At 39.7% G+C, this 144,179-nt stretch overlaps 4 protein-coding genes across 4 annotated transcripts in view; 3 read left to right on the top strand and 1 right to left on the bottom strand.

Annotated features, from left to right (window-relative positions):
* The window catches only part of BMX (BMX non-receptor tyrosine kinase), a 39,667-nt gene extending 8,244 nt beyond the window's left edge, over positions 1-31,423 (bottom strand). The window contains 15 exon segments of the mRNA XM_027689241.1: positions 144-246; positions 249-268; positions 625-707; positions 992-1,013; positions 2,529-2,579; positions 3,351-3,381; positions 3,384-3,406; positions 4,736-4,804; positions 6,763-6,986; positions 12,214-12,340; positions 15,656-15,756; positions 16,725-16,792; positions 16,959-17,017; positions 30,197-30,309; positions 31,211-31,423. Of these exon segments, the coding sequence (XP_027545042.1) occupies positions 144-246; positions 249-268; positions 625-707; positions 992-1,013; positions 2,529-2,579; positions 3,351-3,381; positions 3,384-3,406; positions 4,736-4,804; positions 6,763-6,986; positions 12,214-12,340; positions 15,656-15,756; positions 16,725-16,792; positions 16,959-17,017; positions 30,197-30,309; positions 31,211-31,423 (1,307 nt within the window).
* A 40,442-nt stretch (positions 31,424-71,865) lies between these two features.
* Positions 71,866-102,227, top strand: VEGFD (vascular endothelial growth factor D). Its single transcript, XM_027689168.1, has 7 exons — positions 71,866-72,457; positions 89,235-89,445; positions 93,421-93,611; positions 95,990-96,138; positions 97,397-97,494; positions 99,890-100,085; positions 101,559-102,227. Exons 1-7 carry the CDS (start codon positions 72,368-72,370, stop codon positions 101,683-101,685), a joined length of 1,062 nt encoding a protein of 353 aa, XP_027544969.1. The 5' UTR covers positions 71,866-72,367; the 3' UTR covers positions 101,686-102,227.
* A 10,963-nt stretch (positions 102,228-113,190) lies between these two features.
* Positions 113,191-121,514, top strand: PIGA (phosphatidylinositol glycan anchor biosynthesis class A). Its single transcript, XM_027688895.1, has 6 exons — positions 113,191-113,303; positions 113,526-114,184; positions 114,729-114,861; positions 115,926-116,058; positions 117,281-117,487; positions 118,457-121,514. The coding sequence occupies exons 1-6, from the start codon at positions 113,263-113,265 to the stop codon at positions 118,697-118,699; spliced, it is 1,416 nt and encodes a 471-aa protein (XP_027544696.1). The 5' UTR covers positions 113,191-113,262; the 3' UTR covers positions 118,700-121,514.
* Positions 121,515-124,589: 3,075 nt separating this feature from the next.
* On the top strand, positions 124,590-137,311 carry ASB11 (ankyrin repeat and SOCS box containing 11). The gene is made up of 7 exons (XM_027688896.1): positions 124,590-124,767; positions 127,774-127,853; positions 130,736-130,843; positions 132,508-132,658; positions 132,856-132,990; positions 133,960-134,151; positions 137,114-137,311. Exons 1-7 carry the CDS (start codon positions 124,590-124,592, stop codon positions 137,236-137,238), a joined length of 969 nt encoding a protein of 322 aa, XP_027544697.1. The 3' UTR covers positions 137,239-137,311.
* The last annotated feature ends 6,868 nt before the right edge of the window (positions 137,312-144,179 follow it).

Genomic DNA, 144,179 nt, shown 5'->3' with positions numbered 1-144,179 from the left:
ATGTTAGATTAAGTTACACCCAAACTCTCCCAAAAGATGGCTCAGCATTTGGAATGTTTGGTATTGGAAGAGATTCACCATAATGCTGAGAAGGCCAGATGCCTACGCCAAAACCAATCAAGTAGAAAGAGTATATAGGATAACCGGTGAAGTTGTGCTGATGGTAGTGTATAAGTTTGGGAATTGATTCAAAACAATAATTTTCAGCAAGGTAATACTTGTGCTCAGGGGTTTTATACACATGTAATATTTGACTGTTCCTTTTTTACTTATTAAAAACATCACAACATGCAGTATATGTCAAGACCTTGCAAAGTGCCTTCCAGTCCAAGTGTTAATAGATTAGTTGTCATGAGCTGCAACACTTCAACTGGCCAAATAACAAAATATGTAGTACATGTCTCCAGGAAGATTGTTACATTTGCCTCAGCCTCCTTTTCTCTCCTTAGCCCCTGCTGTCTATATAGTACAGTCTCAACCCATTGGAGACTTCTGTGATACACTTCAGTGTAGTCTGATGGTTAGGACTTGTCTCCCAACAGTTACATCTTAAGCAAAAAACTTTCATATTCTGTCCCTGCAATGGTTCTTACATCCAATTTGGAACATCTTCCCTTCCCCTACTCCTTCCCATTCCCACTCCTATTCCCATTTCCATTCTCTTCTCTCTCACACTTGAATCTCTGCTGTTCCCCTGGATTATGTGCCTGTTACACGGCATTGTTCAGATGAGAAAATTCTGGACCTCTGTTCCCCCATTTAGGGAGCCACTGTCATCTATGAATTCAAAGAACCAATATGACCTGAATGTGCCCAAGGTTCATTTTTTAACACAATGTAGAGATTGTTGTTGACCTGTCACAGCAAGCAGCATGTCCATAGCATACTCATAGAAATGTTACACTTTCTTGGGATATTCACCCAGGAACCTTGCTGAATACAGACGTAATACACATTCCTGCTTTGTAATACATTTGGCTAAACTTCAAACCATAAAAGCACCTTCTTTTCCCCAGTTAAATAAAAAAAAAAATTAAAAAAGAATGAATAAGCTACAAGAAACAACAAGGTTGGGATTAATTTCAGTGAACTTTAGCCTTTTACACTGTAATGTCCAGAAAGGAGACATGACTTATCTGAATTCCTTTAAGGACTTCATTAGAACAAGATGAATAATGCATGAGAAATCTTTCTTTCCAATAAAAAGAGGGTTTAGGTAACAGGTTGTGGTATCCCACTATAAATATTTAAAATTAGGTGAGGTTCTTCTCCAGTCCAGACATGAAGCCAGTCATCTGCAATTTTGTTTTAGTGCACAGATACAGATTTATAACTGGGGAGATTGAGAGGTGTTAACCTCATCTTGTTCCTCATCTCCCTTCCAGAGGCTCTATGTGTCATAAGACCCTAACACTGATGCACACATATCCTGTCTGAAAAAGAGTTCTACCCACCACACTCAGTTCCCTTACATGAAGAATTAGACTGATGTATTTTTTATTGCCAAAGTATTTCTGCATTACTGAGAAAATAAAAAGATTTTCATTACACTCTATTATAGTTGCACTATTTTTAGTCTTTATGTGGTACTCCAGTCCTAACTTTAACTCTCCAATTTTACTTCTGTTAATGGTTACCATACTGGGCTGGAAATTCTGACTTTGAGAGTTCATTAAACAGCTACACCTCTATATTGCAGGGAGTAAAAGAAGACATCTAGAGGTTCATTGCTGTGAAGTTTGAAGGAAATTTCACGTCCCCCAAGTTAACTGGAGTAAGTGTTATCCAGCACTTTTGGGGACTGAAACACAACTGCCTTTCTCCAGTGTTCAGCCATGCCTGAGTTTCATTCCTGAACCTATGGTGCAGGTCCAAGGGAAAGGACACTGAGTCAAGGCTCCCAAAGGATCATGTTCCATCAAAGTTGTTAGTGGCTGGGTACCAATAACACTGAGTGTGAGAAAGTAGCAAGTCACAAGAGGAAAAAGTTTACACAGCACATCCAAGAGGAAAAAATGGGTGAGGCTGTGTCTCCTCCAGGAAAGCATATGGACAAGTACTTCTGCAGTCATCTGCTTGTACCCCTGACTATGGTGCTATCCATCCTGGCTCCTAGTCAGCTGCATCCAGTCAAGACTCAGTGAGCATAACACTGCATTTGCTCAGGGTTGTGTTCCTGTCTGGGTGAGCTGTAAAACCTCTACACTCACCTGCAGAAAAAGCCACACTGGAGCAAACAACACAGGACTAATAAAAGGGAAAAACAGAGCTTTGAGGGGAAATGCACTCAGTGTGGCTTTGTTCCAAGCCTATTTTAGAGGTGAGTCGTTTGCTCATTTATGTAGAAGAGGCATTGTTTGAAATCTGTTTATGCATACCAAGTTAGCACAAGGATTTCTAGCACTTTATAACACTACAGCTATTTGAAGAGCATCAGCATCCTCTAGCTACACTGTATAGCAAAGACAACAGACACAGAAACATTGCCGTGGTTGTTCATATACAAACAATAAAGGATGTATAGGACCTTCAGACAGAGCAGCTGCTCAGACTGGGCACAGGAGATATCAGCATACCAACTATAAAGAGAAATATTGGGTTTGTTATTCACAGGCTGGTTCCTGAATAAGATTCAGCAGACATATGAAAAATACCAGCTTTGTAAAAACCGCTTTTTAAAGTCAGAGGATAGACTTGGGACTTGTTCTGTATATGTAATTACAGGTCATGAGACAACAGGGAAACCACTAGTTCCCATCTGCTTTTTCTCATCCAGTGGCTCTTGTTGCCCCAAAATAGCTGGGTCTACTCTGTAACAGTGACTTTTTACAGTAACTCCTTAAAGGAGGATTCCACTGCCCTAAAGTTCTGCCAGGAGCTCTATCAGAAGTAGTTTGCTCTGTCTCATGCAGACCATGACGTAGTTGTCTGCCCAAAAGCTGGGAGGTACATAATTCTCGTCTAAATTTGAACCTTCTGTTTTCATAATATTTAAGTAAACTGAGAGTTCCCCAATGAATGAAACAAGCCAAACATGCTCTGTCAGATCAGTTCAGGGAGTACCAATGAAGTCTGTTTCAATAGAGTTCCCTTTTATGAAGCATAACTTTAGCATACAAGAGAATGATTTGTATAAATGACTTTTTTTTCTCTGAAAGTAAATATATTTATACCTTCAGAAGTCTGTGGGAGGTGATATTGCTGATGAAAATACCTATATTTATTATAATTATTATGACAGCCATATGTAGGATACCATTGCTGCAGGTACAGTGGACATGTAGAATGGAAACACAATCTCTGCCCAAAGAATCTTTTGGTTCTCAAGAAGACCTGTTCTACACACTCACTTATGCTTGGCAATACTCTGCTCTTCTGCCAATGTCTGCTGACACTGGAGTTTTCCCTGCAAAGACAAAACAATATGATAAAACTGTGAAAATCCAGTGGCTTTCAATACTTAAGGGACTTATAAGACAGATGGAGACAGACTCTGTACAAGGCCTATTGTAACAGGACAAGGAGTGATGGTTTTAAACTGAAAGTTGGTAGATTTTGACTGGACACAAGGAAGATCTTTTTCATGGTGAGGTTGGTGAGACACTGGAACAGGTTGCGCAGAGAAGTTTTGGATCCCCCATCCCTGGAAGTATTCAAAGTCATGTTAGATGGGGCTTTGAGCAACCTGATCTAGTGAAAAATGTCCCTGCCGTGGGCAGGGACTAGATGATCTTTAAGGTCCCGTCCAACACAAACCATTATAAGATTTGATGATTCTATGAAAAATTCCTTCCTTGGGTTAAAAGTCATGCTACATGTATTTTTTGAGTAGTTATGCTGTGGTCTAAGATGAATATTTCAAAAATTTGAGACATATGTAATCGTCTGGATTTTTTTATCACTTGGTAAATACTTAAACAATCTTTCTCCTCCACTGTGCAATGTGTTAGAAAGTAAATATTCTCTGTGCAGGCTGTAACAGTCAATGAAACTATATATGCCTTTAGTGACCTTATGCAGAGATTGCATCTATATTTTCAAAATGTACATGGAAGCTTTCCAAAACTGCACAACCCTAGACTTTACAAATAAATGTTCTTAGCATGACAAACAACAGGAGTGCATATGGCAGAAAAAGAAACCTCTAAAATAACCTCTTGTACAGAAATAATGATGATTCTTATTTATGTTTCCTTTCACAGGATACTATAAAAGCAGAGATTTTTTAAGGAAATCTCTGAATCTTGTCCAGTATGGTTTATTATGAGACAATATGTTATATTTCTGTGAATTTTTCATTCAAATAGCTTGGCGTACATTTAATGCTTACAATGTCACGTCATCTTACTTAAAAAGGGAAATATAGATCTGATGTCTCACTTTGACAGACCTGGACTCCCTTTATCCTGTACCAGACTACTCACAGACATACAAAGGCCCAAGAGTGCTAGGAAGGGTGATTTAATGCTGAAATAAGAGTACAAAAATTGAAATACCAGCATCACTGGAGTCAGTGACAAAACCCTTGACTTGATTTAAATGAAACCAGTATGTTTTTCACATGAATGTATGAGACAAGAAGACAAATTGTATCTGATTTTATACATTTCAGGAAACCTTATGCTTAGTACTCAGAATGTTATTGAAAAAGAAAAATAATCCAGAAAAACTGCCTAATCTTTGCTAGGCTAGTGTGGAAAACATTTAAGCAGTGGATGTCTGCATATTGATTAACCTGGGCTTATCATCATTCAGAAACAGCTTTCTCAAGTAAGTGCTCAATACAAATCCTTTATTCCCACAAAATAAATAGTTCACAGTTTAGCTATTGTACATGACTGTATCTTAAATTTGGTCACTTAGGAAAAGGGATTAAACAGAAAGTCACTTTTCAGAATGCCACTAACAGAAATGCTCATGGTTAAAACATTCCTGCTTTTACTTACCACGCAGAAAAACACAGAAGCAATTTGTTTGAGAAAATTACATTTCAGTGGAGTACTCTTTCTGCTAGTCATTGAAATGGTTTCTTCCTCCGTGGTTGGTTTCATGGTATGGAAGGTTGGAGCAGCTGTTAAACAATATCATTACATTCCGTCTCAGTCGCTGTGATGAAGGATGCCAGAGACTAATGGATGCCAGCAAACTGTCCAAGATCGAACACAGAGTCAATAGGCAAGCTCAGCACTCTTCCTGACACAATGCCAGATGAAACTGAGAAGCTAAACTAAGTGAACACGGACAGCTGAGCTACCACTTACAGCAGCTGGCAGCATGGCATGATGGAGTAAGTTATGGGGGCCAACAGACATCTGTAGTTGTAAGGTGGTGGGCTGTATGTTGTGCTATCAGAGAAATAAATTGTATATTTGAGTATGGATGGACACAGAAAGGAGGAGTTTCTTTAACATAGATCTCAGTAGCAGAAGAAGAAAACTGAGAGTGCATTAAAACAGGCGAAACGTGACTCCAGATGTTTGTTCCTATTACAGTCAAGAAAGCAAGATCTTCTTTCTTTTTTCAAGCAGAATTTAAATTTTTTGTTAAGATGTATATGTAACTTGTCCTTACAGAATCAATACTGCAAAAGTCTCGGTTTCTCAACCCAAAGGGAAAAACCTGTAAATGTCCCTCCTTCTTCTGGATCTCTCTCTGCTTCTCCATTTGTGATAGAGCCCTCTGCTCAGGCTCTATATGAAGAGCTGCCTGTATTGTATGTTTTTACATAATCATAAGTAAGGGCATTCAGGTCCATATCTATCTATCTATCTATCTATTTTCTTCAGGTTGCTGGGGTTGTGTGCTGCTTTCTTCATCCAGAACAGTATGTGATCTCCTTAGTTATAAATTGCAAACACTTTACGTCAAGTTAAGGTTGCTTTATTTGTTGGTTTTCTTACATTTGTAACAGTAGATGAGTAGTTTCAGTCTGTTCCAAAGTAATTTGGGCATCCCTATCTCAAAAATTCTTCCCTTCCACATTTCTATCAAGTACATAAAATCAAACTCATCTAGTATCCATCATGAGACAGACAAGGAATCTTATCTCTTCCAGACAACTCCTGTTCATTGCACTGCCTTCGCCTCCAGTACCTCCTAAAGCCATTTCTCATTTAATGGGAAGAGGTGCTTTTTTTCTGCTCCAGTTGGATATTAATGAAAAATATCTTCAGTTTCTTAAGAAGATTTCTCCGCTTGTAAAACTCAGAAAGAATAATTAAACCCTATGCAGGATGGGAGTGTCCTGTCTTTGTGCAAAAGGATTACTAAAGCTGAGGAGAGACTGAAGTGATAAGGGATTCGCACTGCAGCATTTCACACTGGTCTCCCACGGTGTCACAGCTATTGCAACTGTGATGGTGGTGGTCTAAAGAAGGTTTGTGCATACACAAGAGACAACATTTGTTAGGAGAGATTTTATCTTTTTGTCACTTAAATTAATACTGGAAAAAAATGGATAGCTTCTGTGTACACAAACCCTTCTTCAGGCACATACAAAAATTAAGGCCACTGAATACTATCTTAGCTATTATACTAGGCAGTGACTGCTGTAAATTTTATTCAACCTGCCAGCCAAGGATGGTAATGAAAATGGAGTTGTACAGAGACAACGAGGCTTCTAGAGTAATGTTTAAAAGTTACCAAGGTAATTCCAACATAGATCCTGAAAGATGCCAGGAGCGCCTGCAGTCTTGTCTTCAAAGATGAGATATGTGGAAGACCATGGTCATGGAATAAAAGCATTCTGCAGGGCATACTTACCCTTCCCAATCCATTATTTTCCACCAGTCAGAATATTTTTCTTGTGGTACACAGTATTTATTGCTTCTGACAAGCTGGATAGCTGAATTACCTTCAGGTTTGTAGTTGCCTTGGGCCACAGCCACATTCAGGACTGACTTCTCTGGTGATAGTCTCTGGGGCAGGCTTCCACTCTTCCGTTTTTGAAGACAGAGGAAATAAATGATAAGGAGATGTAGCACAGGCTACAGTAAGAAATAACACATGGCATTTATATGATCAGTTATATCTTGAACATATATTAGGCAAATTAATCAAAGCTCAGAAGCTCAAGGCACAGATAGGCAGTTTTTCCTTATCCATTTAGAAGGACAGCCTAGACACTGCTGTCCACATTTGAGAGACAGGTGAGAACAGAACCAAGTTCTGTGCTAATGACACCAGCAGCAATTAACTCTGAGTGGAGGCTGACACTGCCGTAATAGGAAGCTCTTATTACCAGAATTACATGATAGATGTGACTTGTATCAAAATCCTGACACCTCTCTGAAGCTGATAGTACTTAATGAACAGTTGCAATTCCTGTGCTTTGGACACCACTTGACCAAGTTGTTTTTTACTGTATCTAATGTCCTGTTGTATCAAAAGATCCCATCACAGTATTTTAAAAATAACTTCGGGGTTCTTTTTAATGGTTTTTGATCGATAGTAATGTTACCATCAAGCACAACAAGCATTAGTCAACTGTTACTGCTAATCACTGAAAGCAAAATAAAAGTTATGCTAATTCTAAATTATTCCTTTTTCCTAACATTCTTTTTTGATGTTGGATATATGTAATCTCACTCCTTGGTGCCTCACTTTCCCTGTGGAGAGCTGAACATGTGTAGGTATGTAACCATGGGATTCATCTTACCAAGTTTTAACCCATGTCTTCATGTGAAATATGTCATCCTACAGGAGTGTCTACCTCTCATCATGGGTTGTTGAGGATGTCTGCAAAATTACTTGGATGAGAAGCCTGGCATTAAAATTAGGTGACAACAATCAGATCATGGACAGAAGAGTATCTAAAATTAAGGCACTGAAATGTGTTTAGAAATGAGCGGGATGTCATAACTGAGAAAATCTGGACATCACAATTCTTTAATTAAGAGCAGAGAAAGATACACTTGAAACACTGACAAGTAAGAATGAGGAAAAATAAGAATGACTTATTAGAAAAGGCTGCAAATGCCACCTATTTATTTACGTATTACTGAAAACCATTGTGATTCTATGTCAGTAAATAATGGCAAGTGCCCTGAAGCAGGCTATGATTCCTTTAAATCAAGTCCAAGTGACCATATCACTGTATGTTTACTTGTTTTCTATTTATTGGCATTCCTTAATTTAAACAAGAAGAAAACACAGAACCACCTTATTGAGTCCACTGAGCCAGAAGACATACATGATTTCTTCTGCACACACAAAACATGTCAATCTGAGCTCCATTCTTTAAAGAGGTATCAGTCACAGAAGAGTCCTCTTCATTTGATGAGAAGTAGTTTTGTTATACTTTTTGATGGTTTCTATTGGCTGTATCTGATTTTGGTGGAGAGAAGCTTATAGTTTGATGGCCTGAGTTAGGCAGGATTCAAGTTTTGGATTATCCATTTGCTTTGTGGAATAATGACAGAACTAGAGTTGCCTGCAGATTTCGGAAAGATGAGGAAAACATATAATGCAGAGATTAAACTCTTCTCTCTTTAAAGCATTTAGTGATGTTAGAGCAAACTGATATGCAGCAATCATGTTTATGAGCTGGTGTGTACCTCTGACGTTTGGTCTTGGTAATTTTGGAGATTAAATTGCTCCTTCATTTCGTGTAATTTTTTTATTTTTGGGGTGGTTTTTTTTTGGTTGTTGTTTTTGTTGTTGTTGTTGGGTTTTTTTGTGTGAAGTGATCAGAGTGTCATCCTCTGATGGAGCTGTCATCTTTTTGGATGAATACAAGAAACTGCAAAGCACTGGTCAAAATAAATGAATTATTATCACAGAAATTAATTTTGCTTTGTCCAACCTGCCAGGGAAAATAACCAGTCCAAGATGAGCACATCAGGTTTGTGTTTCACTGCTGGATGTATATTTGACTGCTGCAATATTCTAGACATACTTCATCTGTAATCTGGTGGAGATTATTATCCTGATTTGTGTCCATACATACAGCTTTCCATGCCCAACACTGGCTGAAAGCCCCAGAACACTTCCTAAGAGTAACTGAGTGGATCTTATTATTTCTATTATGCTCGTAGTGGTATTTTTGTGGGTTTTGTATTGATGATCGTGCCACTATCATCTAAAGAGAGCCATAGGGGATGGTCTGAGGTTCAGCTGTGATGTGCACATGAGGAACAGTTATTATCTGCAAAACTGTACCCCTATCCTATGGCTGGAAGCACGTGCTAAATCACTTCAGCTCCCATAAAGCTTGTCCAATACATACTAATGAGAGAATATGTGTGTGCACTCAGTGATCTTCCATCTGATCTACTGCAGTGTTGGTCTGACCTACATGAACCATTTTCCATTGCAAAGACAGTGGATGTCAGGCACCAGCAGAGGTGAAAGTATTTCTCAGGCAGAAAGTTCCTGCTTCCTGCTGTTATCAAAGCCAAGAGGAAGTGCCCTCTGCTTCCCATGAAGTGACCTTTTGTGCCCAATATTCCTTATAATGGCATCACGCTTCAGGAACCAGCTTCTCTGAGGGAGACTAGAGGTATAATGGTGAACTGATGAAAGAAATAGAGGTATCAAAGGTGCAGGACATGCCTCATGCAAAAGTAACACCTCGGGTCAGCTGGGAAGAAAGAAGGGAGAAAGCCTTGCAGAGGCTGGAGAGGTGAGTGACATGAATTGAGGTAGGCAGAAAGAAGGCTGGGGGCATGGTGATACCTCTGATGATCAAAATGAGTACATGAAAGGAAAAGTAAAATTGTGCTGAGAGCTTATAGAAGCAGTTCTGTGACTAAATATAGACTGTTCCTCACTGTGAGAAGTCAGTATTGGCCTTCTTAACCTGATTGTATCATGTGGCTTGGGAAAATGAAGTCAAGTTGTTCTACCCAGATGTGGTAATTATTATATCTTCATTTACTGAACCTCTTTTAGAAGTACCCATCGGAAAACTGTCATGCCTTGCTTTTTAAATTTCCCTTTCAAAATATCTTCTCTGAACTGAAGCAGATAATAAAAAGAAATCATAAAGGCTTAACAGAACCCAGAATGTTCAGCAGCAGATTTGCATGAGTGGTGATCTCTCCATATAGACAAAGCATGTCCTGATGGAACGCAGGCATAACAGACCATGATATTCAAAACAAGTTACGCTGCTGCATGTTCACAATGCTATTGCTTTCAAATCTCAACATCAGAAAAAAAAGTCGAAGTCTTCTTTGTTCCTAGCTTCTTTCCAAGGCTTTATTATTATTTTTTCTTAAAGCTCCATTGTATAGCTCTTCTGATTTGTATCTTCTGTTATCTTGTCAACCTATGTGTTTCTTAAAGCCCTGGCTGTTCATATTAACTGCATAAATAAAATTCTAGCTTTTCTTTCTTTTTTCTTTAAGTTACTTTCTGATTAACAGAGAGAAACTAGGAAATAGACCCAGATCTAAAGATACAGAACAGAAGACAAATTAAAATAAAGCAGGAAATATGGATTTAAAAATCTCATTATTTGAAACATGATTTGGTTTAATTTGTTAGAGGCTGTGTAACGATGTGTGCATACACAGTCAGACCATACTGCTAGTCCTTTTTTTTAAGAGATAAAAATATCATAAAAACTTACACCACTTTGGTGTCTTCTCTTGTCATTGTTGTTGTTACCTCCTTCCCACCTACAAATGTCAATAATTAAGTTGGGCAGTAAAACTAAGGTCAGATGTTGCATTTATCCAGGAGGAGATAGATAAGCAAATAAACATAGAAGCAGATCTTCCAGTTTACTTTTATTCTTAACCCTGACAACTCTTGACCTTCTTTATCAAGCAACTGCTGTGCTAGAGGACTCAGGTTGAATTGAGCACAAGTAGTACTTTTTGTCATCCTGATGTCCTGTTTGCCTCTCTAGGTCTGTGAAAGCTTGCCTTTCTCAGATGGACAGTAAGGCCCAGTGGGTGCTGGTGGGGCACCACACTCTTGGTTTTCTGTCTGATATAAAGATATAAGCAAGAGCACATAAAGAGCTCAGAAACACTTTCCAGTTCATTACCTTAGAGGCTGCCTCTGGGAAGCTGGGCTAAACAGACATTCTTAAATAGATATCTGTACTCTTGACCCAACCCCAGAGCAGCACAGTTTGGGACTTGCCTGAGAAAAATGCAGTTCATCACCATTTCTCACCCTGGCAGAGGAGATGTATCTGTTCACAGTCAGTTAACAGGTTTTCTCACGCACTCTTTTCACTGAGGAGGGTGGTGGAGGGAAGATCTAGGATCTCTTGGAACGGGGACCTCCTACACACTAGATAGCTAATTTTATTGGTATTCCCTGATCCCACTGGACATAAGTCTTTTACTTTATAGATGCTTCTACAATGGCTGACATAAACAGAGTTTGAAGGACTGGAGGCAGTGGTTTCACAGACCCAGTTGTACAACACAGAATCCCATTTAGAAGAGAGGAAGAATTAAAGGAAAAAAGCAGGAATTTAAGTAATGCTTTACCTCTTGAGGCTGTCTCGCTTGCAGATTTATACAGTGGCAGCAACAGCACCATGACAGCTGACATTTCACCTCCCCGAGGTATCAACATACTTTAACTCTGTATTTTCCAATCTTATTTTAATTTAAGCACCATCTCAAAATCCTTACAAACCCCATCAATATTGTTTTCATTTATGCAAAAATAATCCATGGAAATTTGCAGTTGCATTTAGCTCTGTGATTTTCCCAGTTTATTTAGAATCATGGAACATTTTAGGGTGGAAAAGACCTCTGAGATCATCAAATCCAACTGCTAACCCAGCACTGCCAAGTACACCATTAAACCATGTTCCTGAGCACCACATCTACATGCCTTTTAAATACCTCCAGGGATGGTGACTCCATCACTTCCCTGGGTATCCTGTTCCACAGCTTGACAAACGTTTCCATGGAGAAATTTTTCCTAACATCCATCTCTATACCTCTCCTTGTGCAACTCGAGGTAATTTCCTCTCACTGTGTCACTTGTTACCTGGGAGAAGAGACTCACCCCCACCTGCCTACAAGCTCCTTTCAGGTAGTTGTAGAGAATAATGAGGTCTTCCCTGAGCCTCCTTTTCTCCAGGCTAAACAACCCCAGCTCCCTCAGCTGGTCCTCATAAGACTTGTGCTCCAGACCCTTCACCAGCTCCATTGCCCTTCTCTGGACATGCTCCAGCACCTCAATGTCCTTCCTGCATCGAGAGGCCTGGAACTGGACACAGGACTCGAGCTGCAGCCTCACCCATGCCCAGTACAGGGGGACAATCACTTCCTTGGTCATGCTGGCCACACTATTGCTGATACAGGCTGGGATGCCACTGCCCTTCTTGGCCACCTGGGCACACTGCTGGCTCATGTTCAGCCAGCTTCTACTTCGTTGAAGTTTTTCTCATTGGCACTTTTAGTCTATGAATCAAGAAGTTATTAAGAAATACTTCTTTCAGTTACCCAGTGGTCACAAGTTCAAGGCTGTTTGGATCCATCCCTACAGAGACAGTCTCCCTGTGCTCTACGCATCTCTGTTAGCAACATCAGGAACTTATTTAGGAACAAATTTAGAGTAGATGCAGCACATTATCATGCATGTTGTTATCTGACATAAACAAAGAGTTCAATATACAAAAATTCTCTTTTTAGGTCTTTTCCCGACTAAGCCATCCACGACTGGTAATGAGGTATTTTCTTTGTCCTTGCAACTGTCTGGGGGTTTCATGGTTGTTTTGCTGCTGTGACAAGTGGTTTTGAAGCTACATGAAGGTGTTCAAATTAGTGTTACAAATCAGTTGATAATTCTGTACATTAATAAGTGTTCCATAATGATGAAACCTGTGGTAGTAGTAGATAAGCCTTTATGATTAATTTCAATTTTCAAAAGCAAATGCCTGATACAGGCAGTCTCACAATTCTAAATTAGGTTCCCAATTGCTCACCTCTACATTTTTGGATTAATTTTTAATTTTGGGTTCATACTTTTTAGTTTTTGACTGTAAATGACTAAGACCAAGCTTTAAAAAAATCAAGCCTTAAAAGGTTGAAGCCCAAACACTCATAAACTGCTGTTCCCTCTACCAAACACGGTCTTTCACTGTCAAGTATGTACACAGATATGAGAGAATTCCCTTCTGAAAAAGTTGCACCTAGGAGGGTACTGTTGTACAAATTTTCCTGTCTCAGTCTTTACAAATAAAAACTAAAATCCTGGAATAATTGCAACTAAATTCTACAGAAAATATTTCAGAAAAACATGTTATAATAAATTATGCAAAAGAAATAACATTGTTTAGAGAAAATATATTAATATAAGACTTAGCTTGTAAAACTGTATTGTTTTACACTCATCCATATATTCTCTTGTGCTGAATTTCTATTGTCGCTACCCACTCAGCTAATGGGACATAATCACTAGAATGGTCTTACAACAAAAGACTAGAATTTAGCTAGAGATATTAAGAATGAAGACAAAAATAATTCCATCTATTTTATTTTGTAGGTAAAAATGTCACTAAGTTTTTGATCAAATACAGCAGATATAATTTAGTGTATTCTTTCCCCCAGTTATACTGTAAGCTACATTGTATAGCAGCTATGATGTTAAAAGAAGCTTAGCACATACATGGAAAGGTGTGAGTATAAATATAAATAATATAAATATGTACTTTCTTAACCAAAGTGTCCTAAAGAAAAGCTGCAGAAACAAAGGATGGCATCAAATATTTCTGGATATTCCCATCATCTATATACAAAAGACCTTATATTCCACATGAAAACTCTTTCTTTCCACTACAGTTTTTCCACGTTCATCCTCCAGCTTCTGGCTTGTGTTACACCAAGCTTGTGTTACTCCTCACCAAGTCCAGGAGCCTGTCTCTGACAGCATCCACTAACAAATGCTGAGGCAAAGTATCTGCTCAGGGCAGCTGTACAGTATCAGAGAATCCTGATCCAAAGGTGATGCAGTTATACCTAATACCCTTTGAGAGGTATATTTCTTCTGTGAATTCATTCAGTTGCCTTTTTAAACAAATAATTAGTATCTATAACATCCTTCAGTAAGTAGTCCTACAGCTTAACTACCCAATATGAATAGTCAGCTTGCTTTGCTATCTTCCTATCTTCCTTTGATGCCTACCTAATAATTACTAACATCTGCTTTGCTTTTTAGATCTTGTTTAGTACTGGGCTGACTCTGTGTATGTGGCTGTGTTAGGTCAAGGTTTCATTTCCCTTGTGTACATTGCTTTTCAGTCATCTGCACTGAACTCCGAATTGCTTTTGTGTGTTAGCCCAAAGAGCTCTTGTTATTAAATGTTTACACTCACTGGTAAGTACACACATCTGATCAATTTGCTTCCTGTCTCCTTATTTAGTTAAATGATGGAGCCCTGTGAGCTTTTCTCTTTACATATTATCCACCCATCTATTAGTCATTGTCAAGTCTCTCCTTTGACCTCTGTTCAGCTTACAACATCTTTCTTCAATTATAGCACCAGAACTAGACACAATATTCTCCTGGTGATCACAGCAGTGTCAAAACATGTTGAGTGCTTTTACTCAATACGTGCCTCTTCCATGTCCAAGGATGCCATTAGCTACTTTGGCCACAGCTTCACAGTGGAAATTTGTGTTCAGCTATCATGATCCTAAAGGCTCTTTTAGAGATACTGTTTTCTGAGTCTCCCATCCTAAAACTATAGCATACACTTTTCCTCACTTAATTGAATTATGCGCTCCTGACATAAATATACTAATTTAACATAACTGTGTCATTCACTGACACAACATAGGGTGAGGGAGAAGGGAAAGGAAGATTGGAATGACACCTCAGATCAACCAGGCTGATAAATGTTACATACCTGTCATGACTTTCCCCTTGGGCAAGTCAGTTCTTGCAGGGTCATGAATTAATGCGTTATTTAGCAACGCTGTTACTCACTCTAGCAGCCTACTGCTTGCTGTGGCAAGGTTTGTCCATGGCACTCCAGGAGGGAAACTTTGGCCACTTCTCACATCTGCATGTCCCACTGCCCATAGAATCGGGATTGATGGAGGCTCTAAGAGGAATCTGAGCAGCACAACTGAAAGATATGAAAGGGAGCAAATTTAAAGTTACGCTTTTCTTATGGCATTTAATTCTTGAACAAGTATAGTGCTTTGTGCAGCTGCATATTCTGATATAAAGCACAGCCTTGGATTTCCTGACTGGGGCACATTTGAATGGTAATCAGGCAGTCATGGGGCACAGTCTGCTCTTGGTGTTGTGGCCTAAAAAGAGAAGTAGAATGAGACAGTGAGAATTAAAATAAGAATTTTACATGCTTAATTATGCTTTAAAATAAGCGATAATCATACATATATATTCCAGATAACATTAAACCAAGTATCTGGTAGATTTTTGAATGTAAAAGAAACAAGACTTGATCTAAATTCCATCACAGTCAATTAAAAATATTCCAGCAAAATCACAGCTTCAGTAATAGGGACTGGTTTGGTATTTGCTGTAAGTATCACAGAATCACAGAATCATTTGGGTTGGAAAAGACCTTTAAGATCATTGTGACCAACCTTAAAGTATCAGTATCAGTAGCCCTGAGCAACATTAGGTTAGGACAAAAACACAAAGTGTAACCTTAGGATGACTGACATATTTCTCAAGAAATGTAAATTAAACATATTTCATGGTTAACCTGAAAAGTCTTGCAGGAGGTGTTGTTGATTCCTCAAGATTCAGTGTCTCAACACATCGGATTTTCTCAATCTCAATTGATCCCCTCTTGCTTCCCTTTCTCTAAGAGAGAAAAACACAGCAGACTGTAAACTAATGTCAACACAATATAAAGTACTCTAGTTTGATGATTTTGTACAGTTTTGTATTTCAAACTGTATAAGGCATAGATTCAGGCTTGTTAAATTTTGAAAGAAAGGTAGTAAAAACCTCCTTGGTGCACTACTTGCATCTAGTATATGGAACAAATTCCTTTCTAAATGAGCTACAAAAATAACAGGACACAGCCCTACATCTGAGAAAGCATCTGCTGCAGCTGCAGGAGTACAGGGCAGAAGGGGGGACTAAGAGGAAAAGAGGGAGGAGTTAAGAGGAGAACACCTTAAGTGCAAAACAAAAGCCTGGCTGTGACATTCATAATTTTTTATGGTAATGGAGCTTATTCTTACTTAGCTTCCCTGCAGTTTTGTAATGGGATGTAACTGACAGGATGAGTCCTAAAGTATGAAAAGGAGCAAAAAAATTAAAGTTGCCTGAAACATATATTTGCATTCCCAACAGGAGATCTTTTGAAAAGCCACCCTTTTGTGATATACAGTCACTCCTTAGGAAACAAGGATAGTTTAACCATCTGCTTTGTGCAGCTGAGGGATGAGATTCTGAACTAATTATGCCTCATACAAGCAACTTCTGATGCCAATTATTTACATCAGTTCAGAACGAAGCCTCAACGAGGAAAACATCCCTATTCAAAACAGTGTGTAAACATATGTCAGTGTTAATTACTTGCCTAAATTCTCTTTGGAAGGACACAAACAGATGCTCAATAGCAAGCAGAACTGTGACGGTTGTTCTGAATATAAACACTCGTAAGCCTGTGGGTGTTTTCTTGAACTGAAACTAGAATTTTATATCCTATAATTCTACTGAAAACAAAGTACGCATATTGTTCTAATACATAATATCCAATCAAGTTTCACAGAAGAAAACTGGACAATCTTAAACAGTTTACTTAAAAAAATATTTCTTACCCTTTTGTCATATTCATAAGAAGTGTTTGTTTTTTACAGAACAAACAACCCTTTCTTGTAATTTAATGACCACATCACTTCACAGAATCACAGAATATTCTGTGTTGGAAGGCACCCACAAGGATCATCCAGTCCAACTCTTAAGTAAATGGCCCATACAGGGTTGGATCCCACAATCTTGACATTATTAGTACCACGTTCTAACAAACTCAGCTCATCTCAGGGTCTTGATCTGGGTTATTTTTTATTTCTGTTGTGACTTCTTTAAAAGCAGTTCTTCTTGGATTTTTTTTCTCCATTATACTTCCCTAAAATAACATCACAATTACTTTTATTACTGCTATTAATTAACATAACAACACCAACTAGAGAGACTGTAAGATTAATATATTGTCATTGTCCTCTATATGTTTTAAAAATGTTATAGTAATGCATGTACATAAAGGATGTGTTTAATACTGTTTAAACAAATGAGGTTGTTTAGCTTATTCACGTGGTAGAAACAATCATAGTATACAAAAATTAAGCTACAGATATACTGTAGTTCTAAACAAGGCATCTCTGTTACTTTATCGCCTGAGGATCTCTCCTTTTAAAGCCATGCACTCTTTCTGGCGAAGAGCACAGCCTGCTTTATCCACAAATGTATTACATCTGCAGCATGACACAGAAGTCATTACAGCAGCTAAGAGAATGACAACAAAAAAAGAAATCCCTTCTATTTACAGACCAGGAAAACATATCTAGTGCTGACTATGTGTTCCCTGCACTGAAATTTCTCATTTCTTTCTTTCAAATGAAACAAAGGCACATTTACAAAACTGCGATATGTAGAAAAGATTAAAAATTAAAAATGTTCTTGCTGGATGTATATATACACATATATTTACATCTAAGTATTTTTTCTTAACCTTGGTAATCATAGAGTAGAAAATGCCAAGAAGGATGAAATCCATCATATCTCTACAAGTCTAATATGGCTTCAGGTTATCTTTCTCAAGTGTGAAGGAAGTAGGTCATGTCCTTTGCTCTGTATTTCTGGGGCTCCAAAGGGAAGCACTGTGCTAAGTAACCCACTTTGTTATGTTCCTGTTCACTACTGAGAGTCCAGAAGAAAGGGAAAATTTGCATGAGGCTCATCACACTCACTTCAGCTATCCACTGAATCCTACCTGAATCCAGAAAGTAGATAGTATCTTGTAGAAACACCGTGAAGAAGAAAAAGGGGGAGAGGGGGAGGCTTTGCTCATACTCTGCATGGGTATCTGGCTATGCTGTCTTTGCAAATAAAATATTAGGTTTGATAGAAAATATAAAAATATAAAAAACTTGTCATTCCCACAGTGGAGCAGTAAGAACTCCTGTGTTTTTTAAGAGCGTATGTGGTTTTGTTTCCTTACACCATGAAATATCCAATCTTTAGCTCCAACCCACTTAAGTTCATGGGACTCATTGGAGTACTGGAGGCCAGGAAAAAGGATAAGTGAGATGGAATTTCAGCTACTTTATTTTAAAGCATTGTTTGCAGATCTTTTTTCTGGGGTTGCCACTGTGTGATCTTCACAAAATTTCTTAGCCTACTGCTGCTTGAATTAATCAGAGCAATTGCCTGAACTACCAGGACTGATAACATTGCTCGTGTAAGATTAGATGTCTCATCCACATCAGCTCTACCACTGTGACCACTGAGAGCTCAGAGAGGACCAGCTGAAGCCACGTGGAATGACTGCAATCTGCTCTTAGTGGGGTTTAGAAAAAAGGCCAAGTACTTACATTTCTACTCGTGGAAACACTCGTGGAAACAAAATGATCTCTGGACTTGACAAAGTTGTGCTAAGAAATGAGTAGAGACAAAAGGATTTATCACAGTATGTAATTTCATTTAAATATTAGAATGTTACGTTCTTTAAACTGTATATTGCAACACTTATTTATTAATAAACACTATTAAAAATGCAGGGATATAAATATACCAAATACAGGTTATGAAATAATTAGTAAGTGCCTACAAGTTTCATTAAATATATTTATAAAATAAAATTATAACAAGTTAAATATAAAAGTTAAAATTTTTTTTCTTGACATGGGAAAGACACATACTCTTTGTTCTAATGTGTCTGAAAACAATATTCTGTTAAATTTAGGTACTCAGTGTCTTTGGATATGTCCTTGCATAGTAAATGACATACTTGATCACCTTGTGATCTAATAGCATGCCTTCTGCCTCTGTGGACCTGTGGCAAGCACATGACCTAATTCTAAGATGCAATAGAAGGTTAAAAGCACAGGTTAAAAGAAACACCTAAAAGACTCAAAAAAGCCTATTAAAGTATTACATCCCTTGGTTCTCTGAAACAGAATACTGAGTATTCAGTCTTTGAGGGAGCAGCTGCTTATATTGCAGCATATATAAGCCACTTCATTACTGAAATGCTCTGGCTCAAGTTTAAAAAAATGTTATCCAGATTTCGACTTCTCATTACAATTCAAGAGAGAAAAAAATTCCAATCTCTAAAAAAAATCTTGACAGTGAAACTAAACTACTTCCTGGCCAAATCCACTGCACGATGCTCTTCTTCTTTCGCCTGTGGAAAAGAAATCACAATGTCTGAATTTATACCAAATGAAATGTTCAACTCTTTTTATTTCTTTTTTTTTCCACATTTTTAAATGAGGTTACATCTCCTGGAATAAAATATGTCTGTGTTGCACTGCTTTTTCCCTGCGCGGGCTGCCCTTCCTCTGTGCGCAGACTCACTTTGCTGACTCAGTACGTGCTTGCACTGACCATCCAGCTGTGCTGAGGGGATGGATGATCCTTCAGGGCAGAAACTGCATAGAGTGGCCTGTGCCGTGTACAAATTTCTGCCTACCTAGAGAATTGCAACCTCCCTTTTTACTGGATGTAGCTCAGTTCCTTCAACTGTGAAATCTAATTTCTCCCTGGAAGAAAATAAAATGCCGTGTGGAATTAGCTGTAAACATTTGTTCCATATGATTTGAAGAGACATGAAAGATCTAAGGATCTTTGATTATTTTTCCATGCTTGAAATTGTGCTTGTACCAAGGATTGTTGCATTTTCTTTGCTTTCTGTAACACAGAGGCAAATATAAAAGGTTTGTTACTCCAACCGATCTTAGAAACAGGACTTGGAAACCTTCTCACGTTTCAGAAAGAGGGCTGCCGTGAGGCAGTTCTATTGAGTCATAGAATCATGGAATATCCTGACTTGGAAGTGATACACAACAATCATCAAGTCCAACTCCTGGGAACAAGCAAAAGGGGCTAGGACATGCTGGAGGCTAGAGGTACTATCTCTAGCATTCTGTAGCTGCTGCTTCTGTTTTCTTCTGTAGTTTGGATGTGGTGAAAATTTGCATTTTCTAATAGCAGGCTGTAATGCAGGATACTCCATCTCCTTCCCTCCTGGTAACCTTTTTCTTCAGGAGACTGAGCAGATGGAAAACTAAGATGGAAAAGGAGAGCAGTTATGACAGGAGAAGCTTGGAGAAGAACCTGGCTAATTTATGGTGGCTGGGGAAATAGCCATGTTTAAAGCATGGTTCTTCACTCAGTTCAAAATGCTGGCAAGGTGAAGCTCCTGACTCTGAAAGACACAGAAACATGTCCTCCACCCAGATGAAGTAAACAAATTCGTTGGGAAGTGCTTGTCATTGTGGCTTGGCTCTATATCCTCAACAACATGAGCCAGCAGGGGTAGTCTGGGGAGGGTGTGCCCGTGGGTGTAGAGGGACCAAGGCAGGATGGTGAGGTGTGGTGGGCTGGGGCAGAGCAGGGATAGTGACAGCCCTGATGGAGAAGTCTGGACAGCAGGGAGCAGTGTAGGGTGGGGGAGATGGGAGAGAAGACGAGCTAGTTACAGGACCAGCTGTCTACAGCAGGCAGAGGCTGTGGGTGGGGGTAAAGGCAGGGCCTGGGGCATCTGGTGGGAAAGTAACACAGTCCTGGGTTAGGCAACTGGCTGGGCAGAAGTGAGGGTCGAAGTAGGCAGGAGAGGCACCAGGCAAAGGGCACTTGTCAGTCAGGACAAGCTGTTGCAGAACTAGAATACTCTCATTCTGCTATGTGGGCATCATTGAGGAAAAAGACTCCACAATCTCCCTCCACCCCTGCCCCTCAGGCAGGCCTACTGGTGTGAGGATGTCGCAGCAAGCTGTGTTGGCATTCCCTGTACTAAATGTGGCCAAAGATCACTTTATTTCATAGAAATACCTTCTATTTTTACTATGCCTTTTATCATTAATGCCTTTTACAGGCATAGTTCCATGCAAGTTCAGAGAGATGTTTTTTCTTCATTTCAGGTAAACTATTTCAGCTCAGTGAGCTGTTCCTTCAGAGCTCTGAAGCAACACAGAATTTGGAATAATACACATTTTCTGTCCAGTTTCAAATAAAGTAGATGTAGAGGGCAAGAGCTACTAATTGTATAACTTTCAAGTCGTGGATAGACATGCAAAACCAATCATCTCTAGTTACTTACAAATTCTATTAGCCTTCCCGGTGAGCCATAAAATTTAAGTTTGAATGTTTTGATAAACTGACCTTTTTCCAGTCCACCACACTCGAAATACAATTTAGTTAATTAAACAAGTTGCAAAGCACTATCTTGGTGTTTTTAATTTATGATTAAGGTGATTCTAACTCAGTGCATAAAAAGCTATCTGAAATGAGACAAGCAATCTATTTTAATATGGCAAAATGTAAACATAAAAAGTTCAAATGCATTTCCATCAAACCACAGTATTTAAATATCGATATTTATAATGCATCCTTTTGCTATTCATTTTAACAAGTCATATTTAGGCTAGGGGATGGAACAGTTTCCTGACCCTGCTGTAATGGAAACCAGCGAAAGAGACAACTGCAATACACATGGAAAATGTAATAATCTTAATCTTTTCTGTCTTCTAATTTTAGAACTTAATTTTAAATGGTGCTTTAAATTATCCTACATTTCAGCCCTTGCTTTTCAGTCAAAAGGGCATTGTGTATCTTTCCTCGCATTACAAGACGTGCAAAACTATACTTACTATTTTGTATGTTAAATGGCAGTCTAATTTCACTCCATACAGCAAATTTATGTTCCCCCACTTCCCCTGAAGCTCTCTTGTTCCATCAATCTTTTTTCTGTGCCATTAAAAAATTGCTGAGGGACAGAACTTTATGTATACAGGATAAAAAACCAAAATTACTTTTTGGGGGCATGTCACAATAATTAATTATTTATAAAGGGGATATTAGTGGAATCTAGCCTCAAATCCCTTAAAATGTGGTCACTGAAGTTTGTTTAAACATGCATTCCATTTACTATGGTTTAGGATTAGCCATTTGTTTTCGATGTACCAGCTGACTTCTATGTGAAGTGGGATATTATTCCATAGGGTGACAAATTGCAATCCTACTTGTTCATGTCGTGATGTACTTGCCCACCTATGCTTTGAGTAAGAGGTTGAATTCAATGACTCCTAAAAGTGTCCTTCAAAACTAGACTATTCTGTCCCTGTTTTTGATTGTTGCCAACATTATGCAAACAGTATATCTTGCAGGAATAGCTGAAAGCCTGTTTTCTTATTTGAAGATCTCATCAGCCCTGCACATGGTGGCATAAAGCTGCAGCTGAGGTCCAGACCTCTCCTACAGATGTTTTAGGAAGCAAATCCATGTTACTGTCATTTGAGCACTACTTTACTGTTTCTGTGACCTGAGCTCCCTCTGAAAGAAGTATGGACTTAATATATCTAAATTGCATAATCTGTTATCCCGATAATGTGACTTTAGATCACTGAGGTTTCATAGTATTTTTTAAGCAATCACTTATCTAGACAAGTAAAGTTAAAAATGTAAATTATATACATTTGTAATATATATATCAGGTAGGAAATAATTTCTTCATATTATTGCCAAGCAAAGTATCTGTCAGGTATCAAATGACCATAAGATTAAAAACAAAGATAGATTTAAGGCTTATTTTTTTTAATCACCTTCAGATCTCTTTAAATATTTTTACACAAACTTGAAAGCCAGTTTTAACATAATGAGAACTGATTATTTTCACATACTTAACTGGTTTCAGTTGTTGAAGATGTAAGCAAACTACGAAGTGCCTTGTAATTGTTTTACCAAGGTTTTAAAGACCTATGTACGTGTGTAGCTACCAGCATTTGCCAAAGGGCAAGGCTGAAACATCACATCACCAATAGTAGTATCAAGCTGACTGGGGACTCTGTACAAACTAGAGATAGATATAAATAAAAAAAAACCTGTGGGACCTGCGTGGATGTATTTGAGAGTGCTGAGAGCTTGCTGATGTCATTGCAAAGCCACTTTACCATTTTTGAAAGGTCCTGGAAACCAGAGGAATGTCCTGGACAACAGGAAGAGAACAGGTATTATTCCTATCTGTGCAAAGAAAGAAGCAAGAAACTGCAGGCTGGTGAGCGCACTCTGGAAACAGTATGTAGCATGTCCTCATGGAAGCTATTTGCTTACATGTGAATGGCAAGATGGTGGCTGGGACAGGCCAAGTCATATTTACCAAGAGTAAACAACGCATAACCTCCTTGCCCTCTGAGATGGAACATGCCTAGGGGGTATAGGGAGACCTGTGGGTGTCAAACCTTGGTATTTCACAAGGTGTTTGACACAGCCTATCCCAACCACCTCGTTGGCAAACTGTTAGGATACGGATTGGGCAGGCAGGCCACAAATCCATAGGAAATTGGCTAAGTAGAGCTGAAAGGCTGATGGTTAATGGCTCAAAGGTGAACTGAGTGAGCTCATGGGGGTTGATGCACATGTGACGGTCCAGGTGATGAGACCAAACATGCTCTTGAATGAGCTTGTGGAATACACCAAATCAGGAGGAGAGGTCAGTAGACAGGAAAGGAGAACCACTGCATAGAAACACCATCAGGGTCAGCAAGAACTGGAGAGAACTGCACGTGGGTTGGAATAATCACAAGCAGTTCCACAGCCTGGGAGCTGGCTGGCAGTGACACAGCTCTGTGGCCAAGACCCTGGAGTTCCTGGTGGGCAGCAATGAATGTGACTTGAGGGGAGGGGAGGGGAGGGAAGGAGAAGGGAGGGTGGAGAGGGGAGGGGAGGTTTGGGGGAAAACTAATTCCATTCTTCATATATGAAATTAATCAGATATTAAATATTAAAAGTTATTCCCAGGGAAGGTGGAGGCACTCTTCAAAAGGATGCAGAACGACAGGGCAAGAGGCAACAGAGAAGTTGCCTCAGAAATTCTGTCAGTATATAAGGAAAAAATACTTTACTGCCTGAAGAGTTTTTAATGAAGTTCTCCAGTGTCATGCTGGAATCTGCTTTGCTGGAAACAGCCAGGATACATGCAGAGCTATCCTTTCCCGCAGGAGTTGGGACTCGGGAGGTGCCTCCCAGCCAGACTGTGTTTCTCAGGAGAGCCAGAAGGTGGCACGGCTCAACAGCAGGAACAGTCCGCAAGCGGCACTAAGGGTTGTTATGTACTGGAATAAATGCTGAAAAAACATGTTGATTTAGGGAAAAGGGGCTCAGTAAGATCCAATTCTAGTTCAGAGAGGGTTACTCAGCATAGTTTATGAAAAGAGTTTATTTTTTGGACAGTTTTGCATTAAGGGTGTGTTCTGTGCCCGTGTGCCCAAGCCAGGTAACACCATCCTGTTCTGGTAGCCCTTCCTGGCACAGAGTTACCCCGCAGCTTAGTGGTGTCTTCCCCAGCTTTCCTCTTCTGACAGGAAGGCTATTTGACGAGTTAAGGAGCACCTTAACAACACCTGTAAGTGCTTTATAGGTAGGCAGTTTCAGGATATTGTGTAATGCATATGTTGAACGAATGAAAAACATGACCTTCCAACACAGCAGGGACGCTAAAGGCTGATCCTCAGAAAGTTGCATCACTGGTGACCAACAGAACCAGAGGAGTACTGTACTCTGACAGAAGTCACGAATATATCAAAACCAATGTAATAAGACAGACTATTTCTGTTGATGTAAAAGAATTCCGGTTGAGTAATATTTGCCTTAGTAAACAGAAGTGGATGAAAAAAAGTGAGGGATCACAATGTACCATGTTCAGGTATGTCCTGAATGTTGGAGCTGGAAGGTTTTCCCAAGATCTTGTCAGCTTGTGTATGCATTACCTTAATCTCAGGAGAAGCTCAAGGAAATGAGCAGACATGTAATGTAAACGGTTTTTATAAGCTGATGACTACTTGCACCTGAAAGCTTTGGGATTACTGTCAGTTTAAAAATCTTAGCTGAGTGCTTGGAGTAAAAGCTGATTAATCTTTTTAGTGTTGGATTTATAGTATTGAAATGCCATTGCTCCAAATTACAGGACAAAGAGGCAGGTCCAAAAGAACAGTTTGAAGGTTCTTATGATGAAGTAGAATATGTTTGTATGAATGTTTAAGGGGAACAATCTGAGCTGTCAGAAGTGGTATTTGATGGATTAATGGTGGCAGTGGGGTAAATGTGATGAAACTTGTTTAAAAAAAATTCAGAAAAAAATTTCAAAGGGCTTACTGTTTGCCCTGGAAGCCCACAGGGGTCAGAATACTCATTTTGAAGAGTGGGAGGAAAAAGAGCACCTTTCCTTAAGTTACTTCTTTGCCACGTTTGGGAGAGAATTTGAAACATGGTCCTGTGGAGCTTGTTTTGCCGTAGGCTGCAGAGAATTCAGGGTGGTTTCTTCTGGTCTTTGAAACTGCTTCTCTGAAATATGTACCGGATTAAGAGATGAAACCAAAACCTCTCCAAAGAATTTGTTTATTACCACTACACTGCCAGTCTTTCTCACTGGCCAGTAGTTTTCTGGGTACTGGAACTGGTGGAAAAGGATGAATGTAGTGGGTCTCCCTGTTTGCTTGGAGTAGGCAACAAAGCTTTAGTTCAAACTTTTACTCACAGTGAGGCAGAGAAAGTGAGTGAGACGCACTCCTCTGCAAAGGTGCCAAGACTGTGCTGTAGAGGACATCAGAGAGATTTCGGGGCCATTTCTATGTCCTTATGAGTGTAGCCTTATATATTATATAAAATGCCCACAATGACTAGCTGACAAGGATTGTGTCTGGGTTTTTTAATGTTACTTTTGCCAAAATCACTATTTTTAAAGTTTTGCATTAACAGAAATGGATTTTTGTTTTTATTTAGCCACAAAACCAGGGATCTTGCATCTTCGAAATGCCATAATTGCATTCATGTGGTGCTTCTCAGCAAAGGTAATTAGCTTAACGAATAGTGAGGTTCTGATATAGTTACATTGCTGCTTGTTCTGGAGCTCATTTATTGTGTGACAGTTTGAGGATCTCTCTGCTATACTCCACTGCATAGTGTAAGGATGCCCTCAGTCATCCAAATGTCTTCCTTATGTCTTGCTCATGCTTTCACTTTGAAAAAAAATTACTCCTCCTGTTCCTCTTAATGTTTAGCACTTACTGAGTTTAGCAGACAAGGTGGGGCTTCAAAATTCAGTCAGTTAAATAAATCGGTGGAAATTTACAGCGGCAGAGGTTGTCTGATGGCCACAAATGAAGGTGAAATGGAGAAGAACAGAACATTTCAGTCTAGCTTCATCATGGGAGTAGAGTCGGGTCACTTAACAGCCATGTGCTGGAGTAGGAAGCTCTTTGCCCTGGGGGTGTTGGAATTTCAAAAGGTTTGTTTGTCATCAGCCTGATAATGTCAGAGCTCTGACACCAAGATCCAGCCATAGCAAAGGGTCATGAAGAGTAACATATGGTTATTTTCAGTCTAAATTGCCTTAAATGTAAAACCAATGCCACTAAATAAGGCTCAGAGTGAGGACAGAAAAGGGAGAGGAGGAAATACTATATATCCTCAAACGTGATTCAGGGCACAGGAAACACACTCATCGTGCATACAGACACTCTTTCTGTGGTATATGTGTCCATCCTTCCACCCTCCCATAAAGATGGCAATACATGTGCACAGCAGCACACCTTTCTAGGGGAAAAAAAAGTGTTAATCTGTCCTTTAACTTATCTGTGTTTTCTTGATCTTTAAACTGTGTGAAATGACAAAGTAATTGAAAGGCCTTGGATATGCTGTCTGTTTACTGAATTGAATCTTTGGATCTGCACTTTGTACAGACAGGATACCGGTGTAATCTGTATAAATGAAGGAATGCTGATGTCTGAGTAAAAACGCTTAAAGAGCTGAGAGTTAGGCTCAGGGTTCCTCAGTGCTAAGCAGTGTATAACCACAGAGGTAGGCCAACAGAGCTCTTACTCCTAAAACCCCACAAGGAACACCATTATTGCTCTGCAAAGTGCACTGTCTTATTCTTGGAGTGCTGGTTTTGCTCCATTCCTTTATGAAACACAAGTTGAAAAGTTTAAAAGCTTAGATTTCAATTTATGGTATTCATGTTTTTCCAGACTTTCTGTGCATGTTAACAATCAAATTTTGTCATTCTTGTTGACTCTCTCTGGACTACATCAATGTCCTTTCTCTGAAAGGCTGCCAAATATTTCACAGAGGCTTATAAATGTTTTAAAAGAATAAGATTTAATTCTCCCTTCTTGTTTATTTGTAGTCATTTGTTCTTGTTGATGGTTTCATGAGTCTTCCTCACAGCCAGGCCATCCCTATGTATTTGTGTAATATAAGGGGTTCAGCTTTCACAATGTGTGCAGCAAATTTAGGAAGCAATTCTGCAGTTAGATTCAAATTCTAAATTAGGTTCATTAGGTATAAACCCATATGAAGATAAGGCAAGAAAATGTGCTGAATCTCATACAAACGAAAACTACATAGTGCTGCACATTGTTGTTGATGAGGTTTGAAAGAAAGTGCAACATCCCACTAGCTGGCTTATTTGAATTTGAATTGTGTTTGAGAGTTGAAAGTAAGTTGCATAATGGCTTTGTTGAACCAAAATATTTGCATTTATAAATCCATCCTCTGAAAGAATTCCTGCCATATTCTTTATTGCACATGTTCCAACCATAATGCTGAAATACATGGAATTAGTACTTAGAACAAAAATGACTTTTATGACCTATTCTGAGTCAAATCTGAGCCTTATGACTCAGAGCAGTGAAACTGTGAAAGATATATTGAGCAAGGGGCCAGTCAATAATGTATCAGGCCATGCATTCTTTGTATCCAAGACAACCTTAGTTATTCAGATATGTCTGCTCTATTTGAAGGGCTGCAGGAAGGTTAAATGTTAAATCTCAAGATTCTGAGATAATAACAAGAAAAAAATCTAGGAAAGGTTTCTTGGGTTTATTTTTAACTACCAGAAAGTATAGTGGAATTGTGTGATCTCTTTCCACCATAAGAATAACTTATTGATGATTGTTCAAATTGCAGTTTTTATGCAAAAAAATACTAGATGTCTGATACCTCTGCATTTGAATTTTACACATTTCACTTGAAAGGAAAGTTTTAGGGGATGAAAACAAGATTCTATGGAGAGAGCAGCTTTTGCTATTGACTGATCTCAACAATTCCTGATGTGTATGTCTCCTGAAAACACTTAGAGCATTGGTGGAGAGAGGGAGTAGCCTTGGTTGTAGCTGCTAAGGACTTTGATAAAACTTCCTAGAATCTGAAAGGTTTCATGTTTTTCAGGAAATGGTGGTTTAAAATGAGCATTTTCTTAGCATTTCAGGCTCCCAATTGAAGCCAGGGGACCTTGAGGAAGGTGCCAAGTGCCACTCTTCTCCTGTACCTGTCCCATCTCCAAAGATCCAAATTCTGGTTTAAATCTGTCTTTGTAGAAGTGCTGTTTCTAGAGGGAATATCTGTCTGAGACCTTGGCAACATATAAGTAAAATTTACTTATGTTCAAAATCCTGACTGAGGCATTGAATTTCAGCTGGCTAGGAATGCTGAGCCGATTCTCAGCCTCCCATCTCTTGAAGCAATGTTGTGCCCAAACCTTTTGCAGGTTTACACAGCTGAGAAGTAGTTCTGTGTCAGAAGAACTTCAGCCAGCTGTGCAGAGGCTGATATGCCTCCAGAGCTGATGCTATGCAACACTAGCTAGAGCCTTGCATATGGGAGTAGCTCACTGCTGGTCATGGACAGTGGGCACACTGTTAGGAAGACACGGATTACCTCTTTCAATTTAGCCTCCAATTACCAAATAACTGGCTTCTGGTTAGCCACAGGAAACTGAACACATGGGAAAACAAAAACAAGTCTGGCCAAAACAACTGGATGAATTTTGTGAACATTCAGAAGAAAAACACCTTTTCTAATAGCCTTTTTCTGCATGAGCGTCATTTACAAAAAAGGAAGCTGAGGTAAAGGAGAAAATGATCTATCCAAGGTCACTCAAACTGCTTTCTCCTTGGCAGAGGCTGTTAGTTAGTGGCTTACCTTCTGCTGTACTGTTTTGACTCACTAGAACCACAGAAGTGTCGTCATTTTTTGCCAGCTTGTTTCTGTGCATTGCATAAGTTACACCGGCTCATGGAGAACTCTGATGAACAACATAAAAGCTGGCACAAACAAGGCAGCACAGAGTGTGCAGCTGGCAAGAGCAAGCTCTTATGGTAGCTCACCTTGACATGGAACTGCTTCCAACACAGTGCTGGTGGCAGGGCAGGGCAAAGGAGAGCAGGTGTTCTCAAACTTCATTAATCTGTTTATTCTGTCTGGGAGTGGATAAAGCCAATGACCCCCCCCTTTTAATTCTGTAATATTATGCTTTGTTGTGGGCATGTGTGTGCTTATAGAGAGAAAAGAACCCCTTTTGAGTTATTTTCATATTATATAAAGATGGACAAGTTGATTATTTTTGGGAGTAACCATGGACAAATTGAGGGAAAGCAACCCTGTGTCCTATTCAAGTGCACATGGGAGTGTTGCAGGTATAGAACCTCGTGCTCTTGAGTCAGTCCACGAAGATATAAATTCAACCCATTAACACATTTCTAATTTCATGCAACTTTTTTGTTTCTAGATGTGTTGAGTCATCAGGGTTCACATTATCAAACTTGTCTCTCTTTCAACAAATGCTTTTGTTTGTTTGTTTGTTTGTTTAATGTAAACGATTTTTTCTTTATACCAGAGCAGAAGGGCTACCAGAAAACAGTTACTATTGTGAAATTAACACTACTATGGCAAATGCAGCTGATGCTGAGAGGGAGCAGATGCACTCGGCCAAGGCCTGGGGAGTAGTTCTGGAGAGTCAGGAGCCTGGCTGAAGCCAGCCGAGCTCTCAGGAGGGTGCTCTGCAGTGTGTTTTCTTTGGAGACAAGAAGTTCTTGCCCTTTCTCATGTCCTGGCTGCTCTTTCCCATTCAAGCAATGCTCTCAGTTGTACTAATGTAACTGTGGTCTTTGCCATAAACTTATTGCTATGTGCAAAAAAGAAGTGCGTTTTCATGATGAGGGCTGGGAATTGTGATGCAGTGTTAGGAATAGGAATATGAGAAGGGAGGAGATGGCATCACATGCACCTCTTTCACCTACTCAAACCCCCATCTTGAGGTGGTGATGCCTTTCTGCTGTTACACGTCAGAGTAGACTCCTCTAATCCTCCTGGCTCCTGCTCTTTGCCTCCACGTCCCAGCCGTGCTTTCTAAAAGCAAATAGAGTCAAAGCAGTATTAGCATCAGACACATTGGTTGGATTCTTTTACATGAAAATAAATTTTATGAAATTAGTCTCTCTTCATTTGTACCCTGAGCCTTATGTTGTTTCAGTGCAGCAGTACATGTTTGTAGGAGGATGGTCACAGGGGCAGCGACCTTCAGTTGGAAATATTGTAGTGTGCCTTCATCCTTAGCCTTGGGACAACAGCTTTCTTTTTTTTTTAATTTTTTCCATTCCTCTGAGGAGGATCTGATTTCAAATTATGTTAAAAGACTTAGGGTTTCTTTTTTTTTTCTTGACACTGCCCCAAACAACTATGTTCCATTGGCAAAAACACTCTTAATTTTTTAGTTACCATTGAAGTGGTTTTTATTCCTCCTTCTCCACCTTTTTTAACCTGGCAGAATCTCCTAGGAAGAAAATATGGATCTGGTTAGGTCTACAAATGGTGGTGTGGGCAAAGCATTCTGAGTTGCTGGGACACTGTTATCTGATGTATGTGTCTCATTTGGCTATTATGTAACAGAATTTGTGTGTAAAACTTTATTCAACTATTTAATGAATAGCAGTCTCCCTTTGGAGGTTAAACTCATTCATTGCAGTAAATGCTTTGATTAAAACCAAGCACTGTTTCAGGGTGAAGAATTGGCTCTATCTGATGATCACTATATGGCACTTGCTTTAAATGTGGAAGATGCTTTGCTAACAAGAGTAAGTGGTGACTAATTCATCTTTAAATTGTTCTAGTTGTGCATTGCATTTTAAATTGCTTGACCACAACCAGCAGTAACCCTTCTGCAGAGTTAACAACTGTGGAGGAGCAATGGGTGCTTGATGTTATCCTTGTAAAGTTCTGAGTGTCTCTGCAAAGGAGAGGTAATATTTGCCTTTCTCTGTTGCTTCTCTTCTCCACTGTTTTTCGCAACAGTATTTGATTTCAGCAAGAGGTCCAGAGTGACCTGCACAGAAGCATGAGAATCCTCTTTTTCTGGGCTTCTGGTAGCATTCATGCTTGGATGAGCAGCCTCTCTGCCAGTGGCAGCTCTCTGAAACTTGCCTTCAAGAGGTGATCCAAGGGTAACTGCATTGCCTGTTCCCATAGTTCAGACACCTGGCAATGCTAAATTGGCATTGAATAAAGATGCAATATTACAGATTACAATTCATAATGAAAATCACTGTTTTAACTGGGAGATGATAAACACAAATTTTTTGTTTTGAGACACGGCTTCTAAGTTTTACTATATAATTCAAGGTAAAATAGTGGGGTGTACTGAAAACCACAGAAGGTTTAGAGGGAAACTTGTATGTAAAATAATGAATATCCCACAAAATGGCATTTCACTTGATGAATGGTGTAGCACCAACACCATAAATCCCAAAATTCTAATTTTAGAGAGCTAAAAATGTTAGCAATACCCCTGTAGTTGAGTTATACATTGAAGTAACTTTTTATATATCCAGGATAAAGGTTAGAAATAATTCAAGTTGAAGCTCTTTGATAAAAAGGGAAGAGGGTTTCACTATAACCTCACATATGAATTGATAAGAATATTAATGTGGGTATGGAGATGAATTAACTGTCCTTAAAATTTGACTTTCAGGAACCTTTTTATGCAAATGCTGTCATAGCTGTACAAAATAGCTGTACAGTCATAGCTGTACAAAATAGTGCTGCATACAAAGAAATCTGTGTCTCCAAAACAATACAGGTGTTTTTGTTGAGGTTGTGATAATTTTGTGGACACCTGCAAAAACTACTTTTTAATGTTTTGAAAGTACTTTTCTTCATCTTCATAAATTAAAAAAAAATTGTTCTGGACCAAATTAACTCAAAGCATAAGTAAGCAGTGAGCATATCATTATTCTTCTCTATGACATGTATCTGTGAATTTAGTCCAGTGATACTGAGATGTCCCTAATTTACATGTAATTTCCTTATTCCTGCCCTCCATCTCCTCAGTTTTATTTCCTCATTCAAAATAACTGCAGAATTCCCATCACTTTCAGTGGAGTCAGAATGGCAGGATGGATGTCATCTATTTTAGTCATTTAAAGACACTTCCAATGTATTAAAAAAAACCCCAAACACTAAAACAACAAAACAACCAAACAAAGAAAAACAAAAAATAAAACCTCATGTGATGGGCCTGGATGGGTGAGATGCAGTGTGAGAGAGATGGGGCAATGGAGATGTGTAGACAGACTGAGGAGATGAAGGAGATGGTGTGTGAGGGGCATGAGAAGGCCCATGAAATAGTACAGGTGAGACTAGAGGTGACAGGAGAGGTTGGCTAAAATACCCACCTGCCTAGTGGGGAGGTTTTTGGTATGATAGATGGAGCTTCCCTCATATGGAGAGTAGGGGGCTGTTAACTGCTGCTTCCTTTTTGTAGTGACTATTGAAGTGTTTACTTACATAGTGAAGATAGAAGGTTTCCTGGAAAAATAAACTGACACAGTAGGCAATGTATATATATATATATTTTTTTTTTTTTTTTAGGGCAACATGATTTCGGGAGGCCTGACTTGTGGTTTATAGATGCTTAGGATGGGCTGTACTGAGGCTTTCACTTGGAGTAGGTGGACAGAGGCTTTTTGATAATCATTGTCTGTATCAGTTCCTGCATGGGACATTACATCTGGTTTCATTGGCCCTGTATTCTAGATGCCCACATATACTGCTTTGTATTTGACTTCTGATCTCCTCCTCTCCCATCTAATTATACTCACGGACTTTCTCAGTTCTTGGCTTTATTGTCCCAGATCTGTAACTGGTTCCACCTTAGTTTTGCTGAAACTACAACTTCTTTTTGTGAAGCTGAGCCAGAGAGGAGAGAGCACAGCACTGTTTTGTAGCTTCGGATGTTGGGGCTCATCTGAGGTGAGCAAAAGCAGGTGGAGAAACGTGTGACCCTCTGCCTAGCTGGCAACTGAAACCAACTAAGGCCCAGAAATGCCTGGCCAGTGGAAGGTATTCTGTGCCTCAGCAGTTACAGTCCAGCTAACCAGGGAGTTCAGCAGCTGGTTCACTCAGATTTAATTTGCAGTTCTTTGAAAACCTCAGAGTGAGTATTATGTGCTTGTGGGAACAGCCAGATCTGCACACTCCTCTGCAGATGTCTTGGCAGTGCTTTCTTCAATATGTGGTTGCAGGAAAAATTGACCATGGCTTGTGTTGTGGTGCTTCTCCTTCTGCTTTCCTCATTGAGAACAGTCTTAGGAAAATGTGGGGTTTTTTGTATTATTGTTGCACCAAAACTTGTGGTGTGCAGGTTTAAGTCCTAGCTAATTTCTTCTGCTCTTTCTCCTGTCCTAGAAACAAAACAAAACAAAACAACAAAAAAAGAGGAAAGTTTAAAGATAAAAGAGTGAAGAAGGCAGAAAAGGTAGAAAGGTTCAAAAAAGAAAATAAATGAGGAAATGAGAGGAATAAAGAAAGGAAAAATAAAAAGTGTAATTTTTCACATTAGGTATAGAAACTAGACAAATTGATTTCCACTGTTTGCTGCAAACAAACTGTGCTCCTTCTATTAGAGTGTGTATTTTTATTCTTCCTGTAAAGTATTTGAGTTTGTGGTTATTTTGAATATAACTAGCACTCATTGAGTTAATCTGTATCCCTTGTTCCTCAAAGTAACTTAACCATTAGAGGTTTTATGGCTTATGAAAATTTGTGTGAGACTAAACTGAAGCTAAGCTATTTACAGGTAATGGAATCTTGATAGAAAGGAGTACTTGATATTTGAGAGGCTCCATCTGCCTTCTTATGTGAATTGATGAAGACATTGCAGCCTAAAAACTGCAGGTCTTTATTACCACATCTCCCTGGTATGCTGCAACCAGCTGTTGAACTCAGCCAAAGTATTGTACTCTGCCCTCACAAATGTAGCATGTTTACATTCCAAATGAATTCTCAACATGCCATGCCTTACTGAGAATCTTTAAATTTGAGCTGCTTAAATTTTCACCAGCAGTAAGTTTTCTTGATCTGCTAATGCTGATAAACATTTCAGTGGTATTTTTCCATGCACCCTTCCAACACAGAAAAATCAACAGATAATAGATATGAAGTTATTGTATACCTAATTTACCTTGAAATCAGGTGAAAGCCTCAGCTATATTTGTCCCACAAAATGCAATTCTAGTTATTTTTCTCCATTCATGCTTCCTCCAACATGCTCTCTACAGTTGAAGCATACAATGTGTATGATGCCTTTAACAATGTGAGTTTTCTACTGATGTCACCACATTGTACTTTATCTTTCAGTATTTTGCTGTGGGTCCCTCCTATCTTGCAAAATGTTTTGTGGCATTGCTCTGCTTCTGTGGTCCTGTCTTCTAAAATTCAGTGACTGACTGATGACCCCAAAGCTGGACACAGCAGGTGGAGTCTCACAAGAGTGGATGGGGAGAATCACCTCCTTCAACCTGGTGGCCACGTTGCTTTGGATGCAGCCCAGGATGCAGTTGGCTTTCTGGGCTGCGAGTGCACACTGTTGGGTCATGTCCACATAAAAGTGCCCGAGGTTGTTTGTTCCCAGGTGCAGGACTTTGCACTTCCCCTTGCTGAATTTGAGGTTCCTGTTGGCCCATTTCTCCCACCTGTTCGTACTCCTTTGGAGGGTGGAACAACCATCTGGTGTCAAACACTTCATGTTTGTTTACATGTTTTTTCTTTCCTTAAAATGTATAAAGGCTGTTTATAGACAATCATAGAATCATAGAATCAACTGGGCTGGAAGAGACCTCTGAGATCATCAAGTCCAACCCTTGATCCAACACCATCATGGTTACTAGACCATGGCACTAAGTGCCACATCCAGTCTCATCTTAAAAACCTCCAGGGATGGTGAATCCACTACCTCCCTGGGCAGCCCATTCCAATGTCTGATCACTCTCTCTGTAAAAACTTTTTCCTAATATTCAACTTAAACCTCCCCTGGCACATCTTAAGACCATGCTCTCTTGTCTTACAATGTAAAGATTCATATTAGCATCCAGATTAGAAGATTTTCAGTGTATTTAAAATGTATACATTAAATATATTTCAGAAGTATAAATTCCCTTTCATTGAGCCTCAGGAAAATTTTTTTCTTAATACATACTTGTACCTCATAGTAATGAAGTTATAGGCATCAGAAAGACATCAAGCTTATATATTTCTTTTTAAAACTGGGAAACAAAACCACCACATTTTTTTCCACATGTCTGGTCAAATAGGAAATTGTCTTGGAAAAATTTCAGTGGTATACTAGGGTAGTATAAAATGGAAAAATTTAAATACTGGCAAAGAGAAAAAAAACTTTTAAGTTTACCTGCTTATGTAATTGCCTGTCCTAGTAACTTTCTTGTGGCAAAGCGTGTCTTGTGTCAAAAGAATGGATGTATGATTAAAAGTGCTCCTGTTTCGTGTTTACTTGCTGTTTCTGAATGATTAAAACAAAGAATTCAATCTCTCCTATCTTTTGGGTAAGAGGTTTTGAATGTGAATGAGTCAAGATGCTTATTTTCACTCATAATTTTGGGATTAGAATGCAATGTGTTAATAGGGATTGATTACACACAGTTCTAGACAGAAAAGTCACTGTCTTCAGATACAAGGTCTAGGTAAGAAAGAATGCCTTTGTGATCTACAGAAATGTATTTTGCCAAAGAAAAATAAGGTTTTGTCTTTGCTGTGAACCAGAAGAATGTTTTCATCACAGAAAGCTGGGATGGAAAAACAAAGCTTTCAGGGCAGCTTCCCAGTCCTGTTCACCCAAGCCCACCCTCCTACTCCCAGCTTCAGCCCCAACCTTGGCCTCTGCATTCATCCCCTTCTTTTAACCTGACATTTCTATAGCAAGAGTGTGTAAGTGTCTCTGTCAGGTGTATGTGTCTGTTTGGCAGTCTCCAACACAAGGGGAGTTCAGTCTAGGTGCCCATTCAGGCAGTGGCTTTAGAGGAGAGAGCCTGCAGAATTAGAAAGAGGATCTGTGCAAAATAAACAGCATGTGTAAGGAAATGTGTTTATCACATTATACCTTCTAATAAACCCTTTTACTTTCCTCCTTCCTGCTGCATGAAGATGGAACTGTCTGTGATGACTTTTGAGTGCCCTAAATAATTGCCTACATCTTGCTCTTCTGCCTCCAGTTCAGTGAGGATGGGTAAGAGTATTTGTCAGACAAATTATATCTCCAGGCTGTAACTTTTTTCAGTCAGAAAGCTTGTTGGTTTTGTATGTTTCCTGTAGAGCTCTACAGAAATTAGTTGAACATCTGGACATCAACTAATTGGTAGGAAAAGAAAATTCTCTCTCTATTTTATAGATGTTCTTCAGATCAGATAAACTATCTATCCAGGTGCTTCTCTTTCTTCACCGCCTTTACAAAAATTTAGTTAGCAAAACCTTTTATGTAAAAAACATGTAGTTTCTTAGAGGCTGCCATTAGACTGGGGGTAAATAATGTGGTGTTGAAAGAAAATAAACTGTATAGAGAGAAATAAACTATATATTTAAGTAATAGGGCATCATGACCATCTTATCCAGCAAGTCTGGCTGCATCTACTAGCACATCTGGGCACATCTATTCAATGGTTTCCGACTGATGTGGGCTTCACTGTCCACAGCATGTGTGAGCTTGTTCAGGTCTGCAGCAGGCTAACTATGCTATGCAGCTTGGTGCTATGGTCAAGGTCAGGTCATCTATTTTTCAGTGGGTATACATGGCTTTATCCCTAACACATCTGCTCCATAGCTGGCTTACGTTTGACTCAGTTTCAGGAGGGACAGAATTCACTGATAACTGTCTGGATAAATGCACCCACAGCATCTGAGGAGCAGTACAAAGTGTACAGAGGGACCACTTCCTTACTGAGGAAGTGGGTGGTAATGGGTTCCATCTGTAATTGCAGATAGATAAATGAAGACAAGAAAAAGCATCAGTTGTTTCAGGAATGTTTAGCTTTTTTTTGGCTGTTCTAATTTGTTTCTGATAGGCTGATATGAACTAGTATACTGGGGACTGTGGATAGGAAGGGATCCAATTTTTCTGTTGCAAACTGTAGCTTGGACAGGATGTTTCTTCCTCTCTAAGTAGTCTTTGAAGGGTAATAAGAGTGTACACAGACAAAAAAATGCACAATTTTTTTTCACTTGACATCAAGAGTATTATGGATGATAGAAGGGAATTTTGTGGGGTAGCTTTAAAGGAAGAGGAATCCCAGCAGAGGCATTCATGTTATGAATGAGGTGTTACTTGGGTCATCTTTCACAAGGTGTTGCTGTATTTTTCCATTTATTCTGTAGATCTCTTTCCATTACTAGTGGATGCTGTCCCACTACACCCCTTCATTGTTTCATACCAAGTCAACAACATGTAAGTGCTATGACTAAAAACAGAAACTCTAAATTGTAGAACATTGCTTCATAGCACAGAGATCATGCCTTTCAATTAATTTGCTTAGGAAAAGTACTCATAAGACACAAATCATTTTGCAAGCAGAAGGCACGGCAGATAGAAATTCCTACCTGTACAAAAGAACTGCTAGATACGAAGGTCCTTATCTTTCAGTTGGAAATATGCCCTGGTTTACACAAGATTTCACCAATTTTTTTTTCTTGTATCCCAAAGAGAATAATTACCTGATGGTAGCTTATTTAGACATATTGGGGTTAATGAAAATAGACCTATCTTTGCTGCAAATGTGATGCTACAACAAATATTAATTTGAAGTAAGGTTATGCCACCAAAACAGCAGAAGCCAGCACTGCTCTTAAGAGATGCAGGAGTACTTCTAAGTAAAAGAGCTTGAGCATTTTTCTGAACATGTAGTAAAATAAAAGATAGGCCTTGGTACATTCTGATTTTAGCTCCTTACTATCTCTATTTAGCAATGTCTATACTCATTATAGCCTTTCCCAGTTAAGATAAAGATGCATCTCCAAGCTGCTGTGCAGCCTTGATAACACCAAGAAGTACCTCATTCTTTATTGTCTAGGTAAAGTGGATGGAGTTACAAGGCTCTTAACTTTAAAAACTCAGTTGAGTATATAACAAGTCTCAGGCTTGCAAATATACAGGTCATATGAAATACTGTGATTGAATTTCTTGCAAAAATGGTGCCTTTAGAAATAAGCAAGCTGGCTAGAGAAAGTATTTGATTTCACCTGTGTTGATGGTGGATGATTAGGGAGGACTCCTTTAACCACAGAAGGTTCAGCCACAGAAAGAAATTCAGAAACAACCAGGAATAGACTGTCCCCCAAGAAGTTCTTCCAATCTATGTCTGTACTTCTGCAAAAAAAAGTTTTTGCCATTGCTGGTTTCAGTCTCAAAAAACAAACTTTTCCTTGACCTCTCCTCTCTTAAGGAGAAAGAACAACTAGCCAGACTTAAAATTATAGGTAACTAAATGTCTTCTAGTACAGAAGTAGTGAGTATGTAATAAGCACCTCATTAGTTGTGGGAAGAGATAGATGGTAGTGAAAAGAACAAATTGCAGGATCAAGGTCTTTTGCTACATCCAGAATGCTGGACAGATGAGTACTTTCTGGTCAAAACCTCTTCTGACAGAAAAGAAGAGAAATTCCAGCAGCTGATCATGTCTCTGAATGATCTATGTTTAGGGAAGTAGCTTGGGACACAAAAACCTATTGTGTTTAAAATGCAAAATAATTGATGAAGATTTGTAATTATATTGTTACTTTTTTTTGTAAAGGGAATGTGCAGGTACAATTTTTGGTTGCTGTTTAGTACCACAGATAACTCCCACATCACACTGAATGCCTCATTCCATTTCAACAGAAGGGAGTTAGTGAAAAGTGAAAAGTTATGTAGGATTTTTTTTTTATGTATAGAGGGCTAACAATTTATATACAGAACTCCTAGAAGTGAGCAAATAGTGGGAACTATTTTTTTTCCAGATAGACTATCATACTTCACTAGATCCGGGAGCACTTGGTTTTCTGATGTTAAGACACAAAAAGGTGCGAATTGGTGCAGATCTGAATTTTGCAAATTAAAGACTGATGAAAGCTAATGGTTTTTTTTGACCAAAAATGTATTTAGGCTTTGGAACTCATACCATAGGAGGTTGTTGATGCTGAGAATGTAACAAGATTCATAAACCATTTGACAGAATTACAGGGTTAAAAAGAAATTTCAGAGTTGTGGTGATTATTTGTTTTAAAAAAATGGAAATATCAGAATGCTATTAAACCACATCCTTTAGAGTTTTAGACAGTCTCTGATGGAAAACAGAAAGACACTTAATCTGTCTGATGTGGGATTTCTTACGTTTCCTCTGAAGTGCTTAATAATTGTTGCTGCTTGAAAAAATGATGCTGGGCAATTGAATAGATGCTGGACTGATTGCTTTAATAATTCCTTTTCCCTAAGTCTCTACACATAGTATCATTTTCACATACATTTTTTTAAAAAATCCCTGAAACAGTCCAAGGCAGAAGATTTGAGTCTTTTTTCTTTTTCTGTGCATCTATATATGAATACGCAATGCCTAGCATGTCATGTTCCTCTTAGCATCCTGTTCTTTGCCAGACCACTGTCACAGTAAACTAAAAAGCAGAGCTCATCTTGTATGCAAAGATTAGAGCAGTGCAAAATCCAGATGTCTGTCTGAATTGCTTCAGCCTCTCATTTCTTCTGTCTCCACTTCTAACAAATTCCTGAGAAATAACTGATTGTATGCATTCAGCTATTTCATAGATCCCCAAATGCTATATGAAGCGGTTTCTCAGTAATGAAAATAGTGATGAGAACAATTTAATGTGGAGCGTAAAAGGCTTTAATGATTGATTTTATCTCTAAGACTGAAGATTTCTGACAGAAGCCTCAGGTGCAAGCTTACTCCTCAGATGGTTCTGTACATTTTTATGGCTTTGAAAATCCTTTAAAATACAGTCTCAACGTTCACAAAGCTGAAAGAGGCTCTGCTTCTGTGGAATCTCACCACCTGTCTCTGCCTTTGTTTCAGCTGTCTGTTGGGTAGTTAACAGCATCATACAGAGATAATTTTTCAATGGAACCTGGAGAAACCACCATCTCCTCGGTTTGTCTCCCTCTCCCATCCCCTCACTGCCCCAGCAGTGTCCCAGGAAGCACGTCAGGTGTGTGTGTGGATCCCTCTGTATGTGGAATTCGAAATTGCATCTTGCGTACCATGCTGTAATATTAAGGGCTTTCTTCTTTGCAGTTCTTATTACCTGTTAATGCCATTCAGCACCACTGCTACTGTGTCTCCTTCTTCTTATTTAAGTATCAGTTTTTCAGATTACTTCCTTTCCCCCAGATATATATTTCTCCCAGACATGGTTTCACCAACCTCTCACTCTCTGCTTTTGACCAAAGACTCTTTGCAGGATTTCTCCCTTCTGACTGGTGGTTGACATTCCTCCTGGTTTAGTAACATCCAAAAGTGACATTTAGGTGGTATCTGCTTACTTTTCCTGATAGTAAATGCATACCTTAAATAAAACCAGATTTACATTGATCCCTAAATCTTCCATTAGCTGTGTCCTCTGACCTCTGTATTTAGCTATTTATCATTACCCTTCACTTACGTACATGGAGTTTTTCAGTCCACATGACTGTTTCATACTAGTTAGCTCACATTACTTTTGCAAGTGAGATTTTGTAAGGGATATTGCTGTAATGGTGGTACTTGCTGCATTCTTTTCCTCCACTAATCTTGTATTTCTGACTGAAAGCAGTCATGAAGAAACACTGAATGTAGTGCTTGAAGACAGAAGGTGCAGCTGAGCCCAAGATGTGCAGCCTCAGGAATTTACAGACTAATTTGCAGAAGAAATACTGTTCATAGATGAGACTTCCACTCACATGCCTACAGAAGTGTTTTGCTTCTGCTGTTTGTCTAAATACACTCTCTCTGTGTGAACTACTGCAAAAATGCCAGAATAGCAAGTAGAGTCAGGGGAGATTGCCAGATGGAGCAAGTACATATTTACACAAAGGAAAAGAAAAAGATATAAGTGAATTTTCAAAGATCACAGACGGATGTTGAATAGGAGAATTTTGGCCTTGATGCTCTATGATTTTTTTTTTTGCAACATAGAGAATGGAATTATTTCACCTGATTTTGAAAGTCTCAGCTATCACTGAAGAAGATAAGCATTTTATTTTTTTTTTAATTTAGATTTCCATTTTAGCTCAATTTGAATCAATCCTGTTGACCTCAGGAAGTAGTTTGGATGCAGATGTCTGCATTTTATATGACTTCTTTTGATCAAATGAAACTGTTTCCTGATGTTATTAGAGAGGAGGAACTGTGTTATCCGTGTGTAATGCCAGAACAGAGAGGAGAGGCAGGCTCTCGTTTTTCATACATACCATTCTACAGGTCACTTTCCACATTGCAAACAGCTGTTGTAGATGTTGCTTCAAAGTGCTACCCAAATGCCTCTTCCTGTGCTGGTGAGTGCTGCATGGCCTGGAGGGGCTGTTGCTGCTGCTGTCAGCTCCTTCTTCACATACGAGTGTGAGATAGGGCTGGAAACCTGTTTTCCTACACACTTTCACAAGCCCTGGACACAGAACTGGAGAACTGAAGCTGCTGTTCCCACCACTATGAACACACTTAAAAATATTTCTCATGACAATGGACAAATGAACAGGTGAAGCTTGGGAACTTCTGTTTTTCGTGGATTTGTTGGATGTCACTAAAAATAAGTTTAAAGAAAGCCTTATCACCAAGGTGAACGTTGCCTTCTCCAGCTCCAGCTCTAGGGCGTAGACTACTTGATTTTTCATTGAAAGCCAAACTTCTGATTCTGTTTTGTACATCCAAAACAAAATCTTACTGTTTTCTCACTGTTGTGCCAGTATTTTGGGGGCCACAGAGACTGAAGCTTATAAACAATCCCTCAAATCAAGATAAGAGTCAACTATTTGTTACCAGTGAAAGAAACCAGATTTTCACTACAAGTGCCATGGGAGATTTTCTTTGCCAGAAGATAATTGTTGCTTTGACTCAAGTGCACATGGCCTTTTGCATTTTTCACAGTTGTTAAGGCCACTGCAATTTAGACTGTTGTCTCAGTGAAAGGATTGAATTAATTTTTATTAACTAATCATCACCAGTTAATAACTCCTTAAAATTGAACATCGCATTACCACTGACATAAGCACATTTCAGGCACTCTTGGTGCGTGACATAAGGTAGTTGTATGTAGCTCCTTCATTTTTATGCCTCTTTATCTGTTTTGCAGAGATATATGGCTCTGTGGTTCTATTATCTTTATTAAGATTAATAAAATTACGGGGGAGAGAGAAAGTGAATTCATATGGCAATAACATTTCTATATCCATTACTAACATGGCAAACAGGTGCCTTTCAGTTTTTCATGGGTTCTCTTATGCATGATGGTTAAGCACGAAATTCTCATTGTTCTGCAGCTGTGATGCTTCTCCTAATCTGTGGGAAAGGGACTATGGAAAGGTTGGGTGTGGGAGCAGCCCAGTCCTCTTGATCTTTGTGATCAAGTTGGCAGCACATTTCCAGTTAACAGTGGCTGGTACCTTTCCTGTTGAGACTTCTCTTTACTCCCCCCGAGCATTGCCAACAGAGCCAGTGGAAATCTAAAACCCTAAACAGCAAAGAAAGCACAAGTTCTGTGAGAGAATTCCTTTGGGGTAAAAGTAGTTAAGAAGTAACAGTGGGCAAGGCTGCAAAGACGACATTAGCTTGGCTGCATTACCTTCACCTTGTATCTTTGCTTTTAGAGATCTTTTTATTTTCTCAGGGTACTGATAAGGTGCATTATGTCTCAGTCTTTCATCAGGAGAGTGCCTTTGTGCAGCTACAGTATGTTGAACACTTAGGGGTTGTCTCCTGTACTGTCTATTAGATAATTTGTTTTGACTTTGAGGAAAAGCACTTTGGCTGCCTACCTCTCAGATGGTCATGGTCTGTGCAACTTCATCTATAGCACTTTATTATAATATAGAGAATAAGAACATGATTTTTCAGCAAGCACTTTTGTGCATGACCCTTCTCTGTCTTGATCCACAATCCCCTTGATGCTGCTGAGTGGGGTACAGACAAGGGCAGTAGTCTGAACTATCAGATCTAGATTTAAAGGTTAAAGAAAACCTTTAGTGGTAGACAGCTGTGGTTACATACATAACTACATTCCCAGTAACCATTTTATTACCTATACTGGTGCGGAGCAGAGAAGAATTTGTAGATATATTTAAAAAAACCCCTCAGACTTGCATCTACTCAGATTTCATGTTCCTGCTCCCTTTCCAAGGCCAGATGCTTGTTCTCAACGGGTGTCTTTGAACCAATGCAAGAAAAACAACAGCTGCCCAGCCTACAAGTAGAGCATGAATTGTGGGATGGCCTTGATCACCTTTGACAAATGGCCACTGAAGGGTGGGTATTTATACCCAGGCTCAGTAGTTTGTTTGTTGAGTGATCTTGCTATTAGTATTAAGAAAGAAATAAATGAGAGCAAACAAACATTTGGGCAGGATATGCATTTTTATGAGGTTAACTCATCCTTGGGGAAAGAAGGAAGGCTCTGATCAAAGCACAGCCTTATAGCAGAAATCTGACTGCAGGGGTAGTTTCATTTGTTGAGGATTCAGTCTCTCTCAGCTGGCAGCAGCACTGAATGATTTAAGAGATCTGCCCAACAGAGAGACAACAGACAGGAAGGGGTTACCACTGCCGTGAAGTTTAATAGTTCTGGATTAAACTGGTTCATTTTCAAAACAGGAGATATTCTACAGTGTTGACATTTACTGCCCTCTGGCAAGAGTGCAGTGGGTCCATGTGATAGGGATGGGTTTCTTTCCTTGCTTTTTTTCCCTCAGCTTTTTTTCCCTCTCCCTAACTAAAAAGGGAGGAAACCTTCTGCTTTTCTTTTACCCTTTGTTTGTCTTTCACATATCTTCAGCCAGTAATGGGAAAAATGATGGGAAACCTCACAAAATAGGGTGAAAATGAGGGAGATTACACCAGTTATTAGGTCTGTTGTGAGGTAGTGTCTACCCAACCAGATAATGGGCAGAAAGGTTGGGTATAGAAACTAATTTCCTGATTTGCTGTCCACAGTGTTCTCTTCAGAACCACTGTCTTACTGCACTATCATTGCATTTTGCTGTTTTGTAAAATATCCTCACATAGGCTGTCCTAAAGGGATACTCGGTTACACACCAACAGCACACACAAATAATTATTTTACATTATTGTTAATAAAATCAACTGAGGAAAATATTATTTTTTTTCTCATACTATGATTTCTAATGATACAAATTACTTTATCTGAAAAATTCTGGAGTGAAGTTCTGGCCCTTCTGAAGTCGGTAGATATTTTGCTGTCAACAGATGAAGAGAGTGTTCTGTGCGTACTGCCTTCCTCAGGCATGTGATGTTCAGATACAGCTTGATCGTGTTGTGTCTAACTTGTTAAAAAATGGAAACCAAGTCATGATTCTTAGTTATGAAAATTAAGTTTCTGGTGTTGCTCTGGCCTGCACACAGAGGAGCACCTGATTTCCACTGAACTCTGTAAGACATCTGTACCCTGTAATTAGCAGGGACTGTTGTTTGCTAAAAAAGGGATGAGGTAATCAAGTAGTGAGAAAACCAGCTGATTGCTCACCAGAAGAGGCCTGGCAGGGCACAAACAGTAGAAAAGGATATAAGTCACTAGAACAAGTCATTAAAGGAAAGCTTATGTAGTACATCTGGCCATGATAAGTCATTGCTATACAGGGCATTCAGAAGCCTGCTCTGAGGTTGTTAGAAATTATTTTTATATTAACACACCAACATAGAGTGTGTGCATTAAAAGAAATCCTTTCCTCTGAACCTGTCCCATTTTTCCCTAAGAATATTTTCCAAGACTTTCTCTTATGTGCTGAGGGGCAGCTCCCTATGTGCATTAATGAGGAAACCTGGATTCCACTGTTCTCCCCAAACTGGTGAGTTCAGCTCAATGCTGTGTTAATACACCATTGGGCTGTAATAGTGCACTGTGGCTACCAGTACATTTTTTTTCAGGATGTCTGTGAAGACAGGCATCTTGTCAGAAGCTGAATTAAGATGCAAAGATTACACTTAGTGACTACCCACCCTGCTTGCCAGCCCCAGATGTTCGTGTACACTTTCAATATTTTTCCTCATTAACTGATGGATTAGTTTAAGAGCTTACAGAAGTTGTATCCAGACTTACTAATTTACACATGTCCATGTTACTACAGAATCCTTCACTCCTTCTTTATAAACTGTCTGTTTTCAGGCACTTCTAGAATGATTCCTTACAGGGGAATTTCTTTCTTGTGTTTTTAAGAATCTGGTATTTTTGGGGATATTCACTATCTTTAGTTTAGTTTTTTTTCTAAATGCATTAGTTTATTTTGAATTGCATCTCCTCTATGAAGACCTCAGCAAACATATTACAAATATAACCTACTGCAGTAAGACAATGCAGGAAAAAGGAAGATATTATAAAAAAATCATCTTCTCTTTTCTAAGAAGACAGCTTTGACCAAGTCAAACAAGCCCTTTCCAAAATTTTGGCATGTCTGCACATCTGGTGGGAACACGTTTTAGCATCTTCAGGACACCAGGCTCAGGGAAAATACAATTCATGGTGTGTGGGTAAGAAGACTTTGCTGACAGCTCCTCAAAAGCATACCTGAATGTTATAATAACTTTTAGCTCTCACAGTATTATGTAGCAGATCTCTCAAAATGGATAAGCTTGGTTGCAGCACTGACCTTATAAATTGCAGGGGGAAAGCCTCACAGCACCAGCATCAAGTGAGCAATCAGCAATGTTTGATTTGCAGAAAAACTCATGAGTTCTTCACTAGCTTTCTCTTTTCAAGTTAATATATAATATGGCCTTTGTGTAAAATACCTTGCAAAAATACTATCTAAAGTTGACAAAGATATGATGAGACTGGTCTTACTATCTTTTTCAGAAAAGGATTGCCTGATGAATAAGAGGGAATATTTGTATTTGTTGTTAAAACTAGTAAAACTAATACAGCTCTAGGTATATTCACTGTTCCTTTGAAGACAGTTCTCCTTAATCCTGCTATCCTTTAGTTAGCTTGCACTAGTGATATTAACAGGTTATTTTTCCACAATTAATTTACTAATAACATCACAAGTTGTTCCCTTTTCAGGTTATAGATGTTCATACATTTGTTCACATACATGTAAAATCAGAAACAATATTTTCAAAGATGGATTAATTTAACTTTAACTTCAGAGATTTTATGATAAGTAAGTCTCAAGTTAATTGTGCATTCACCAGTTAGATTTACTGCACACTTCTGTCAATAGCTAAGAGTAGTTATATGTATATACAGCACATGATTCTATGAACTATAGTTCTATAGGAAACTGCATATAAACCATAGTAAACTACATATAAACTGAGAGAGCATATATAAACTATAGAATAGTATAGTATATATAGTAAAGTGTATATAAGCTATAGCAGACTACAGTGTTTGGAGATTACTTGGAAGAAATGTGTGTGTGTGTGCACCATAAAATGAAATGGTTGCGCTTTCTACACTTGGAATTTTTGTCTTGGTCCTCTTAATACTGGTCAAGTAACCTAATCTCAACAGTCACATACTTTTTGGACATCTTAGCAAGGAAACTATTAGTAGATTTGGCATGGAGACTAACCTTTCACCCCTTGGGGTGGTCCCTTCAGGACATAAGAGAAGGCACATAAGTGGATTAGTGTGTGGAGGCTTATGCTGCTGACAGTGATTTCTATAAGCATCACATTCTTACTGTTCTATCAGCAGTACAGCCCTGCAAAAGTTAAACTATCCATCTATTTTTTGTTCTGTCCTGTTGCCTATTAAAATTAAGGGTTTCTTCTGCCTTTACATCCTTAGTGAATAGTAACATCACGTGAATATAACTAATGAAGAGCAGTACCCTAATGGTGTTTTAAGCACTAATGGCCAATGACTTGACTATTTCCTGGCAGTTAATGGCCATCTGGAGGAGATCTTAATCCGTCTGGTCATTAACTGCCAGGAAATTATTGACTTGGAGGTTGCTATTGCTTTTAAAAATGAAGTCAATTTTTTTCTTTCTCACTCTCCTTACCATCGTGCTTGCATTCCTTAAATACTGTCTTCAATGAGGATTTTTTCTTGATTGCAGAAGTTTTTTAAGCTGTCCAAAGTGTTTTCTGCACTTCAGAGAATCCCACAAATGTGATCCCTACCTGAAACAGTCTATAATGTAAAGCTACTATTTTGCATTTTAATCTACATAGGAACAATCTTGAACTGCTGTGAAATTATATTTAGCTGAAGGGAGTTCTATGAGTTAAAAGAGATGTTGATCTTCCAGATGGAACTGACAGATACCTGATGGACACCAAGATAGATCTGGGCAGAAAGAATATCTGTTGCAAGAGCAGAAACCAGAAAGCAACAGGAGAATGATAACAAAAAACTTTACTTAAGACAAAGAACTGTCTTAAGAAAAGTAAAGATTAACATCACTAAAACTAAGAGTGGCCTTGGCCATTTTTGCCTTCACCCCACATTACTTTCCGTATGTGTTGTATGTTTGGATACAATCCAGTGTACCATTTAAAAATTTATGTTTGTTTATACGGTAGTCATTTAGTGAAATCTGCATTTCTGAATCTCTCCATAAGAACTTGCTCTTCCAGGTTGTCTACAGCAAGCCTGAGTTTGTGCTGAGCCCACTGCCTATCATCACCCTTACTGATTCTCTTGCTCCCCCATTTGTCTGTGCTGACTTTTGTCCTAAAGATCATACTTAAGTTCTCTGGGACTTGAAGTCTTTTGTTTTGTATTTGTACAGGTCATGGCAGACTGGCATGAGGTTGATGCCTGAGGGACCTAGATGGTAAACTACTGCAAAACTGCTTGAGTAAAGTTAGGCCTGAGACTCAAAGGATTTAGGGAGAGAGCAGAGAGGAATTAGAAAGAGAGGATGGTTATAGAATGGCACCTTGGGGTTATGGTTCATTGATGCTGAGGGAAGGAGAAGAGGAGAAAGGGAAAGACTGAATGGCTGAGACACACAACAGAAAAACAAAGGTAGGTGAAGGAAGGTGTCAGGTAAAATAAAGTTGGTGCTGCAATATATGAATCAAAACAAAACACCGATAATTATCAACGTTTGGTTTACTAACAAACAGCAATTATTCTAGGAGGTGCATTGTATAGTTTACTAACAAACAGCAATTATTCTAGGAGGTGCATTGACTACATCTGAGTGAGTCCTATAGAAGCAGATGTTTACAGAGTGGGTATGTCCAATACATGGGATTTTAAGAAGTAAAATTTGAGAAAATTTTGGCTGATCCCCATGCAAAGCACAGCTTACAGTGTTCCTGGAATTATGAATAACTCATTCTTCCAAACTAAACCATTATATGATTCTATGATTGTAATACAGATTCTGCATGCAAACTATTTGGTTTCTTTATTCTGTTAGGAAACTACTACTAGAATAATAAAAAAAAAATCCAGGGAGGAAGACTAATTCATTTTTTATAATGTCTTAAGACATGGTGTTTCATACCTTTATTGCAAATTATACTTGGGTCAGGAAATTAAACACAATACTCTGTAGAAAATTTAAAAACAGAGTAAGCTTGAAGAAAAACATTAAATAAAAATCCCTTTAAAGTATAATTGCAAAATAGTTATGGATACATTTGAAACCACATGTTGAAAAACTTATGACTGCTCTGGTATGCAGAGCCCACTCTGTTTCAGTCTCTCCTTTATTTCACTTTTTTATATTTTAGTTCAGTTTGGCAATAAAATGGACATATTAAAAAAGGTTCATAAATCATTTCTAATTTGCAAAAGGGGAATTTGGTGTGGACATACATACTCTTGCCTCTCATAGTTGTGCTACAAACTCCAGTGTCTCCCTGTTGGAGCAGCTGTGATTTCAATAGGCTTCGTAGCTTATGTGTGGCAATGTTTTTTTTTCTTATAATTAAAAACACATTTACAAATAAAACCCAGGAAAGGAAGGAAAGAATGTTAGAGGTGATAAAATTAAACTTTTGAATGGAAACTCTTTGAAGGGCACACAATATAGGAAATTCTTCATTTCAGAAAGGGAATTTATAACTTCAGTTCAGTCCTGATTTGCATGTTTTCTGAACTAAGAGTGCATTTGGTTACAACGTGAGACTGCTTGCTAAGGGCCAGTTCTTCAAATGGTTAGGTCCTTAATTAAGGAACTATCTAATGGTGGTGACAGAGATTGTGTTGGTAAAATTACAGGAAGGAAAAGAACATCAAAGAGCTTCAATTTTTAACATTATTTAACATTTGCTTAGGAGGTAGACAGCTCACCATCTGCCTGGACCCAGTGTGCTCTGTGGCCTCTGCAGGCTCTCCAGTTTTGAAGGGTGCTCCAAGACTAAGACAGACTGGAGAATTTGTCAGCAATGGAAAGTCCATCTATCATCTCCATTCCAAAATAAATATTCTGAGAAGTCTGTATAAATTACAGAAGAAGGAAACAAACCTCTTTGTATGAAAGGGGACCTATAAGACTGCAGCCTAATCTGGTATTTTCACTCTTAAAAAATATAAATCTGCCTTTTCTTGGCCTGTGCATAAAATTAAGTCTTAGGGTGTGTAATAAAATGTGGTAACTACAGGCCAGTCAATCTCACCTTGGTTCCTGGCAAGATCATAGAGCAGATTCTCATGGAAGCTGTGATAAGACACATGGAAAAGGAGGTCACCGGTGACAGCCAACATGGCTTCAGTAATGGCAAATCATGCCTGACAAATTTGGTGGCCTTCTATGGCAAGGCTACAGAGGTGGATACAGGGAAGAGCAACTGACATGATCGACTTGGAGCATTTGGGACTGTCCCATATGACATCCTTATCTCAAAACTGGAGACATGGATTTAATGGGTGGACCACTCAGTGGATGAGGAATTGGCTGGATGGCCGCATCCAACAAGAGTTGAGCTCAATGGCTTGATGTCCAAGTGAAAAGTGGTGATGATTGGTGTTCCTTAGGGACTGGCACTATTCAACATCTTTGCTGGAGACATGGACAGTGGGATTGGCCATTGTATGAACTGGAACAGGTTACCCAGAGATGTGCTGGAGTTTCCGTCCTTGGAGATACTCGAAACCTGGCTGGATGTGGCCTTGAGCACTGCTGTAGCTGCCCCTGTTTAGGCAGTCTTCAGAGATCCCTTCCAACCTCAAAGACTCTGTGTTCTATTCTGTCCTGTAAAGCAGATGTTCAATCTCGTTCCTCTTCAGTTTTATTCATGGTTTCTTTGATGTTTTCCATTGTGAAACTTCCACTTAAATGTGTGTAGACTATGCTCAGATGTAAAATGCCCAGTAAAACTAAGATGGTATTTATGTGCCCAAATTTTAGAAGTCCATATCAGAGCATCTGTTGCAGAGTTGGTTTCCACAGATGCTCCTCACAGTATGCTGAGAGCTTTTTAGGATTATTAGGTGTACTTTTGTTGTTTAAGAAAAGACGAATAACCCTTTGAAGTGTCTCTTTCTCTCCATCAGTTGGAAAGGCAGCCAAAGGTGACTATTTCAGATAATTCAAGCTATTGGAATGCTTTGTATTGTTTCATTGAGTTTTTTTATCCAGAGCCTTTTTCCAAAGTTTCAACTATAATTTCTCCTTGTCATCAGTATCTGAACTTCATGGACTGAAAAAGCCAGGTGAGTGTAATATAATATGCCATTTTGTTATTTCAGTGATGTACTAGCCCTGTATTATTTTTTAGTGATATCTTTTGAGGCTTTGACACCCAGAACCTTTCTGAAATCTCTGGGGTTTGTGGGCACGCACACCTTTTTTTTTTTTAATGGAAAAAGTAGACAGGCATTAAACAGTTGTGTACATATTCTGAAATATAACAAATCCTACCTAAGAGCACGGGAATGCACTACATACATTTATTGTATGACTGCAGTATTGGACTAAGTTTCACAGAGCATCACCACTGTTAATTTTAAACTATTTTCTTCACTTTCATCCAATGTGTATTAATAAAGAGTGTGCTGCAGGCAAGGTCTACAAGGACTTATCTACAATAAGTATGCTGTTGTTTTGTTTTTGTGATTTCAGTAAAATTATCGCTCCAATATTTTGAAGAAATATTTGATGAAAAAGACAATTCAAAGCAACTGTGATATGATCAAGCACATAACTTAGCTCTGGAATTTGTCACTGCCTGGTTAAAGCATCTAGGCTGTCCTGTCCAGACAGAACACAGATGCTGAAAGACGATTTTTTGAACATGTCCTGTAACTGCTGTGCAGCCTGGCACCCACAGAGCTCCAGTCGGTTTGCTTATGGACAGTTAACTTTCCTGTCAAACAGACGTATGAGTAGCTGAAGTCAGTCAGCAGAGACCTGGAAAAGTCATGTCTATAACCATGACATACGGATTTGAATAGTCTCTGTGAGCACAGAGGAAGACCGTACCCCTGCTTTACTGTTGTCCAGGCATTTCTGGTGAGTTCGAAATCTGTTTTTCATTGTTGCTGTGTATGGACAGAACACCATCTTGTGAAGCCTCCTGCAGTCTATGAGGAGTCCTATGAGGAAAATATATTGCAGAATAGCATGGGGATGAAATAACAATGCTTTGGGGGCTCCCTGAAAAGCTGCATGAGCTTTGAACAGCTTTTAGCCTTTTTCTATAACTCTTAAGAAGAAATTTGATTCTCTCTTAAGATAGTTCAACTTGTCTCAAGGATTTGTTCTTGCTTTTCCTTTGCATATTAGATTCAATAGGCCTTCAGAAAAGAACATGAGCTCAGCAGCAACCTTTCCAGGAATAATCCCTAAATTGTTAACTTTGAAGAGAAGAAAGCTCCACCAGAATTAGAAAGTGATCAAATGCAGCAGCATCAGCATTCCACTGAGGAAAAGGTGATAGAGAAACGTCTGTCAGCACTTAAACCCAGGCAGTCTTTTGCTGACCTCCCAGCCCTGTTCATTACAACCAAGTGGCCAAATAACGGGACGGTCCCTCCCAGTAACTACCTGGGCTTCTTTCATTCAGCTGCAGAGATGAAGGCAGCAGTGCCTTGGGGTTGTTATACAATACTGCAGGAAGTTCCAAAGAATTCTCATTGCTTTTCTTTTGGGGAGGGCTGATGTATACTTTGGAAAACATCGATGTCTAACTTAAACATGCTTACACTGTCTTTTTATTTGGTGGAGGGAGGGAAATAAAAGGCTTTTCTTATGTACATCTGGAATTGCCTCTTAACTAGAAGTATTTCCAAATAAGGGTAAGCCAAGTAAACACCCACTGGAAAAATTATTTTACTTCGTTGCTTTTCCTAGTGGATATTTTAATTGGTTTATTTATTCGAGTCATATCACTTGCATGGATGAGATTTCATAATTGCTATTGATTCCTATAAAGACCTTTTTTTTGTTATAGAACTGTGTCATGTAACACTTTGAGCAGTATTTGACAGTGAATATCAGTCCAAGGATGGTTATTCTTCCTGTTTTCCAGTAATCTCTAAAGATAAGCTTAGTATTTCCAGTGAAGTGCAATACTGATTAAAATTTTAATTTTTTTAAGTTTTTCTTAATTTGCTTTGCTGTTTGAATGGTGATAGCAACAAGTCATTTCCTCATACACACTATTACTTTGTCTCTTGTTTCAAATTCCCTGTTTTCTTCCGCAGAGTTCATAGGTACATAAATACTTAAAGAATACAGAGAAAAATTTCTAGTGCAGGAGCTGTCAAACAGAAAGAAGATGCAACTTGTGCCCATGACTTCATTCCTTCATAATGGGCCTTAAATACTTCTACTCAGTGTACCCGAAGAAATGTATTGAATATTAACCTCAAACTGCTCTCCTCGGCCAGATTTCCCAGTTGTTTTGCTGTTTTTTCCTTTTTGCTACCTTGCCTTTCACAATTATTTTTTCTCTGTTTCCAGATTATGTTTATACAGCTGCCATTATTACTTCAGCCATAATGTTACAAATGTAGAAATATTCCTCAACTACTACTCTATTTACCTAGGATATTCCAGCTAACTTCCAAAGAACGAAGGAAATTGGTTTAGAATAGTGGTCCTAGACATCTTACAAACTAGACCCTAGCTTCTAAGTATGTAAACAACATTTTCCTTCCCTGTTTGCTTCATCCTTAGCCACATGCTACCTGGGCTTCAAGCTGGACAAAGAAGTCAAGCACACACCACTTTCTAACAGGTAAAAAGATTACTAGTTTTGTGGGAGGAAGAAAGTGGTAGAAGAGGAATGTACTGAACTGGGTGTGATACACAACACGGTAAAGTATTTCACCTTTATAGGGTGAAAAACATGTTAATTTTGCAATGTTCTACATTCTCAGTGTTTGGTAACATATTGAAAAAGGCATTTACTTGTTCCCAAATTCTGCATTCAGGACAGAGCAGCACAGTGTTTGACGGGATCTGGGCTTCTGTCTTATGGGATTAGAATATCTCTACTGATCTAAAACACTCAAGAGCAGTCCAAATTCCACTGATTTAAAATCAAAAAGAACTGGGAGACGTAATCCCAACCTTGTAAATGTGACTTTGAGGTGTTGGACTGGAGCATGGGAGGACACTTGTAATAATCGAGAGGTGACTTATTTGAAAAGAACTTGTTTCCTTGAAAGGGCAACCATGGATTAACTCTGGAGCTAACTTGTAAGGGCTTCATTGCTTTCTGCATAATGAAAGGTCAAAGCACACCAGCAAGAGGACTGAACTTTATCTCATTTACTAATGGACTGGATGAGAGAAGAAACTTTGTCTTCTTCATAGAAAAGTGTGCACTTTTATTTCTAGGAATAACATTTGGGTTCTCTGATGATTCAAAACACTTTTGAGTGTGGTCTTTTGATGCCTTTGGTGAATGAAAACTACTTTATTCATGCTGATTAATCAGTTTAGCAGTTCCATTTGGTGTGAATTAAAAAAAAAAAAAAGAGTGAAGTTGTCAGTTGTAGCGTGCACGTGCACGCTGCCTTTATATGATAAAGAAAGTGCACGCTACAGTCAGTTATATAGACTGGTAAGTGAGGAAGCATTCCAAATGCTTTCATACATACCCACTGTATTAATGTGAGAACAGATGAGTGAGTAGATATTTGGGAGAAAGAATTAAACACAGACAGCTCAAACAGTACCATTTTTCATGTGGTATTTCAAGTGTGTTGTTTCATTGTTCCTTCATTATTTGGCTTCTGTAGATTTGTTAATTGTCAGACTGCAACTGGAAGATTAACTACAGATGCTAATAGTAATCAGATGTTTTTGTGTATAAATCTGCTACAGACAGACTTTGAAAGGGAAAGAGAGTACGATTGCAGTGTGTATTTACTTCATGCTGAATTATCTAATAATATATGCAAACAATATCTTGTCTACATTTCTTTTAGGTAGCAAGGGAAGACTTTACTATGTGAAATGTATATTTGGTCTTGGTCAGTTCACAGAAGGACATTGGTCACAAATATGCAAGTGATAATGCAAACTTACTGCAAATGAGAGGGATAGAGGCTCCATTTAGAGCCCTCTACTGAGGAAGACAGCAGTATGGACTCCACTTTTACTGTCCTTGTGAGAGTGGGTGTTACAGGTGGCCTAGAACCAAAAGGAAAATGTCACTCAGAATCTGCACTTCATCAGCATCAGAGAATTACATGGGACTGAATGGAAACAGTAAATAAAGGGCAACACACATCCATTAGAGATGAGCTTTCATGGAACTAGTTGTTTTTAAATTGCCTGGATGATTCCTTTAAACTGGCACATCTAAGAGTTAAACAGCTGGTCAGTGATTTTGTCTCATAAAAAACAGATGTTTCAGCACAGTGCTAGAGCAGCGGAAGGCAGTCTGGGTTTTGAAAGCAGTACATTCTGCATGGCTTGGAGAGAACCCAAGGCCACATCCTGCAGCCCGCACCCATCTGATAAGCCCTCCTCTCGAGAGCAGTTCCCCACACAGCCTGCACTAGTCACTGCAGTCAAGGGTTGCCCTCAGGATTTGCAGAATCTCAGCGTTGCATAATTCTTTCACATTCATAACACATTTCTTCCTGCTAGCTGCATAAAAGGGAATTCATTACTATCTATGGCAGTGGGTTTGATTTGCATCAGAAATAAATCTCATTTGCAGTACAAAATATAGTTGTTAGCTGCTTTCACATAAAAAAGGGCAGATGAGGACTAAGATAATGCCAGTCTTTACAAGCATGTAACACCTCTAAAGAACTCGTCTTTATGGGCATAGGTTACAAATTACTTACATATTAGAAGAACAATAAAGATGAGAAGCTAGGCCTAGTGAATCACCCCAAATTACAGATTAATGCATCATGCAGGTGTGTATGAATAGGCCTGCAGTTGAGTGGTCAGGACTGTATTCAGTTGCTGTAATCAGCATGCTAGATCTTGGCTTTGAATTGCTAGAAGAATGGCTGGAGATGGTCACGGCATGTGAAGTAATAGGAACCTAGTGAGCAAATATTTTCAACTGGCAAAGGGTGAGAGTAACACAGTGATCCATGAATGACCTCACAGTCATGCATGAGTTAGGAGATGGTGGCTCTGATGTAGCAGAACACTTTAATCACAAATACACTTACTTATATCTTCTTGCATGATGACAGCTCCATGCACATTTGTAAACAGAGCCTGAGTTTCTAACCCAGCCCTCTGTGAATGCACAAATTCAGTAAGTGGAAGTAGCTGAGTAGTACTCCAGTTACCATAAAACAGGTAACTTTTAACCTGTTGTATTTGAGGTAAGTTCAATATCATGGGGATTTTGAATTTAATAACATTTAGATACACCTCATCTTTTAAAACAGTCACTCTGTGTTGCTTCCATCCCTGCACATTACCATATCTACAAGAGATAAATGCTTTAAAAATGCTGAGTAAAAGTTGGTGGAGAGTCTTACCTTAGCAAAACCTGAAACAGGTTTGATTTGGTTGACAACTTCTTATGAGACTCTTTTGCATATTCTAGCTTAAACTATTGTCTGCAATGTCTTAAAAAGAATTGGCTTCTCAATGTTCTGTATATTGCAGCTTCACAGCAAGGTGATTGCTTTTTGCTACCTTTGGTCTAATTTTTCACCAGGTGTTTTATCACTACTTTTCACGTGTTCGTTAGTTTGATGGTGGACATGATGTATTGAAGGGAAGGATTTTGCATTCCGTTTGCCATAAGCACTCTTTGGTGAACAGTGTAATGTAAAATTCAGTTCCAGGACTTGAGTGACTTTAAAGATAATTTCTTTAAATATTTAAAAGCACTGAACATGCTCCCATAAATTTTAAAAATTATGGTGACTGGACTTACCTACCTCTTTACAGCCAAAATACAATGGTTTGCAGTTAACTTAAGATGATTTAAAATTGCAGATAACAAAAACACAAATAGAAGCCAAACCAGATAGGGCTGATTTATTGTCATTGTTCAATGGGAGAGAAAAGCAAAATCATTAAGCAATACCATGCCAAACAAATAGGTCAAGTCCTTTCAGTTTTCACTATCAACAGTCCTGTTCATCTGATAGGAAGCTGGAAGATATTTCTTTAACCTGAAGTACCTTTTTAAGAATAAATCCTTTGGGAGGATGTGGTACTGTTCTGTAGGGTAATACCCTGACTTAACACTCTTCAGTCACTCTGGAGAATGGGATCAGCCAACTATATTGAGCCAAAACCAACAGTCTACAGTTTGGCTTCAGGTGCAGATTGTGTGGCGTGCAAAGTCAATTTGTAAGGTAAGCATGAAAGAAGTTAGACCTACTGTAAATAGATGTCCACAAATGAGGGATTGGGTGAGGGATTTAGAGTCTGTAGTGCCATTTAGGAATCAGGCTTTGATTTAGGAGTTAACTGCAGATGGAGATAAGTTATTTTGAAAGGTTAATTGAAAGGTTTCCCTATGTATTTCTAACCTTAAAAGTATGTGAGATGGGAAAAAGAAATTACTGAGAGATATCCTTAATTTTTATTAATAGTTAACTGCAGGCATAAAAAATGGATGAAAGGAGGAAAAACAGGGATTTGGAAGGTATAGAATAAAAGAGATGACATTTTTGAGAATTTCAGAACTCAAGGACTACACCTCTCTCCCTACTGTCAGAGGTGATCACTAAGAACAAATGATTCCTTACACATAGCAAGAGAAAGGAATGTAGAAAATGTGGTCAAGTGTAATTTAGTAGGATTTCCATCAGCTGATTTACTGTAGATATATTCCTGATACTAGCAGCTCCCAAAATGGAAATGTAGTATTTGTTGACTTGTTCAGTAGTTAATGAAAGTGTGTGCATTATTAACATATGAATGGTTATTACTATGTTATTCACTGAGAATTTGACACACCAAAAATCCTTTTAGTGCAAAGTTATAATTTAATAGCAATATTAACTCACCTGCATTGAAGAGCAAAGCATAGAAAAATGTGCAAAGGGCACTCAAATTAAGAATTTGATTAACATTTGAAAAGAAGCTACTTCTAAAGCCTTCTAATGTTAAAAAAAATAATTTGTGGAGTATTGGAATATTCAGAATAACATTTTCAGTGAGACTACTATACATCTCAGATAGTAAACCATATCTTCTATTGAATGTAATTATTTCTCCCATCAGTAGTGCAGCATCATTCAATATAGAACAAAAGCTGTTTCCTTACTTTTAAGGAATCCCCACTGCTGCCTGCATGGTTAAGATGTGTGACTGTGAAAAAAATATGGTATTAATAATGAAAGGAAGCTTCCAAAAATGAAAGCAATATGTTATGCCAAAACAAAGATATCAAATAAAATAGGGAGTAAACTGATGTAAAAGGAAATCCTTTGCTAGAGGTGAATGATAGAGGATAGCAACTAAGGCATAAAAGGGGTTATTAGAAGTTATTTAAAAAATTGACGGAATATCTAAAAGCCTAAGGGACCTGCAGAAAATTTTGGAAGACCTTATTTCATCTTGAGGACAGAAAGACATGAATATTTCAATTTTCATGAAGCAACAACCCCAGATGGGATACTTTTTGAATTCTGCAAGTGGTAAGTTATTGGCTCGTGGCATAATAATTTAAAATGTTTCTAGGAAATTGACATTTTCCAGGCAGTATATGAGAAGCAGAGGAAAAATGCATCTGGAAAATGCTCTGATTCTATTACATGGCTGAATGACAACTGAAGGAGTTGCCTGCAACTGTGAAGACAGAATCCATCCACACCTGAGCTAGTCACCCTGGACTCACTGTAGGGTCAATGGAGGCAAACAGGCTCATTAGAACACAGTCCTCATTTCAAAGCATGTGCATGCACTTGGTCTGATAAACATGTATACTTGTTTGCAAAAGTCTAAAGTTAGAGGAAATAAATCCAATCATAGGTACCAATCATTCCCTTAAATACTGAGTGATTTGGCTCAGTGCAAGGGGTTTCAGTGGTTAAGTTAGGCTTCAGATTTTCAATGCACAAGACTGCTAGGCTCCCACAGCCAAAGCTGGAAAGACTGCATTGACATTTACCCTGATGTGATTGTTCAGAGCACATGTGAACATTTGTGCATGGTTATATATGCACAAAACCAAGAAGCAGCACATAACAGAGCTGCAGTTCTCTGGTAGGGCTGACACACACACAAATGTATGCCTAGCACTGCTTTTGAAGGAGATGCTATGTTTTCCTGTGGTAGTCAGTCATTGCCCAAAACTACCTTGCTCACTGCAAGTGAGCTGTAAAGCAGCATTAAGAATACTCCGAGTCTGTTATGCTGCCTTGTTTGTGTCTGTGAGGTTGGAAGTGAGGAGAAAAGACACCTTTCTTTATCTGTTCTTATTGTCTGTCTCTCAGATGGCAACAGTACCTAAAGCTCACAGATTTTAACCACAGACCCATCTGTGCCTGAACAGCTCACTGAACGCTTGTGAAACCCCTCAGCCTAGTTCAGTGTGGTCCTTCCTAGTTTCTCAAAACTCTGTACATTAAACTTCAGGTTTGTGTCTCACTGTATTCCAGCTCTGATACCTGTATTCACACCAAGCCTGGCAGTGTGTATCTTGGTAAATCTGTATTCAACTCTCCTTGAAGCTTCTGTTCAGCTCTGCAAAAAAGGCACTCTGGTGCACTCCAAGATGACAAGATTTGCGGCGAACGGCAAGATGACAAGATTTGCAAGTATGTGAGATGCTGCACTTAATAAACACAACAGAAGTCTGTGGCTGAGCAGAACAACGTGCTGGTGTTTTGACAGCTTACTGCTTTCATTTCCTCTTCAGTGTCTGAGTACTGTTGACACTGCTGTGCTTTAAAGAAAAATGCCCACTGAAGAGGTTTATATTACGAGATTATTATTTACATGCTCAATGTCATCTATCAGATCTGTTTTCCCACCTGCTGGAAATGATTTAGGACCCAGTGCTCTCCACCCTTTTATCTCAGTGGGGCTGCATGCCTGCACACTGTTAGGGGAGCACAGGGGCCACCCATGGAGAGCAACCTGGGGGGAAAAGCTGTGACCCTGACAGTACATGTTCCAGCAGGGTGACCTAGATGTGGTATTGCAGCATCTGACTGCTTAGCCCTCCTGTAATCTCTATATAGTACATGGGTGAATAGGATGATCAGAACACAGGAACACAGTTTTCCCATATTCATATCTGCAGTCCTAATTCTCTTGCTAAGAGGTTTAGGGCAATCTTTAAGTTTGCTCAATACTTCCAACCAAAAGAAAGCAGTAATCAGAACTTCAGTATTTGTGCTATAGTTTAATTGGTGTGGTCTGTATGTCTCAGGATGGTGAGAATTATTGCTTAATCCTCAGTACTAGAAGAAAGGAAGCAGACTCAATGGAGATTAAATGTGGTAGCCAATAAAAGTCATACTCTATGAAAATATTACAATTAGAAATGAAAGATAGTCTTTCCAGATAGCTTTTCTTGAGCTTTTACAAATGTTTAGACAGCCTAATCTAACGACATATTTAGAACAGCTATTTTCAGTGAGACCCTTGTGAACTGTGCTGTTAGTTAGCATTTTTGGCCCAGGTTAGCAATGGAGAATATTTCTTATCTGATTTGGCTGCATTTATAAGTGAAAGACATGTAAAATATATTTTGTCTTTTGAAAGTTTTTGATTTACAAAAAATAACAGTGTTCGTAATGTATCAGAAAAATGGCCTGTGAACATTTACGTAATTGTCTTTGATGCTACTCTGCAACTCTCTTGTAAGCATTTTATGTATAAATAGCAACATATTTTACATATATAATCTAGGTTTATATAGCTATTTTTCTCCATTGTTATAAACAGACTTCAGTGATGTCTGGGACTATAGACAAAGCTCTGCCATTTAACCATGAAGCCAGAAACTGACAGTCCAGTAACAGACCATAGGAGATACATTTGTGTGTAATTTGCAATGATCTTTGATATCACAACATTGCTGTTTTCATCCATCCCTTTGAAAAGCGAGGAAAGGTAAAATGATCTCATATAAAGTCAGAAGTTCAGTATTTTGGCAAACTGGTACTACTGATGTGTAACGTAGAATTCTTAGAAAGGATATGAGAAAACAAATTCTCCAGTGAGTATATATATCCTTTATTAAAAGGACACTGTTGATACATCCAAATTGCAGATTACTTCATAAAAAATTCTATATGTTGCTCAAAAAATGGTATTTAAGGCTTAAATGGAGACAGAGTGACAGAGAAGACCTTGAGGGACAGTCGTGTGCAGACAATGAAATGTAAGTCAGAAGATTATTTGAATGACACTATCCGCTTTTTGAATGGGACTCCTCTCCTTTGTATCATCTTTTGAATTTAAAATATGTACTAGCCATTTCTTACACATAGTCCACGCAACAACAAAAGATTTTGGGCCATCCTTTATATACATCCTCTATATGTTTTGAGAAAAGTCTGGCTGCAGACATCTAGTTTGAAAGAAGAGGGAAAAGCACCTTCTTATTTGGTAGAAACACTGAGAAAGTGTGATTCTCAATGTATTCAAGAAAAAAATTTCTTGTAGGGATTTTGAACTGATTTGAAGAGAAACATAAATATTTCTGAGCAAAAAAAATTTTCAGAAATGTTTAGAAAGAACATACAGCTCAGTTCCCATCATTTTTCTTATTTAAATGTCTGTTTTGTTCCAAGATCCTGATGATGCTAAGCAGAAACTTGAACTTCACCATAGTGTATTGACTGACAGTGACTGCTCAGTTTGAGAACAAGGTACCTCTGCCCTAAATGATTACAGTCTGAAGAACACCTATTGTTAACATTTAAGATGAGATTTGTTGACATTGTTACCATAAGCCATAACTGTGGGTTCATCACCTTTGTGACACCTCCTTGCAGCCTTCAAAGTATAAATTTACAAACATACTCTCAGAATTTTAGATCAGAAAGCTCCAAAATATTTCATAATGCTTGTGTTTTTTATTAATTGGTCAATTTTTTCTTGATTTTCGTGATACATACCAATCCTTCAACCTCTGCGTTAATTGTGAAGTTGGAGCTATAAAGGGGACCTTTCCTTTGAAATCAGCAGGATCAGTTTCACCTGGACTGATCACTCCTTTTAAATTTCTTTTGCAGTTTTAAAAATTCAACCAGACCAAAATAGTCCTAAAAATAGGACAAAAGCACAACAATAATAGGCCAGTAGAAACACCATGCTAACTATTCTCCAGATGAGTTTGTCTCATGTATTGCCTCCTTTTCCAGCCTTGGGGATCATCTGTGAGATTGTATTGAGGAGATAGTGTCTCTTTGGGGAAGCAGATATGCTCAGCCACTATGATTCTTCGTGAATATACATTCTGATGGGATCTTCTCGTCCTCTGTCTCGTCTGAGTTTTTGCTGTGTTCTGTTTCCTCTAAGGCTGAGTGCTCTTTATTGTAGCAACAATAATGGTGGGTGGGTTGTTATGCATGCCAGAGAAATTTTCTGCCTGTGAAGTCCAGCTTGGCAGAAAGATTCCTAAGTAATTATCTATTGAAATGTGCTTACTGTATTTGCTTTTGTCCCTCAATAGCAAAAGGCAATTAAAATCAGGGAAGTAGATGTTACTTGTATCAAAGGCCATAGAAGATTCAGAACATTCCTAATTCCATAAATTTTCTAAGCCTGGGTAGGCCCTTGGAGTATTCATATAGTGCTGGATAAGAGAAGAACAGGCCTTCTCCCTGAGGTCAAGATACTTTTGACCAGATTGCTTCTGTGAGCAGGTTGTGAATCTGGGCTATGTGGCATTTGGCCAGATATCTCCTCTAAGCTCCATGTGATGTTCCTGTGGCTTTAAGTTGTAATTATCCCTTTCTTATGAATTTTTAAACATTATTACCCTTAATTACTTAATTATTAGATCGTAATTATGTATGTACTATGCCTTAAGGCATGGCAGGAAGACACTTTTGCATGTTTGAAGATGCAAAGCTTGCTTGAAGACTATCGTAAAGCTCTGTGTGAGGGTAATCAGGGAATCCCCTTGCTACAGCCTTCGAAAGAGATCTCTGGAATGATCTATTGCCAGGGCCATATCTGGGTGTTGCTTTGGAGTGAGATAACTAAAGTGGTCCAAAACAGGACCATGGAGCAAAATGACTGTGAGAGAAGTAACTGCGGAGAAGCAGAGATCCAATACTCACAACTCTGTCACTGTCTCTTTTATATTTAACAATCTAGAGGTGTCCTTAGTTTCCAGTCAATTATGAAAAAAATTATTTAAATCTGCTTATTGGATTAAAATCTGCTTTTCAGTGTCTTTTATGGAACCTGAAAAGAATTTACATCTCCAGCTCTTTAAAATCTTGTACCTGTCAGACAAGGACTGATCTTTTTACTGAAGAATTCTGTCAAAGTGAAACATCAGAACAGCAAGAGTTGAAGATTTAGGTACAAAGCATGTTTTGCAGGTTTTTTTCAGTGTTTTAAAACTTGTTAAAATTTTTATATTAACTACCACTGTTTTCTAACTTGTTACAGCACCGCTCCACTCCCAGAGGGCTTTTAGCAAACTAAGGTTTAATTTCCTTTGGACTCATGCATGCTTGTTTTCTTTGTGGGTTGTTCGTTTTTGGGTTTTTTTTTTTTTGTTTTTTTTTTTTTTTTTTAATTTTTATTTCTTGCTTTAATAAGTAACTCCTATTTCAGTATCTAAATAGTGTTCACTTCTTATATTGGATTCTTTTTCTAAAAAATGTCTCCACTGCATTTAAAGCATAATGTATAATTGATATGAACTTAATAGGATCTCATTATTTTACTTGGTTATTGTCTTTCTCCTCTTCTTTTAAACAGCACAGATTGGCTTGCTGCTCTCTCACTGCCCTCCTGAACCTAGAGGATTTTGTAATGAATACCCTGGTCAAAAGGTAGTGGTAGAGGCTTAAGTTCATGGTATATTCATCAAATACCAACAACAGAGTAATTCCCAGATGGATAAGGAGGTCTCTCTGAGCTCCTGTAATGCTGTAGAATAGTCTGGTTAAAACCTCATGGTTTATAAGGCCAAGCAAACTTTTCTACCCAACACCACCATGAGCGGTGGGTGATCCATCAGGCTTTCTGTGTTACCTGAACGCAGTTGTAGAATCTTACACTTGGGAGCAGATGTGGGGAACAGCAGGGAGTGGTCTCATCCATAAAAAAATAAGTTTGCATTGGGTGTGAGACCAGCAGGCTCAGAGATGAATGAATACCAGGGCACTCTTTGAGCTGCTTCAGGATTCCTCCCATCCTTTGAGAAGCCTTGATGGCACCTGGTCTTGTGAACCCTGACATCAGCAATGGATGCGCATTAGAGATAAATAGATCATATCACATAGGTGACTGACCAGACCATGATGGATCTGAAGTGTTGCTTTGATATTGCATGCAGGCAGTCAGAGCTGGAGCAGTAATAACAACTTGGGGATGAAATCTCTGTAGAAGAGTCAGTTAGCCAAGCCATCTTTTATTTTGTCTTCAGTAGGAAATATTCGGTGAGGTTGACAAACTCTGTTTATGCTTATACATTATTGATAGCAACAGGATGTAATAAGAATAGGAAATGGAGATTTTCTTGTGAAAACACAGAAATGCTTTTGTGATTTGTGTCAAAAAATCATCCTATTAGAGCTAGAGATGAACTTATGATATACATACTTTACAGTATACATTTACTTCTCTAAACATTTGAGAGAGATCATTAATTCTCCCCTGCCGATGTCAGGGACCTGATTTATCCTTTTATTGGCCTAGTGTTTGTGAATGTTAAAGCAGTGAAACCAAATGTAAATAATAAACATTTCATCTTCAAACTTTAAGTTGCACCAGATGGATTTTATTTTTGTGTTATTGAGCTGTTGTTACTCTAAAGTGACCTCAAATAGGTATAAGTTCCGAAATTAACTTTTGAGGCTTGGCTGTGATTGTAAACTAGTGTGTGCACACTCTTGGGTTGTTCCGTGCAAGGATAATTATACTAAACCCTGTATTTGTTCTCTGATCATCTGCTATATATGGATATATTGCTCCAAAGGACGTTGCTTCAAGGTGCTACAGAAGTAAGTAAGGAAATCACCTGTTGAAAATAAATTTATAAATCCTTCTATTACCATCCTCTTGCTGTCCTACCTCCTACAATGTGGTTTCAGCTTTTCTCAGACTTGTAGCAAAATTTTCTTCCTCTGAACCTTTTAGCTTCTACTTTTCTGCTTGTTTTGGCTGATCTGTTAGTTACCTTTATTTGTGAAAATGTCTATATGGGGAGTGGGAGTCTCAGTTTGGGTTAAATGCTGGGTGAAGGCAGTTGTTCCAAAGACGGCTGAAAGTTCCTCCAAAAAGCTGCTTTGTTTTCAGTGAAGACAGCAAGAGGCAGGGAGGGTGAAAACAGGTATCTTTGAGCTATCTTGTGTTTCTGGCTTGGCCTTGGAGTTCCTTGCTGTCCTTGAGGGTCAAGATGTTTTCACAGTATACTCTGGCCATACCCACTGAGTCAAGAATCTGGGACTCAGGCGCAGAATTTTTTTCCAGGGGGTTGTTACTTTGTATTTCAAGGCCTCATCTCCCTGATAGGACAACAGAACTAGGAAGCAAGAAAGATCTAAGCCCTGGAACTTGACCAGGCACTTGATCTCGAGGTATTCTGTATTGGTTTTAAGCAAGAACATTTTTTAAGCAGACTGGATATACTAAAATGTCCAAAAAAAGGCCAAAAGCTAATTCACAATTTAGGTAAATACATCTGACTGTGAGACTAGGTATTCATATTTTCCTGTTCTAATAGGCTAAGTTATGCCTACAGTTCCACCAATTGCTTATGTTGGCAAATTCTAGCCTGGTGTCTGAAGTGCAAAGATGAAACTAATCTTGCATTTTCTACTTCTGTCATGAAGTCTGCCTACCTCAAAGAAGTGTCATGATGACTTGGGTGAAGCTCTCCAGGAGCACTTGAAGGTGATGCTGTGGTAATGACTGCTTCAGAAAATATTCTTGTACAAATTCAGCTTTAACTGACCAGGCCTGTAACGTATATTGGTTTCTGACCTTTGCGAGTGCAACAGTCACCAGAATAAATGAGTGTTTTCTCATGTAACAGATGCTATTTTCATCATTATAAGGCTGTGTCAGATCTCCCTGATGTCTTGGAGCTGCTCTTGTACCACCATCCACCCTACAGTCACTTGGATTATATTGCTGCAAGACTCTACTGGATGAGAAGAAAATAAATGTTTGAAGTACAAGCTGTACTATTGCTGTTTCACATGAAACTTGCTCAAGACATTACCAGACACTGCAAGGTTAAGGAGGTTGATGTTACCTGCAGTCACATTTTTCTCTTGAGAAATTCTGGGCTTGATGTGCATAATGCAACAAGTGTCTATTCAGTTACACGAGTTGGTGCAAGTTGCACATACCCTTAAGTCCCAGGGTAATTTAGCAACAGTGCCATGCGTGCTGGAGAAAATGGGAACGTATTATTATTTTCTTCTTTACAAGAATCCATGAGTTCATCTGTTTTGCTCTCAACACATTCAGGATTTAGCAGTCTGGATACTCACTGTGCTTTGCAGTTTGCTTCTGCTACTTTCCTTTCTTACTCTTCAGTAGCAGAGGATGAAGCCGCAGAATGAATGTAGCCATTGAATGTTGATGTTGAATCCATCCTCTTTGTAACTGCTTCCTTCCTTGGCTGTGTGAACTGTTTCAGACACCTGACTTGAACAGGTAGTGATCCTCAGACATACCTAAACACCAGCCAGTGTTCCACAGTCAGTCTGGAGGCAAGGACCTGGCTACTGTCAATGAGATAGGTCTCAAGGATGGCACCTGGTCAGAGCTCCCCCTCGCTCTTCTCCCCTTTCTTCCTTTTCTGCTATCCCCTTCCTCTGCACTTTTTTCTTTCCCTTTCTTCTCCTTAACTGTGAGACCTCTTTTATCCTTCTGTTCAGCTTGCCTCACTTCTGTGTGGAAAGAAGTGAGAACTTATAAAAGTCATAAGTGAAATAAAGGCTTGTAAATGCTATTACATGCCTCTGCAATTAAATTTTGATTATTGTTTCAGTTGTGCCCTCATTAATAGTTTTGTAAACACAGATGGATGTGAAGACAAGCAGACACAGAGCTCCCATTATTATAGATAAGTATGAATTACAGGAATCCAGAGGGAGGTCTTGCTCTCTGGATCAGAGGCCCTGTAGGTTAAACTTCTAAGAAGTTGGAGTTACACAAATAGACACAATGGAAGCACAGAAACAAAAGAAACACAAATTTCTTTATACTTGGGCTAGCTAAAGCTGTTGCTCAGCACAGTAGCCATCCCCAGAGTGATCTTCCATCTTTCCATGCATTAGACATTACAAATGTGAACTAGAGAAGGGTAACAAGGCAGCTGTGCTTTTCATGAGGTTGGGGTAGAGCCTATTCAAAAATAGAGCAATTCAAAGGTGTTTTCATCTCTCAGAAGTTCAACCAGCAATGTTTGTTTGTGATTTTTATCTGCCTTTTGCTGACAGCACTCGTCTATTAACAGCAATGTCCTTCCTCCGAGCGGGGCCACAGCATGGGCTGGCACAGAACCGAGCCGATGGACGCTGTGCTTCGTATTAGCTAAAGCTAAGAGTATGCCCGCCCAAGGGCGTGCTTGCAGCTTGTGTAGACATTCCCTAGTGAACTTTCAGCCAGCTAGATGAAGGTATGGATAGCAGTTTAGCCACGGCAGCCTGGAGCACAGTATAGGCACAGCACCCAGCGGCATTTACCCTCTTCTCCGGCAGATTTTGCAGACTGCTCTGAGCTCTAGGTTTGCTGCAGCAAGTAGACAATTAAGTGATCTAATTTAAGGGTAGTTAAAGTGTAACCTGAGGAGATGAAGCGGCGTTCTGGCTGGTGTGAGGGCTGGCTCTGGAGCTGGCTGGGTGGAGCTGCCCACATTGTTCCTCCAGCCCAGCTACGGCAGTTTTCTTGTTCTCTGAATCTGAGATTCTGTAGATGGGATTTCGCTTTTTTTTTTTTATTCCTAAATTTTATCAATCCAGTTTAGCTTTAGTGTGACATACAAACATTTTGCTATTTGACAGAAATTTCTAATGCCAGTAGCTATTATATTAAACATTGCTTTATTTCAAAAAATTGTTTAATAATTACTTGATAATTAACTTTAAAATGTGTACTGAGTGACCTCAAATTGCAATATAACTGCCAGGTCATGAGTGTCTTATTAAATATAAGTTAGATTCTTGTTTGCAATATTTGACAAACTGTCCAATTTTTTTTTCTAGGTAGCTTTCAAGAACTACAAAAGTTCCTCTGTGTGTGGATTACTTAGAGGGAATGTACAGATCTGCTTATAGAATCATCTTACAAATACTTAATGTCTTTGTTGGGAATAATGTTATTATCCTGAACATTGTGCCATGTTTAAACTTCTAATGGTGTGGAGTTTTCAAGTGGGATGAAAAAAATACTTTATTTGAAGTAAAGCCAATGAACTGCCTTTGTTGATCTCTAATTTTAACTTTGCGGTCTGAGACTGATCAATTTAACTGGAGTTTATTTAGGGCATATTGTCACAAACCTTCCGTGAAATGAGTAGTCCTATTGATTCATGGCTTAATCTTGTGTTAAAAGCATGAAATATCCTCCTTTCATGTTTTGTTACACTTTTCCAGATGAGGATGATTTTTGTTGGAGGTGTTCCCTTTTAGTTTTGTCTGGCAAATAGTGACACTAGTCTGGCCCTATCTGCAGGTGCAGATTATGGAAGGCATTTACCTGAAAGAATTTCAGCTTGAAGAATATGAGTTTCAGCATTGTCAAGAAATTCTTCTGTTCCTTGGGTGTGTACACATCCAAGAAATGCATGAGTTAAAAATGGTGCTGTTGTTTGAGTTGTAATCATCTGTACCGGCCTTTTTTCTCTTTTTGTGCTGTGAAGTCCAAGTATAGAACTTGAAATGCACCATGGTAAGTAGTTCCGGTAAATAAGCTGCACTTGGTCTGCATATAATACTTTAAAAATTAGTGGAAAGTATGAAGAAATTCATACATCTACCAAGTTCTGGGTCACTTATATGTTCTCTTCCATCACAAAACCAGAGTATGGAAATCAGCGATTCAGGGTTTTGGTGCAATGTATGTGAGACTGTTACTTTGAAAGAAAGACTCATGCTTCAAATATTATTGAATGAATTATACATAATGTTTGCAGATAAGTAGATTTAAACATTTGAGACATCAGTGTTGATCAATATTTGAAACAGACTTATCTAAACTAAATTTTTAAGCTCTTCTTGCAAAGAACTGAGTCATTACCACAGTGTTAATCTATTACCTGCTCACCCAAAGGTAACATAAATGTTCGAAATGTCAGTTCATTACGCAGTATTTAGCCTTGTTGATGTCAATGGAAATGATTATTCCACTACAAAAGTAATGTAAATAGTCCTCTAAATTTTATTTAAGTACTCTTTTATACAGTGCTAGATTTTAAAAGAAATACAAACCCAAGCCTTGCACAGAACTGAGCAGGTGGTTCTACAACAGCTAACTGAGATAAAAGAAGAAACTAGAATGTGTGTATTGTTAACTTGGGTTCCTATGTTAAATGAAAACAGAGATGTCTGGCCAGACAGCAAGTCTGTTCGCTGCTGTTGCAGGCAGTCTGCAATATAATCTCAACATACTTCTGAGTTTCAAGCTCCAGTGAAAAAGTATTTAAATTCTTCTTAAGCAGTAGGCAGAAAAAAATCATAAGAAAGCTGCGAGAAGAGCAGGGCTGAGGTGATGTTGAAGGGAGCACTGATTCGTATTGTGAGGTGGAGGAGAGAGAAGAGCTATAGGGGATGGGATGGGCACGGTGGTACAGATGGTGAAAATGCTGTTTCATTATCAGAGTTGCTCTGCTGTCCTAATACCTGTTTTCTCTTGCTTTGCCTTTGCTTTCACTAACAACTTTGAGGCAGATTTAGAGTCCTCTGCAGTTAACAAAAGGGTTTTTTTTCCTTCTCTGCTAGTCTTTACGTCTGAGTCCTAAGGGAAAGACTAGGTATTTTTTGTTTTCTGCCTGCAGCATCTAACTTGCTCTCCTATAAACGAGTTTGATTCAATGCCTGAGGGTCAGTTCAGTCTGCCTGCCAAAAAGCCCACTGAAGTGAGAGGTGGGTAACCTTTTCTGATGAATGGTTAGCTTTAAGAAAGATGCAGGTTTGGTCTTTCCAAACGTATTTGTAATTCAGAGCTGAATTTGGTAAGTAAAAGTGATGAACTAAAACACATACAAAATATTACTGAGATATTTCCCTCCAACATTTCCAAAACAAACAGCCTTGATTTTCTAGTGCTAGGTTGCTCAGAGTCCTGTAATTGTGGTTCCTTGGCATTTGGCACCAGCCCTGCCAGGGCAACAGAGCAGCTCATCCCTGAACTGTGCTGGAGACTGGCTGTGTAAGTGTCCCACTCACAGGCTTTTAAGGTGTGAGCACATGTATTGCTTATTGACTTTTTTGTGAGTCGATTTCTGTTTCAAATGATCACATAAATGAGAGGTAAGTATGGCCAGGCACTCCCTCTAGTTAACTGCAGGTCGATAGAAAGTTATTTCCATGCAGTCCTAAGACCATAGTGGTTATTTTTGGTTTGGTCCCTTGTCCTAAAGCTGTGCATCTGAGGCTATGGCACATTAATTTCTTTTATCAGGCTTTCAGCTCCTGCAAGGAGATGGATATTAGTATTGCAAGGGAAACAGAGACATTAAATGAAGTCAAGGTGACTGTGCATAAGTATTAGATAACACATTAATTTAAAATTATGAATTAAATAGTTAAGGTATTTTAATGGTAAACTACAGTACAGACACAGGATGACCCCTGTAGTGTGGGGCCTGCAAAACTGTGTGAATATCGCTGGCAGCCTGGGTGCAGGAAAGGTCTGAGGGGGAGCAGCAGGTACACAGACAGAGCAGCTTTTCCACATCCATTTCAAAGAGGTGACATTCCTGCTGTCTTTGTACAAACCAGTGTGGGATGAGTGGGGTAGAAAGCAAAAAAAAGTGGGAAATGGACTGCTTTCACAAAACAAGTGGCAAAAGACAAAACTAAAAAATAATACATTTACACGTGTTTCTAAAACATAATGACAGTTAAATAACAACAGCTGGAAAGACTGGATCAAAACAATCTTTTCTCTAATGTCCATTTGTAATGAATATTTAACCTATCATTAAACTAATGATAGGTACAGAAGCGTGACTTGTATTTAAGAGAACGCTTCTTGGACATCAGAAGTAGGAAACTAGGGCTCTGAAGTATTATGTACATGCCTGTTTTATGTTAACAGCTGTAGAGTCTGATTCTGCGAACACTAAGATATGTAAGAGTGGAACTACTCTACTGAACACAATATATTATAGGAATACAAAAATATAGATTTAACATGCATAATTATCGGAGCTTTTGTCTATGTTATAATTTTAAATGTTAGATCTCAGTTTTTAAATCTCCCTTTTTGACTGTGGAAATATACAGAGAAAATGCATGCTCATCTTCAGGCAGAAATTATGATTTTATTTTACTGCAATAAGAATAAATTTTGTCCTTTTACATCTGTAGCATCATGAGCTTTCTTTTAAAAAACCCAAAATCTTGTTGTTGTCAAAGATAGTTCTTAAATTTCCTTTTTAAAAATCTATTCAGAAAACTCTCTGACACATAAGATAAAACACATTAAAAAATCTCAGTCTTTCTCTTTTCCTTACCCTCCCTCTTTTTTTTTTTTTAAGAAGTAACTTAAAATATGTGTGCGGTGTAAGAACGTGTGCTGAAGTTTCATGTTTCAGGTAATCTTCTTTAAAATAATGGGAGTCTAGATTGCATCAGTTAGTTTAAAAGCTGCTATGCTATTGGTAGGAACAAAATGGGATTAGAGCCAAAATTTGCCTGTGTTACTGCCAAAGTCTGTATCAGATTTAAGACACATGCTTCTGCAAGCTTCCATGAAGGTTGTGAAAAAAGTTTTAATACAGAGTTGGATTACAGCTCTCGGCTCAAAACACTGGCCATTACACACCATCTTAAAAGCCTGCCGTAACACAGAGCACAGGATCGAGCAGATTTCTTACATTTCTGGACCACATGTGGATTTTGAATGCCTCTTTATGTCTTAATGGAAGATATATTAACTTCATTAACTAGAATCTATACCTGATCCCTTGTGAGTGTGTATGTGTATACATACAGATATATATCTATTTAAAACTTTATCATGATTTTATTTCAAGTGCATCTAAAATCTGCTCTAAGAAATGACATTTTCTAAATGAACTTACAATTGTTTTGAGCAGTAAAGAAACAGATATTTACTCTCGGATGTTGAAATCCTTTGTGAGTTTATAAGAGAAATTCTGGAACCTTTTCTGTACTGGTGGTAGAGAAATGCATTTCGAAACAGATGCCTCTAGCTGTATGACAACGACTGCGTAGTAACCTGTGGATTTGAAACATCAGAATGTACAAACCGTGGGCAATTGTGAATATTTTCATAGTTTCTTTTCTACATCTGCTGCAAGGATCTGACTATGAGAATGGATCTGTGAAGGTAGGTGATCTTTATTTACTGTGCTTCTTAGTAATCCAAATTGTCAGAACTACCTACATTTAATGTGCAAGGTGATGGGTTTTTGCTCTTTTAATACTTGGTTGTTGAGGTTTTTTTTGGAGATGGTTTAGTTGCAGAAATGTTTACCAGCCACAGAGGAAAATTACTCTATAGAGAAGTTAAATCCATATTCTCTGTTTAATATTTTGTTACTTTTTTACTAGCTATTAAATACCTGTTGTAAACTTCATTCTTAAGTTAAAATTTTGGTGTCATTCAGTTATGCAAAATAAAAGCAAAATCTGAAAAAAAAAAGTGGGACAGAGCATTTAGAATACTTATTAAATACACTTTTTTATTTCGGGTATTTATAATTGCAGGAATTAGTATCCTGGTATTGAAATTTTTCCTCTAAAGACACGTGTTCATCTGTTGTTCACTTGTTTCCCAGAAATCAGAGAAACATTTTTCTTTTGCTTAATTAGGAGATGTTATACAGGATTTAAAATCAACAGCAACAGTAATAACAGAGCACATTGCCTGGAAATTAACCTTTCTTCTGAATATAATACATGCAACAAAATTTCAGCTGAAGCCTCACCTTGAGAGTAGGATTATTCAGATCTGACTTTCTGAGACAGTGTGAGAATATCCAGGACAATAATTTAGAAAAATCAGAACGAAAACTGGAACAAGTTCCTACATGTTCAGTCTGTCCAAAAATGATTAATTCAGTGTGTGGTCCAGAACAAATTATTTGTTTTTCACTAGCACAGCAAAACAAGATAATATTTTTGTTTTCACTTCAGAAAACCTCCTGCTTGCAAGAGATGACCACACACTAGTCTGTGAACTGTGCTGCATTCTGACCTGTGCTTTAGAAAAGAAATGCTAAGTTATGTGCCTAATTGCAGACTGCTGTTGCCAGCCCAGTAAGTCAGCAGTGGTGAGCTATGTGTGCCTCAGGATGACTGGTGACTAACCCCTTTGCCTGCTCACTATTCACAAGCTTTTAATTTACAACTTCAGCAATCAGTTCTGTGAAGACATTAGGACCAGAGTAATCAGTCTTGTACACATTAGCTTTGAGAACTGCATGACAAATCACTGGTTTGTATATGTAGGAGTCACTTCATTTAAACCAGAAACAGCTTTCTAATACAGAATACTAACCATGGTATAATTGGCAGAGGTGATAATTCTGTCCTCATGTGGGACACAGGTTTATTCAGCATAATAGTAAACCCACTAGAAAGTCCTTTAATTAAATTTTAAAAACATATCCACTTTGCATAGAGTAAATTCAGGAGCTTTTCTTGCTCGTTTAAACTGTTTTATAGATTATTCACTGTGATAGGATTGTCCAACCAACATATGTACATATGTGATGATTTTCACTGAAATTTGGGTACCGCTCTCAAGCAGCCAGCTTAGCCACAGGGTACTGTACTTAGTAACAATTCACTGATAGTTTCCAAGACTATCCTAAAGGAATCTTGTAGATCACAATAAAGAGGGCTGTGTTTCACATGCATTGGCTGCTGATTGGCACAAGGAAAAGCCTGACTTTCTGCTTGTTCTGGCTTTTTGGGTGTAGACAGAGATATTTGGCTAAACTGTTGATTATTTTTGTGTTAATGTTTTAAGAAGGATGTTTGATTTCTAGGTTGTTTTCTCATGTATGAACTGTGGGCTTCTGTGTGCGTACATATGTTGATATACACCACAAAAAGTCCTTCATGTTATGATGTTGAATGGTACACAGGGTTATGCCTATTCTTACCATTTGCACCTCAAATTGAATTTGCAGAACACAGAAATTACATATTGCATTCACCTGCCATACCTTATTTTTGCAAAGTTCTTTAGCTTCAAGAACAGTATTGCCTGGATAAAAACCCCGAGGTCAGAGTACAGGTAATACACAACTAATGAGACCTAGGAAGGGTTAAGCACCAGCAACCTGCTCTCCCCTGTTACAAGAGTCCAAATAGCTGAGCTCAGCCCAGGATACCTGAAGTTTTAAACTTGTTGATGCTTTAAACCGTATCAGGTGGTGTCAGTGTGGTATCATACAATAGAGTTTTGGGGGGCTAAGGATTTAAACACTCTCTTATCCCCCTTCCTCAAATATCCTGATTAAAGATGTGAACGTTAAAAAGTTTGTGTACAAGCTGCCATGATTCAGCAAGTATCTCCATGGTGCTTGGCTTTTCCCAACCCTTCAGAAATGCCATTCTCTTCTGGGCACAGGAATCCCTTTTCCCCACCATGTGCATGAGTGTCTTGCCTGTTAGGCCCAGCTCCTCCTTCCTCTCTCCATTCCTGACCTGTTCTACTCCCAGCTTTTGACTTGTGTTCCCTCACCTCCCAGGATTAGGCTCTCAGTTTCCCCATTGGTCTTTCGTTTGTGCTCTCCAAGTGCCGCCCCCCTTCCCGCTTGCTGCCTCCTGGGTGAGGATGTCCTGCTTCTCGGAGAGCATCAGGAGTCCTGTCCAAGCTCCTCATAGACAGGCCTAATGGACCCTTTTGCTTTCCAGTCACGTTTGACCATGGTCCCTGCTTCCTTCCTCCATCCCTAACTTCTCACTTTCTCTCTGGTTGTAACTTCCTGGGTTTCCTTTTCCTGATCCATTTCTAGCTCTGGTCTCCAAGGATGCTCTCAGCCTCCTTGGCCGGGTCTTGCCCTCTTACATTAGTATTCATCTCCTTTCCCTTCCATAGTCAAATCCAGCAGCTTCCTTTCCCTAGTTGCTGGATGCCTGTGGCCTGAGGGAAAGGAAGGGCAGGTCCTGTGCTCTCAGCTCCATGGGCTGGACCTCCAGCAGCCTGCAGCAATGTCCTGCTCGGCTGATGAATGGACTGGAGTCAGCACAGGATCCATATGTGGAAAAGCCCTGGCAGGCCTCTGCTGCTGCTCTTGGAGGCTTTTACATTTGGGTGAATTTTTTTCGGAGGTAGCAGGAGATGTATCTGGGCCAAGAAAGGTTCCTCAAGTGTCAAAACTTCACACCTGTGATCCACAGCAGAGAAACACCAGACGTGTGCAAAGAGCAGACTGACAGAAAATGTTTTTGAATAGATAAAGGAAGAGCTTCATCCTCAACTGTGGGCAAACTATTTTGACAGAGAAAGCAAAAAAAAATTATTAAAGTCATTTTGAGGCAGGCATCTGGCATGGAAAGTTTCAGCCTGAACATTGAATGTCTGGTGATGTGAGGCACAACTGGAGAACAGGCTCATGAGGGGGAATAGTGGGCAGCCTCAAGCACGGGCAGCACATCTATGCAGGTGTCCAGCAGGGCTCAGCTTTGGAGCTATGCTAAGGTCAAGGCTGGCAGTCATCACCCTCCCTTGCATGCAAGTGGCTTGGTTCAGAGTGCCAACGTGACATAAAAAGTCTTCATGGAACAGTTAGATTTCCACATGGGTTTTCTGAAGACTGAGTATTATTTTTTTAATCTATTTTTTTTTCCATCAGGAAATGCTTTAAAAATTCTTTGTTGAAGTTTTTTCCCGAAAGTCTCTTACATTTTGGAACCCCCAGGCTAGAGAACCGCAAACTTCACTGTCTCTATTCCTGCTTCTCCAACACACATTTTTCTTCTCCTAAAGCAATGACAGACATAGGTTACTTTTTCCAGAATTTTAAAATTAGATGCAAAGAGGTATGTCCTATATTCATCAGAGCTGAGGCATATTTTTTGCCAAGAAAAGCCAACGATCCCTCAGAGATGCTTCTGCCTTCCAACACTAAAACCACCTCTCTAATGAGGCTTCAAGGTCTTGATCTCTGAGAATTTGAGTCTCATTACTCCTTGCCCTATTCTGCCCCTTTACATTATTAATGAAGTGTTGTGAGGCAGGCAAGAGCAAGGGACAACTGGTCATGCCCAAGTTAAACAGTCTCACAGTCTTTTCCTTTTTAGAGGTCTTCTCCCCATGGTGAATCCTTCTTTGGTTTGTTAGAGAGAAACCTACAGTGGATAGGAGTGTCACTGAACTATAAATCTGCTTTCTGATCAAAAGACCGAGGGTTAGATATGCTTAGCTGGGAGGTAAACGTCTGCTCTCTGTTACATGCGCAGCTTTTCCACAGCTAAGTCTTTTTTACTTCTTCACTAAACATTGATAGAGCCTTGAGTGGTCGTTTTTGCTCAAACACGTCTTCTTAGATTCGACAGTCTCATGTTGTCACTGTAAGCTGGACAGAGGGGGAAGCCACTTTCCAAACACAGCTGGTACATAGTCCTTGTCCACTGATGAGAGTGAAGCAGCACTTCCCCATCATTCTGAGGCCCTGGACCACCTAAGTGGAGGATGCTTTGCCCTTGGGAAGGCATGGAAATACTGGAGAGCCGTCACACCATGAGCGGAAGGAATCAGGAAGCTCTTTACATCTCCCTTCCTAGAGCCAGCTGCAGTCTGTCTGTCTGTACAATCAAAACAGCTCTGTGAAGAAACCTGAGCAGCAGATCTTGCTGTAAGCTTTTGTCTCTGTAATTACCACTGACAGTGTTTCTCAGATAGATCTACACGCCTCTCTAATAACTGGTTGCAAATCCTGCTCAGTTTCTAGAAAATTAGATTCTAACACATCTTCCATCTCATGGGATGTTTTCCACCAAGGCAGCTCCTGAAAGTACAGCAAACTGCTCAACTGCTAGAAAAAGCAACTGGAAATGCCATTGGAAACAATTTCTCTGTTTAAACTAGGCTTTTCATCCTCAAATCCAGCTTCCTTTCAAAGTTAGGAAACTCTTTTAAACAAATATTATGAAATTGTGGTTTTCAGAAGTATTCTATTATCGCAGTTTTGTCACTGCTGCTTTTGATTCTCTGTGATTACCATCTCTGATAGGCATGATGAGCCAAAAATGTGTGAAAATGTACTTGCTGCGTTCCTGCAGAAATGATTGTGCTTTTCCTTCAGAAATGGGAAGCTACCAGGGAGGTTGTGAGGGAAGTCACTCTGTTCTGACTTATCTGCTACTGCCTTGACAAGGTACACTGAAGGATAAGAGAACAATCCTGTATTGTTACCATGCCACACAACATCCATCCTTGCTCTTATCAATTTGGAAAGGGAACTACTAACACATTGCTACTTTATCAAGAGCAGTTCTTGCTCATGAGAAATAGCAAAAAAATCCCTTCCAGCTGCTAATCCAGTTCAGTCCATCTCAGCTAGGACTGTAATGTCTGAGAATTGAGCAGAGCCTGGAAAAGTACATCAGGCTGTGTAGATTAATCAGATGCAGCATTTGAGATATGAATTATAATAGTCAGATGTTTGAAATTAAGACAGCAGTAATTAAAATTAGCCATCAGTTGTGGCTCACATCTGAAAACCTTGTACAGTACTTTTTACAGTTATTGTTACAGTGGGATCTGTGTTTCTTTTACACCTTTCTCTCAGGGCAAGTAAGTCCAGTCACAAAACTGGCCTTTGCTGTTTCTTGGGTTTGGCTTTGAGATGTAGTCCCAAAAAGACTGTATTGATCAGCTTTGCTGGGGGGAAAAAACAGCCCAAGATATTCTGCTGCAGGGAAGTAAATCTGATACAATAACTTTCCTACGGAAATCCTTATTCCTTAGAGATTTCTTATTCCTCTCACTATGTGCCATTCCCTTATCTACTTCTCTGCCTGCTTCCTACCTCCCTAGCATGTTTTGCAGATCTTCATTCACCTTGTTGGGATTTGAGGAATGGAAACAAATTGCTGAGTGCCCCCACTATGGCTGCTGAGATCCAATTTGCCCATGGGAAGAACAAGCAGAATTACTTTTTTTTTTAATGTCCTTGTGAGAAACCAATAGATGGGCTTCCATATCAATGAATAGCAGACCAATTGGGCAGGCTATTTTAGTTTGCTTGCATTAGGAAAAATTCAGCTTCCTGAAGGACAGCTGCGTATTTTTTATATTTTCCTCCTAATGTGAGTTAACATGTGCAACCACTCAGCTGGTGGTAGGACGCCATCTAGGGTCCTTGCTGCTTCTGCAGAGTCCTACTGAGTACAACTGACATGCAGTTGGACACGTGGGATTTGGCAATCCAATGTGGGCACCATATGGATGGGTTTGGAAAGATGTGACTGCCTGCCTTATTATCAGGGTGTCAGGATGGGTTGGTTTGAGCCAGGCTTTCAGACGGGAGGCACGCTGTGTTAGTTTTGGTTGCAGTGTGATCACTATTTGAGTGCAGTTGAGGAGGGAATTCTATTTGAGTCATGTTAAATTGTGAGAAAGTTGCATCATGTTACTATATCACATGTCACTTTGCACGTAGAGAATGTGCCATACTAACAGGCAGAACTTTTCACTTTAATTAGCAGTGTGACTAAGAAACCATGTTAGGATACTTTCCTGAATTGCTAGGGAAATATTACTTAAGAAAAATTACAATTCCAGGAAAATGTGTGCATGTGATTGGGGTAACATAAGTTCATTCAGTATTGGCAATGGTTTTGCTTTGTGAAGTGACATTTTGAAACCCAGCTGTCCAATTGGCTAGTCACACTTCCAAAACTTTTACTGAAGTGTCTTGGGGCAAATCCAGAAACCAGTGAAAGAACTAACTGAAGGACCCTTCACCACATTAAAAAATATTTTCAAGTATTAAAAGAATACATAGTCATCTGATTTCATCCAGGTCTCTGTTACTGAGCCATTCCAAACTCACTGCCCAAACCACAGTGACTTCCAAAGAATGGACAAATATCAAAAGAAAGTGACTACAGCCTGGACGTGCTTTTTGTAAACACATATAATATGCTATTTTTGACATGTGTGCCCTGTCACAGTGTTGGACCAGCACTTAACCTTGTGTATAGTGAAGTTAGTGCTACATAATGTTTCTAGCTGTACTCTGTATTCAGCATCACAGCTGCCTCAACACATTGCTGCAATGCAAGACCATACAAACCAGGAAACAAGTAGAGGCTCAGAAAATGTACTGTAAGACTCCCAAGGATGTCAGTAGCATTTAGGATGCATCAGCAAGTTGCCACACTGGATATTTATGACAAATCACCTGTGTTTTTTCACTTATCAAGGGAATATGATTGGCGTGATCACTTTAGGAGGGACCTAAAGGTAAACTCTCAATGCAGATGATTAGGCTTGAAGAGGAAGAACGTCCACACTTAGCACACCTTCTCTTTTCTTCCATCTACCAATCCAGCTTTTCGATTAATGCCAACAAAATCATGCACACTGAATGTTGTTACCTTCAAAATCACATTCAGCTGCTGTGAGAATATTTCCCATGAGAGCCAAAAGACCTGGCTGTGGGAAGAAGGATTTGTTTAATGAGATTTGTAGTTGATACTTGGAATGTTTTCTGGTTGGAAAAAAACCTCCTAATTTTGGTGTAAAGATACAGCTGGCTAAAAGTATATAGTTGTAAGAAGTATTTTGATAAAATATTATCAGTTTCTGATTGCTTTGGACATGAAAAATTATCTGAATTCTTTTGAGATTTATGCTTTCACAAAATCATGTACAATTCTGATGTTTTCAGTTATTTGTTTTAAATATTTTGATTTATTCAAGACAGAATACAGCAACCAAAATGTCTCATCTCTGAGGATTTTGATAATGTAAGCATGCTACTAAAGTACAAGAACTCTGATTTGTTTGCTGTAGCACCACAAAAGATCTATTCTAGTTCAAAAGGCCATTCAAAATATAAAACAGCTGTTCTCTTGAAGCCATAGAGTAGTTAATGTGATTTATTTATGAAGACATATCATCTTCAGCTAAAGTAGAAGCTGTTTTATCACACCTCGACCACGAACTTTAGGAAAGGAATAATTAAGTCTCCAACCTTCAGTGGAAATAGAACTGGAGCCCAGCAAGACAGACTCTCAAGAAGAGGAGTCTGGAGGAAACTTTTTACTACACTGAACATTAAAGATGGAGCAGTGCAGAGCTTGCTTCTCCCGTTTTGGGTCTCAGTCAGATAGTGTACTGACAAGGTTTTAGCAAAAGAAGCCCTCAACCATCACATCTATGTCAGTGAGAAATGTGGCAGCCCCTGGTCAATGTCTCCCTGTCAGCTGCCTGTCACCTCATACAACACCTGATCAAACTATTAGTTTTATCATTTTATGTCCCTCCCAAACCCACAAGTTTCCCTGTCGGTCTCCCTGTAAACTGTAGTGATCAAATGAATATTCAGTCTGGACAAGGCAGTGCACTAAGAGAGCTGAAACTTTTTTAGAAGAGATTTGAGTATTTGTTTACAACAGTCAGCATTTGAAAGCAGAATGAAGTGTTTCATGCTCCTGAAATTTCATCCATGCTTCTGATAATGATGACAAAGACTGTAATAGCCACTTAAAAATCTCATGACAAGCCCATCTGTTTCAGAGAACAATATTAGTAGGAAGTCAAAATATCTAATTGTTTTTTCTCTCTGTGGTCATGTTCACTATAATTAAAAATAGCTTATTTGTGCATTAATATTACACAATGATGCTTCCAGAGGGGATGCAGCCAGGGATGAGACTTCATATATCAGAAATTCATAGCTGACAGAGAATCAAAATTATGATTTTACTGGAGCTGTTGAAAAGTAAATGCTCTTTCTCTCCTCAGAAGACAAATACAAGTTACTGGAAGCTAATATGTGTCAGACATGTGGCAGAGTTAGATGCCTCATGCTAGATGTTTATGGGGTGATGCAGTTGCTTGTTGATAAGGCAGTAAGCAACTCCTCCAAGCCTCATGTTTTCAAACTGCAGAAGATTCTCTCAGTATTTTATTATCCATTATGCCACACCCCAAGGATGCAAGATGTTGTATTAGAGACAAAATTTGTTATGATAAAGTTTGGCAATAGTCGAGCCCCTGCTATCTCCAAATTGTGGTCCATCACTCTGAGCAATATTTTCTGTGTTTTCTTGGGACTCCTTTTTGTGTGAATACCTTCCTCTGTTTTCTCTTGTCTTTTAGCTTGGTTGTAGGCACCAGTTTAGGTATTCTCTCTTTATTTTGTGTTTGTACCTGACTCCATACTCATAGGAGACACAGTAATGCTAAAATACTACTAATAATGATAAAAAACCTCAAAGGAGTTCCTCTTACTGGAGACTTCATGTAAGCTTGCCATTCTCCCCAGGAAAATGTACAATCTTTGTGTTGGCCTCACAATGGCAGGAGCTGCTTTATTTTCCTGCCAAGAAAGAACAAAACTTTTCCATGGGAACTCCCTTTCAGTTTCCTGGCCACATCAGCTCACAGTCTGTGTGCTGTGATCCACAGCATGGCTGGGCAACCACCCTGTAGCTTTGAGACAGGGAATGGAGTGCATTCCCCTGCCCAGCAGCTGCCAGCGCTGGTCTTCAAGCAGTCCCAGGTCCTTCAGACCCTGGTGCAGTTGCGCTTCCTGGATGGTTATATACCTCATAAATTGCTTGTGCTTTGGATAAGGAGAGGAGATTTCATCTCATTTGACTGCTATCAGTTGAGTGGGATTCAGGTGCCCTCACTACAGCTAAGCTGGCGATCTGCTGGTTCACCTTTCAGCATCAATGGAGAGGAAGAGGCAGTTTGGAGGCACAGTTTATTCAACAGGCTTTAGAGGTAGATGAACATTCCCCCAGTGGACCTATTTTTCTCCATTAACTACAAGAGGAGTTTTAGATAGCTAGTTCATATTCAGTCAGGTGAATAGAATCATAGAATCAGATTTTTTTTTATTTTTGATAGTTGTGGGATGTTAGGGAGCTATAGGCACTGTATCTCTGGAAGATGAGCCTGCAATTATAATCAGCTCATACACTGTTGTAAAAACACCTTGGGGAACGCATCATGGAAGAAAAGAAGGTTATTCTCAGGTGTAGCATACACAGAAGCAAAGTTCCATGGTATTTTCATCTGGCAATGAATCATCTACCTAGTATTTGAACTGGTTTGAGTCTAGTTCTGAGATTAGCCTTCAGGCAGCTCTGGCACAAGGGGAATTCAGCTTTGGGTTGCATCAAGTCTGTCTTCTACACGATTTCTCTTGAACTGAATGCAGTTGGTACTGCTTCATAAAGCACACAACACTGGCATAAAGGTTCAAAATGTCCTTGCATGCTGCCAGTACTCTTTGTGTTCAAGTGTCCTCACTTTGAGGTGAAACTTCCACACCTCCAGATTAGTTAATTTTGAAAGATTTATTCTGACCTTAGTTTAAATCTTTGGCCAAGTTTGTGTTACAATGGCACTAATAAAATCATCACTCTGTGTTATGCAGCTACAATCTGCTTTCACTGGCAAGATAAAGCTGTTACCTTTTTTTTATTGCTAACCGCTGAGAGGATGGATCATAAAACAGTGCAAGGTTATTGAGAGGTTCCTTAATTATTTGTCCTGGCCCCGGACATGGTGAGAATGTTGAAAATTTCCACTGGTATTTATGCAGCACTTACCACGATAGTATCTGTGACCCTAACTCAGAAAAACATTCCTTATCAGAAGAGCTCTTACACATGTTTAGCTTTAAGCAGAGGTTTATGTCCTACTGTGGAGAAAGACTGTGAGGCTGGGGCTTCAGGAAAGTAGTCATCTCTGTAAAGCTTTCAGGATGTATTCTGGGTCTGTGAGTGTACTTGAGTACAGAGGACTTTCCTCAGATTGAGCAAAATACAGAGTTCAATCAAGCTTTATTTTTGCCTTCTCGTGCACACAAAATATTATTCACCATGCATCTGTTTTCTTAAATAAAAACACTGATAGCTTCTGATGGTGTTGAAAACAGAATCATAGAATCATAGAATTGTTAAAGTCGGAAAAGACCTTTAGGATCATCAAGTCCAACGATCAACCCAGCCACCACCATGTTCACCACTAAACCATATCCCCTGGTGCCATATCCACATGCCTCTTGAACACTTCCAGGGATGTTCATTCCACCACTTCCTTGGGCAGCCTCTTCCAATGCTTTATAAACCTTTCAGTGAAGAAATGTCTCCTAATATCCAGTCTAAACCTCTCTGGCACAACTTGAGGCCACTTCCTCTTGTCCTATTGCTTGTTACTTGGGAGAAGAGACCAACCCTCACCTTGCTACAGCCTCACATTTATCTGTGCTATAGGTCCCAAAATAAATTTAGGACCTTAGCAGGCCATTTTTTTTACTATTATATTCCATATTTTTTCTATTTTTCAAAATACCTCCAGGAGATCCTGAAACATATCGTTAATGCAAAGATCATTTGTGTCAGGCTGAAAAGAGCAGCACATACAAAAAAAAAAAAGAGTTCTGAAAAGGTGGGTTCTGCTGGCTGTCTTGGACATCAGTTTGAGAAGCGTATTTTTTTCCTGGGCAAGAAACCGAGGAGCTTGTCAAGGATGGAGAAAAGGTGCCAACTGCTGAGCTGTAGGCCCTGACAGGAGATCGTCAACACTAATACTCAAGAAGGAGCCCAGTTTGAACAATGCAGGCTATGTGTGGGATTGTGCAACTGTATGACATGATGCATAAGCCAAATATTTGAATAGCATAAATCAACGGGGTAATGAACTCAGTGCCTGATTTAAGTCAGTGTCCAAGGTGGGAAAGGCCACTGAATGTATCACCACTTTTTCTCTTGTTCCTCTCCAATGCTAACTACTTTTAGTGTTTTTCTGGCATCCAGGATTGCTAGGAAGAAGAGAGATAGCCCCTTATGGTTTCTTTTGGAAGGACAAAAGTTGTAATTTTCCAAAAATCACAATGCTAACCCACGTTATCATTTCCTGATGATGTTGCTCATAGTACAAATAAAGGAAAACAGATATTCCTCTTTGAGTTGAAGAATAATTTTAGAACATATGAGAGGTCAGTGTTTTGAAAAACATACAACTTCATTTAATTATGAATATGATTTATCTCTGGGTATGGGATCCATTTTTATGTAAGGTACTTACAAAAATGACATTAAGAGCACCAGAAAACTGAGGAGATAAGAATGAAATACTTAAATCTGCTACTTTGATATTTGTTATGAAAGAGTTCTACTCAAACATTTCTCACAGGCCATAGCCTTATGTCTTTGATGGACTACAGGGTGTACTGGAAGTTTAGGAAATTTGGAGTTTTCCAGTGATATGTCTGCACAGGTAATTTGTTCATTTTGGGAGCATGAAAATGGCACTGTCTTGGCCCTTTCCCAATGACTCCTTCTTTAGTTTCTTTTTCTCTCAAGACTTAATGTATATTTTAAAATTTTCTGGGACCAGAGATCATAATTTTGCTACTTATGTGTACCATGCCAAATGCAGTGAAGTTCTGCTCCACATCTAGGTTGCAACCATTACAACCAACAACTCCCACAATGGTGACAGCTCACCCCAGCTGACTACTAAAATCTGTGTCAATGTAAAGGAAAGTTGAATGAGGGCATGGAAGGGAAAAAAATGGTTGTTCCTCTGCACCAGGAGGCTGAGCAGCACAGCCTGAGGTAGGTTTAATTAGACTCCCACCTAGCAGAATATGGGGAAAGAAGTAAAAATAAACAACATGAAAGCACAGTGGGAGCCAAGAAGTACAAGATGATGAGAGCAGAGTGGAGAATGGGAGGGGAACCTGGAAGGAAGGACTGTAGTTAGCAGAGAAAGACTAAAAAAGGGAGGTAGGGGGTATCTGAAAAGTGGGAAACGGCATGTGCAAATGGCTACAGTCAGGAGAAGCAGACAGTTGGCACTGTTCCTCTTGCTTTTTGTGAGGAGCTGGATCTTCCAGAAATGTCAGTGAAATGTCAGTTTGACATCTATCTTTTTCCCTGCTCTGTAGCTGAGTGGGGAGCTCCCCTGCTGTTCAAATGCTAATTTTAACTGCTGTCCACTTGATATCACTGTGAGAAGGGATAAAGTCCTAGATCATCACATGACAGGTAGGTCTGGGACTCTGTTGAACCTAACACCTTCCTCCAATTTCACATTTTGAAACATTTATTTACATTTCTGTCCAAAGCTGCGCTCTTCTAAGTGGGTCTTTTCAGTCAGCCAGAGTATGTCTATATCTAAACAGGGCTTGAGTTTAAACTGCAGTATATGAAAGAAGTCTCCACATCTGCATGGTGCCAGCAGCCCTAAGACACTTCACCCATGGTATTATCTGAAACCGTAAGAGGTTCTGTGCTTTCCTTTGGTGCTGTCCTTTTCAGAACAGCATGACCAGAAATGGATACTCTGGAAAGATTTAATGATGACACGCTATTCGGTGCTGCTGTGCTGCAGCAAGAGAGTGCCCAGCCAAAGCAGTTCAGTCTGTAGGGCTGTGTCCTGCTGGTGGAGCTGACGCACCTTCCACACTTTTCATTTATTAAGCTTTTAGTTTTGAATGCTTTTCAGTGGTGGACAACCACCCCTATGGTCAAAGTGTATCAGGATGAGGGATATCCTCCTGGCTGCTGAACAGTCTGCTGTGTTTAGAAGAGTTTAGAAGAACATTTAGGATAAGAGCATTGTAGTAGTCTCAAATGAATCAAAAGAAAAGGTGCTTTTCACTGTTCCTGTTTTGGCACTTAGCAAGATTGAAACAAAATTAGGTTCTTCTCTTCAGATGTTTTATACCTGAGCTAGTTATGTTGAGATATGTTTGACCAAAGATCTACCATGCTGATCCATCTTGTGATCTGGCGAGTCTGCCCTTGCTGGGCAGCCACCAAAAGACTTTCAATGTGATTTTAAATGAATCAGGCTCTAAAAGTGTCTATATTTCTCTGTCTTTGCTACAGAGGGAGCTGAGAGCAACTAGCTCACAGAAAAATAGATGTCCCCACTGTAAAAACCTACAACTACTTGAGATTCAGACCTCCCTTAAAAGCCAGCAGTGCCTTCAGCTCACCCTCTTGTCCAGTGTCAGCAATGCTCAGAGGCACAGACCATACTTTATCTTAGGGCTGTTGTTGTTGTGGGAAAGGGCATCAGGAAATTCTATACTGGATAGGGAATCCTGTGAAGAAGTTATAAAGTCTTCTGTAAAATCTGTTCCCCTGAGGAAGAAGTCAAATATAAGAAGAAGGAATACAATTATTCTGGTGTTGTCATGGTAGGAAACAGGCTATCCCATCAAAGTGCAGAGCTTGAATAGGTGTTAGGAAACAGATTTACTTCAGGGTTGATTAGCCCAGGCAATGTTGAGCAGAGCTGGATCTGACAGAGAAATGATAACTTCCAGTTCCAAGGGCTCTGTGTGAGTTTTGGACAATCATGCTTTAGTTTATTAGGATACATTCCTGATGACTGCAGAGGCAATTCTGTAATGAGCACTGCTCCTTTCATTTCCTTTGACCATACTCTCAAATTTCCAGTGTATGAAAACCAGTAAGAGAAGGAACAACCTGAATACATAGGTAGCTTTGTCAGTACCACTGTGATGCATCAATATAAGAGGTGGGTTTTTTTAATTGTCAGAATTCAAATCCTATTGGAGATGCATTTTTTTGGTATAATAATGACCTCTACTAATCACTTTTTTATACAACAGTATTTGTGAAGGCATAAAGTTAGTTAATTTCAGTGTATTCTGTCCACACTAAGGAATTTATATAGCTTTAAAAATATAAAACCCCTAAAACAGTACAAATTCTTGCTTTAGACAAAACCAGATATCTTTGCTTATCATGAGAAGGCATGTCTATTTTTTCTATACTCTTTCACCTTAGGTTTAAAACTTATTTTGTTGATATAAGAATCAGGATAAGAATCAGGTTTAGTGGTGAAAATGGTAGTGGTGCTGGCCTGACAGTTGGACTTGATGATCTTAGAGGTCTTTTCCAACCTTAACAATACTATGATTCTATGATTAATAAAACCCCTTGATATATAAGCAAAAGAAATGGAAAAGCTAGTTGTTCCAAACTACTGACTCTTACAAGAAGTGCAGGGATATATCTTCTAAGTTACAGAATACTTTCATCTCATTTTACAGGTTCTCTGCAAATTCAGTCTAGTAGAACATATTTTTTACCACAAACAGAGAGAAAAAAAAAGTCAATGGGTAATAGAGTTCAGTTTTGATATCTTTGGTCCCATTACCATGCCAGCGCTGGTCCTACACTTGCATGTTTTGCAAGATCAAGGGAACGGTTTGTGAATGGGAGTGAATATAAGCTGCAGTTCTTAAAAAAAATAAGTCTTGACGCATTGACCTCGAGCTGAATTTCAGCTTTCCTGGATCAGCAAAATTCTGGGCATCTTGTTTGTAAAACTGTCTTGAAATTCAGTTACTGTTGCTAAGTATTCACATTCCTTCTGAGCTGTTTGTCCATAAGTGCTGAGATGGGGTTTCCAGTTTTTACCACATATGAAATGCATGAGAAATCATTCACCTATGAAGCAGCCATCTCTATAATGAAACATGGCAGCTTGCTAGAGCACAGTATAATGTTCTGTATGGGCATAAAAGAAGAGCAAATAACTTATTCTGAGTTAACAACACAGGGAGTTTTAGGTCAGTGGAAGGTAATTACCCAAAAACGAACTTGGCCCGTATGTACAGGCTAACATCTGTATCGTTGCAAAATAAATGCCACAGATGTTTTAATAACAAGTAACATGCACTCAGTGCCTGGGTTTCAGATCTCATCTAAAAATCTTCCTCTTATAGGTCACGCTTTCCCCACCCCTTTCCCCGTCCTATACAGAGCACTTGCTTGCTACCAGTTCAGACTTCTGTCTGCTGTACATCTCATCGACAGCCTTCTGTAATGCAGCTCTGCTTTTAAGAGCTGGCATTTTATTATGACAGCTGGCACTGCAGCCCTTTATTTTCAAGTCAAAAAATACAGCTCACTGTATGACCAGGGAGTACAGCTGAGAGAGCACCAGTCCAGTGCAACACAGACATTTACAAAGATAACCTTTTACTTGGGTTGGAGGCAATGTTTTCAGCAGATCTGGTGAGTCAGTGGAAATAAATTCTCAATGCCTTGATAAAGGCACAAACACAGATGTCAGAAAGCAGCAGCCAAAAGAAACCAGTATTGTTATGGGGTGCTGTGCTATATTAAGTGTTAAACAGGTATTTTTAAAGTGAATATGAACTTTAAACTGATGAGGTAGGTCTTTGTAAGAAGTCTTCTCCAATAAGAGAAGATAGTGGTCATGGACATCATATAGGTGGAAAATGCAATGACCGTGCTAATGCTGCTGCACAGCCACAGCCCTGAGGCTGGACATGAGGCCATGTTGGCTGACTTGGGCATGACCCAAACAGTAGGCAGAATGGGAGAAGGCAGATGCATCCTGCACTTTGCAGCATGTTGAATGCTATGTTTGCCTGCCATGTGGATGGGCCCTTGTACTTAGTGCAGCTTCCAGATGTATCACCAGACCTGCAGTGGTGTCTCATGGCTGGAACCAGACTTCTGGCACCTTGAGGTGGCTTCTTGCAAAGGCACGTGGATTGGGCTCACCAGCTGAACTCATTCAGGTTGCCTATAGGGGTGACCTGTGATTCATGCTGGCATGACTGGCCAGCTCAGGCACAGCAGTGATGTGATCGCTGTCTGCCAGGTTACCTGTGGACCCGGGACACAGTAAGGTCTGCATTTGTCAAATAGTTCTGAGGGCTGTGATGAAGTGGGTATCTCCCCTTCCCAATTTAAATGGGCACAAATCCTGCAGATCAGTCTGGTGCTGCACACTGTCAAAGCCCTGGACATCTCTATGTGCTGCTGTTTTCCCAGGTACTCTCAGATGTCCTCAGTAATGTGCTGTCGTTTGGTACAAGTGCTCCATGCACTGGGGACAGGCTGTAAAGTACCAGCTTTCTGACTTTGCCCTTTCCTTCCAGAGGACATCTCTGTCAGCATTGGAGCGATCAGAACAGCAGATTAGGAGAGCATCCAGCCTGGAAGAGCTGCTTCACATTACTCACTCTGAGGACTGGAAGCTGTGGAAATGCAGGCTAAAACTCAAGAGTCTGGCCAATTTAGACTCACGTTCTGCATCACATCGCTCAACCAGATTTGCCGCTGCTTTCTATGACATCGACACACTGAAAGGTAGGTGCAGGTTTGTGGATGAGTCTGATCTCAGCTTCAAGTCCCCTGATTCTTGTGCAGCAAAGTGTTAAATACAAGGGGCTTCCTAGAATACACTCATACTGGAAACAACAGGGCATTAATGGAAAATGACTGTGTATGAAAAAACGTCAGACAACAGTCTGAGTACACCTTCCTGTACCATGCAGGGATTTGTCAGTCCACAAAAGGAGAAGTCAGTGTGCAAAGACTGAGTCAGAATGATTGGCAAAGGGGCCAGCCAGAAGGATTGTGCTATATCTCAGAATTTGCTTGCAAGCAGAAATGAATGAACTTTACTGCAGGTATAGAAATCCCTTTTTTATTAGATGTGCTCTGATACAAGGCACTGCATCAGCAGCAGTGTCTGGGTGGGAATTGAGAGAAAGAAGGTATTGTCCTAACCTCAGTCTATTTGAGGAAATTCCTCCAGAGAAAAGCAGATCTTGAAGCAACCAAATAGCAACTGAAAGTCGAGAATCACAATCTACTCCCTCATCTGGAGCAAAAATGAATTTTATTCCTTGTAGCTGAAAGACTCAAAAGACATTACGTGTTCATGGATATAAAATAAAGGATTAGTTACTATATTTTGGTTTAGCAAATGGATATTCTGCAGCAAAGCTACACTGTAGCCTAATGAAGGACAGACAGAGTTAATCTTTTTTGTTGTCTTTACCCTGAAGTGATATGATCATATCACTTTCCTTGTGGGAAATCAGATATTGCTGATCCTGTTCCAATACCACTTTTACAACAACTTTAGCCACATTCACACACCATTATTCAGCTAAATTATGTCTGAGCGAAGGCCTTAAACTGCTTCTCTGAGCCACAGCACAGAAATGCATATACAAGTGCCAGTCTGAAGAGGACTTTCATATCACAGGCATGTTCTAAAACTTCTCACAGAAATTTTGTACAGAAAACAAGTTAAATCAAATACATGCCTTTGGAACAATTAAGATGGCTTTAATTAATGATAAACATTTTGTTTATATACCTTTATAATTCTAGTCAGCAACATTAAAAATCCACAGAGTTATTTGACATACCCAGTGTCAAATGCTGTAATTCTCTAATAAATTACAGAATTCTCTGTAACTCTCACTATTGATCATTTAGTGAGCATCAGCATTTCTGCAAAATTAAAATATTCCTTTTGTCAAAACAGCATGACAAAAGAGGATGTTATCAGGTGTTACGGAGGCAGGACATATTGAAATGGGCATTTTTCAATGGCAGAATAATATAATTTAATATTTATAATGTGAATATGTATGTATTTATTTATAATGTAAATAATGTTGAGGTAATAAAGTCAGAACGCCATTTAGTGTGCTGTGACTAATTTGAGATTGTCACAGGGCTGGAGCACCTCTCCTGTGAAGACAAAGAGACTTGGGGCTGCTAAGCCTGGAGAAGAGAAGGCTAAGTGGAGACATAATTGCAGCCTTCCAGTACATAAAGGGGACTACAAGAGAGATAGAGAGGAACTTTTTCCGAGGACATGTAGTGACAGGACAAGGGGGAATGACTTTAAACTGAAAGAGAATAGGTTTAGATTAGATATTAGGAAGAAATTCTTTACTGTGAAGGTGGTGAGGCACTGGAACAGGTTGCCCAGAGAAGTTGTGGGTGCCCCATCCCTGGAAGTGCTCAAGGCCAGGCTGAATGGAGCTTGAAGCAACCTGGTCTAGTGGCAGGTGTCCCCACCCATGGCAGTAAGGTTGGAGCCAGAGGATCTTTAAGGTCCCTTCCAACCCAAACTGTTCTGTGGTTCTATGACTATAGTCATATAGATACAATTTTCTACTTGAAATAGCTATTAGGTTGCTTCCTATTTTCCCTTTGAAAGCCTAACTCTAGACACAGAGATGTCAGCTTTCTCATTTAAAGTCAAGTCACTGAAATTCAAGTTAAAAAAAGCCGGTTGGGTCATTGTCTCCATTCTTCCATCCAAAGTGAAATTATCCCAGGGCAGAAACTACATTTGTTCTAATACCATAGTACATTCAAGGTACTAAAGCTCGTTTTAAAAAACCCAAGCCTACAAACATGTATTTCTTTCCCACACCCTTTCCAGTCACTAAATAGTGACCTTTATGCCAAGGCCATCTGTTTTGTTTTAAGAGTTTTGATGAGAAGGCTAGGTCGAGACTCCTCATTGTTTCACTAGACCATCTTCCACAGCACCCTAAACTCCAGCAGGGCAAATTCAGGACTTTCTTCCTACTTTCTAGAGCTTTAACAACGAATTCACTGAAAGTTTGCATCACTTTGTCTAACCACAGCCTCCCCTGAGCAGCTCAGCTCACTAAGAACTGCAGCACTTTCAAGCTGGAGTCCCTATCAGAGACAAATTTCTCAGCAACTGCCCTGTGCTTGCTCACAGGAAAGATCAGAGTGACCATGATGCTTCTGAACAAGACACCCAATTCCTATAACAGCCCTTCTGCTAAAGAAGTGGTTAATAAAGTGAGGATGTGTTCTGTTGGAAAGGTCATCACTGCTTGCACTCATTGAAGTGACATCTGAAGTGATTACATGGACATACCATAATGACTTTGGCAAACACTTTATTTTCTATTTTAAGGCTAGGATTAGATTGCTATTTTGATACACTAACATTACTCTAGAAAATTCTATTCATTTCAATGATTCTTCTCTTAATTTATGTTGTAAAATCAGAATTTGGACCCCAGGCTCTTATTTCCTGTACTCTTTTCATGACTAGGAAAGGGAGTGAATCAACCCCAGGGGAAGGACTGTAGGAATAAACAAAATTATTTAAATATACACAGCCAGTTGAAGAAAAAGTTAAAAAAAAAAAGAAAAGGAAAGTCAGGTAGGAAAGGGAAAAAAATAAATGCTCATCTGAAGGAAAGGTTATGTAGGTTAAAATTATTTCAGATTTTTTTCCCCAGACCTTCCCTGTAAACTTAGGCACTCCTTTCACAATATTAGGATGGTGAACTACAATGGAAGAGAGAGCATTTTTTTAATAGTGTAGAAGTTGTCTTTGATCTTTTCATAAGCCTGATGGACAACGGCAGACAGGAAAAATGTTTTTCATATTTTTAAGAAGAACTTAAAGCATAAGCATTGATGACTCTTGAGTAATTTCATAACTTGAATCAGGTAAGCAAAAGCCAAAAAAAGCAGGGCCACTTCTTGACAAGACTCAGGATTGTATTATGTAAATGTCACTGTTTTCTCTGTCTGGTTTAATCAGTTAATGCATTATTTCTTCTTACAGTCAGAATGTGACAGATCAGTCAAGTCTAGTCTACTAGTCTACAACAGTTCAGTATTTGAAAGATGTCACAGTGTTTTGAATAGACAGATCATGCTTGAATTCATATTCCTGTTATTCAGACTTGAACCCCCTGATGGTACTGAGGTGTGAGATTGTTTGTCTTGGATTTCCTTAGACATTTTGGAAACACTGCTCACTGGCTGACATCCAGCAGGAGTATTAATACCCTCTGACCAGAATCTGCTGATCATTAAGGTGCTTTTGCACTCAGGCCTGGGCTCTACTGAGAGTCTGTGGTGGGGTACATGCAGAATGAGGATAAAATGACAAAAAGGAAGGGGACCCTGGAGCAAAGGGTTTTTTTCAGACAATGTGGAGCTGGGGGACTCTCAGCTAGGGGAAATCAATGCAGCTGTACCTAACCTGCCAGAATTAATAGAGATTTTGGTCATCTGCATTGAAATCTAAAGGTGGATAAATGCAACAACCTCTCTGCCACTAAGCTGGTGTAAATTACTGGGATAATTTTGAACTCAGACTCTCTCTGATTCTTAGATCGATCCAAGTAAGTGCAAATTGATCCAAGTAAATGCAAAAGGCCTGCCAGCACTTCATTTTTATTTAAATAATGCTTCTGCTTCACTAATCAAGAGGTTTAACTTTGACATAATTACTCATAAAAATGGTGTTTTCTCCAGTCATAGATGAAGAATGGCAAAAGACTCAGTGTGTGCCAAGGGAAACTTGTGTGGAAGTTGCCAAAGAGCTGGGTACAACAACCAACAAATTTTTCAAGCCTCCCTGTGTGAATGTGTTCAGATGTGGGGGCTGCTGCAATGAGGAGAGTCTGAGCTGCATGAATACAAGTACAACTTACGTGTCGAAAACGGTAAATGAGACTATTCATCTGTTTTCTTTTTGCCCTGGCTCTCCAAAAAGGGAGGGGAAGAAGGATGTTTGGTTTCTGAGATCCTGTTATGAAAGATCTGTCTGCACTATCATAACAAACAGAAGAATTAATTTTTTATCCATGCAGAGTGAATGCAGCATGTGTAATAGCATTTTACATTCATGTTCCATTATTATACATGGATTATATACGTGTAGAAATGGAAAATCAGACCTTGAGAAAGTGACTGCAGGCTCATGTGATGTTAAGAAGTTTAATCCTTCTTTAATGTATTGTTACTTGGACCAGAGAGACCTTGAAAGTATTGGCTCATGGGAATCCTCTGTATCAAAGGTTTAAGAGAGACTCCAAGAAATTTTGTTGTGTGGGGCCACTGCATTTCAACATTACTGTGCCAAGAAGGCTGGCTAATAATTTTGGACGTGCAATTTTGTGATCCAGAAAAGGACACATTTTCATCAAGAGAGACCAGATGCTCTTAATTAGAATGCCTCAGGATCTGAATGTCCCAAATAACAAGTCACTTAGGAAAAGAAAGTCTTAAACCAATCGTCAATTACTAATTAGTTACAACATAAAATAACCCAGTTTTAATGGCCAATGACAAAAAAGTGAGCACTGAGTAGCCAGAAAGCTTCTTTCTGTAGATTCCCACTAGAGGCTATGTACAGAGATATCTTGCTCCCGTGGGTGACTGAGCAGAGCTCCAAGTTTAGTGCTCTCAGTCTGCTCTATGGATGAAACCATCTGTGTTGATCAGCAATCTGATCTAGTGGGTGGCATCCCTGCTCATGGAGGCCAGGGCGGGGGCGGGGGGAACTACATGATTTCTAAGGTCTCTTCCAACCCAAGCCTTTCTATGATTCTATGATTTATATCCACAGAAGAAGCACAGGAAACTTCATCTTGTGCATTCCTACTTGACTTGGCATAATAAATGAAGTTCTACTTACGAAAAAGGCTTTTCTTTAAATCAGAACAAAGATCAAGGGCAGTTGTTTTAAAAAGAAAATTGAAGCCTTCATGGGGAACAGATCCAATTCACTTCTGTATTTATTTCGTGTCTGTTGGAATGTAATTCCACTGTGTCTGGTTGTGCTGGAATATAGCGGGAGTAAAATAAATCAGGGCCTGTCCTTCTTGCGTCAATGCTCATTAATTGCTTTCATTCCACACCAGAAGGAGAAAGCTGTTATGAGCTGTTGGCCACACACAAAAGACATCCGATCAGCTCAGAGAGCTAGGTCAGGCTAAAAAGTATTTATTTATTTATATGTTTTTTGAGCAGCAGTTCATAAGTTTGTTGAAAAACTGCAGTTTTGCAGAGTGTAACATTCCTTTAGCATCCTTCAAAATAAGCATTCCCTCAAAAGCCCCTAGCTAAGATCCACTTTTGGATATACCACCATCAGTCCAGATTTACTCACCTAATGGAATTATTCCCATATTCCCATAGTAGTAAGAACATTTTTTCTTTCCTTGGTGTATAATATCCACTGAAGGATATTAATGCCACCTCAAGTTAGATACTAAAAATCCTAACTTTAAATGTCTAAGCACTCTGGCGTAGGAATACTCAGTCCCTGCATGTGGATGCAGCATTAAGCCAAGACATGCTGGCACACCAAGATGTACCCAGTGTTTTAGTTTCCATGGGAAGGAAGCTGGTTTGGGAGGCAGAGGGGTGTGTATCACTTCAACAGCTCCTACGCGTAGCTGCCCAAGGAATCAGAGCCTCCACGGGGCTACTCAAACATTACCCTTAACAGTTTGGATGCACTGAAGACAGGCGGCTTTGTTTCTTAAGCTCCTGCTATAGTCAACAGAGAGATGTTTCTGGGATGATTCTCTGCAGAAATCCAGCTGAAGCAGAATGAACTTTCCTCTATTTACACCTGTTTTTCCCCTCTCTCAGGAGGCTGTTGGGGTTCAGTTAGGCCCCTAAAGATGCATTCTGTGATTATACCTAAGGACAGTTAAATAGCTGTCTTCATAAGTGGTCAAGATTCAACTGATGATATAACAAAGTTCCCAACACCTACCTCTTTCCCATTTGTCCCTAGCATCCAGAAGAGGTTTTTGAGTTTGTTTGCAAACAGTTTTGAGTGGTCTTGGGTGTTTAATAGCTGTTGATACAGTACTAGGACCACCGTTTTGGCAAGTTCCTACTTTGGTGGGCATTGGTTACACTTCAGAACTCTCAGTGCACTTCTGCTCATTTATACTTATGGTAACTATCTCTAGAAAAGAGCAAGGGTGGCAAAAGTGATATCAAAGAATAAGACATTTTTATTTAAAACTCAAAGTATTAACTGCATAATGGAAACTGAAAAATAAATATTATTTCTCCCACCTAGCTCTTTGAGATCTCGGTTCCCTTGACAAGTGTTCCTGAGCCTGTGCCCATCAAAATTGCCAATCACACAGGCTGTAAATGTACATCAAATACCCAGCACCACCAGTATACCATCATACGAAGATCTGTCCAGTACCCAGAAGAAGATGGGTAAGTTCCCTCATTTGCAAACTTCTACACGTGTTCAAATTATTTTGTTATAATGATCCATTCTCCTTCTGTTATCCCAACAGATTTTCCGAATAACTTGATTATCACTCAGGGTTAGAAAGTTTTACTAAATCTGGTGAATTATAAGTGAATGGATACCAGAATCCAAAAAACTGCAGGCCAGTTCAGCAGCATCTGGAGTCACTAAGATGTTTAGGTGCTTGAGCGGGGACTCAAAGTGCACATATTAGCACTATGCTCCACTGGAGCTATTTGGGTATATGTGCAGACTTTTTCAACTTGACACAGCAACTCTATTCATGCATTATTTAGCCAGGGCACACTGAATTATGTGCTCAAACTAAAGCCCTCTGCCATACCTTATGGCATGCCAGCTCAGAATCAATGTGAATCATGGCTTTTCACTTTTTGGTCCAGTCCTGGTTTGCATCTGTCAGGCTCATGGGCTGGAGAAAAGTGACCTCACATCTAACTCCAAAATAACTTCATACTTGTACTCCTGGTGAGAATAGGCTACATCAATTTAACAAAGACTCTAGAAACAGAAATAGCCTTAATGACTCATTGGAAGACAGCTCGGATGTCTCTGTCAAGCCCTGTGTATGGGCTTGTCCCATAATTGCCCTTCAGTTGGACATCTGGGCTGGGCAGAGGTGCCATTTCAGCAAAGCCACTCCAGCCCTCCCTCCTGCTGGCCACTCTAAATTCTCTTCCTAGACAAATACAGAAATACCTCAGCTTTCCTTCACTTTGTGAGTTGCTGTCCCAGAGAAAATGGCCTCAAAGTCAAACTGGCCTTCTCTGATGTTGAAATAGTCCATTAAGCATAGTCAAATTCAAAAGGGAGCTGCACCTTCTGGCAGCATGGCAAAATTGAATATACGGTTACATGGCACAAATACTGCAAGACAAAGACTACCCTGGGTGGGATAATGCTGTTTTATGGAAAAGTGGAGCTGCATAATTGTAGCCATTTCTTAAGGCTGTAATTTGAAATACGTGCTTTACTTGCTTCTTGTAGTTGCTGGGAGCCAGACAGCTCAACCCTATCAGCAGAACCACCCAGTCCCAAGTTTTTCTCTTTGCAGCACCAATGCACACAGATGCCAAGCCTTCATGTAGTACAAGTGGCAGACCCAGCAAAACAGCAGGCTCTTTTTGCCAAACAGCTACACAGATGCACCTAATTGTTTTTGGTTTTGTTTTAATTTTTATCTCAGTTTTGTTTTTCTCCTAGATGCCCCTTTACCAACAAATTTTGCCATAATGGATGGATCTGGGATAGTGACAAATGTGAATGTGTTATAGACACACAACACTCCAACAGACATGAAGGTAAAGACAAAATGACAAACAGACACTTTTGCATACTATCTCCAAGCTGCTTGTGTCTCATTTTTGTTTTTTTCTCACTTTGTTTTCCATAGAGAGAGACAGTTTTTATTCCACATCCCCAAATATACTTGGATTACAGTGTGGAAACTCAGCTGAAAATAAACACTCATGTGTTTACCCCCATCTCATGCTTTTTGCTTGGATGTTTTGCTCTCTCTATATTAGCAACCTGACTAGGACATAGGAAAGTATTTAAAAGAGTTTGTGAAGTAGGCACCCTGAATACATTTTTATTTTACAGGGGCCTTAAATTGTAAGATAAGCATTAGTGAAAACTTTTTAACTGTAGAAAAAAAATGCCCTGGAATATATTGCATGGAGCAGGTGCTGAATATTTATTGTGGGAATTTCTTAAGAAGGGACTTAATAAGGAATAAGATAGGTAAAATCAGCTGTGCCTGTTACCTATAGTCAGTGCCAAAAATTATATGAACTTTCAAAGTATTTGAGTATTTTTATGATAATATTAAGTTATTTAGGAGGCTTTGAAACTGATATGGTCTATGTACTCAGGAGTATGCGTGTATACACCTTCAGGTCTGGAGTAGGAAAGAGAACAGGGTAAAATTTGTAGAAGGGAAAGTGCTGCCCTTCATTCTCTGCTTCTCCTGTAAATTTTTAATCTGTCAAAGAAATTTGCAGGAAATATTCTGGGTGGTAACTGCCTAAGTCTAAAGATACTGACAAGCAATAAATATTAAGAGAAGCTAAATTTTCTCCAAGTCATGTTTAAGGATTTTAGAAACTGTTTTTTTCAGGAAATTGTACTGGTCAAAATAACACGGTCATAGCATTAGAGCAGACAAACACAGAAGAAAACCCTGCCTTTGTGGTTTAACCTACACGTACCAAGCAAAAGAATCCAAGGCTTTGGATAAGAATAAGGCAAGTTGGCGAGCAATTCCTAGACTAGCAAACTAAAATAAAACTAAATAACCTCATAAACTGGTCTGCTGATTAAGAAATCCTAATGTTAATAAGCAAGAAATCAGTTGCATAGTAGTTTCTGTTGGATTTTTTCTTACTCTGCATCAGATTCTCTGACCATCAGGTTAGGCAGTTAAAATCAAGTCAGACTTTTCACTCAAGAAAGGATTAGTACTCTGTATTTCAGATCAAGTCCAAATGACTGTGAATAGCGAGAGTTCTCTTAACTTAGCCTTTTGTAAGGTCAACTTGGAGCATTAAAATTTGTGGTTCATTGAATTATAGCTTTCGTTGAACTAGACTCAATACTTCCTCAGAAAAAATATGATTCTCTGAAGTACATTGTGTTTGGCAAGTGTCTGGGACAAAATAACTTAAAATCTGTCTTTGAGGTTGAAACAAAGTGAGATCGAAATACTCTGCACCACTTCAAACAGGCTGAGCTTTATCACCCCAAGGAAGGGGTTTGTCTTCCAAGAATTTTAGGCAGATTCTTTCCTGCCTTCCAGTAGGCCTTGGGTTTTATTCTGTCTGGATATTGGTTTTCCAGCATTAAGTAAATAATAATGAAGGTTTCTTTCAAGTAATGTGCAAGCCTTTTCTGGCCACTGAGATCAGGTGGCAGAGGTCACGGATGCAGGTTACATTCCATAGGTTACATCCAAAAGCTAATTGTAAAACTACAGGAAATTACCTTCCTGGTGACATGTTATATGCCATGACCTTTAACCGGGGATGTGCTGCTTGCATTTTAATAAAGCTTTCACAAAATGTGTTTCCTTTTTGCTAGGATTAGCTTCATATTGTACTCCAGATGTGTATTTTGAGGGAAGATAGATGAGGTATTCGACAGTGTGTTCCCTTGGCTGGGGTTTTGTTTCTGAAACAAAGTATTTTCTTTTATTTTTATCTGACAAGTGTGCATGTCCTCCTTGCTGAAAGGCTAGGCCAGCTTACATCTTACTAGACATAGCATTACTCCTTAAAAATTTCTGCAGTGTATGTGTAGTGGTGTGTCTGTAGGGGGTCTGGTAGTTTGCATGGATGTGTCTTTTTGTCACGGGTACAGACTAAATCCTTTTAGAGATTTTCCTTTTAAAACTTGCTGTCAGTAAAGATTTATGCGTTCCAAAACATAACACTAGGCTCTTGTAATATACATCCTCAAAAATTTTTGTGTTAGGTTCAACCCATGAGAAATAGCAGTATTAGAGCAGAGTGAAATAATCAGCCCAATTCTCTCAAGTCCTCTTCTGCACTGTACGTTACAACAGAAATTCTGAAGTCTAGAATCTATCAGAGAGTACATGTGTGAGTCCCAGTGATTAGAGAAGAGAGAGTTAGTCTCTTCAAACTCAGGATTTAGTCATGTAAACCTTACTGCTAAAAGATGTATGTGCTATTGCAGGACTCCCTTCTCTTGCTGAGCTGGCTATGTGTGGACAACATATGGAATTTGACGAAGAAAATTGTGAATGCATCTGTAGACATAAGTGTCCCACAGATTTCTTTCAAAGTAAAGAGAACTGCAGCTGCTATTTGTGTAGGGAGAGCCAGGAGAGCTGTGCTCTAAAACACAAGATATTTCATGCTGAAACCTGCAGGTAAGTGATCCTTGTCATTCAGTGTCTACACTGCAAGATCTGAGTTAGCTTGCCTAGATGTTAGAAGTGCAAGTGCTGAATTGGTATGGAGGTCCAGCTGGGATAAAATACCTTGCTGAAGTTAGGGAGATAATAATAATGGAGATTATATTTACAATACTTACCTCAGGAATCTAAGGTTTATTTATTGTGTTTTAAAGAAATCTGGACAAGGCTGATATTCAACTATCAATAGTTATTACTTTTCTTTCCCCTAATCTTAAGGGAATGATGATTAAAACTACACACCTGAAATTAGTTTTTGCAGTGAGATACTGAGTCTTGCATTTGTAGGTAGGCAGAACCCATCCTGTGTTCTCTGTGACAGCTGAATGCAATCTCATGGATGTTTAGGGACAAAGGCTTCCTAAGTTGGCACACAGAGCACACAACACATTCCTTATTCCTCAGACCAAGTGATTTGCTAGACCTAAAGCAATTTTGTACACATACAAATCCACTCAGTCAGCTCTGACTCCTCTGAGAGCCAGTAAAATTTTTCTGGGGCTACTATACTTCATGCATTTCCCTAATTTTTTTGCAAAATTAGTTTTGAGGTTTCCATGCCAAGACTCAGATAAAAAATACACTCTTAAAATACCTGTTTCCATGCATTAGTTTATTTTTTAAATTTCTCAGAAAGCCTTGGTCCCATGTAGAGACCCACAAGCCTGCAGTATCTCAGTCTCAAAGTTTATGTAAGGAAAATCCACATCCAGTGTCCCCGGGTACCTTGGCAGAGCTGCAGCTCCCTGAGTGGTCACCCATAGGGTCAACTCTCAGAGACCTCATAGGTTCATTCATGGAGAAGACTCTGTGGAAGAAGCAACCTTTGTATCTTCAGGATCAGCTTTGAAAATAAGGACAAACAAAATAGTTGACGAGTACAAAAATAGCCAAAACAATCAGCAGAGCTGAAAGTGAGCAGGAAAGACTTGGTCGTTTATGTGCTTCAGACAGGTGGGAGGGGAGCAATGTAATCATTTGTTTACATTAATTTGGCTTCGAGAAATTACTATAATCTGGACACAGGACTTTAATGCCAGACATCTATGCCCAGTATTCCTGGAGGAGCAAAGCTGAAGCATCAGGTGGAGATAAGGTACTTTGCAGAGTTTGATGGCAGCACTGTCCAATGCTGACACTTGGGACTTGACTGCTCTCAAGAAATGAAAGCATCACCTCAAGAAATGAAAGTATCACTTAGGTCATAACTGTGGACAAATGGACAACTACAAGACATGTTGCTGTAGACAATAATTGTCAGCCAGCAAATTCTTGTCTTCCTGCATTGTAGGATGTCAACACTTTCCCAAATGGTGTATAGGGATAATTGCAGTGTTCAATGATGAAAAAGCTGAGGAATGTGACAGTGAAGAATTATCATACTACAATGCTTCTCTCTTTTTGCTTTCTTTCTCCTTTATCAAACAGTTGTGAAGACAGATGTCCATCCCAACCCAGAACATGCCCAACCGCCAAGCCAGTGTGTTCCAGGCATTGTCGTTGTCCGAAGGAGAAGAGAGGTTCTCATGGGTCCCAAAGCAGAGAAACTCCTTGACTGAGCTTCCCCTATTCTTCAAGAATTCACTGCTTTGCAAAGTAGCTGTCACTGACTTTCAAACCATAGTAAACATGAACATCTTCCACATTAATAGCAGAAGAATTAATCTAGTCTGCATTTATTTATTAGAGTAATCACTAACTGCAAGTGAATCCTCTGGGACATTGGCAATTGTTCTCTAAGAGGTAACAGCCAATGAATTGCTGGCTGCATGGAAGAAAGATTGGAAAGTGCCAGTTCGATGTTACATTATGGAAGATGAAGCTGGTATATTGGAAATAGAGACACAGTCTCCAGCCAGTCTTTCAGAAATTGAGACTTGATAATCTTAGCCTCTGAATCCTTAGCCAATGCAGCTCCTGGGTAAAACTCTCTTCAGAAATTCAGTGTACAGATTTGGCTTCTAATAGGTTCAGCACTGAGTTATTTGATCTACTGTCCAGCTTCGATTATCATTTTGTGTCTATTGTACAACTACTGTCAGATGTGCCATATTTAAGTGTATATAAGAAAATAAATACATCAGTTATTCGAATGGATTTGATTTTTCTCTGTTATTTTAAAACTCTACCCAACAAAAAGAAAATAAGCAAAACCCCAAAGCCATCTCAAGTACAGCCTTCTTACGTTTGTTCCACCGGGACTGGCTTCTGCCCAAATCCAGGTCGAAACAAGGTCACTTGATCCAATAGTTTCACTAAAAAAAAATCCTTTTCCCACGTCTGTCTGACAGCCATGTATGATTTATTTATTTGTTCCTGGTGTAGTGTGTTAATCTCCCTAAGGGGATAAGAGCCACACTAGTGCTAACTCTTCAGTGAATTTTGGAAAAGCACAGTTCACGAAAAGATGGTTTTCCTTCTAGCTTATGGTGCTATGAAAATATCTCCTTTGCACTGAAATTCCTCACACCAGTGTGAGGCCCGAGTAACAATGCTTTAACCAGGGCAGCATTATTTTCTGAGCCACTGAAGTCCAGTGTGAGCCTGTCCAGAGAAAATATTATGAGCAATAATCCTGAACTGGAAGCGGTAATTTTGACGACTGAATCATTTTCTCCCTTTGCTGAATTCTCCAACTCTACACTGCACTGTGAACAAAGAGAATAGAGTAAATGAAACAAGGGATGGAATGCTTGACACAACACAGGGAGTAGGAAATAGCTTTTTGATGTGCAACTGAGATTTTTTTTTTTAATTTATATAGGAAAAATAGATTGCTTTAAAATAAAATTAGAGCCAAATCCTGTAAAATTGATTGAATTGTTGGAGAAAGCACCAAACAATTTAACATATCTTTTGTCTCAGTAAGGAATTCAGGATTTGATTCTGAATGAGTGTTCTGAGTGCTTCCTAAGCCGTCTGGGATCTAGGTCTGTGCTAAAACATCTGCAGGCTGTTTTTGTTACCTGTTCTGTGAACTGGGATCCTCTGACTAAGCAACATAGTCTGACCTGTGAGCATCTGGGTGGGGGCCCTGCAGCAGGGTTACCTACTGGCCTGGCCTGGGCTCGCCTGCTTCTGGGTTTTCCTCCAGAGTGAAGGACACGTGCCCCCAGCGTGCACTCTGCATGGACAGGAGGGGCAACGTGACCCCAGTGCAATACCAGGTGAAGCAGCTTGGCAGCAGAAGCACACCCTTACAGTTCTCCTGCTCCTCCAAGAGGCTCTAAATTCAAACACATGTGCATGGTTGGTGAATTCCCTGAGCTACACAGGGGTCCATAAAAGGAATTAACTGCCCCATCACTTCTCTTCTAGCTCAGCTGGGTGCACCCTGACCAAATGGCTGGACTGCCAGTAGGCTACACCATTAGCACATTCCTCAAAAAGCCAGGGAGCTGCAGAGGCAAACCTGACACTTAACGTGTAGCACCAGAGATATGTAGAGTAAAAATACACGTTTGTGCAAAACCACACAAAAGTATTTGTAAAGCGAAATTCTGTGGAAAGAAATTAAGCTTTTACATTTCCTGGCTTAAACTGAAGTTTAGCAACTGGAACCCTGTATGAATTACTCCTCAGTCTCATCAGCATTGATCTGTAGAGGTTTTCTTCAGTTTTCTATCCTGACCAGTGAATATATTAACTTCCTTTTTCAAAACTGAACTGCTCCTACCTGAGAGAAAATTAAGTCTGCTTCAACTCCAGAAGGCTGTTACATAAAGCAGTCACTGAGGGGCTGAAAACCATATTCAAAAGCTTTTCTGACAGAGACAGAGAGGGATCTGGACATGAACCACCTAACCCAGGAGAGTGCAATAGCCATTAGGATACCTAGGATGGAAAGGTACAACCACTGGGCACCACTGTAAGCCCTGCTCTGAGGTTTTCACACATCCCCATTCCGCTGAAAAACAGACCTGTGCCTGGAGGTCCAATGCAGAGCTGAAGATCCCAATGGGATGGAGTGAGATGAGATCTTGTCATGTCCACAGGCTTCTTTCAGTCTAAGCCTCTGGGCAAATTTAACCTTTAGCCTCAAAATTTTGCTGTTAAATCCTGTGGATTACTTCATTAAACACCTAGGCAAATATTTTTGGTACTGTTGTGGTTTAAACCCAGCTGGTAACTAAGTAGTATACAACCTCTCACTCACCCCACCACCACCCTAGTGGGGAAATTTGGAAAGAAATGGTAAACCTCATGGGTTGAGGTAAGAACAGTTTAATAATTGAAACAAAATAAAACATAATAATAATACTGCTGCTGCTACTAATACTAGTAGTAATGGAAAGGAGAGAGAGGAATAAAACTCGAGAAACACAAGTAATGTGCAATAACAATACAATATAAAACAAACCCACTGACCGATGCCCAGTCCATCCCCGAGCAGCAATCAGCACCCTGTCCCCGCTCCCAACTCCCCCAGTTTATATACTAGGTACGACATCCTATGGTATGGAATATTCCTTTGACCCATTCAGTTCAGCCATCCTGGCTATGCTTCCTCCCAGCTTCTCACGCTCACTGACAAAGCATGGGAAACTGAAAAGTCCTTGATTTAGAGTAAGCACTACTTAGCAACAGCCCAAACATCAGTGTGTTATCAACATTATTCTCATATTAAATACAAAACACAGCACTGTTCTAGCTACTAAGGAGAATATTAACTCTATCCCAGCCAAAACCAGGACAGATAAAAACATGCTCAAACAACAGAAAATGTGTGATTACCAAAAACACACCTGAAGGTCAACATAAAATTCAGTGTTATTTTCACATATAACCCGCTAAATTTTCTTCTACTTGTGAGGGATTTCCATTTTTCAGGAGTCGTGTGCCAGAAAGCTTGTGGATTCAGAATAGGTCTTAGGCTTACTGTGAAGATGGAAAAGGAAACTGTTTGTGGTAGCAGTCACTAACAAGAGTGATCTAAGCAGCCAAAACACTTAGATTTTTACCAAGTTTATAACTTTCATGCTCCTTAGGGGTTCTTGGACCTAATTTCCAGAAGCCCCATGAACGTACTTCTTTATATTCCAAATATGATTGTCAACTCTGGTATAACCTACAGGCATCTTACAGTGTATTTCCTTTACAATGAATTCCCACCCTAGCAGATCATCTGCTCCTAAGGCCCTGTGCCAGTCTCTGCTCTGTAGGGCACTGCTTTTTTCCACCCCACTCTCCCGTATCATTAGAAAATTACCAAAGCTAGAGTATATTTGTAACTGCATATTTGTAACATTCACTGAAATACTACATGGAAAAGCTCAAGAGTTTAAGCACAGTGTTGTGAATGCCAGTGCCACGTGATGGTCTTCACTGCCACAGCTCTAACAAGATCTGGAAATCGCTTAACACCATGGCATAGCCATAAATCCTTTATGTGGAAAATCAGGACTAAAAGGAGGCTCTGGGTGGAGATGGAAACACAAACAGACAATTAGATTTTGATGAGGATTTATAAAAGCTCATAATGGTATTTTATTTACGAAATTCTGGATTCTTTGTTAAAAATATTCAACAAACTTTAAAATAGTTATTGATACAACAGAATTTAATAAGGTATTTAATATAACAATTCAGAAGACTTAGATGAAGTATGCAAAATTCATAGCGATCTGTTTTATGACTGATGTCATTAGCTCCTATGACTAAATGACTTTCTCAGGGGGAGGGTTATTGAACAGTGGAATGTTCACTTTGAAGTTGGAAAGGCCTTCTCTTACTGCTTTAGCATGACTTGCTTTTTAAGCATAAGGACAGGATTTACAGATTTCACAGCCAGAAGAATAATGCTAAAACTTCCTGTTTTGGTATGTCTTAATTTCCATATAGTGAGTGATGTCTTTAATGTGATATTTCTATTATGTGTTTAATAGAAATGCGGGTACTTAAATATTAATTGTTAATTCTAAATAAACGCACATGAAGTTTCTAAATCCATCAGTTTTTATGAGCAGCTAGCTTTCACTTGAAGAGCTTTTTGCAGGAAGGGGGCAAGGAAAAAACTGGATCAGAATAATAACTAAATATGCATATTACATTTGGAGGGGTCAGGAAATATTAATCTACTTGCAAAAACTGCACTTGACTTCCAGAAGGACAGAGGTATGTGTGATCTTACCAAATGCTGGTGACACTGATGAAATTCAAGCACATCTTGAAAGTACTGCTATCATTCACTTCAAAAGCCATCACAGGTCATGTACTGTGACATTGCTTATAGCAAGCATTATTCATAGGAAGGTTGACAGCACATATAAATCCTGTCCTACCCATATACACTGCAAACACATAAATCTAAATGTATCCTTTAGGCATCAACTCCAGCTGACTTGCAAAGGCCCTTTCTCTATTCCAGCCAAAAAAAAGTGAATCTGCTTGGGTTTATTTTTGTTTTCTTGTACCACTGTAAGCCAGGATTTATGCTATTTAAAGCAAGAGTTATTTTGCTTTATAGTAGTGTAAAAAAAAGGAAAGGAAAATCTTGAAAACCCAAGACAAAACTGTGGTTTTGTTCAGCTGCCAGTTTCCTTTGTATTTTTTAAATAACTGGTAAATTCATTTCAACTTTAAAATATCAAATAGGTTGTCACCTTCTAATTCTGGACTTGTGGAGTGAATTGGTCTTTCTGGAACTACAAGGTGGTTACCAGGTCAAGTGAATTTATGTTCCATTTATTACAGTCTATGTCAAAAAAACCCCAAAGTTTGTTTGTCAGGGGTTACAAGTGATGTACTGCCGTTCATTTTATTTATCAAACTCCTACATCAGCAGTTACTCAAAAACCTCAATAAAAACTTTTAACTTAGGGGTAAAAAGTCTGTTTTAAATTAAGATAAAAGGAAACTGCTCCTTTAGCCAATAAAGCAAAATGAGTGCACAAAATGATGTGGCAGGGCTTGATCTGCATTTTTACTTCTATGCCATTAATCCCCTTCTTTGTTTCCACTTTTATCATACTTTACAATACTACTCAATGTGAAAGGTCCTTCCAGGTTGAGAGCATTGAGGATTCATAACTGAGCATGAACTGCTTCCTTTCTTAAACATCTAAAGCTACCTTTAAAATGTTTATGGCTGAATAGTCAATTATTTAATTCTAGTCTGCACAAGTATATGCTATTTATTTAAAATTACAACAGTAGTTATACAAAAAATATCGAGTTATTGAGTGTGATTACAAATTAAGCATCAAGAAAATAGGAAGCACTTCACCTAGTCTTTTGCTCCACTTCTTTATGCTAAGTGCTATTTTAATTGGTGAAGACTGTATCTCTAACGTGTGACTTAGTATCACAGGTCCAGCTGAAACTGTGATGCAAGATACACAGACTAACCCATAAGTTTCTGTGAGGTGACTCACTGGCAAAGCATTTATCCAAAGCTTTCCCTTGACCCCAGATCCCACTGTCTACACACAGTCATGTACTTTTGTTTCTTGGGAAAGCATTTCTTGCTCCCTATGAATGGACTAACCATTCAGAATATATTTAAACACTCAAATACGGTTGCATAGTAATTATTTATCTTCAGTCCTCAGAATAAAATCACCAATACAGGTGATGAAACACGAGGGAAAAGTTAACACACCCACAAGGACTATGCAACACTTCTTAACGATATTGTCTCCACAATATATGGCAGTGTTTTCCTGTGGCTCAGTTACAAAGGCATATAATGAAAATCACTTGAAAGTCATCTGTTCTCTCTGATCTGCCACTTACCTGTGCATCCCATTTTAAAACTACACAGCTAAGAATGCCCATGCCTTTCTACCTGTTCCCTGGGGTCCAATCACCGTATCACCCTGCCCTGCTCCACATTAATTAAATTAATCTCAGAGCATAACTTTCCAACCTGCACAATGCTTGAAATCTGCGGCTTCCCTTTCAAACCTCAAGAAGGGTTTGTGTGCTTGGAAGTCTCTCTGAGTCTTCTCAGTTCTAACAGTCAAATAAAAATTACTGCTTTCTCCAGAGATCTCATCTTGTTTTTATCTGTAGATATTCATGGCTACAATAATCCTATCAACTTAAAGAAATCTTTGTTTCATTTAATGGATTTTAACGTATAATTAATTATTCTTGCTTTACAGATTGAATCTGGATACAAACTATCAAAATATTGGATAGTTCATGCTTAGTTTTCATAAGAAACTCAGTTTTCTTTAAATCACAAACTATACAATGCAGGCAGGTACTACACTAATGCTCTGAGAATATTTTGCATTGCCACCAGGACAAACACATTTTAAGTTTCCAACAGCTCCATCTACTGTTGTCACTGCACCTTTTTACCACCTCCACCAAGAAGTCATTACTCTTGTGGAACTTTCAGTTAAACCCATTTTGTTAGCATTTTAATGCTGAAACCCACCTGACAGTTCTGGAACTTCCATTTGTATTGACTCACAGAATGTAGAACTCTACAAAAGAGATTCCCATGAGTTTTTTAAAAGAGTTTGTCAAGTACAGTCTTAGAGGTACAAAGAGAAGACCTCTAAGACGGGCCTTCTCTTCTACTACAGCTGATGCCTGAGTGCTGAAGTACTTTGATGTGGTCCCAAGACTGCAGAAACAGAAATTTAGATCTGCAGCTAAACAGACAGTAAAATCTAGTAAAGCTGAGGGGAAAAAAACAAGTAAAACCAAGTCTAGTGTGGTCAATAGACTGTGGCTTCATAATTGACACCAAGTCTGTGTCTTACTATACCTGATTTGATACAAATCAGACACAAGCAGAATTGTATTTCTCTTAAGTTAGTCAGATGGCTTGTTAGAGAGTTGATACTGGTTGTATGCTGACTGCAGGACAGATATCCTCCAGGTCTGCCAGTACAAAAGCAACCAGTCTCCCTGATGGACTTAAAATGTCAGGGAAAGCACAGCCATCACTTTGCATTGTGTGCCCAGGAATCTTTTCCTGCCCCATTTGAGGAGTATTCAGGCTGGATCACCGCCTCATCTGAGAAGGCAGAAGACAGACACCATCCAGGCTTTGTTTGCAATGACTGCTCCAGCTAGGGACCAGGAAGGACTCTGGAACCAAGTGCTCAGGTACCCAAATGGTTCCTGCATGGAAGTGGTAAATGACTTATGCACAGCTGGTGTAAAAGAGGATTATTTTCAGCAACTGTCAATGCACTGCGAGCAGCTGTCCTGTCCTGGTACGGTCACAGATGTAACCTGTTGGTAAGCCCAGAGGACCGGAAGCTAATCCTGGTAGCTGCTCCCAAGCCCTCATGCTCTTCCCCACCTTTACTGTCCTGATTTGAGAGGGAAGAGAATGCTCTGGGCTCTGGGAGGAGCATTTTAGTACACAGAGGATGACCAAGTGATTCAGACTTTGGGGCGTGTGTGAGAGGCACAGATTACATACAGATGTGAGATCTAACAGGCACGGCCTTGCCAATCAACTGCTCCCTTCTATTAGCAAATTCATCTGCTACAGATGAACTCCAACCTGCTTGGAAGGGAGATGTGTCTTTAAAATGGAAAAACAACCCTTTTTTCTGGCATTGAAGAGAGAAATTTGGCTTAAAAAAAAGAATCCCTTTTTCCAGTTTGTGTTTAATGGTAATTTCCTTCATGGACTACACTGCAGTTTGTTAAGCTTTCAACTTGAAACCTGTATTTTAGAAGTACATTAACATGTCATTTCAGCCAGCTTCTATGGAATTCCATGAACAGGGGAGAAAGTCTGTAAGAAAATCCAGGTACTCGAATGAGAAAATCATGATTTCTCTTGCCTGCTTTGTGAGTGGTATTGCAGCCAGGTAATAGGAGGGGCTGTACCCAGTGGAAACCAGGCAAACCCAACCTTTTTAAGGTACTATAGAAACCTATTAGATCCTGCTGGCATTTCCTAGCACCAGAAAACAACCACTGAGGTAGACACTTGGGCCCTCACTCTTTCTAAGCAGGAATCTTAGGAGAAATGACAGGCTCTCCAGCCTTACCCTACAAAAGTAAACCAAATGGAAGGACAGTTTGTCCTTTCTCTTCAGCAAAAAGATTTAAAATAATGCTTTCCTCCTTGTTTTAGAGCATATTTATTCCAGCAGGATCAAAACCTGCAAACACTGTGGTTTTTAAAACAAGGTGTTGGGTTGTCTCTGGCTCTCTCCTGTTTGCTATCACTAATCAGTCTATGCTGCATCTATAGGCCACAATTCTCAACTCAGCAGTACTATTTTTCACTGATCTTCATTTGGCACTTCCAACAGTTTCTGCTTTCCTGAATCATGGAAAGAAAATGTCCAAGAAAAAAACACTGCTATCTGGTTGTACACACACCACTATTCCATGTCACAAGATTTCTTTTTCAGGAGCACTACAGCTCCCTTGCCATGGCATCAGGCTCTAGAACAGCACTGCTTCACAGCTCTGTTGTGAACTACGTTGTGAACAGCTGATGGCTTGTTTCTGTCAATTACTAATGTTTTGTATAATAAATATGCATGCTTTAGGCTTATTAAGTGTAAATAAATACACCAGCTTATAGCACACAGCAAAGCCTCTTCACCAAATAGTGACAGTTTTAGCTCCATACAGACATGCAATAGGAGCAACATCATCCACGAGACTGGGGATGAGAAGAGCAAATTCAGCCTGAGAGGAGGCTGAGAGGGAGGTGATAACAGAGAGTACCAGCAGAAAGTTTCAATACAATTTCAAGAACAGTGAAGTGGTCTCCTTGAGGAATGATGGCATGTGCTACCAGAACAAAGCCACAGGAGTCTCTTTAAGTGTCCTCTATCTTCTCTCTCCATTAACTCAATTTATGAGGATGCTTTAGAGAGCATTCAAGGACCAGGCTTGGAAGCAGCAATTACTGTGCTGTCACTGGTTTAACATCTTTACTCTCTACTTTACATATTCCACAGTCTCACTCTGACCTTGTACGTGCTTTAAATGAGGGAGTGAATACATTGACTGCAAGCATTTAGAAAGTAAGAAAATTTGATTCTCTCTTCAGCTGTTGGTGCCTTCAATATCAGCTCCACCTCAGATCAGGGCAGGACAGAGTCTGGATCTGTCCAGGATCTGTGACAATTTTCTTACTAAACAACAGAACACCACAGACAGTGAAAAATCTGTTACCCCATCTTTGTGAACCAGCCATGGAGAGAAAATTTAGTAGCATCTTTGCCAACTTTGCAGTGGAAAAGATTCCTTTCCATTAAGGTTTCTCCTTGGTAGACCAACTTTTCAAGGTCCCTTGAACATGACAACCAGAGAAGGCTGCTGATATAGGGGGACTGATTGGACCACTGACAGGTATGACATTAGGCACAACTGGACATGTTTAATGAAGAACACAGGTGTCAGACCACCAGAGCCAACATGCTGGGCCAGAGGCATGAAGGCTTGGCCACAATACTTTACCTGATCTCCTTCAGAAAGACGTGGAGCTTATGGCCAGCTGCTGGGAAAGTGCCAAGTCCCCTCCAAAGTTCAGACAAATATAGAGGGACAAAAAATTACAGCTGCTGTGGCATAAAAAGAAGTTTATAAGATTAAGTGGTCCTATTGCAGGTTTTGTAGGTCAGTGCCAGCATTCTGGCTTTGTACAGTAGTGGGTCAGCATTAGCTTATGAAACACATCAAATCCCACTTCTTTCACTGAAGAAAGGGGCTACTTTGTCATTTACCATTTATGATTTCTCCTTGAATTTTTAACCTTGCATACCAAAAATGACATCTTCTTTAGAGAGTGCAGAAAAAGAACTAGTTTAAAAAAACCCAACATTTACCTAATAGTTAAAACCATAAGCATTGTTTTTCTGACATCTAAAATTGGTAACTGGAACAGCTTGATTCTTCAGGCAGCCTAACAGCAAGGGAGGTCACCACCATCATTTACCAGGGCTTACATCGTGGTGTGCTGCAGCTGAGAACCTCCTTCTCCTGGCACTACTTGGATGATATTTTTGGGGTTTTCTTCATAGATGTAATTTAAGGCCGCTGCTTTACACTCAGGATACAGTTTCTTCTAAGAACTAGGATCCCTAAGGCCCCTTGCTTCTCAGTCTCTTCTTCTTTCACACCCTGCTGCTGCTGGTGAGAAGCTTCCCCTCTTCTGGCCTCACATGCAGCTTCTCACATGAAATTCAGGTTTTTGCCATGCCGAAACAGCATCCGATGATGAAATCAGACTTGCCAATACTGGTCCCGCCTTTCTGAACACATGAGAAAAATTCAAACAACAAGCAATGTTTTTCTTATTCAACACACTAGCGTCTTTCATGTCTTTCAGTCCCTAGAATGAAGTGCCTGATTTCCTCCTCAGTTCTTTGTGGGATCAATGCCTCCAAACCACGTCTGTCCAAGCTTCAACCTAACCAGGAATCCAGCCAGCACTCCAGCCTAGGTCAGTTTGTACTGTCACTCATGACACATATATTTGCATAGGAGTGATGACAGAATTGAATCTTACAAAATCTGTATCAGAAATCTTGGCAAGAGGAAGGACCTGCCAAACATAATTGTGGGACTATACAGGAGAGGCATGAGCAACCCCAGCCTGGTGAGATCACACCCTTCCTGGCAGTCAGAAGCAGTCAGGCCGGTGCTGGAGCTGCAAAAAGCTGATGGCAAAGCTCCTCCAGAAGACCAGGAATACACAGCCAAACGATGCCAGCCCGGAGTGTCAGAGCACAAGTCACGCAACTCAGATGCTTTCCCAGCGTTAGCTCCTGGGCCGCCTGTAAAAATATTTGTTTACTTAGAGACAGCAAGCTTCCAGCACCTGTGGCAGAAGAATCGAGAACACTTCGGGGGCTCCAGCTGCGATCGAGCCAAACAGAAGCACTCCAGGAAAGCTCCTCCACTGAGGGCAGGGCAAAGCCATTGGAATTGTGAGGCAATTCCTTCCCTTTACAGCGCGCTCACTTCTTTCCCTCACTCCAGACTACACTTTTTTGACAACAACTGTCCAGGTCGTGCCCGGAGGGCGGGACCGCGGGATGCGGGACTGATGCGCGGCGCCCCCGCCCCCGGCACGTGCCCTCTCCCCGATTGGCGCTCCGTTTCCCGCGTGACGCAGCGCAGGGCGGCGATTGGCTGCGGCGCGACTCAGTGCGGGCGCGCGCGGTTGCCGCGGTGACTGGGCAATGGCGACATGGCGCCGGGCAGCGCGCAGGGAGCGCCCGCCGCCGGCAGGTACGTGCGCGGTTCCCCCGCCCTCACCGTCCCCGCGCTCCCCCGGGGCGGCCGCCGGGGTGACCGGACTCCTCAAGGGGCCGCGGCGCCGCCCCCCGGTGCGTGCGGCCTGCGCGGGCCTCGCGGCCGCGCCCGGCGGCGCCGCCGGCAGTTCGGGGGCCGAGGGTCGTCGGGGGCGGCCGCCGGCGAGTGATGGCGCCTTGTGGTTCCTTCCCCCGGCAGGAGCGGGCCCGGGACGGCGGGCAGAGGCCCCGCAGCGCACAGCGTGTGCATGGTGTCGGACTTCTTCTACCCCAACATGGGGGGCGTGGAGAGCCACGTGTACCAGCTGTCGCAGTGCCTCATCGAGCGCGGCCACAAGGTCCTGGTGGTCACCCACGCCTACGGCCACAGGAAGGGCGTCCGCTATCTCACCAGCGGGCTCAAAGTGTACTACCTGCCCCTAAAGGTGATGTACAACCAGTCCACGGCCACCACGTTGTTCCACAGCCTGCCCTTGCTCAGGTACATCTTCGTGCGGGAGAGGGTGACCATCGTGCACGCCCACAGCTCCTTCTCCGCCATGGCCCACGATGCGCTGTTCCACGCCAAGACCATGGGGCTGCGCACCGTCTTCACGGACCACTCCCTCTTCGGGTTCGCCGATGTCAGCTCGGTGCTGACCAACAAGCTGCTGACGGTGTCCCTGTGCGACACCAACCACATCATCTGCGTGTCCTACACGAGTAAGGAGAACACGGTGCTGCGAGCGGCTCTGGACCCTCGGATAGTCTCTGTCATCCCCAACGCTGTCGATCCCACCGACTTCACTCCAGACCCGTCAAGGAGAGATGACAGTACAGTAACAATTGTTGTTGTCAGCAGACTTGTTTACAGAAAAGGTAATGGCGATTAAAATGTAAGTTTATTTTGGTTCTTTTTCTTTAGGAAGATCTTGGTTAGGTACCACTTACACTGTGTCTGTGGTATGGATGGAATTTTCAATGGGAGTGGTGAGGTGGCCGTTCTGAGCCTTTGTGTCTGTGCACTCAAGAAGAAGAAATGTACATTTTGGTTTGCATGTGTTGGTTCAGAGTTTTGTTTCTTCTGTAATATTGAAGATACTGAAAATTGCAATTTATAAAATAGAAGGTTTGGCTTATGTTGGACATATGATTTAGGCCCTAATCTATCTATTCTCTTGGAAGTGTTTTAATAGTTTTTTATTTAATGAAGTGACAGCAACTTAAGTGATTTTTTTTCATATTTGTCTCTTAATAGATCAAAAACTGTGGGTTTTTTTCGTAATTTTATATACAACAGTGTAACTGTCTTCAAGAGACTTTTTTTCCCCTACTCTTGAATAGAGTTATAGCAGTGGGATACATCATGAGAAGTTCTGAAATCAAGTACAGTAACTGCTTGCCCTTAATTTTCTACTCTTAGGTATAGATTTGCTTAGTGGTATAATTCCTGAGCTCTGTCAGAAATATCCAGAGTTACATTTCTTAGTTGGAGGAGAAGGACCAAAACGAATTGTGCTGGAAGAAGTCCGGGAAAGATACCAGCTCCATGACAGGTTTGTTTTGTGAATGTCTGTGACCTTTCAATGTACTTCAGGGGTGGGGAACTGCCTGAGCCCTCCCCCCAAAAAAACTGAAAATTTGAGGCTGGCGAAGATGAAATTTATTACAGGCAAAGCAAATAGACCAGACACTCGCTGAAGACTTTGAGAGTTGGACTGTGATCCTGCAAGTTGATTAATAAAACTAGACTCTAAATGAGCCTTCGCTCAAGTCATAGAAAAGTTGACTTAGATATAAATTTGTCATATTCCTCTCTGCAACCATGATGCTTGGATCACATATTACTGTGTGGCCAAAGGTGTTAGCTCATTTGTGTCACTGCTGCTGTGATGGTGACTGCTAGTAATTTTTTTTTATTTCACTATGAAACCCTTGGCATAGTGCTTATCTAATGCTCTTGTGATATTACAAACATGTACCGCGTTACCAAAACGTTCCCATGATACATATGCATTTATGTATTTTTGAGGGTTTTCATGATCAAAGCCAGTTTTATGTTCTTAATTTTTCATTTTCTTTTTTATTTTTTTTGTTGCCTGTTTTGTAATTCCGTCAATGATTCCCCTCATAAAATTATTTTTCAGTATCATTCTCCTTTTATTCTTTGCTGTTTTTTGGTATCTCTTAAAAATAATAGGTTCTGATCATTGTATCATAAATACTTTTGCCCCCTCAGACTCTGATTGATCAGACCTCACAATGAAAATTTAAACAATGCATTTGACAAATCTTAGTTATTAACTGAAGGAAAACATTTTCTCTTGCAGAACTAGAAAGCTCAGTAGAATGTTTTGAAGGCAGTTGTCATTATAACAGCAACTTCTCCCCTCAACTTTATTTTCAGAAGTTTCTTTCAATGTGACAATAAAAAGCAGTCTTCTATTTCTCCATTGCTGGAAAAAATTAGAGAAAATGGAACCAAGGTGCCTTTGTTCATTCTCTCACTGTACAAATGTGAACCATTGGTACCTTTTTCAGAATATATGTAACACTGTACAGCACTATTACAGTCCAAATGTAGTGTTTATCTCTATTATTTCTGTCCTCTTGTATGCAGAGTACGTCTTCTCGGAGCCTTGGAACACCAGGATGTTAGAAATGTGCTAGTCCAGGGACACATTTTTCTCAACACTTCCCTCACTGAGGCCTTTTGTATGGCTATTGTGGAAGCAGCAAGCTGTGGTTTACAGGTAAAAAGAAAATCTCAGTATCTAGAGAGCATTTATCCATTTTAAACAAAGGTCACAATCAAATAAAATGTGGTTGTAACATTTGGTTTCATCTGAGACTGTCTTTAAAAAGGTGGATAAATATTATCCCCATTTACAGATCACCTGGAAGCTAAGACAGGATGGTTAATTGAAACTACTTAAGCTCTGAGAAGAAATTTGTGCAGAATTGGGAATAAAACTTAGATCTGCTCTCAGTTCCCCGGACTAGCCAGACTGCCTCTCCAAAATGCTATTTTATATGTACTCCTTTACAGAGTTTTGGGGTGGTTGATGTTCACAAATGTTTACTTTGACACTGCTTCGAGAGGACCTGCAGAAAAATTGCCTGACTATGTAGGGATTCAAGAGAAGAGTTGGAGAGAGAGAGAACTGTAAAGTCCTTTCTGGCTAATTTACAACTCAGATTAACAACTTAAAAGAAGTCGAATCAATAGCCATAAAGAACTTAAATTTTCACATTAAAATATGAAGAAACTTTATTAAAAAGACAGACTGATATGAGTATCTGATTTACAGGAAGTATAGAAAATATGAGCGACTTGATTTTTTTCTTTTCTTCAGTATCTTTTGATGGCAGTTACAACCTAGTTGTGGTAGTTATTCCCTTGTTATCTGTTTTCCTCTTTAGAGGTGAGGAAGTTCTGCAGTTTCTTTTTGTTGCCTGCTTTTAGAGATGATTACACAATGTGAGTCTTAGTAATTTCTGATTTCCTTCTAAAAATAATAATTCAGATTAAAATTACTGAACTGATAAATGAATTCTTTTAAATGTTCAGTAGCCTAGAAGGCATAGACTGAAAGTGCATGTGGTAAAACTGTCCTCTCCAAATAGAGGTAACATATTTTATGAGGGACTTTGGAGGAAGAATCCAACACCTGGTTACACGGATTTAGTTTTGTACTGTTACAAACACCTTTAGGAAAGATGTCTCATAAGCACTCATTAGACCAAGTCTTCTGGTTTATCATGCCACCAAAGAATCGCTCTGGACATTGTTAAAGATAATCTGCTACGCCAGGTCTTTTCTGGGGCCTACACCTGGAGTTCACGTACTGATCAAATTCCCAAAGCATGATATTTTTCTTCTCAAGTGCTGCATCTAAACACTGTATTAGCAGTACCACCACACAGTTTTATTGCTGTGCTGCATATGTACTGTTTCTTTTGTTTGTTTCCAAGGTGGTGAGTACAAGAGTCGGTGGGATTCCTGAGGTGCTTCCAGAAAATCTCATTATTTTATGTGAGCCTTCCGTGAAATCTTTGTGTGATGGATTAGAAAAAGCTATTGCCCAACTCAGATCAGGAACACTTCCATCTCCAGAAACTGTTCATAATAAAGTAAAGACATTTTATACATGGAGGAATGTTGCAGAGAGAACTGAGAAAGTACGTATAACCACTTCTTTTAAATTCTCATAAAATACATTTCTGAAACAGCTGCTGCTTTGAAATATTACAATGTACATTTTCTGTGTAATCTTCCAGTGTAATTTTTAAACATGTTTCCTGTCAAACATATACGGTTTTAAAAGGTTCAGAGGATGCTTTTTGTTTTCCCCAAATACTTCCCTAGATACCTGTTTTTTTTTTCTATTTGTATTTTTTAATATGCTGTAACTGCTGACAAATATTTTGAAGAACAGCCTAGTTCTTTAGTTAGATTTCTACTCGTGTTTACTCAAGTCTTCTCATGAAGTAACTTTTCTGGCATAACTGGAAAATATGCTGTATAAGAGGTATGAAATCGTAAAGACAGGTCACGACTAAGTTTTGTCTGCCACGTGCTAACAAGGGGTTTAAAATTATGAGAGGTAGTTTAATGCCAGAAGGCTGAACTATAGCTGAATTTACATAAGCTGTCGTTATAATGAAAATTAATTTTCATAGTTTTGAAATGGTATTTCAGAATTAGAACCGCACTTCAGCATAAAACCTCTGCCGTTAGTGAAGAATGGTAACTGCAGTAATGTTACAAAAACCTGTGGAGATGTGTCACTTCTGACTTCAGGTCCTGTGTTTTAGGAAGGAGAGAACAGATGAACCACATGCTTCCTACTTACACTGTAGTGCACTTAGATATGGCTCTTGTAAGCCACCTTGAAGTATCATGTACAACTAGTTTATCATTTTCAAGTGCAATATTTGAATTGCAAAGTTTTTATAGAAGTTAGCCTAGATTTCAGGTTTTTTTATGTAGCCCATTCTTCAAAAACCCCCACAAAAACTCTTGTTAGGAAAAATGTTCATATAATTGGCAGAAGTATGCATGGAACTCGCATTGTACACAATACAGTTGTTAGCTCATTGTTAAGTTACCTGTTTTAAGATCTTATTTTATGTCTCCTCCCCATTTAGGTGTATGACAGGGTTGCAGATGAACTGGTTTTACCAATGGATCAACGACTTGACAGACTAATGTCTCACTGTGGCCCAGTGACTGGGTGTATTTTTGCTTTTTTTGCTGTTCTGAACTTCCTTCTCTTGGCGTTTCTGAGGTGGATGACTCCAGATTCCATTATTGATGTTGCAATAGATGCCACAGGACCTGAAGGTGCATGGACTAAACAGTATTTTTCGGGAAAAAAAAAGAAGAATTAAAGAAGAACTTCCAAGCTCCTAAAATGCTCGAGTGGTGAGGGAAGAATGCATCAGTCACTAAAGGGTTTAATTCTTGCTGACAGAGACCTTACTCTTACAGTTCTTCAGTTTCTTTTTGAAGTTCTTGGAAAGAAACTTGGTTAAATGTGCTACCTCAATTTAGGATGATATTTTTAGTTTACTTTCGAATTCATGCAAATTTATAGACATCTCTTTGCACTTAAAACTGGGAGGAGAACATGGGGTTTTATATGTGTTAAAAGCCTTTGAAACAAAACCACAAGATTTTTCTGAATATTTCAGAAAGTGATTTAAACTTTAGTAGTATTTGGAAAAGCAAAACACAAACATTATTAGCTTACAGTAGTCTCTGCTAATCTGTGATATTTACTGTGATCTTTGTTGTAAGACTTCTTTCAAAATAACTTCAAACCCAACAAAACACATTTTTTCTCTCCTCAAATGAAAATGGCACTTGAAATTAGTCATAAAGTCCATTACCATGTAAATTTCAGAGACTTATTTCTAGTAGTTGTGTGCCAGTGACAGTGTTTTGCCTGCACAGCATTATTATTTTGAAGTTCTTCCCTAGTCAGATTTGATCCTTCTGTTGCTAAATGAAAATTCCATAATGATTTTTTGATATTTTCAGAGGTGCTAAATTTATTCAGTTCACTTACATGTGTGAAAGTGGTGTAAAGCTTATAGCAGTTTTTTTCAGTACATAGCTGAAGAAATAGTATTATTTAGAGATAATACAGCCTTCAGAAACATCTCAGGCCTGAAAACTCTTCCAGCAGACTGTGCCAAAGTGTGAAGTAACATGTGTGAGAGAGAGTGAAATCTATGAAGGGCTTAACAAGTACCATTGTGCTTGATCACTCTCTCTCCCCTCTCACCTCCTACCCACTGGGTTTTTTTTCTCCCCTTTTCTCTTTTTCCTTCCCCTTACTTAAGACCAAAGTGGCATTTCAGTCCATCTCTGGGAGAGACAGTGTTCAGAGTGTGAGATTTCACCTACACAACATCTGAGACACTGTCTGTCAGGTTCTGCAAGTGAAATCTTAGGAATCTTAGGAAGGTATCCCTTAAGTGGAAGGTATTCCTTAAGTGGGTGCTTTTCACAGAGAGGTAAAAAAAAATGTGGCTCCTTGCAATTGTTAGGATTCCTGAGCAATGTATACCTGGGACAAGAGGCAGCACAGCGTGCCAGTGTGTGAGAGGAGGCGTTCATCTCATTTCTGTTAACCACCCCTAAAATTCCCCCTTGTCTAATGAACTGGGTTCATTTATTTTCCAAGCATCACTGGTGACTAAATTTTATGACTCTTGAGTATTGTGTACTGTCAGACACTGTATTAATATTAACACTGTGCAATATGAAAATACTGTTTCCAAACCCTTGAAGGGTAGTATTTAAAACACAACTTCGTCTTGTTTGGTTAGAGATGTAATTCCACAAACATAATTTCATTGAACATATTTTCATGGAACACAGAAAGGTAATGTAAAATAAACGCCATATACAAAGACTATTTTCTTTTACTAGAATTTTTAGCCTTTGATATGTAACATACAATGTGTTGTATTACATTTTGAATTTTTTGAGCCCTGCATTAAAAGTGGAGGTCAACTAAAATGGTGCCATATGGATTAAGGATAAATGGGTGGAATTAAGATAATATTTTACTTTTCTAAGTCACTCTTTTTTTGGTGTTTGTTTTTTTTTCCAAACATTCAAGTTTCTAACAACTATTTGAAAATACTAATTATCGCTCTAGGGAAATGTTATATGTATATTTGTAATAATATTTTGCTGATTCTGGTTTATTTCTTTTTGGTTTCCTGCAACGTCTACAAACACAAATCAAAGAGATTGTCAAAACCTATTCAAAATACCTTTTTCTTTTGTGGAACATTGTGTACTTATGAATAACATAATAAAACATTGTTATAGTCTTGTTTACAAGCCCAATGTAAAGTTTATGTAGAGGTTTATTAACCTTTCCATAAAGAGTGGATATATTTCATTAGTATGTGGGAACATACAATTAGAAAGTACAAGAATACACACCATGTTGCTGCTTCCCATCACTGGTGGTTGGAGTTCTTATAAAAAGATGATTATTAAAAAACATTCTGTACAAGCTGCCATAAAAACTTAATCCATAACTAGTTTGACCACAAATATGCTGTTTCTCAAGTAACACCACTTGTATTACGCAGAACTCTCTGCAGGAATGATTCACTTTCTGACCTTGTACAGTGGGCTAAGGGGTGATGTCTCTGCACCATTTTTACAGTTTTAAAAAAATCAGTGGGTGACATGGAAAAAGTTAAATAAAATAATCACAGCACTAAAAAAATGAACTGAGATAATGAGTGTAGTTAGAAATTTATAAAATAACAAAAAAAAAGTCTAAAATGTTTAAATTGTGCTTGTAGGTAATGTGATCATTATGAAATAACGAGGAGATGTTACCAAAGAGAGAGTGATACTAAGGTCTTGCACAGAGCAGAGCCTCTGGCATGTAGGTGGAGGGAACACCCAAAAAACACCTTTATATAGGGTCCCCCAAAGTCTGCAATGAAATTCCATCCCCCAGGCACAAGGAGAAATGGTGTTTCCAATACATTATATGCAGATGCTGTGAATTAAGATGTGGACAGTGTGTTGATAATTGAAAATTGTATGTTAAACCAGAACAAGCCTCTAGTTAAGTATGGATGTAAGATTAGTCTTTCAGATTGCATTTTAGTGGATGTGCACGGATCTGCATCTTTTTGAAATAAACATATTTTTTCCCTTTTGATATTTACTTCTCTTCACTAGTCCCTTTTTTTCATATATGTGTAGGCTTTTAAAAAATAATTGTAAAAGTAGATCTTTCTGATGCTTCAGTAAAATGCAGACTTTATATAAATAGATGTAAGAATAATCAATCTCAAAATGGTTTTATGGGTTTCTTGAATCAAAAAATATTTAGATATTTTTAGTGTTTGATTTGCTATCTTTAAACTACTCTCCTGATATTTCCTGTGCATCCTCACACCCATAGTATGTTGACTTCCATAATTTTTCCTAATTACTTGAGCATTGACATAGATAAAAGGTGGATATTTTTTAAGGGAACAAAACTAAAGGGAGGATATGGTTATGCATCTGAATTTACCATTTATGCATTTTTCTTGTAAACCCAACAGGTAGATTGGGTTATTTTCAGGTTCTGACTTGCTTCAACACTGTCATAATTCTGGAGATGATATTTGTGAGGGATTCATCGAACTTTAACTGTGAATAAATGGTTGTCTAGAAAATGCTAGTTTTTTAAGCTCATTGTTTAAGCAGGACGGACTGATGCATTACTGGCCAACACAGGTGTTGGAGGTAGATGGGGGAAATTAATTGCCTGCTGGAATTTGCTGTCTTGCTGCCCAAGAAGCAGCAGGAGTTTCGATAACCAGACCTTACATGCTGTGGTGGGTGGCAGATAGGCGAGGTGAACCCCACATTGCCTTGAGAGCAACCAGTGAGTCACTGTATACATCTCTTTTCAAAAGCAGGAGTGTTGCAAGTGTGCTGACCTAGGGATGCAAATAAGGCAAGGCTTGTATGGGAATAGTGTCATTTATTAGACCCAACTGATAGAAAATAAATATCTCGGCTCTCTGTACAGATGTTTTTGTTCTGATCTCTTCTGTTCAAGACAGGGTGTTTCTGTCTCCTGTTTTTCCTCACTTGTTTTACTTTGAATATATTTGATGTTCACACTCTTGATGATATAAGTTAAAAATACTATGCTGTAATTCAAAGATTGTCTAGCATAAGAATAGACCAATACCTTTTTTAATTTCTTTGAGATGAGGATCCCTCCAATTTTTATTTCCTTGCCAAATTCTTCACATCTGACATTTCTTGCTGTTGGATAAAGTTATGGTCAACCAAAATGAAAATCAGTTGTCTTCTAAGCTGGATTGCCTTATCTTTTGTTCTGATTCCTTGCACATTTGTAAACTAAGGATATATAAACATTATCTTTCCAGTTCTTTGGAGGATCTAGCTAAACTACTTCTATTCATTCACTTTCTCATGACATTTTCTGGATATTTTGATTTAACAATTTATTAATCCTAGTTGTAAGCAAGAGCGGTTCATGGAGTACTTTGGGCATCTTGCAGAAGTTCTCAATGAGGTGTGTTTTATCTATGGAGGGCTGACTTGTTCACTCAAGTCTCAATGGAGTTGTATAATCCACCTCATTCAGCTCACAATGATGATTCTCCACAGAGCGAGGAAGGAACTGTGAGAATCCTGTTTCTGCACTGTCATTGCTGTTCTCTTGTGTTCTACCCGTTCTCATGCCTACATTATGTTGCTCACCTCTCTTCAGTTTAAAAAATACCTGCCATTTCCCAGTGATAACTCCTGATCTTGCAATGGTTACATGACTATCACCTTCACCAATTTTGTTTCCATGTGCTGTTCAGCCATCTTCCCACTGATGATTTTCTTTTTAATCCACCACAGTAATTTTCCCAGTGCTCTTGTATGCTAAGAACAGATTAAGAGATTACACAAGCTTTTCTCAAATTAGTCGTTCCATAATTTAACTAAAAATCTTTAGTTGTCTTGTTCTGAAGCCAGGAGGATAATTTTGCTGCTACACAAATAGAGTTTGTCCTGGAAGAGTCATGTTCCTGTGACTGCTTCCAAGTGGTCAAACTTCCTCATGGTTTTTTAGAGCACCTGGAGAGCTCTTTGGTATTACTGGAATTTCACTAAGGCGCTAAGCCAGCTGTATTGCTACAAACCAAAAGAAGTTACCTCTAAAGTGTCCAGGGAAATAATTCACTGTAAAATTTCCTTCTGCATATCCACTATCTCTTTGGGATCCCTAAGAGAGGAGAGTCATCCTGCTCTTTTCTTTGACAGGTCTATAAATTGAAGAGTAAGAGTACCTAGGCGAGGAGGGGATTCATCGAAAGAAATAAATCTCCAGTGGTGCATGTAGGAAAGTAGGAATCAATAAAGGTTTAAAAGAAAAAGAGGTGGGTATTCTACATGGATTGAATTAATTACATGCAGAAAAAATACTTTGTTCTCTGTGGAAGCCATGTGCCTTCAGGAAGTAAAAAGGGCAGTTAAAGAAAGGGTACATCATCTTCAGTTTCAAATGTTATACCTTTGAATCAATGATGGATAAAGTGAAAATATTTCTATATTTTTCAAAACAGTAAGATTCTGTTTGCAAGAGATAGCAGTGGACATCATTCTTTATCCTTGAGTGATGGAAAATACCAGTATGTTATCATGTGTTTCTTATCACACAGTTTCAATGTATTTTTCTCCTCCAAGAATAACTTCGACTTCTTAGCCCTGGCTTTGGAAATATGTGGGTTTATTTCAAATTATTTCATGATAATGCTTTTCTTTGACATGTTTGCCTTTGTTCTGTATCTGAATACCAGCAAGGCCTGTTATCAAGATGGGAAACACAGAAAAGCATTCTTTTTGCTGAATCTCTGAATAATTTCTGCATCTTTACCTATGCAGTCTTGTAAATGGAACTGCTACATCAAAGAATTAATCTAATGTGGATGTTCAGGCTTTCAGGTGGTATGGAGAGCATCTGTCTGAAAATTTATGCTAATTTATGTGGGTTTGAAAAGGTGTTTCTGTTTTTTTCTTGTACGCAGAGATGTTCAAAGTATCTTATCCTTGGTATTGTTATTTAGTGTCGAATAGCCTCTACCAAAAAAAACCCAGAATGTATTTTTGGTGAGTGAGGAACAGCAGGTCCTGAAGGGTTTAAAATAGATGACATACGATACCAAGAATAGCCCAGTGCCACTTAGCCAACCTGAGAAACTATTCAAAGAGCAAACCAAAATGGAGGGCAGTTCTATACTCCATGCTTTCACTAACATTTATTTTGCCATTTTTGCTTTGTTTTGCTTCAAGCTTTTAATTAAGATTTCCTTGGCTTTGCTGACCCATTTCTATATTGTTAAAGGCAACAGAAAAGAGGCTGCCAGGATAGCAGAAGAGATCTATGGAATAGTCCCAGGTAAAGTAAAAATATGGACTCTCTAACATTTAAATGTATATTTGCTACATTTTTGTAACTTGAGGATTTAAATCAGTGAGTTGCCATGAAATGAGGAATTTGTTGCTAAATGCATGTGTGAGTGTTTTAACCTGAAGTGCCTTCCATTTCTGGGGTCTTTGCAGTGTCAGTATGAGCTGGCATGATTTAGGTGTGCAAAATATGAGACTCCAGCTCGAATGAGAACAACATTTGCTCAAGGCACTATGGTAAATAAAAAGATTGTTCTCGGAAGCAAGGCATTCTTTAGCAGTGGTTACAGATGGTTTTACTAAATATCCAGCTTTACTGCCAGAGAATATTTAGGGAAAAGTTTTAGCACACTGATTTTTTGAAAGGAGATGCTAGGAGGATATAACTAATGATTTTATGAATCCAAGCCAAGAATCCTTGTTTTTTTTTAAATCAGATGATAAAAATGAATGCAGCTAAAATTGTTCTGAAAAATATATGGCACATGAATATATTGTATTTTGTAGGTTATTTAGTAGGTCATGGTTTTGTTTTTTTCTAAGTTATTTTACTCCTTCACATCACTCCCATAATAATGAGCAGACGTGTGTTTGCATGCCTGTTAATTCCACTAATTAAAATGACCCAGTATTTTAAATTTACTGCTAATGAGGACTTTTTTTTCTAGTTGAAGATTCTTATCAGCGTTGTGACATCACACATTTTTATGTGACTCATTTGTTTGGCACTTGCTTCATGATGGATTGTGCCACCATGAACAGGCACATGAAGGGGAGCAGAACACGAGTGGTGTGAGATGGCCACCCAAAGCAGAAAGATTAAGATCTGGCCAAGAGAAATACTGCAGCCAAGCATTTTTTTCAAAGCCTTTATGAAGCCTGTATATATACAGGCGTGTCTTGGCTGTTAATTTATTTTTTGTTCTCCAGAATATAATTCCTATTATTAATTACTGTCATTTTTTATCAAGCACCTTTATGCAATCATAGTCAGACATGTGGCAAACAGCAGTTTTTCCTTCATGCAGGTTCTTATTGAGGTGCCTTCAAATTCAGCAGGCCATAACATATTTTTATTGCAAGTTACCATTTGCAAAAATCCACTGAGGATAATCTTACAAAATGCAAGATCATGTGATACTGTTGCTGGGGCACTATATCGTATTACAGTCAGAGCTTCGCAGCATTTCTCCTTGCAGTGAAGTAGCACAGCAGCAGCAGGACTGCTTGACTTATCCATAGACATTTAAAAGGAGAGTGCTTTCAGTCATGTCACTCACAGCTGTGAAGGGAAGATGTGCCCCATATGGGAACTATATCTGCCACACATTTCAGGGAGGTAGGTTGTGGTGGCTGGCATGGAACTGTGCAACAGTTGTCATGGCGAGGGATGTGTGCGCATACACATGCATTGGAAATGCATGTGGTAACATGCACTTCCATGTGTTACACTTCAGGCTTAAAAGGTTAAATAAGGCACTGTAGCTCTGTTGTCTGAGTTACTTCTGAATCTTCCTGCCGTATAAGGGCTCTGGGCTTTGTCACTTGCGATGTCTTTTGATTTTCTGAATTGAGCTTGCCTATTTCAGTCACCAGCATGATGAGGGGTATGGGGTATTTTGGACATTTTCAGGAAGATGTTTCTCTCTCAGCCTGCTTGGTTCTTGTTTCCATCATTTTGACTGCTGAGTTCTACCTGGTCATTCAGAGCCTTGTCATATATTGTGCTAGCTGGTCTTTTCAATCCAGCTTCCTGCCTTAGGAGACCAGGAAGAGCTCCCTACATAAATGGAAATAAAAGTAATAGTTATAGTTAAAAGCGTAACCCCATGAGCTCAAGTGCATCCTGCCTCTTGGGTACACAAAAGCAAACTCTCTTGGCCAAGAGTGAAACCTCTGCTGCGTCCTTGGCCTCAAGTCCCCATGGATATGTCTGTGCGTCTCATTGATTTCTCACTGCCTTGGGTATCATTTGAAATGGAGATAAATCACCCTTTCCATTCTCTCTGGTGTGTGGCGTAGCTGAAAAAATTGAACAGGACAAGAGTTTCAAATAAGTGCCCATGGGGTTGCTGTACAACAGAGCATGAATACAAACATTGGTGTTGCTTCTGTCCTGTGGCACTGCAAATGCAGCTGGCCTTTGGAGAAATACTTACTATCTACTGTGTTGTGGTATGGTTATAAATTTTAATATGGAACAAGAAATTTTTCTCTCTACTTGAGTGGCAGGGATTTAACCTTGGGTGGCTGTATATGCCTGTAAGTAGTAGCTATGATAAAGAATTTTTTTTCTTGGCACGTAAATAGATTAAGATAAGAAAAAGGGCAAGCAAGACTACATGAAGGAATCCAAACAGTTCAACATCTCAACATTATTAAAGAAGAAAAGTAAAACCTCAGGCAGAATTTGTTTTTCCATGCATTTTCTAAAATCTTTCAGTGAAGAGAATGATGAAATATATTACCTGGTAGCCTGAGATGGAGGATGTTATTTATGAAATTGTCAGTTCAGGAAAAAAAACTCACAGGGACATGTCAGAATTCATTTGATGGACAAGTCATCCCCATGTCTCCCTGCTATGCATCTCTTAACTAAGTGCCAGGGAAGCTGGGATGCAATTTGTGTCAAAAGCTCCCTGGGAAAGGAGGAGGCTGATATGGTTTTGAATAAGAGAATTGCAGGGTTCAAAAGTCTCCCTATGAGACCCAGCAGCACTAAACTTGTGATCTTTGCTGAAGCATGTTTTTAGCTGTTCTATTAAAAGTTCTGCCAAGAAGCTTTTGTTTAGGTCCCTTAGTGAGCAGCCAGCTTTCTCAGGATTGCTGAGCCCTCAGCTGCTCTGTTGAAATCAATTTATCAAAAAGTTTCACCACTGACCCCACATTGATTTTAGTCCTGATCTGCATTTACACAAGGCTATGTTTCCCCTGTCCTCCTGGGATCTGCCTCTGCTGCTCACCTGAATTAGCTTCCATGCATTTGCTGTTTCAGGCAGCTGGGCAGACCGATCCCCTCTTCATGACGCTGCCTTCCAGGGACGCCTCCTCTCTTTGAAAACCTTGATTGCACAGGTAAAAGCCCACAGGTAAAGAAAAGATTGGGAAGCAGGGTGGTTTTGCGTGATTTACATCTATGAGCTGGTAATAGACTGTATCAGGGCATAAGAAATATGGCTGTATGAATAAGATATCAGCACAAATGCTTTTGGGCATGTATTAGTTTGCTTAGTTAAGATGCTGGGGACAAGCCCAGGACAAAGACTATTACAGCTTGTAGCTTGCTATATGATAAACAATGATCCTTGTGCTTTTTCTCAATGATACACCATCAAACTGGGCTCGAGAATAGGGACAATAAATATATATAGACTATAAAAAAAACCAACTGTAGAAAGCTATAAAAGTGCATATTGCTTTATATAAAGGGAGAGCTGTCAGCCTGAAACCTTCTGCTCCAAATGGAACCAGAAGAAAGAGAGGAGGAAAGAATACACTAGAAAGGACAAGAAGCTGGATATGAAAAGGGATAGGTTATGGTTCTTCATGCTTTGCCAACTGTCTTCCTTACCACTTTGATTTAAACTCAATGTCCTCATCTGGCATGAATGGTCAACTATCATCCCTCTTCCCCCTTCCCCCACAAGGCAACTGCAGGGAAATTAATTCCCTGAGTGTAAAGCTCTATGACTTGGCCATCAGACCTTTTATAATCAAGGTAAATAATTTCTACCTGTGTGGCCACAGCTTGAATGGAGGACATCCTCAAGGAGTGGAGCTGACAGTGTGAAAGCCTCCACTCCAGACTTATGTTGAACTGCAGCTAAAAGATGTTGCTGTTTACAGACAGTATATTTTTATGGAAAAGGAAGTGGTGGAGGTTAGGGATAAAAAAAAGAGGGCTTATTCACTGAGGGATGTGATGGTTTTCTGACCCTCTCTATCTCCATTTATGCTGACCTTACACCATCTGATTAGTGGAGCACCCAGAGTTGTGGTTATTCACTAGATGCCCTGGTTATGCACTGGTCACGGTTATACACTGCAGAAGCATACAGTGTTATGGTTATACATCATTTAGTCAATCTACCCCTTCTCCTTCTCCTGAAGACATTTAATTTTTGGAGTAAAGGATGAGGGTCCCTGCAGATGAAAAGAGATCAGGGCAGCAATGTCTGTAAAGCTTGAATTGAAGCTCATTCACCACACCTTGATAAATGTAAGGACAAATCTGTTCATGGATCAGCACAATCATTGCTCATTGCTTCTAATATAGTTACACTACTAGCCTAAAATTAAATGTTGGACTATATTTGAGTATATATGGGACACTCAGAAGTATCTACGGAAGGACCATAGCTTTCAAGAAAGCAGTGAGGCTTTGGCTCCATAGGGAATGCCTGGACATAAGGAGATTATGTAGTGCTGGAGATTGAAAAGAGCTCAAGAACTCACCAATGCCTGTTTCAGCACCCAAACAAGAGTTTGATTTTTCATGTACATTGAAAACAAGGTTTAACATGAGCAGTGTTTGGCAAACAGCCATAGTAAGATTTATAACTCATTCTCCATTTCCTAATGGAAGGGATTGCTGTTTTGCCCAAGATATCAGTACTTATTCTTTCACTTGCAATGACTGAGTTTTATTTGTTAAATATATACGTATATATATGTGAATAATGATTGAGAATAGGTCTCCTTAGGAGTCTCTAGAAGACATTGATCTTGAAGGAATATGCTGATTATTAAGTATGAAACAATTATACAATTAGAAAATGGAATCATCTCAATATTTTTTCAAGGTTTTATCTATTCTCATGGTACTATTGTAATGCATGGAAAATTTTAACGACAACTTTTACATTACTAATGTTTTCGCATGACCTAAAACCGATTGTTTTTCTATCATAGAATGCCTAGCCTAAAGTGATTACAATGGTTGCTTTTAATACTCTTGACGTCAGGACTGATGACTTTTTTACAGTGTTATGCTGCTCCCAGGTACTCATTTCTGCCCATCCCAATGAGTACTGCATACCAAAAAGTGCATTGCTGCCATCTTGTGAGCTGTCCTGTCTATAGCACATCAGGTGGAGACAAACTGCGTTTCAAAACATGCCATCAAGAGGAAAACAGAGCTGCTTCCAGGCCTGGTTGTAAAATCTTAATTATCAGGAGATTTAGTTGCATTCTGGGGAAAACACACATGACAATTGTTTTGTCCTTTGTGAATATGTCTGGTTTGTCTTTGTGCAGGAATAGATGTGGCAACTGTCATTTAGGTAAATACTTGTACTAATGTATTTGTAAATCACTGTTTTTTCTTCCAGTGTAAAACATTTCCTGAGTGGTCAAATAAGAGGAACTGATCTGTGGGTGAGATTTGTCTCATCTTATAGGTTTACCAAGTACTTACCACCTCTGAGGGAAACAAACTGGGTACTCCATATAATCAATGAAAAACTTTTAGGGCATAATTCATCTGACCTACTAGAAACAGCTGCCTTAGCACGGGATGAATCATATCTTAGGGATATCTCCCTACTGAAGGAGCTGCCAGCTCCAGCCGAGCTGTTGATACTTGTACCAGAGTCATCCTCATTCAGGGAGGTGAATCCTACCATCTGTAGCTTCTGGTGGTGGACTTAATAGAGGAGGTAATGGCACCCTTAGAAGTGTAAGAAACATGATGTCTTTCCTGTGATTGACCGTGCATCATAACACACTAGAAACAGAAGGCATAGCTTGTCCTTGCTTCTTTTTTCACCCCATCACCAGCTGTGGTATGTGGGGACAAGAACTGAAGCACTGAACAGCACCTTCCAACCAAGCACCTTCCCTGGACACGCACCCAGTGACATGATGCTCTCCAGCCATGGTCTGACTGCACCCACGCGAGCTCTGGGGGAGCTTGTGTGGTTTGTGTTTTCCCCTCACACCCTGGCCCTGTGTTGCAGGGTTTCAACGTGAACCTGGTGACGACGGACCGTGTGTCAGCTCTGCACGAGGCCTGCCTGGGCGGCCATGTCGCCTGCGCGAAGGTGCTACTGGAGAACGGGGCCCAGGTGAGTCCCAGGGAAGCCAGCAGGGACAAGGGCACCTGGAACTCAGGTGCTCCCTGCATTAATGGGGAGGTTGGACAGGCTGTCTGTGTGGCAGGGCCAAGATGCAGATGTACAGGAGCGTCCCAGATAGAAACGTGGAAAAATAAAACAGTGCTTTGTTTCCATGGGTGGTGGATTTGCCTTCCCCTTGTGTCACATCATTATTCTCTTTTATTTTCCTTCTGTGTGTGAAACACAGTTGTGATTGATGGAAAAGGAATGAAAGATGCTAGGTGAAAATAACCTTGAAGAAAGTAACTTATCCCTTCCCCCTCCCCCAGTAATGATCTCTGGGATTATCTCTGGTTTTCTGTGGGATGGTTTGGAAGTCTTATGTAATTAAAAATAGATGTTCTTGAAGCAACAAAACATTTTATCTGCTAATAAAATAAGTCAATAATACGGTCAACAGACTGTTTTGTAACTTCTGAAAGAACATATGCCAATCTGCTGCTCTCCTTTTTTTGCTGTGCTTTCCTTTATTTCCCTATGATACCAAACCATTCACTCCACAATGGCTGTCTTACCATTTTCTCCTCTTTTACCAGTTAAACCAATGCCCAGTGAAGAGGGAAACCAAGGAAGTAATTTTTCTTCTTCACTTATGTCCTTGCTTACCCTTGGTTACCAGCTTGCCTGCATTGCTGTCCCTGTTGTGAAGTGATGCTGATAGACCTCCAGTGCCTCCAGCAGCTCCAGCCACATCTGCCTGATGAGACTGGGGACAGGCGGGGGGCAGTGGAGATCCATACAAATTGGCACATGCTTGCATAATCCATTGCTCTTCTCTGGTGTGCCACAGAGTTAGAGAGATGCAGATTTGCTGCATGAATTGCTCCTGAGGGCTTGCTACATAGTTAAACACAGCATAAACAGGCACGTGGTGGGATTCTTGGGGTGTACAGCACAGGGCCAGGAGTTGGACTCGATGATCATGATGGGTCCCTTCCAAATCAGCATATTCTCTGATTCTACAATTCTGTGATCTACAGCACAGTGCACAGCATAAGCCAGGGATGCTGCTGTCCCAGCGGAGAATGGTGACGGTGGTTCTAGCCAGGTCTTTACGTTAGAGGGTGGGGGAAGGAAATTGTTTCTCTCTTGCATAGACACATGCATATGGACTCTTTCAAGCTCTTTTTCTGTTTGGGATTAAGACTATGTTTCTGTGAAATTTCTTTTGCTGGAAACGTGTTTTCGGGTGAAAGTATTAAATGTAAAGTAAATGTTTTCATTTAAAAAGCAAAGCCATTTTCATCTGACGGTGTTCTACCTTGAGGCCAGATCAAACTATACTGTACCCATTATGGGTGCATACGGTTATGAAGATATTCAACTTCTCCATATAAAAAAAAAAAAATTAAAAAATTGCATTTTTAGCAACTCCGGGAGAGGCATTAATAGCAGGCAGTGTCACTGCCTTCTGGGAAAGAGTGCAAACATCAAAGGAGAATGTTATATATGTTATGTCACAACATATAACTCAGAAAGTTGTAAATAAAATAATTTCTGAAATTACACATGACAGGAGTCTCATTCTGGTGCATTTCTGGTGTGCACATGAGGCACTGTGCAAGGGCGTTCCTTTTAAATTGGATTATCCTGAGTGTATCTTGCCATTCCAGGTCAATGCAGTCACCATTGATGGGATCACCCCACTGTTCAACGCCTGCTGCAGTGGCAGTGCAGCGTGTGTCAACATGCTGCTCGAATTTGGAGCCAAGCCACAGCTGGGGAACCACCTTGCTTCGCCCATTCACGAAGCGGTCAAGAGAGGTAATGTTCAGGGTGTGAATGCAGCTAACAATAACTAAATGAGGAATGCATCTTTCACTGATGACAAAATATTTTAAATTAATAGTTCCATACCAGTACAGATCAATAGGCTTGGCTTTTTCACAGCTCTTGTTCCCTGTAGGTTGTACCTGGGTGTGTTCTGCTCTGCAGCAATTCAACAACTCTTATCTCCACAGGTCACAGAGAGTGCATGGAGATCCTTCTGGCTCATGAGGTTGACATTGACCAAGAAGACTTGCAGCATGGGACCCCTCTCTACGTGGCTTGCACATACCAGAGAACAGACTGTGTCAAGAAGCTTTTGCAGCTAGGTACACCTGAAAAGGGGGCCAGGGGAGAGCTATGGTGGTGTGAGCCAATTCTTCTGGTCTCTCTGAGCTGCCTCACCACTGCAAACATCATGGGTTATTTCCACAAGTGGTGTCTGGGCAGTGTAAGTCTGTGAGACTCATTTGAAGCTATTAAAAATTTCACCTGCATTGATGAAGAAATGATGATTTCCTCAGTTAAAAAAAAGGCTGTAATTACATAGACCTCCCTGGGGCTATCTGAATGTGAAAATGAAATTCTTTTACTTTTTTGAATGATAACAGGAAGCACAGAAAATGCTGGCTAATATTACTGACCAAAATCAACTCTTGATTATGATAAACTGCCATGTTAAACATAAAATTCACCTATTTCTCAGGGGATGATGAAGGCAGCAGTAAAGCTGCTTGGAAGAATAAACACTGCAGGTCCAGACACAGCCTCTGAGCTAGCATAAATTTTTCTATCGGTGTACATTACCTGACTTACACCTGCTTGAAGTGTGACCCTGCTGTGCCCGGCCAGCCTAGGGCAAGCATTTTGCTTGCTGTGCTCCCAGAGTTATTACAATGAGATATCTAAAGGTGGTGAGTTTTCTTGGGGTTTTGTTTGTTTGTTTGTTTTGTTTTGTTTTCCCTCTGGCAATTAAATTAACATAATCCATGTTAGATTTTATGCTATTAACAAATTTAAAGAGCATATGGTAGGCTTTGAACATCTGCTGGGTTGAAGGTCAAGCTGCTCAGTTCTGACCATCGCAGACAGGGTTTGGTGGCCTAGAGGACTCTAACAGTGCAGGTATTTGACCTGCTGAACTTTGCACAGCTGCTATTGAGAGGAAGGAGTGAGTCCTGTGTGCTGTCTGTCTCCTTCATTTATTGAGGCTACTGGTGGAAACCAGCCTGTGTTATGTGGGTTCAGACAGTTCCTGCTGCCTCCCAGATCTAACCATGGACTCTTGTTGACTCAAGGAGCCAACGTTAACATGGGGAAACGATTAGACACCCCCCTCCACGCAGCAGCAAGGAAATCCAGTGTGGAGATAGTCGTCTTGCTGACAGACTACGGCGCTAACCCAAAATGCAGAAATGCTGAACTCAAATGTGCCCTGGACCTTGCCACACCCAACAGCAAAGTGGAGCAGGCACTTCTGCTTAGGGAAGGTGATGATTTCCTTTCTTCTTTTATTTTATTTTTTTTTTTAGTAAAGCAGTATTTATTTCCTTTACCTAAGTAGATTTTCTTGACAGCTTTTATAAGTAACGCTCTATATAAGTTCTCTTCTGCCTTACCTGCTCTGCTGCTTTCAAGCTTGCAAACCATGACAGAAATGACTAAGAGAACTCTGTTTTGTTGCTAGATCTGCCACATACTGCTAAGGTTTTAGTGGATAAACTGTTCAGTTTTTCTGTGTTTTCATTTCCTGTCTACTGAAGGAAAATCATACATATTTACCTATCAGGACTCTAAGGGTTAAAACCTACTGTAAAAATTTATTCAAAGATAATATTTTAGTACCACCATCTAGTATTCAGCCCAGTACTGTGGGTCAATATCCTGCTTCCTGCAGAAAAAGTGACATGAGTGTGTGTCCTCGGTTGCCAGGAAAAAGCAGAGCTGTTTGCCAGGTGACTATTCAGCTTCGCAGCACACAGCAATTCCATGTGGTTCATGGGGCTGCAATCCCAGCACAGACGAGCACTGCCCTTTGCAGCTTACCTTCAGCCTTCTTGCAATTAATTATCTTTCCAGTCTACTCAAAAAACTTCTGAGCAGAAATGAATGCAGATCCTCCTGTGCCTTTTTCACCTGCACCACATTTGGCCAGAAATTGATGCATCCAATAACAATATCCCTGTGATATGGACTTGCTGAACTAATTCTCCCTCCCTTCCTCTAACCTCCGTGTTTCCCAGCTCACTGGTACCCTGTTAGTCAGTTTGTGCCCGCCCCGAGGCTTTGCCCATGCAGAAGATGCATGGTGCTTCCCCATGAAATCAGCCTATACCTTCCCAACCCACCAAGGACCAAAGCATGATGTGCACAGAAGGCCCACTTCCAAACAGCTCTTGGGTGGTAAATTAATAATTGTCGGTGTTGCACGCAGGTTTTACACCAGCTCTTGAACACCGGTTGGCTTTATGGAGAAAATGAAATATTGGCTTAATATCCTTCTCCTATTCCCTTTCTCCATGACTTTTCATGCAGAGCTTTAATTTGCCATGTTGAAAACCTTCTGGGAGGATTTTTGCTTGAATGTTTCTTACCTCTTGTGACTGCTGTCCCTGTATCTGAGATGCTCCGATGTGTGAGCAAAGGCAGTGCTGGCAGTTGTCCTGCTCCAGCTCCCTGTGTGAACTAGAGACTGTGGAGATAAAGAAATAGCCCAATAATAATAATTTTCTCTTCCTGAACTTTCCTTTTGATTTTCACTCTCAGCTTGTCACCCTCTCCTCCCTTACAGTCAGAGGGACTAGAGGGGCACTTCAGCTCCTGCTGGCTCTCCATTTTTCAGACATGAAGTTTCTTCAGTTTCCTCACCTTTAGTCACACTTTCACATACTTTGCTATGTCTAACACGCAACTTGCCTTTACCCCTACTTCTGTGTTTTCTGAGGTCCTTCTGTTTGAAATAAGAATCCCAGGTTGAAGAGTTTTCCTATCTGCAACTTCTCCGCTGTGGTTACTTAGATGACTCCATTTAATTGCTCCCCTTACTATTAAGTGATGTGAAATATAAACCATATCTATTTTCCTAACTACTCGGGGAGATGGTAGCTTCTTTCTTCACTTCCAATCAGTAGAACAAGTGCTCTTTTCTACGTATCTCATATTTTTCTATTAATTACTTCTCAGAGGGGACATTATCAGCCTGTTTAGGCTCCTAAACTTTCCTGCAGTAAAAGGACAGATTATGAAGCTTATCTGTTAAGATATAAGGACGGGCCTTTAAAAGCACACATCTCTACCCATTACATGTCAAACTCTGCTGTGATTGCTACTGTTTGGGCAGAAACAGGAGTGGCAGGGCTAAGACAGGTTTCAAAAACTGAGCACCTCTGCACAGGTGTAAAGGTTTCATTTGGAACAGCTCCAGCAAGAGGAAAGCAAAGGAGAAGTAGGGACACATCCATTAGCAGCTTGCATTTGCAGGTGCAAACATGTAGTTGCAGAAGCAATGGAGCCTCATATCTGGTGGGTTTGTGCCTGGCATGCCCCTCACCTGACCCGTGGTGGGTGCAGTTGGGGGAGCTCCTGGTCACCCTGCGGGGAAGCCACGGGGGCAGTACCGCTGTGGGCAGTGCTGTGCCCAGGCTGACCTCACCATTGTCTGGATGAGTTATCTGGCAGTTTTCCTACCAGTTGACCCTCTGATGTTTAACAAGAGCTTTTCACATAAAGCAACCTTTCCCCCGGGGCCTAGGGAAGGACAGAAAGGCCTCTCATCTTGGTGGTTTTTTGGGTGTGGGTTTTTCTTTTTCCTCTCAATGTCTTTTTGCACAAAACTTTTGAAGACTTTTTATCTTTGATATGTTTTTCCTACAGTCAGACTTAGTAAAAATTGGATTACATAGTAAGAAAATATTTTGAGGAGCACTGATAGACTGACTGACATACATGTTCAGAGACAGTGTAGTCATATAAAAAGGCTAAGTTGCAATTACTATTTGTGCAGGTACCTGCTGAGACACCAGCAGTTGGAAGAAGCACATTCTATATATGTGAACAACTAACTGTATTTATCCTGTATCTTTATCCTTGCAAAACTGCTGGGAGTTGTCTTATGTCCTGAGCAAGGGCTATGTATCCCAGAGCTCTCTATCTCCAGTGCAGACAACTGGAGATTGTCTGGAGGTATTTTAAGTGTTTGCTCAAGAAAAGATGCACAAAAGGTTAGCAGTGCATACAGAAAAATGATTTTTATGCTCATAGTTTTCAAATTGCTGAACCAACTTTGACAACATAAATTAAATATGAACAATAATCTATTTAGCCATCCCTGACTTCAGCAAGTCACTGTGTAGTGCTTGATCTGACTTGCAAATCTTGCTGGTGTTTGTTGCTTTGACTTATACTGCTGATGGGGTTGGAGGTGCTTATTCTTGCCTTTTCTTTTCCTCCCAGGTCCTGCCAGCCTTGCCCAGCTGTGCAGGTTGCGTATCAGAAAGCATCTAGGTCGGTCGTGCCTATATACAGTCCACAAACTGCACCTGCCTGAGCCGCTTGAGAACTTTCTCCTTTATCGATAAGTCTGTGACTGTCTTTATACTGGAAAAGAAAGAGGAACAAATGGTTGTTTACTGTAAAATTATTATAACAAAGAAAAAAATCAAAGGCATCATGTACTGTCTACTGCGGATACCAAACATGAGCTGCTATGTGAAAGTGCAAATTGAAAACACCTTTTCACAGACAGTGAATGATATTGTGGATACAGTTCCCTCATGGTCTGTTGCCACATCCACTTACACCAGCCTGAGAGTTGTAAAACATGAACAACTCTTGACATGTGTTTGACTCTTGACATGTGTTTGACACTTAACATGTCTTTGTAGATGCACATGCACACCTTCACCTACTACCTTGCCCTGCCCCCTCTCCCCCTCCTCTGCTCCCCGATTTTCTCTGCATTCAGAGCTATATTTATTTGTGTATTATCTGTGCAGCTTCTTCCCCTTGTCTATCCAATCTCAATGTCAAAATCAAGGTAATGGCTGTTATTCTTCCACCGGTGTGAGAATGAAAGCTTTCAGTGCTGAACTTCAGCCGTATGTAACATATTGCACATCTTTTGTCAGATTTGACTTCACATCCTTTCATCTCTTTCCTATAGTCTAGTGGAGTCCTAGCAACTACCAGCAGGCTCTGGCTGTCCAGACACTGTACATCCCTGAGCCCAGCTGCCCCCAGCACTAACACATCTTGTCCATGGAAGTGCAAGTGATGTTACCAAAGCAGGAACATGGGTTTGGAGTAAACCCACAAAAATGTGTGAAAGTCTTAAAGAAAAACACCCTTCATCTCTTCTGAAAAAAAATCCCTCCAAAGCTCCTATCACCTCAGATCTGGCTGTGTTCATTACAAGAAGAATTTTTCTTAGCTTAATTCCAGGACAGAACAGCAAATGTTTTCATAGGCATAGTAGATGAGATTTCAGTGTCTGTCGTTTGCAAGGTTTAAAGAAAAGCAAAGGAAGAAGTGTTGCTTTTTTGGGCTTTGCATGCTTTGACATTTCTCAAGATAAATCCTTGGACTGTAGAGCAGGAGTGAAGCAGGGCCACTAAAGATGATTGTGCATCACCCAAATGTTCTCTTTGCTGTATTTTCCTCACCAGGACAGGTTTGCAGGCTTGTCTGCTCCCTCACTCCCTGTTCTAGAGGCTTTAGTTACTTTCCTGGGAGAAAGGATTTTTAGAGTGTTGTAACTTTGTCCATTGTGGTATTAATTTAAATAAATAACATCAGGGTTAGTAGTTTGGACACAGCAGAGCTGAAAACATGAACCTGTTTGAGCTGAAAAATGTGTGATCCAGTAGCTGATGCAGTACCGGTGTGACTTTGTAAAGGTTTGTTTATTTTTCCTGTGGAGGCTGTCCTGAGGGGAGAAATGTTTTTTTCAGAGCTAGGTTTTGGTAAACTTCTGCCATGAGACAGGCAATGATGTTTCATTAGTTGTAGTAAAATGGGAAGCTGAGTTAAAAGGAGGGTCTTTCTCCTATTTGCTCAACTTCACAGGTCCAAGAGGCTGCTGACAAGTTTCTAGGCTGTGAGATGTAGGGGTTTTGTTATAAGTTAGGCATGCTGGTACTAAGTTTCACTGCCCATACAATCTTAAATCAGGGGGCACTGACCTACTGGACCCTGAATACAAGATTGGCTTCCAGCAGCCTTTGAGCTCCTGTCCCTGCTCCAGCAGCAGCAGTCTCTCTGGTTTGATACTAATCCCTTAATGTTACAATGACAGTTTCTCTCTCTGAGACAAAGGTCGAATATTTCCTGTACTTCCTTATGATTAATTCAGCACAAGTAAGATAAATTGAGCTCTCAGCAGTTCATGAGACTGGACCTTCAATGTTACAGTCAAAATGAATGCAGTTTTCAGCCTATGTTTGCACATATTGAATGCTATCTGATGGCAAGAGCTATTGCCCATAAAGTTGTCAGTGACATCAATGACCTTGTATAGTACAGTACATCATGAATCTCAGAGATTTGAACACTAAATTCTCAAGAGCCTTTGAAAATCAAATACTATCAAGAAAGAAATGTCTATATTAATCTGATGTCAGCAGACCTCTCACAGTTCTATCTTTACTGCCAACTCACCTGCTCTGTTTATAAGGTGGCAGTCAGAATACCATCTGGTATCTAAAGAGAGAGACAGAGCCTCAGCTCTGTGGGTTGTCAGACTTGCATTGCAATCAAGGAACTAAGGCACTTTCTGGGATCTATTTCAGCCTGTGTAATGCTGAATTGATTTCCTGCTGCGATCATCAATGAAAGCAGTATTTCCCTTGCATAGGATTTTAAATTGAAAAATATGTCTCCATTAAAGAAATGCAAAGTCTGTTGAGCCTCTCAGGAAGCTTTATGTTAAGAAGCAGCGTGAGCTGCCCTATATTTATTCCTGATATTAGCTTCCTATCAAAAAATCACCTCACCTTTTCTTCCTCCTGGTGACATAATTCTTCCTGAAATTCTGTATATCAGAGAGTCTGTAAGGAACAGAGTCTCAATAAATCAGAAGAGAAGCTCAGAAGTCCTGACATTAAGTAATTTCCTTAGAAACTTTACCTAGACTTTCTTGCTCTTATCTCAAAAGATTAAGTTACCAATTTAATTCTCATTGACTATGCTTTGTGTTGTAGCAATGCATGGAAATAGCTGGAGGAGGTATTTAATTTTTTTGTGAACATGCTATGTTATATGAGGATAACGAAAAACTGTGACAATTTTCTGTGACACTACTGAATCTTGCTGATGATTTTTCAGAAAGGGTTTGGAAAACATCTGTCATGTGTGGATACAGCTGCTTTTCCCTGGGCAGGAGAAGGGCTAACTAATCTCACAGAGTCTCTTTCCTTCAAAACCAGTGGTGTCTTCTCTGTCCTTCCATGGTTTTTGACTGAAACCAGTTATTTGCATAAAATATGGTTTTCATGAGAAGATAGACGTTTTTATGTGCTGATATGTCCACTGCTATACAACATCCCTATGGCTTTACCCCAAACAACTGCCAGTACTGTCTGCTGCAGTGGAAAGTGCTGCATATTTCAACAGGAATGACTGGAAAATATCCTGGCTGCTGGGAAAGTTTTTCCACTCAACAGCTGGGATAGTTTTTCCACACAAACTCTCACTGATTCTGAGTACAGAAACTGACTTGCAATGTAAAGCACAAGCTTGGGCTATGGATACTCCCTAGCTGTAAAGTCCCTGCTCCTGAGTATGTTTTGCAGGAGTGGCTTCAATAGGTTACTGATGGGCAATAGAAACCCAAAAGACTTCCTTTATCATTCTCAATCTGTTGGCACACTTTTCAGTTTTGTTAATCATCTCTTATGAGAGATCCAGAGCGGCCTCAGAAAGGCCAGTGATGAGGACCTCACAGATCTCAACCTAATCAGATTTTGGCTTCAAGCCATCATTCGTTACTCAGTGTATGTCTATGATTGCTCAAGATCCAAAGCAAACCAAAATTAAATGGGCCTTTTATCAGCCCTGTCTTTATCTTTAAAATAAGCAAGCTTCTTGACAGCATTCTTCCTACCACTAGATGTATTGTTCTGTCTCCAAAGTTCTTTGAAACCCTTTTCTCTTAATTCCCACTGTATTTTTTCTCACACCACTGAGCGCTTGTTCATAAGCATGTCTCTCCTGATCAGCTTTCTCCTGAATTCACATATTTCTTCTCTGACAATAAGAAAATGGGTTTTAGTTTCCTTAGATTAAGAAATCTAAGTCTTCAACAGAGGCATCTTAGTGAGGACCAACCTTGTTGGATGTGTTATTTCCCTGGTTCACCAGGCTGCTGTGCTAAGGTTCCCCACCTCCAAACATTGCTTTAGAGAAGTGTGTACTCCTGAGGCACGTGCAGTGCTCAGAGACTTCTCAGCTGGTGCATCCTTGTGGGAGCAGGACTGCACTTGTCACCGTGTTTGTGCAGTGCTGGAGCAAGTAATTTTGCCATAATGGGTGCTGTCTGGTCCATCTCCAGGCACGGCACCTCCTCTTGCTGGCTGGCTGCACATAACCAGTTTGCTCTTATGTCTGATCACAGCAAGAGATGAGCTGCTGTTGTTCATGGTTTGCAGTAATTTGTAAAGATAGTTGTGGCGATGCTCTTCTCACTCCCCCTCTTATTGTTATTTCAGCCTCTTGCCCAAAATCTGACTCGACATGTTTCCCTGTAGTTGAGAGCAATTTTTCTCAAAGTCTTATCTGTGAGCCTTCTGGCTAATGGACCACCTCCTCAGGAACACACAGCAGTGAAAATAAATAGACCAACAGATTTTGGAAGTGTTTAATGAACAATTTTTCTTGGGGTAGCTAGGAAAAGTTACATTCTAATTTGGCCTCTCAGTTCTCTGCTTTGATCTTCTGACCAGTTTCTTGGGTTCAAGGTGACGTCTGTCTCCTACAGTGCAACTCTGCTATTGGCATTGAAAAATACTCCAATCTCTCCAGGATTCAACTTTTCATAAGAGATGTGCCAGTCCCTGAATTTCTGTCTGTCCAGCTGAATCTGCCACTCACAGAATAAAATTTAAAAGGTAGGGAAATGCTAGGCTGATGAAGCTTGCTGTCATACTATAAGAGCCAAAATTACCCACATCTGCCTTGAGGTGCCAATGTCCCACCTTTCCAGGCAGATGCAGACTCTGAGGGACACTGTCTGTCCATCCATCTGTATGTTCTTTCTTCTTGTATTGGGACATACCTGTGCCACTACAGGCAGTGAGATGGGACGTTCATCTTCTCCCGACTGTCCTCCCCCAGGGAATTTGAATCTGGTCAACATCCACCTCATGGCATTTAGATTTCTTCTCGCCACACATGCTAGAAAGAAATATTGTGCTGTCCTCATGCAAACCCTTGTGAAAGGGATCAGTGTCCCCTCTGTGCCACTCTCTGCCCTCCACTTGCTGTCTACTGTGCAGGGCAGGAGGCACAGGGGCTGCCCGACACCTTTATGTCCAAACCTGACCAGTCTCCTGCAGCACAATTCTGCTATTGGCATTTAACACCCCTCCAGTCCTTACTGGATTGAAAATATAGGTGGTATGTCCCAGCAGGGTGTTAGGGCAAGTCTGATCATAACAAAAATGAAACACAGTCACTGACTCTTAGTTGAAAAATCTGGCCAACCTATATTCTGGAGTGACAGTTCATTATGCCTTTGTATATTTTTTTTTCAGAAATTAACATTTTCCACATGACAATTGCTCCTCACTGTGATTTTTTTAGCCTTCAGTATGAGATGTATAATATATTAATGACAAATACAGATTATTCCACACAAACCTTCTATGTAATTTCATTTTTATTTCTTGAAAATTTCTTTATCCTTAAATTTTACACCATTTGTAGACACTCAGGATGCACATTGTAAGCAAATGGAAAAATATGTCAGGCTTGGAATTAAAAGATCTTCAATAAAGTGTACCAGGAATTGCAGAAGAAAGCATAATTTGCATATTCAGTTGAGAATAGCATCTGGAAGGGGGGAGAGAGATGAATCAGCAGAACATGTCATTCAAGCATTTTGTTTAACAAGCTGGCCAAAGCAACGCATTAGTCAGCAAATCATTGCAAGTAATATATACACTTACTAGCAATGGGTAAAGTTTCACATGTGACAGATTTTGAACTTACTTTTCAGTGAATTAAACTTATATATTCAGAACTTTCATTCAGAGTAATCATAGAAGAGATTAAATAGAAAAAACCCTATTGTAAATGCCAAAAAAGAGCACATAGTCAATATAACAATTTTTGTTGTTGCTGTACTTACTCTGTGATATTAGCATCTGCAAGTCTGGATAACTATCACAGTCACAATCACTAATTTGCCTCTCTTTCATTCAAGTGAAAAACTGAGGTCTGATAAATAAAATTAAGTTCCAGCTAAGTGATTTTGGTATTTATGGTAATGACATATTTAATGCTTTTAGCTACAAGACGTACCAAACTCTGTGGTGTCTAGGAAGGGTGGAAAAAATAAAACTCCCAAACCAGTCTTTGTAGGGAAGGGAAAGTTTAAACCTGTGTTTTCTTGAAACAACCTAATGGAATAATACACAGAGCTTTCTAGTTTTGACCTTTCTCCCAGACATAGGCAGTCAGTGTAAAAGTTCTGAAAATTGTGAGACAAGAAATAACCTGCCCTTTAATAGTTTTCCCAACCTGCAGGCTGTGGCTGTTTTATCTGATCTTCTCCACAACACAAGCCAGTAATGGCCCTAACCAGGACCAGGTATTGGACTACTGCATTTTTTATAAAACATGGAAGTCATGCAGGCTTCCCTGCCCAGATGGCCTCCCTGGGAGCTCCTCTGCCACTGTTGGCACCCCAGCCCCTGGAAAGTGGTTGCTTGAGGCTTTGTCTTCTCCTTCACATACATCTGCTCTTGACCAGAGCCAGGAGCTGCTGCCACTGCCACTGCCAGCAAGATGGTGCACTGTGCCAGTGGGTGGTGCCTGGCCAAACTTGTTGAGTGAGTGCCTGGGATTCTGGTAACCCAAACTTGTAGACAATAAGATGAAAATTAAGGTCAGTAAGGACAAACATTGATATATTGACTATGTGCCGGGTTTTCTGGCATTTGGTAGGTGAATTCCTAGGCACTGGTGATACAGCCAAGAGCAGCCTGGGGAGTATTAGGAAGGATTACAGAGCCCTGGGAGAGGTGATGAGGGACTCAAGGGACTCTGGAGCACAGGAATCTTTTTCATCAATCTTCCTGATCCAAGGGACGGGGTTTGAAAGGGCCAGTCAAATCTGGTGAATGAAGAAATGGTCACAGGACTGGTGCCACAATCGGGGTTTGGCTACTTGGGACTTGCTTTAAGAAACCCGATCTACTGGGGGAAGTCTGTCAGGGAAGGGGAGGAACATCTTCAGTCACAGCCTTGCCAAGCTGAGGAAGAGGGCTTTAAATTACACTTGCAGGAGGAGAGGAACCTCAGT

This window comes from Neopelma chrysocephalum, unplaced genomic scaffold, assembly GCF_003984885.1.
Source record: "Neopelma chrysocephalum unplaced genomic scaffold, ASM398488v2 Primary Assembly neopelma1_76, whole genome shotgun sequence".
Lineage (NCBI taxonomy): Eukaryota > Metazoa > Chordata > Aves > Passeriformes > Pipridae > Neopelma > Neopelma chrysocephalum.
Note: the sequence above shows the minus strand (reverse complement) of the source record. Positions and strands in the feature narration are given on the sequence as shown.

What these genes read in the sequence shown, in the direction of transcription:
- VEGFD (XM_027689168.1), top strand. Translation starts at nt 72,368, where the DNA reads ATGTACAAACCGTGGGCAATTGTGAATATTTTCATAGTTTCTTTTCTA. An exon ending in ATGAGAATGGATCTGTGAAG is followed by an intron (nt 72,458 to 89,234) that starts GTAGGTGATCTT and finishes CTTTCCTTCCAG; the next exon opens with AGGACATCTCTGTCAGCATT. An exon ending in TTTCATGCTGAAACCTGCAG is followed by an intron (nt 100,086 to 101,558) that starts GTAAGTGATCCT and finishes TTTATCAAACAG; the next exon opens with TTGTGAAGACAGATGTCCAT.
- PIGA (XM_027688895.1), top strand. Translation starts at nt 113,263, where the DNA reads ATGGCGCCGGGCAGCGCGCAGGGAGCGCCCGCCGCCGGCAG. An exon ending in CAGACTTGTTTACAGAAAAG is followed by an intron (nt 114,185 to 114,728) that starts GTAATGGCGATT and finishes TTCTACTCTTAG; the next exon opens with GTATAGATTTGCTTAGTGGT. An exon ending in TTGCAGAGAGAACTGAGAAA is followed by an intron (nt 117,488 to 118,456) that starts GTACGTATAACC and finishes CTCCCCATTTAG; the next exon opens with GTGTATGACAGGGTTGCAGA.
- ASB11 (XM_027688896.1), top strand. Translation starts at nt 124,590, where the DNA reads ATGGAGGGCAGTTCTATACTCCATGCTTTCACTAACATTTATTTTGCC. An exon ending in TACTGGAGAACGGGGCCCAG is followed by an intron (nt 130,844 to 132,507) that starts GTGAGTCCCAGG and finishes TTGCCATTCCAG; the next exon opens with GTCAATGCAGTCACCATTGA. An exon ending in GGCACTTCTGCTTAGGGAAG is followed by an intron (nt 134,152 to 137,113) that starts GTGATGATTTCC and finishes TTTTCCTCCCAG; the next exon opens with GTCCTGCCAGCCTTGCCCAG.